Source organism: Bacillus rossius, chromosome 7 (assembly GCF_032445375.1).
Source record: "Bacillus rossius redtenbacheri isolate Brsri chromosome 7, Brsri_v3, whole genome shotgun sequence".
NCBI classification, from domain to species: Eukaryota; Metazoa; Arthropoda; class Insecta; order Phasmatodea; family Bacillidae; genus Bacillus; species Bacillus rossius.
In genome coordinates this window covers 65870671-65997481 of record NC_086335.1, presented here as the reverse complement: position 1 = coordinate 65997481, position 126811 = coordinate 65870671, and the positions used below count along the sequence as shown (strand labels likewise).

Below are 126811 nucleotides of genomic sequence, written 5' to 3'. Positions count from 1 at the left end.
AAACAGACCCTATATATGTATGTATATGTATATATTTGTATATATATATATATATATATATATATATATATATATATATATATATATATTAGTATTCAAGAGTTGGCCAAGTAGTGTGAGAGCAGAAATTTGTTTTAACTAAATGAATGAGTTTTTTTAAGGCCAATGTACAAAATTGTTTTGTATTTACCACAAAATATATGAAGAGTCTGTAATGACAAACATTTTTTTCTTTGTGAATGCCACACACACACACACACACACACACAAACACACACACATATATATATTTGGAGTTATACTTATTTAGGCGCGTTATAAAAATGATAAGAGTGAATTTTTACGATGCAATGAATTTTCATAGGATGGGGAAAAAAAAGCTTCATACAAATAAAAATTAAATGTGTGCTTTTAAATCTTATTATTTAGTTATATATGTTTATACACGAGTTTAAATTAATATTTAATAATGAGTATTGAGTTAATTTTTTTAACCTGATCGAATTTATACGTTCTTTAAATGATTCATGCAATGGAGACTTTTGTTTTAATGCAGTTTTTTTGGACATACGCTATTGCAATGGCGTATGTCCAAAAAACTGCTTAAATCGAATTTATACTTTTCGAACCGTATTTATAATATCATCCCAGTTCTATATTATTATATTTCTATTAGTTATTTCCATGCCAAATTAAAGTTAATTTTTTTATTACGTCAAGTAAGCATAATTTATAACATGCCCCCCATGTTTATAAAATTTGGTATGGAATTATTACCCGTACATTTTTTCGTCTCTTCCATCCGAATTCATAACGTCTAGGACAGTATAACTGCATGTAGTCATTTGTCTTTGACTCTTCCATATTTCATAAAATTATGCTTTTGCTTCCCGTGCAGTGTGCTAAAACACGTATCTCACAGATGATTTTAATAAAATTTTGTTTCTTATATTTTGCATTTATCATATTTGTCATAATAAAACAATAATGTGTATAAAAATGTGAGTTGTATCTACGACACCTCTGAATCTAGGCACCTTATTGTTCCAACACAGACACAATGCTCATACCCCTCTAAGGACTATTGGTTATGACATTTTACAACTGAAATATTATTATTTATAAATTATAACACTTTGGGTGTGGTTTTAACATTAAAACTGTGATTTCCGCACTAAATTACTTTTGTTGAAATTTTTGTTGTGTAATTGTAACCCTTAAAAACGTTTATCTGCACGGCCAATCAGAGACCAGGATACAAATTCAAGTAACTTTTTGAATGAACAATTAAGCAAATTGTGTCTTCTATAATGATGATGCGGAATTGAGTGACGGTGTTGCGATGACCATCATATTTGACAGTGCTGAAGTAATTAGGCTTATGCGCAAGGATTTTGAAGCATTTTAAGTGGTCTTAAGTCTATATATGTAGAGTAAAGGATAATTCCTACATTTGTATTAACAGTAGTAATGTTTTAAGTAAGTACCGTCTCTACCGACGCTACCCTCTCCTACATACAGACATTATAGTATTTTGTGAATCAGAAATAGGTGTCATACATCTCATTTGAGGACAAAATACTGATTTAACTTAAATTAAAACGAGCTTGGGTGATAAACAGCCACATGAACAAGCTAAATTTAATCACTGTATATTGACATTCTTGAAGTTAAGAGACTCTCAGACTCAGTATTCCTGTTTGTGTTCGTCTCTTTGCTTGCCACTGTTTTAAAACTGGCCGCAGCGAATCCCACATTTTACAATATTGAGAAATACTTAATTAAGTGTTGTGCTATCTGGAATGATTTATAAAACCACGAACCCTATAAAAACTACTGTCCCATGCATGCGCCCGACCTGCTTTCTATTAAACTGACGGTGGTTTAAGTCATAAAAAGTCCTTTATTTCGTTTTCTTAACAGTTTTTTACAGTTTTTACTATTTTTGAATTATGTCGTATATCTGTATATTAAACAAAGGCTAAGAGAGAGAAAAATAGATTTGTGCAGTTGATTATTTGCATGGTTCATGTCTATACAAAATGTTTATTAGAGTGTAATTCTACATTACAAATATTATATAAAATTGTTTTACTATATTTATGTTTTCAGTATATCATTTATTAAGAATTTGGTTTCCCTGGATACATTATAGTTATACAAGTACTACAACTTTCTTCATAGCAAATACTTTTCTACCTGTCTGTAATATACTGACCATACTCTTGCTGTTCACTACAAATAGTAGTGCTAATAATAAAATAAAGGAGAGTTACACAGCAACAGAGGAGAGACTAGACTGTAACCATCTCACAGCTCTCCAACCCAAGGGCACAGAGGAGTGTAGATGTCTGAATTCACTGGATAATGAACCAGAGTGTGCACTGGGCAGAGAGCAGAGTTACATGAAGAACATCTTTAAACATTATTCTAAAGCAAAGTGAAAATTTTGTAAAGTATGGTATGCGTCAGTTTCCTAACTCAATTAAAAAATAAAATTTTGTTGTTTAAAATGTAATTCTGCTGGTTTGACTTCATACATGCTCTAAGCCAACATAGAAAACGAGACCAGGCGTTTTATTCAAAGATTTATGTTTAAAAATAAAGTGGTTTCGTAGCCGCTATGTACGTTAAAAGTGGAGCTTCACACTTCAATAATTCACTTGAACGATAAAATTAAACGATAAAGTACACATCATGTCTACGAAATGTGCATCAGCGTAACGAAAAATGCAGCAGTGTGGCGTCGCTCCACCGACGCTTGCCAGAGAGTGAGGAGTGCCCATCCCTCTGCACATCATCGAACGCCCTACTCCTGAAAATTGCACTTTTCGTTACGCCCTACGAGTCATACCCTCTAATTACCCTGCTTCATCAGCCGTGAAATGCAGGCGCTTCGCGTGCGACAGCTACCGGACTACACCTGGGTGCAGCAATAAGTCTAACCCTCAGGGGCTTCTAAGAGAGTCCGTATGCCATTATCCGCTCAAAGCGCACTATGCAGAAATAAATACGTTCAATTTCTCAGCCAGGCACATCATTGCACGGAACAAAATTTGAGAAGTATTTGAAAAAAAAAAGGGGGGGTGCTTAAACTGTTACATACATTAAGTAACAATTTTCCATCAGTATTGCTATTAACTTACCTATAGTTATTACGTTGGGTCGTGCAAAGCTATCAGCAGTTTAAATTTATAAAAGCTCAGTAGATACACGAAGAAGTGAAACAAACTTCAACTTTCACTCAGGCTGTCCCAAGGGCGTATATAATTAGCCACTCAGAAGCCAAAGAGGATGTGCCAAGTAAATGATGAAAGGAAATTAATTGGTTTTGTAAAATAACAAGTCCGAAGGCTTCATAGCATAGAAAATTGTTTCTTAACAAGATGATGATATCGATTTTCTGCTTAATGTTGTAACACACACGTTGTATTGCTGATCAATGCACTCCAACATTAGCAGGTTCTACTATGGACTACGAACTCTCAATCCTACTGCCATGAAATCCTGCCTTTTGTACGTTTTATAGTCTGTCATTTACCCCATTACTTTATGTACATATTTTAAAACTGCACAAGTTAAGAGATATATACATACGAGATAGCAAGACTGTAAACTTACCGTAGCCATAATTGAAAACGTCATCTGCGTGTATCGCATAACTTGCAAGGTTGCTAATTAATTATATTAGTATTGGACTTGTGCTTTTCATCCTACTATCAAGTTAAAATTAGATAGTAAAAAACAAAATTCAAACACTTAAGCTTTCCTCTCTCTCTTTCTCTCTCTCAAGCTAAAGAAAATACATTCGGTATCAATTAATAAATTATATTGGTACAAATAATAGACATACAAAAATACCAACCACAATTTTTATATTTTGCGAATTTTAACCCCTAAGGGGGTGAAGGGGTGAGTATGTTTTAAAGAATAATAATTATATCTCAGAATATTATTACGGGTAGTACACAATTTTGGATACCAATAAAAATAATACGAAAACTACCAACCACAATTTTTATATGTTACAAAATTCAACCTATAAGTGGTGAAAAACGGGTAAGTATGTTTTAAGAATAATAATTATTTCTCCAAAGCGTAATAAATGTAATTGGGTTTCAATAATAAACATACGGAACTTTACAAATAACAATTTTTATATTTTCCTAAATTCTAAACCTAAGGGGAAAAAAAAGGTTAAGTATGATTTTTAAAATTAATAATTATATCTCAGAATTTAATTAAGGTACTTAATTATACTGGGTACCAATCGCAAACGTTAAAAAATTACCAAACACAATTTTACCATTTTGCGAAATGCATATGTGAGTGGAGCACTCGATTTAAAGTTGGCGAAATTCCAAATGGTGAAAATAAAAATGGTGAATTAGGTCAAAGATCAAGGTCAAGGCAAAAATGGTGACCAAAACTAAAAATGCAACAGTGACATAATTCAAGATGTACGCTCGTAACTAAAAGTGCAACGGTGATGTCATAATTCAAGATGGCGGTCGGTCATTGACCCTATCCACTATCCACACTCCAACTCCTGTCCCCAGACATATTATTAAATACTAATGTTGGTGGGATTTAAAATCATAAATGATATACTAACATATAAAATTAATTTACTTTTAAAGGGAAAAACGAAGGACGGGAATATATCATTTAAAATATTGTTCCCGTTTATTTTTTTTAGCATTCTGGGATCTGACTTCTAGGTATAACTTATGTTTCACAGCAGCATGGATACTGTAAAGTACTGCACTTCGAGGGTTTTTTAAAGAGAAATATTTTGTAAAACAATCGATATCAAATTCTAGATCAAAGGATACTACAAGGATTTATTTATTACACTTTTTTATTACTCTCTGTAACACTTGTTTCAGCCGTGACACGCAGGAACAAACAAATATAATTCTCGGAATAAATCTTGCCTGCCAATGAAAAAGCGCAGAAGCCAAATTTAGACTTGTAGCTACTACTTTTCCTTAAAAGCATAGATAATGGGGAAGTTTATGATTTGTACTTATAAAACCCAATGTAATGTCGTATTCTACTAAGGCAGACCTTTGACTTACACACATTTCTAAGTGTGTAGATTCTCAACGAAAAAAACAACCCTGTATAACCAAAATCCCGGGATATATATCTGTATAAAACTACTTATTCTGTAAAAAAAAAAAAAACTTTGTAAAAAATTCTATAAAAAATTGAAAAATTGTAGAAAAAAATTACTTCATTGGTTTTTATATTTATTAATTTTTTTTTTCGAGGAAAAAAAACAATATTATCATTGCTTTGATTGAAAAACGTCATTTTCTTTCAATGTGCGATATAAAAATAAAATAACATTCTTCCATATACATCATCAGCATCTTTAAAAAGTTCGCAGAACAATTCACTGGATATATCGTTTTTTTTTCTGTCCTGGTGGAGAGGTGAGAAGTCGCTCGCTGGACTCGAACCAGCCACCCGACCGTTGCGGCATCGCGGCCTGCCGCTCGGGGGCGGTAATTATGATTAGCGGCGGCGCGGTGATTGGAGAAACCCGCGGCCGATTAGCGTCGCGTCGGGGCGTGGCCATGCTTGCGTGGTGACGCGCACACCGCGAAGCCGCTCTTCGCCAGCCGACTGCCCCCCCCCCCCCCCCCCCCACCCGGAACACTGGTTGCAGCGGGAACAGCTTCCAGGGGGTAGCGTGATAACTAGAGACCGGAAAAATTCGCGTTTTCAGTGACCTCTAGGATAAACTCCACGATCCTATAGGTGCTTGGACAAATAACAGCTACTCATTGGCTACTTACTCATGACACTTGTTAACCGGGATGCTCGTGATTCGATACTACTTTTGTCGAGGGTTTTTCATTGGCTTATAGTCCTTCGGGTAAATTTTGGTCCAATCACTAAAGCAGCGTGAATTTAAACGAATTTCGATTCTAGCTTATCGCTAAATCAATCCGCGAATTTTTCCAGTCTCTAGTAATAACTAGAGACCGCGGAAAAATTAGCGAATTATTTTCGCGATAGGCTAAAATACAAAAAGTTATACCTCAGTGCTGCCTCTGCTATTGGCTCACAACTCACCTGGATGACTCTGGGCCAATGAGAACCACCCAACCAAAGCTTTATCGAATCACAGGCTGCTACTTTTGGACGTCTCACAAGACAGCAGCCAATGAGTGGGTGACATTTGACCGAGCGTACGTAGAACTATGGAGTTCATCCTGGAGGTCATTGAACCCCCGAATTTTTCTGGTCCCTGGTGACAACTTGTATCATGTTTTCGCTCACTATCTGCGTGGATACAATTTTTAATGTTCGTTCGTTAAAAATTATCAAATCTCCGAAAGTTCTTCACCGATTGTTTTTGACATTTTGACACAACGTTTCACTCGAATACGCGCATGTTTTTATGCACCTATGTGATACCTGTGACAGGTAAAAAATATATAGGTAAAAAAAATATATATATAAATGTTTTTGCATTCGTCTTCTGTTTTGTAATATATAAAGAAAGATATAGATAGGGACATAGAGTCAGATGTAGATACATACATATGGATATAGTGTTTATGAATCTGTAGCGGTATTAGAAACGGTAAAAAAATTTGGTCATGTAAACATGCTTGACTTGTCTTCACAAATAGCGGTAGCGGTTTATTCGTAGCTCGTATCTGAAGACGAAATTTGCAATGCCTATGGAATGAAGCATACGCAAGAAGGGAGGCCGCTAACATTGCGTGGGATTTGCACTTTAATATTTACAACATAATTCCCCCCCCCCTCCTCATTCCTAACCGTTCCACGAAACTACCACACGCAGGGCCGGACCCAGGATTGACTTTTGGTGGAGGGGGAGGGGGGCACCGATAGTCTGTACCTGTCCACTTTCGTATGAAAAGAGAAGCTTCGAACTTAAACTGACGTCTAGTTTTCAAGGCACAGCGCGTCTGACAAACATTCTGGCCCTTCCACAAGGCCAGAATGCGTAGTAGTATGTAAATGGGGCGCCGAGCGCAGGGTTCAGGGTGAGGTGCGAGGTGCCGAGCCACCATCTTGGATTGTGACGTCATGGCGGCCATCTTAGATGGATGTGACTTTTACCTTAGACCTTGACCTTGACATTTGACCTTCAAAATGTGTCAAAATTGCCCAAAATTGGGCAAAATTTTCCCAAAATTCCACAAAAATGTCCAATTTTTTTCGAAAAAAAATTCTGCCAAAAAATTTCAAAAAATTCCACAATTCAAAAATTAGGATTTCAAAAATCCTCAAAAGTCGTTTTACCTTAGAAACCACGAAAATTCCTAAAAGAGGCTTAAGCATCCTTGTCTACAGCCTCCGATAAGCCTCTGACGTCATATAGGATTATGACCGCCATCTTGGATTATGTCGTCACCGTTGCAATTTCCGTTACGTCCGCCATCTTGAAAATCTTTATTTATTATCCAATTTTAATAAAAAAAATTAAATTTATAAAAAAATTCATTTAATAAAATTTTAATAAAAAATATTTAAGAAAAACATACATTTACAACATGGAGTTCGGAGTCCTCGGTTCGAACCCGATGAAGGCAAAAAAAATGACGACCGATCCTTCCCTCACAGTGGCTGCAGGCAGACTGACCCCCACCACTTTTTACCATGCATATATGTCATCAGGTAGTATGACGTCATGTCCGCCATCTTGTCTTCGTTTGCTGGTAGCCATCATCATGACATTATAACATTGTTATCGTTGGCTAGAGTGTGCTGATGACATGTTAGTTTAATTCTTACCTGCTAGAGAGCAGTAATCATTTATTACTGTGGGACCCGCCATCTTGAAATTTGGCCGCCATCTTGGAAATCCGTAATTTTTATGCTAGAAATTCGGGAAAAATTCCAAAATTCAATAAAAAATTAACTCATTAAAGTAATGATTGATTAGATCGATTCTCGTCCTTGGTTCGATCCCTGACCGATACCAAACAACTTTAATTTAAAAAACTACCACAAAAGTGTCAGGTTTGAGGAAATAAAACACCACATGTTCTTCTAAAAACATTTATTACATAATTTATATTCTACTACAGGATCAATTGTGAAAGCCGGCAATCCTAAAATCATTTAGTTTCACATCGGTGTGAAATGACTAATTCTTAGCTCCAATCGGTTTATACTAGACAGAGTCCTCCCATAACCTTTACTGACATAGTCTTCCTCTTCTTGACAGAGTTCCTGGATACCGTGTTTAACAGTTTTCTTCACATCGTTAGAACTGTAAATTACTGCAGCCGATGTCTTGAATGCACATTTTTTCACTTTGTCATCGAATGGATACGGCTTTCCATATAAACAGTCCAACCACAAGTTATATTTCAAAGGTCCGTTTGTTGCTACGTCATCAGTAAGCTGATTGATTATGTTCTGTCTGATATCGTCAAGAAAATTACAAATGTCTTTCGACTCACTAAGCATATTTAGATAATAGTAGTCTTTCAATGTTCCACGAAATGCAGACTGTGCCAAGTAGAAGCCATTATCATTCACCTGTAGAGCACCGAACACAGTCTTAGGTTTAGTTCCATTTCCAGATACCATAGCAATCGGTTGCTGCACATCGATTTTTTTGCTTGTACGCTCACGAGTCACCAATCTAAAGCAAGGAGTCGAAATGTCTGTAGGTAGTTCAGCAGTAGGCGCACAGACTTTACCATTGCATTTGTTCGCATGTCGTCGCAAATTATCTATTCGAGTAAACCATTCATGACACTCATCGCAGCGAAACTTCATGCGAGATGGATTCTTCTTACATTTACTCCGTTCATGTCTTCGTGCATCATGGGAAAATGCAAACGTCATATCACAGTAGCTGCAAGGATACCGTGGTGATGAAGACGAGCCTTTCAGACCTGATCCAGATACTGACGTTGCCGCAGTTGTACCATTTCCAGGCATACTCTTATGCACATCAATCATTCGCTGTTGTATAGAAACCTTTACTTTCTGCCGCGCAGCTGGTCCTTTGCATGTCTTTATGTGCGTTTTCATATTATCTTTTCTGGCAAACTGCCTATGACATTTCTCACAAACAAACATTTTACGATAAAGGTTCTTGGCACATTCGCTCCTCTCGTGTCGTCGAGCATTGCTGCTGTTTGAGAAAATCTTGTCGCAGTAACAGCACCGATGTTCGTTAGTTGATGTCAAATCAGCAACCATTGAAGCCTCCATCGAGTGCGAAACAGCGTTCGTCGAGGTTTCCTGTACAGCCAGCACTACCGGCATTGAAGTCTCTTCTGGTGGTGGTATCTCGACTTTTGAAGTCTCCTCCAGTGTTGACGTCGACGTTGCCAACGGGATCTGCCCCACCATCGTCGTCGCTGAAGTCATGGTTCCCGTAGTTGATGGTACAACCTCCATCGAGTTCGACGTTAAAGACGGTAAAGATGCCATCGAGGTCTCAAGAACAGGTAATTACGCGACTTATGCACCAGAAGAAACAAACTAGGTGATCCTTACACCGTCGTCGTCAGTAACAAACTGAGCGACCTGCTGTCTAGGACTCGCTTATATACATGCAACGGATGGAACAATACGCTAGTCAAATCAAGAACCATTTACTATAATACTAGAGTCAAAACATCATTAAAAAAGAGGATCATATTATCGAAAAAATTCGATGAGGTGTTATACGTTCGCGTCTCATGAATTCGATCTCTCCAATATACGCTAGGCTCCAAGAGCTACAATTCGCGCCATCAGATCCAAAGCTCCAACACGTAATGTACGCAATGTACGCGCAATACACGCACTTTACACGCAATAAATGTAATGAACACACAGTACACGCAGGAAACGAAATGAAGAAATAGTACACACAGTAAACGGAACGAACACGTAATATTCTCGCAATTGACGCACAGTACACGCAAAGTACACACAATGTACGCAATATACGCAATGTACACAAAGTACATGAAATGTACGCAATGTACGCAATATACGCAATGTACGCAATGTACACAATATACGCAATGTACACACAATGACTACGCTTCGTTCGCGCAGGACAATCATTTAATGAAAACGAAGCACGTTTGGACGGAAATTCTATAAACCGAAAGCTCATTTAATGAAAAGGAGGCGCATTCTCTCTCGTTCATTCAACTCGGTAGGATGCGATCGTCAATGATAAGTTAGAATATAATGTCTCCATCAGTCTATGAATCCAACAGTTTTTAATTCCATTAGTCAATGGCTCCAATAGTCATTGGTTCCATCAGTCATTGACTCCAATTTTCAAAGGCTCCAATATTCATTGGATCCATCAGTTGTTTACTCCAACAGTCTTTTGGCTCCAAAAGTCATTGGCTCCTACAGTCATTGGCTCCAACTGCCTTTTGTTTCAACAGCTCCAATGATATTTGACCAGAATGCTACGAGTCTAAAAGACTATGAAGCTACAAGGCTACGAGTTTAAAAGGATCTAGCTTGTTACGAGTTATACATGGCTGCGAGACTGCATGGCTAAAAGACCGCGTGGCTACGAAACTGCATGTTTACGAAGCTACTAGGATACAAGTCTTCTCGGCTCCAAATGATCCAACAGCTCCAAATGCTCAAACCGCTCCAAAATGCTCCAAATGCTCCAAAAGACTCCAAATGCTCCAAAATGGCTCCAAATGCTCCAACAGCTCCAAAAGGCTCAAAAAGGCTCCAATTGCTCCAACAGTCTTTTGTCTCATCAACTCCAAATAATTTTGGCTAGAATGCTACGAGTCTAAGAGACTATGAGGCCACATAAATACGAGTCTTCAAGTTTACGAAACTGCGAGGATACAGGACTACAAGTCTACAAGGCTACTTGGTTACGTACCTGCAAGTCTATAAGGCTCCAATTGTGGAATCTGTCTTCGGCTGAATTTTATCTTTGGCTCCAACTGCTCCACCAGCATTATGTTATAACATCACAAGGCTACTTGGTTACGTAGCTACAAGTCTACGAGGCTCCAATGCATCATGACTACGTGACTACGAACCATGCGGTTACAAGACTGTGCGATTGCAAGTCTACATGGTTACGTGATCGCGAGGCCACAAGACTACGAAGCTACCAGAACACAAGATTACCTGATTACGAGGCTACAGGACTACGAAGCTTCCAGAACACAAGATTACGAGACTGCGAGGCTACAGGACTCTAAATGACTAAAATAGCGCCATTCAGTAGTGAGAGTTAATTTATCTCATGCAAATTTACCTGTAAGCAACATGTGGTGTCGTCTGTTGACAATAATCGACACTTCTTTAAACAGGGCCTAAGGTCAAAGTCACATCCATCTAAGATGGCCGCCATGACGTCACAATCCAAGATGGTGGCTCGGCACCTCGCACCTCACCCTGAACCCTGCGCCCCATTTACATACTACTATGCGTATATACCTATCCACACGGGCCAGAATAGCTACTTGATCCTCTAAGGTTTCTATATTGAGCTTTTCTTTTTGCATCATGATCATGCATGAAATGCCGTGCAAATCATAAACCTTAGATCATCTATAAATGTATACTTGATGTAGAATAAAGTTTTTCTTTTTTTTAGAATTAAAAAAAAAGGTGTGCTGTACCTATTTCAGGAAATGTCACAAACGATATCTGAGTGTTTTAATAAAATTTGTAAAGTAATAAAAATTGAACTAGCCATAGGCGGTAAATTCCTGCTGTTGGGTTGCATAACATCAAATGGCTGATCTTAGCAGCTGGAAACATCCCAAACTGCACGAGTCACTAAAATGCTCCCGGAAGAGAATAAATTTGAGGCGAGCCGCCAGCCATTTTGTGCAAATGAATATGGAAACATGTTTCCCTCCTGTCATTCCCGAAACACTGTTCCGCAGACGTCTAATGGTGGCTATTACCCGAGCCGACGCCATTGTATTCTAAGTAGCGACGCTCGGGCATGCGTCATCTGCAGTTCAGTTTCCTAGACTGGGCGGCAGATGGCAGCACCTTTCCCCTCGGCAGTTGGCGACCCTGCGAAGCGTGGTCTATACGCGGGAGGTTACGTGAGCGGCCGTCACTCAGACCTCAGAAATAAAATGTCTTCCCACGCCCTGGAAGATTCCGTCGGTTCAGGGCCGGATTTAGAGGTCTGTAGGCCTCGGGGCAACAGAGGAGCGGAGGCTCCCTGGCCCCAAATTATTTTACAAATAAAATGAACAATTTTTTTTTTCAGTCGAGTTTTCCAATAAATAATTTATTGTGAAATCAAGTAGATTCTCTTAGTATTTTAAAAACATACATTTTTCGCCGAAAAATCGTTGATGATTTCGCTGAAATCCAATTCCCGGAGTAAATCGCTTACAATGCTCAGGAGAGAAAGCTTCGATAAACGGTTTTGTCCCATCGTGGTTCGGAGCCTATTTTTTTTTTTATAATTTTCATTTTTTGAAAATGAGCGCAATTTGAAACCATCAAAACCAAATACGTTCTCAATGCAATTTCAAGGTTTGGAAATGTAGCTCTGAAATGTTGATCTGCGAGAATTTGGTAGTAAAATAGTTCCGGAGATTGGTCTTTTCCATAGTCCTTTTTGTATGAGTCCGTTTGTGGGGGCCCTCCCCTAAATCCGGCCCTGCGTCGGTTGCGTGCGTGCTGACACCTAGCGTGCTTGGCGGCAATGGGGAAGGCAGACAACGTTATTTTTTTGGACATAACGCCGTTGCTACTCTACACTGGTCGTCATAGACACAAACTCAGCACTTGCTTAGACTCAACAGGGAATTACGTGGAAGAAATTTAGTGACAACACAAACGAACCCAGGGATGGAAAAAACAGCTGGTCCCGTGTTTGTTGTTGTGTTGTCCGAGGTGGTTCTGTTGCAAATGTCTCGTTGTTTTCAGTCCACTTTGTACGTCTTTGATGACACTTTTTCCTCGCTAAATTCCTTTCACGGAGGTATCTGTGTTGTCTAAACTATCAAATATTTGTCTCCATTATATTTGACAATAGGGTTGGAGGGGATGTATTGAATGAAAAATGGCTTCCAATTTACTCCATAAAATATATTTGGATAAGTAACTTTAAAAATTGATTTAAACAATGTTACATCATCAAAGTTTATTTTTGGTCGAAGCTATCTTAAACTTTTAAAATTTAATCTCAATTTTGAAATTATACAGCGTTGGATGATTTTTCGAAAATGTTTAAATTTAAATCACTGAGTTATTTTTAATATTTAGAAACAATATTTTATTGTTACTTAAACTTATTTTCACACACGACATTCATGTTACCATTATTTTAGTTATTTAACTTTTATAACCTCTTTAGTCGTCCATATGCTCTTCGCCATTTTAAAGAATCGTGCCGGAAACGGATGTCATTTCCGTTTTCACTAGGCACGATTTTGACAGTAGTTTTTGCTAGAAGTTCTGTACCCACCCAACAGACAGCGTTACATGTCCCACAACAGTCGCACTTCTATCTCCCACCTTGCTCTATGGCCCCGCGGGGCCAGAAAGGGAAAGGGTCGCGAGAGTGAAGTGATGATTGTTGCAGAGCGAGGTGCGAACGAGCCACACACTCTGGTTGCGGCAGGTCGGGGTCGCCTGCTCGCAGTTTACAACCTCCTTGGGAGGTCTCAGTTACACACCTTTTATTCATTTTCATTCCACAGGTCTATGAAACCGTAACAGACATCGGCACGTTAGTTACAGTGTGTCCATGAAATAATGTCCCAGTTTCAATTCAATCAGTTTTATTTAGCCTATTTAAAACAAATCAAACACAGATTTATGGTAGACTAACCTAAAAATGTTCAATATGTGCACCTTCAGTTATATGACACACATTCACCCCACACTTTGGTTGACAAGTCCGGAGTAATGGAAGCCATAGCCTCTACAATACAGTTTCTCAACTCTGGCAAGCCATTAGGTAGCGGCGGAACGTAGAACTACAGTGAACTTGTGGAACCGAGAACGTCGGAAAAGTATGTGAATACGAAATTGGTTCATTCAGCCCGAGCAGCGAGGTGAGCGGGAGAACTATGGGATACGCAGCACTCGGCCATGTCAGTGGGGCTGTGATGGTGCCGGCACCAGTTGCGTGACGCCTATTATTCGATTTCTCGCCTACGAAAGTTTGAAGAGACTTTAAGCCCTGTTCAGCAGATCGGTGAAGCTAATCTGAGCAAAACCCCATGTGTTCGATTGCACCCAGAAACCCCATGTCCAGAATGTATGATTCACTGAAGGAGGCCGGCAAACCCCTGTCCAGAATTGTCCCCATGTGAAGACCATATGTATGATTCACTGAAGGAGGCATCAGGAGGGAAAATATTTTAAGATGGCACTGCGGTCGAAAAGTACGTGCGCAATTGGAATTGAGGCAACCAACTTATTTTTTCCCCCACGAAATTCTTATCCGATGGATATTTCATTTATATTTTCGTAAACCACCACTAAATCTGTATAACTGTATAACGTTCATATTTGAATGACACGCGTGTATAAAGTTTCAACTTCCAACCAGTATTTGATGATTCAGAGGTCTACAAAAATGGCGGGCCTCCTTCATCATGCACATGCAAGGCTGATTACTAACACTTGCGGTATTCTGCACGGTAACACGTACCGCATTACTTGATTGCGAACCAACATGCGGTGCGTGTTTCCTTACGGTCCGCGACACTTGTGAGCCTCGGTGTGAATCAGTGACGTCAAAAGGCCAGCAAATGAAAAAAAAAAATTGTTTCACTGGTAACTTAAATATACTTTACTTTATTTTAGATTTAACTTTTATTTCGGGCATTTAAACAAATGGTGATTTTTGTTAGCAAACATAAAACCAATAGATAACCTCAAATATTGTTTATTATAAATAGGTTTGGCTCTTTAACAGCCCCAGCTATGATAACATGAAAAATAAAATGCCCATAAAATTTCACATTATTTATTTCAGCTAAAATACATCGCTAATCTCTTATTCGTTTCACATCACTAACGTAGCGGTGTACACCTTCCAAACGCCATCCATGGTCGGAGTTTAACAAAAAATATTCTGTTCTTAATGACGCAGCTTTTTCCTGCAGAAATCTCATGACCTTCGTTCATAATCACGTTATACGAAATGAATTCAAGTGTACGTGTTACATCCACAAATTTTAATATAGAAATACAGATAATAGTGGTTATTTATGTTAAACAAAATATTAAAAATATTTTTGCAAAACTCCGTTCCCCCGGAGAAACCCCCGGAATGGCCACCGCATGGGGAGCCCAAGAAAAGAAACGGGCTCCCCATTTGGAAGCCACCTGGAAGGTTTTTTTCTGTTCCACCCACCGTTTCTTTGGTAGCCTGACTTGTTGCAAGGGATTGTATTCCTACCAGAGAAAATGCCGCCATTTCGTCTGGGCAATCCGCCTTGGAGGAGCCGGGGCGCGAACCCGGGTCCTACAAGTCACAAGGCAGGCGCTCTACCCCAGAACCAGAGCGGTAGAGCGGATATTTGCAGTCTTCTTAACACTGACACGATGTTATTCCACGAGTTTACCGTTGTTTGGTGTGTCATTAACAATTGCTTACCTTCGGAAGTTCATTTGGGAAACTGTCATATATGGGATATTAAATAATGTTAATCTGCACAGAAGGCGAGAAAAGTTGTAAAACAAAACAGAAATGAAAATCACCGACGTGATCAGGGTTTTCCAGTGATCGCCGAAACACGTGTATTTATCATACATATGTTTGACGGGCTCTAAGTAGTTGTGTCACTGAAAGTGTGGGAAGTTGTAACGTGCTTCCATATTAGAAACGTAGTCTTCCGATTTTAAGTGCTACGTTTTGTGAATTGTACCTCAAATATAAGTTATGTTTGGTTTGAAGTTATTTCCTCACAAATAAGGACGCACCTAAATTATTCTCTTGTGGTGTTCCGTGGCACGTTCTGGCATTCACATTTTTGAACTTTTAAAGTTAGTTTTCTTCGAAACAACAAAGAAAATTCTCATTACAATCATGATACCACATGTTATCCTTCCATTTTTTCATCGTACTCGGTAGCACAACGTTAGAGGGTGCACCTGAAAGTCTCAAGGTACGTGGTTCGAAACTCGTCAATTCAAACTTTTTTTATAACCTTAATATGTAATATTTTTATATAATAATTTGAATCAGCTCTGTGAAGTTAAGGTCTACAAACATATATTTAGTGTTTTGAAATGTTCCAGTAATGCGATAGAAGTTTAACTTCTAACGTGTGCAGAATACCTTAAATTATTAATTTTTTAATATGAACATTATTTCAATAAAATTTGTTCCCGAAAGTAAGGTCCAAAGCAAAGGGTTTAGGAATTTTCAAATCTTTTTCGCTTTTTTTTCGGAGCCGTTTCTAAAATATACGGGTGATGAGACTTCAAGAGGCGACACGAACGTTTTATGGCGTGTAAATAGAATTTAAGTCCTTACGGCGCTTTCAATGATTTGCACTCGGAGTTTCTTCCTTAAAAATTATTTTGAAAAACACCCATTTCAATATTCTGAAAGAATTGTTAAAAAACATAATCCGAAGAAAACGGAAATTAAATTACGACCCCAAAAATTATTAAGGATAATTTGGCCCCGTAATCTTTGAATTTTACATCTATTTGATACAGTGACAATTTTGAACTATATATCCCAATTTTTGTCAAGTTAAGGCATAAATCGTGTCTCCCAGACCTCCTTGTTGCAACAACGTGTTTACTAACAGGCTCTTGTCTGTAAGCGGCGCGAGGAAGTAACATTAATTCACGCAAGCAACAACTACAACCGGCATGTTAATCAGAATATTTCACAAGCGTTGACTTCAACAAGTGACCAAAGCTAAGACCTATGACATGTCAAACAAAAAAAAATGGCCTTTAGATTTATTAAAAAAGGGGGTTGTCTGTAAAGTCGGTTTACGGACGATAATTTTACGTGATAACGTCATAAGAAAACATTGATAAAAAATTTAATACTTTTTAATTTTCAAATATTATTTACAGTTTTTGCAAATTTAATTTAAATAATTTGTTTAAATATATCTAATCACGAACAATTAGTTAAAAAAAAAGCCCGCCTTAACCTGTTTGATATTATAGAATATTTTCTCGCACGGTGGTTGGCCGGTTCTTGCACGCTCGGCTCAGGCGGAACGTGACAATGAGTCATGCTTTTTCGTGCGTGCAGCCGGCGTTCATCGATTTATAAGACGTCATCACGTCAAAAAAAATTGCCCAGAAGCTGTATTGCAAGCTGTATCGAAATAGTGGAAATTTCAAGATTACGAGACCGTTTCCCCCTTAAAAATTGTCGCAAGCAGACAAACTGTTGGTTCTTCTGGAGCTCCAGTAATACTTCGATGGTACAGGCGGGTTGGGGGGGGGGGAGGGGGAGTGGGAGAAGGGTTTTGTTTAACTAGGAATTTGTTGATGTCGGGACGCTAGGGTGTGACTTTGAGAGTTACGTTTTATTGACGTGACAACGTCTAATAAATTGATGAACGCCGGCTGCATGCACGAAAAAGTGTCCCGTAACGCACATTGTTCCTTTACGCAGTGTCCCGTTACGCTCATTGTACGCTTGCGCCGCATCTATCTCTCTTCCACTCGATTGGAACAACCATCGATTGGACTTTTTCGAGGCACATTAAACTTTAAACACTCCCATTCGTTTCCTACTTTTCCTATCATCGTCCTATCCTTAACCGAATAACACAGATTGGAAGAAGTTAAATAGCAAACATGTATAAAAGTTATATTTAAAATAATCTCTTCGTTAAAGTAATAAACATATTTGAATTAATGAGTGCAAATAAAAGTAAATTTATCAATTAAATTGTAGATTTCATTTCACTCCTTTATATTCATACAAAATAGTGATAATTCAATAAAAATGATTCAATTTTATTCATAAAAGTATGCAATCATTTCATCAATGTTTTGTTATGACGTTGTCACGTTAAACTATCGTCCGTAAACCGACTTTACAGACAACCAAATTTTTTTATTAAAAAAGCTGCTCATCTTGATGAACTTATCAAACAGGTAAGACTTTAAGGTCTCTCTTTGGCTTTGTGAACTTTGGGTTCGCGCCGTCCGCCACAGATGCCAGTACTGTGGTTCCACGTGACTTCCGTCCCATTCGCCATATTACTCCTACCAAATGCCGTACACCGAGAACTAAGAAGGCACAGATCCGTATCGTACATAATGATGGTTATCTTTAGAAGTTGAGTTCTGCAAATCCATCAGCGCAAGAACAGACGGAGCCCCCATTAACGAGACGGGGCGAAATTGCGTGAGATTAAATGTCGTACGTAGCGCGCGGTTTGTCTTTTAGTCATCTCGTGCGTGAACAACCGTGAACTGAGCTGCGAGGACTTAATTGCCACGGCCCGTTCGTTGCAAACTGCTCCTCAGCTCTAGTGGAGTGGGGTGGGATTATGGCCAGCAAACATCGATGCCTAACTAGTCGGAAGGCGTGTTATTAAGCGTTTGGTAATGGCCCCATCCCAACACACTTGCCTTGGCGAGAAATGCCGAAACTGCGCCACGGAACATCAACACGGTTTGAACAGGAGCTCGGTGACCTTCGAGGACGAGGTTATAGGCACACTAGGTTATGGATGCCGGTCTACGCTCGAATCAAAAAATCTAAATAAATAAATGCTTGCAGAAATCTTCGGTCTTGTCCTCGCAAAGTTAATTATTATTTTTTTTTTTTTGGCGTCGACATTTGACATGTTATGGTCCATGACTCAACAGTATTATGTAAATTAACTAGAGAAAAAAGCTAGTTCAGTGAGCTACACCATTAAAAAGTGAATCAGTAAAAGGATTGTAATTTTTTAATAAGAAAATACAAAGTGAGTTTATTTGATCGCTTCTCTATTCAAGCAGCCAACTTACTTAGGTTTTTTACAGGCTGAGTGCAAAATGAGAACTTGGTGAACTGATAGAAAGTGTCACATTAATTGAACTGTGATTTTACCTACTTCTGTACAAGTCACGTGGTCGATTTAATACCACGCGTGTATGGAGACTCGTTTCGCATTATATCGTGATTGAATGTTTGCAATAAGGGTAGCCAATTCTGTGAAAAAAAATATCGACAATATCATTGCGAATATTTTTATTTTCATAGTTGCTTTTCTGCTTATGTAAATCATTTTCTACTTTCATGAAAGAAGTGCTTTTTTTTTAAAAAAAAAAAATTCAAAAGTTTTTTTTTTTTTGCTGGATGCATTCTTACTGCTGGCAATATATTGTGATTATTTTCTTTTAATTCGGTGTGATTTATGACTAAGCGGAGTAGACTTTTCTTACACAAGCATGCGACTACTGTCCCACGCATGTTCGCAGCCAGTCCAGCCTTGCCAGCTCTTGCAGCCAAGCACCGCGCTCTTGCAAGAGCACGGCCGCGGCTTCTAGAGTCGAGCTGCAAGAAGTCCTCGGGCTGTGGTGGGCGACGAGTCGAAACAAGGCCGGCCGATTTAAACAATGGTTTCAAAATAGTAGCATTTTTATAAAAAAAATTAAAGGGTTTTTAGTAATATGTTTTTAAATATAATATCTTAATTTTTTTAATGAAATGGCTCTTTCCTCTCTAATAACAACAAAAGTTTGGTCATTAAGGTTTTTCTGTGATTTACAGGTACAAAAAGTAATACATAGTAATATTATCATTTAAAATATCTGAATATGTTGGAAATCCTTTAAAATTATATATATATATATAAATTAAATAGTTAACACCTATTCTGTGAGAAACGCCCATTCTATGGAGAATCCTCTTCCTGTGGGGGCATACCCGTTCTTTGGTTAAGTCCTAGTAAGATCTGCAGAATTGCTCGACTTCAGCTATTTAATGTAATAACTTTTCTGGTTCAACATGAGTGGCAGAAATCCGTATGTTGTTTGGCTTTCATTTGAACATGCTGACAACAAATATAACTAATGTAATAAAAAACCTGGCTTAACCTAAAATAAAAAAATTGGTTGTCTGTAAAGTCGGTTTACGGACGATAGTTTAACGTGACGTCATATAAAAACATTGATGAAATGATTGCATACTTTTATGAATAAAATTTAATCATTTTTATTGAATTATCACTATTTTGTATGGATTCAAAGGAGTGAAATGAAATCTACAATTTAATTGATGAATTTACTTTTATTTGCACTCATTAATTCAAATATGTTTATTACTTCAACGAACAGATTATTTTAACTATAACTTTTATACATGTTTCCTATTTAACTTCTTCCTATCTGTGTTATTCTGTTAAGGATAGGACGATGATAGGAAAGGTAGGAAACGAAGGGAGTGTTTCAAGTTTAATGTGCCTCGATAAAGTCAAATCGATGGTTGTTCCAATCGAGTGGAAGAGAGATAGATGCGGCGCAAGCGTACAATGAGCGTAACGAGTCACAGCGTAACGGGACAATGTGCGGAACGGGACACTTTTTCGTGCGTGCAGCCGGCGTTCATCGATTTATTAGACGTTGTCACGTCAAAAATACGTTTTTTGGTTTTTTTCCCCCCAACCCTGAGTGGGACTCATGAGCCGAGGGTCCCAGCAGCCCGGCGCGGCATGGCTCATGTTCATGAGCATGAGTCGGGTGCCAGGTGGCGTGGAGCCATCCATGAGCTCCGGAACCGTCACCGGCCTCTGTGCGCTGCCGTGCGACGTACAACCACGTCTACCATCACGTCACTACATACGTACTCCGAAGTTCATTGCCAGGTTTGGATGATGTGTAACACATTAGCTCCCGGCATACGCCATCTTTTGACAGTAATTTCGAGAATGCGACGGAAGTCTAGGAACGGAAACGTGCAATAACCACAGTGCTGCCATCTGTGGTGGATGGCGCGTACCAAGGTTCAGAAATACAAAAGGGAAACTTTAATGGGCCGTATTGTAATGAAATTTCTCGTCGAAAATCAGGTTCAAAGCCTGGGGTTTTCAAGTTTTTTTTCTTTCTTTTTTTTTCGCTTTCATCGGAGCTACCTCTTTACAAAGTTTAAAATTTCGGTCACCGCGTAGCTGCTCCGGCAACGAATTCTAGCGGCGGGTGCGGAAACTACGTGCGATTCGCGTCAAGATACGGAGTTGAATACATACACAAATTTGCGTCGTATATTTATCACGCTCGACTTTATTTTAAATTCCGTGTGCGAGTTTCGTACTTATTGTAAGTGTGTTTGCAACATGAGAACACACGTGCATGCGATCGTCACCCAGGTTTAGATGTTACACATCTCTGGCGAGTACTGTACTTGTTGTTGAGGTCATCACAGCTCATCATAGCTCTCTCTATGCCACTCCACTCGTCACCTGGGGCGCCGCCCCCTCTGGCGACGCTAGGGTCGGCCCACGATGACTCACGAGCAACGAGCTTGTAACCTTCCCCCCCCCCCTGCCCAACCATCCCTAGTAATTGCAGAGCATCTCACTGAGGGACCCGCCTGCACTTGCAAAATCCTTAAGGCGCCCGCCTCGTCTGGGGTGTTTGTGTGTTAGTGTGGCGGGATAATAAGCGCGACGCTCGCTGGTGCTTCTAGCGCGGTGTCTCCTCTGGACTGGCGCGCAGTCTTCTCGTCGTGCACAGGACAACTGTGAAATTTGAGCGGTGACTGTGAAACATTATATGACGGATAAATGAAGATACAGGTGTAATGCAAGCCCCTTAAGTGCTTTCAAGAATTTATACCGGTTGTTTTACGCCTAAAATTTACTCTGAAAACATGCGTTTTAGCCATTTTAACTCTTATAGAAATACAGTTTAACTTAACCCAAAATCAAAAGTACTTTTCGGTCCTCAGCGAACTCTTAAATGCTTTTCGTGAGCAGTGCCCACTCGGATATCTTGAGTAGTTTTGAAATCGCGTTGTTTTTCCTGAAGCACTGCGCACCGTGTGTGTGCCCGGGTAGGCGGATGACAAATATTACACCGTTGTTCCCCAGCAACCCCCGCCCCTCCTTTCATGCGCAGATTTTTCGATCCTGCACGAGAATTAAAGGCGGAATTACATTAGCCCACCCGCCTCCGACCGTCAACGCAAATTTGACTTTATCCGTCCGCCAGAACTGCTGTCAACAATCCGTGTTTTTTCTCCTCTCTCGGAGATTCATATAGGTGTTATTTGCTATTTAGGTCGTGTTTTTGTACGTATTTTATTAGCATATCGTCGGGGGAAAAAAATTTAAGTCGTGATTGAACTGTTTGGACATGAGTTTCAAGAACCGCAATGTTAATATACAGAACATGTGGACGACCGATACAGACGCCACCCGTGTTCTGATAACAACTGATTGCCGCGGCCTAAACAATGGATATAATCCGCCCGTCCGTCAAACGTTAGAGCTTGCCAAGCTTATGACGGATGGGAGGATGGAATATTTCGCGCCTTCCGATTGGCTGCAAGCCACGTGACCGACGAATGACGAATGGATGGAGGTGACGGGCTGGTGTAATTCCTCTTCAACACCACAGTCCGTTTTGAATCACAACCGAATGTTATTGCGACAACTGTTGTTTTTGACGTGATAACGTCTTATAAATCTATGAACGCCGGCTGCACGCACGAAATTAGCATGACTCATTGTCACGTTCCGCCTGAGCCGAGCGTGCAAGAACCGGCCAACCACCGTGCGAGATAGGAATATTCTATAATATCAAACAGGTTAAGGCAGGCTTTTTAACTAATTGTTCGTGATTATATTTATACAAATTATTTAAATTAAATTTACAAAAACTGTAAATAATATTTGAAAATTAAAAAGTATGCAATTTTTCATCAATGTTTTCTTGTGACGTTATCACGTAAAATTATCGTCCGTAAACCGACTTTACAGACACCCCCTTTTTTTTAATGGCTGTAGCACCTGCCATTTTTAAACCTATAAATAGGATTATTTGCGAACCAGTTCAGCTCGAGTACTTACAACGCTGATTATCAACTGGTCGGATGTTCTTCTCGAAAGCTACATCGGTGATAAAAGTTCTGATAGCAGACTTCATGCACGAAGTCTCTGACGACGCAAAAGACCAGTAAAATATGCATCTAGTTCATTTAGATCAAACATTAGGGACGTATTTGCGTCGAGATATAGTGTTGTAGGGTAACATTTGCTAATAAAACAATTTACAAATAGTTTTTTTTATTCAAATCTTTAAAATGTATAAATAAAGTACATACATGAGTTATGTTACACTAATTAAAACTGTTTGGTGATCATGAAACGTGTTTTAATCATGTCGTTGAAAACATTTATAATAGTTTTCTAATATCATTGTACTTAAAGGCATTATATTAATGATTATAAACAAAATTGTACATAATATATGGTTTCTTGTAAAATTAAAAGACATCGCTTAACCACGACATCCCACAAAAACAAGTGTCGATGATCTGCGCTCATATATTTACAGTTGAAACGTGGTTCAATGAATATAATTAAGAGTTAGTGCTTGGATTATGAGGAAGACTTGAAGTTCGCGGCCCGCCACTTTGGTTTATCACTACATCGCAACAGTGAAGTGACAATCCGAACTTTTGCATCATGGCGCTGCTTCTGCAAACTGGCCCACAGTTGGCTTGGAGGCAACGAGGCATCTTCAAAAAAAATAAGAAGAAGAAGCCTGTCGAATCATTGGCGGGAAGCCTAAGATGTACATCAAGCTCTGTCCCTGCCCGAACACGCCCGAATATTCATCTTTGGCCAACCTCGGATTTATTTTTATATATTTATATTTCTCTGTTTATTTTAATGTAGCTTTACTAACCTTACTAACCGTCCATAGTGTTTTAAAGGGTTTTAATGTAGCTAACCTAGCCGACCACTTTTAATATTTGAATTCATTTTTCCTGCGCAAAAATAAAACAAATCCCGAGGTTGGCCGGAGGTGAATATTCGGGCGTGTTCGGGCAGGGACAGAACTTTATGTACATCTTAGGCTTGTCAATCATTGGCAGCCCAGATGGGACAAACGTCGCTCAAGCGAGCAGCCAATGCACAGGTAGCAATTTCTTTCCCGGGCATGAAGAGGAGCATAGAGTCCATCCTGGAGGTAGAGCGACGATTCCTTTTCGCTCTAGGCCTCAGACTCAAATTTATACGCGTGCCTACTCAAGCCACAATCGTATGATCATTGGCCGATGCCAAGGTCAGGGACTTTAACATTTTGACCAGAGCTCCTTAGTTACATAGAAACCCCCTCCCCCCCCCCCCCATAACCCAACAACTGGAGGTCGTGGAACTGGCGCTCCCGTCTGGGTCTAGGGGTTAGCCGATGACGCGTGACGTGGGTCCACTGCGGCGATGATGACACACTGTTCCTCCGAGGTTTGGCGCGCGTGTCGAGTGCGTGTCGAGTGCGTGTCGAGTGCGTGTCGAGAGACCCAGCGGCGTGGAGGCGGGGGCCCACGCTAGTACAGGTAGATGACGCCGTCGTTGTTCTCGTCCAGCTTGCCGGGCGAGGCGGGGGGAGACTCGTGGTCCAGCAGGTACTGCCGCAGGTACAGCAGCACCACGTTCACGCAGTGGAGGAAGAGAGCCGCCAGCAGCAGCCTGTCACACACACACACACACGCACGCTACTCACTATTGGCTGACAGGGCCGTCGAGAGCCGTGGTTAAAGCCCCGGGGCCCGCACACCTTTTTCAAGTGAAACTTCTTTGCTGAGGAGGCTACAGTTTTCGAGTGTTACGGGATTTCCGATCTCATGAGGGGACTAATTAGGTACGCGGTGGGGGAACGGGTAGAGGAGGAGAGCGCGTCAGCGGCGACGCCACTCCAACGCATGCTCCCTGTGGTCATTGTTAAGTAAAAAAAAATATATAATTTTATAAACAAAGTTTAGTTTCAACTTACAAAAAAAAAGTTACCATAATACCTGTATTTTCATGTTAAATTCCATTCTAAAAAAGAGTATGGATAAGAAATGACCACGCAGTTGTAACGTAGCACGTGACTGTGTCTGATGCTGGGGGCCATGTAGGGAAGGTAGGTGGCCACACGGGTTTGCCCTCGGCTCAGGGTCTCCCGAGGAGGAGGAACGCCCGGATGTCTGAAGGGCAGCCCGCCGGTAGAACAAGAGGCGAGTGCAGACAGGGGTAAGTGTGAGGGTAATCGTACCAGTAGGAGTAGCCGAGCGACACGCTGTGGTTGCTGAAGCCGCCGGTGATGACCTCGGTGTAGGTGATGTTGCCCACGAGCACGGACGCGAACTGCGCGCCCCACAGCACCATGGTCGCCAGGTTCAGCGCCGCTGGAACAACAACACCCCCACTCCGTCTCGGCTGCGGTCGTTACACGCGCCAGTCCAGTGGCCGTTCACATTTTCTACTATCCCGTGAAAAAACGCATGGCTCTACGGATCAATCACCACACTGCATATATATATTTTTTGTAAACGGAACAGAAATATTCATGCAAATTTACAGATTTATAACTATTTACGTTTAAATGAATAACAACTCCATCACTACAAAATTGTGTTCACAGTAATATTGGGTTAGGATTCTTACCCGGGAATTTATGGTCTGTGTTGTCCCAGTACCTCCAATAGTTTACGTTAATTGTAAACTCATTTCAAATAGACTTCTAGTATTAACTGCGCACATCAATAAGCACAAGAAAACAAAATAAAGTCAAATTGCTGAATACTCGAATATCTTTACCATGGTTTAAAAATAAAAATATGTGCTTGGATTGAACGCCGATTAAAACGTAAAATTATGCGCCCATTATCGTAAGGATTACTCAGCATTATCTTGAAAAACGTATTTAAAATATGCATTTGTTGCACAAAGTTACGGTATCTTTCTTGTAGTAATACAAACTGGTAGTAGGCAACTGGTTTCCAAAGGAATCTTCCATAAAAGTACAGGAAAATGTTTTTTTTTTTTTTGAGCAGAGCTATGGGCAAGTATAATTGCTGCGTTCTATCTTGCAACGAAATGAATGAGGGGTCAGTGTGTCGACTTAGTGTTTTTTTTTTTTAGCCTATTTTTCCCCGTGCAATTATGTATGTTTTATCGTGTGATTTTTTCATGCATGCTCTTGTATCCAATTGTACTAACTCATTTCACAGTTTGCAAGAAGAGGCTATATCGTCTGGCATTGCAGCTTGTATGCGTTGGAATGGTTTGTTGTGCATTCTTATTATTATAGTACTAGCAACCCGCTCCGGTTTCGCAAGGGTGCAATGCTGATACTAAATATACTACAGAATGTCTTTATATAATATTGATATTATAATAATAATTTTCTGCTCTCAATTTAGTTTGATTATTACGGATGTAGGACAATCTCTCAGGTTCAATATTCGCATATTGCTGTATTGCTTAAAATCGCTTCGTAAATAAGCCATTATTTCTCGTAAAAAGTAAACGATAAAAAAAATGGTAATTAAGGGTTATCTCTAAGAGATAGAAATATACCATCGCGGACTTGTTTGTAGACCTTTTTAAGATGTACAATACTGTAGTACATTATTTTGATCTATCTCGTAGGGTTCAGCCAGCGTTTGCAATGTAAGCGCAAAAAAAAAGTGTTTATTTACATCACATTATAAACCTCTAGAATTATCAGTGTTTCTCTACTATATTATGCATGTATTATACACATAAACCTTCCTCTTGAATCACTCTATCTATTTAAAAAAAAATCAAAATCCGCTGCGTAGTTTTGAAGATCTAGGCATACATAGGGACAGACAGAGAGCGGGAAGCGACTTTGTTTTGTACTATGTAGTGATTATTGGCCTCGACGCCTATGTAATCGATTTTTTATCATTCAATAGAGGGAATACTTGAAGTGACAACGTCTAATAAATCTATTAACGCCGACTGCACGCACGAAAAAGTGTCCCGTTACGCTCATTGTACGCTTGCGCCGCATCTATCTCTCTTCCACTCGATTGGAACAACCATCGATTTGACTTTTTCTAGGCACATTAAACTTGAAACACTCCCATTCGTTTCCTACTTTTCCTATCATCGTCCTATCCTTAACAGAATAACACAGATTGGAAGAAGTTAAATAGCAAACATGTATAAAAGTTATAGTTATAATAATCTCTTCGTTAAAGTAATAAACATATTTGAATAAACGAGTGCAAATAAAAGTAAATTAATCAATTAAATTTCACTCCTTCTTTGTATCCATACAAAATAGTGATAATTCAATTTAAAAATGATTTAATTTTATTCATAAAAGTATGCAATCATTTCATCAATGTTTTGTTATGACGTTGTCACGTTAAACTATCGTCCGTAAACCGACTTTACAGACAACCAAATTTTTTTTTTTTTTTTAAAGAAAGCAGGGAGTGCGCGGACGCACCTGCGACGCCGTTGCAGGCGTACAGGCCGGGCACGCCGAGCCACGTGCGCGCCGGGCTGCTGGCGGAGTTGTAGACGCCGAGCGCCGCGCAAGCCGCGGCCATCACCAGCGACGCCGCCAGCAGCAGCACCGTGCACACCCACAGGCCGGCGTTGGTGAAGCGCCGGTCCCTCAGGGGGCATCCGTCACCCGTCCCGTTGCCCGTGATGTTGCCTGCCGCGCGCCAGACACGCTCACTCACACACCTCGCCGCTTGCGTCCACTCGACAACCACAACCATGGGATCGTCCATTAATCACGTGTGGCTTGTAAGGGGAGGGGGAGGGGGGAGGGAAAAATAACGAAATATCACAAGGGGGGAGGGGGGGTGTAGAGAGATATCACGTGTATTTATTTTTTCGCCCAATTTCTACTAAACCGAAAAGTGACGCGTGACCTTGACTCGCCTTAGCCAGGCAACAATATCCCCGCCCGCCGCAACATGAACCACCCGGCTCGGCTTGCCAGTCGCCAGTAAGACTGTGATTTTGGCGCCGAATACATGCGTAAATCACATATAAGCCTTTCCTTTATTATTTTTATGCCAGTGAGAATAAACCTGCAACCTTAATGTGTGTCTGGACATTTTTATCACTGTGCTTAATATTCCAGAATTAAATTAGATTATACCTATGTTTAAACATAATATTCTGAAATTTTTAAAAATATTTTGTACCAAAAAAATACACGTGATTTATTGGAGGGGGGGGGGGGAAGTCTAAAACCTCACCACAAATCACTAGGGGGGAGGAGGGGGGGTTAAAAATTTGCTAAAAAAAACATCACGTGATTAATGGACGACCCCTAAGACTGTGATTTTGGCGCCGAATACATGCGTAAATCACATATAAGCCTTTCCTTTATTATTTTTATGCTAGTGAGAATAAACCTGCAACCTTAATGTGTGTCTGGAAATTTTTATCACTGTGCTTAATTTTTCAGAATTAAATTAGATTACACCTATATTTAAAAATTATATTCTGAAAATTTTAAAAATATTTTGTACCAAAAATAAATACATGTGATTTATTGGGGGGGGGGGGGGTAGTCTAAAACTCCACCACAAATCACTAGGAGGGAGGGGGGATTAAAAATTTGCTAAAAAAACATCACGTGATTAATGGACGACCCCCATCGCACATCCCACACACTCCTGTCCTTTCCTTTCCTTTTCATACATGACTCTGTGACGTGAATATGAAGGTCTCTCATCCTCGGGTTTGGGTGTCACCTCGGCTGAGGATTCGACACCGCTTGAAACTCGTGAACTATGAAAGCTACAGAGACGAAGTAATTTGTGACGACGTGAATATGGACGTCTTTAATTCTCGGGTCGGGCGCTACCTCGGCTGAGGGACGATAGAATTGTATCCCCTTTGGAAAGGGTACTCTTTCATACTTTTGCTGGCGGTAGCGTAGCTTGGGTGGAAACTGGATAGGTACCCTTTCCCGATTTCTTAAAATGCATGTTATTTTCTGCTTTAAAATCGTGAAAGTTATCCCCTCTAACCTAACCTAACCTAACCTAACCTAACCTTTCCGAGGGGATACCTTTCCAGTGCATATTTACATTAAAACCGAAACATTTTAAGAAATCGGAAAAGGGTACCTATCCAGTTTCTACCCAGCTACACTACCGCCACCATAAGTCTGAAAGGTACCCTTTCCAAAGGGGATACAATTCAGCCCCCCCCCCCCCCCCCCCCCCCAGAATTTCCTACAGGTATATGGATGTCTTTAATCTCGGGTCGGGTGTCACTACGGCTGAGGATTCCACATCGCTTGAAACTTGTAAACCACGAAAGCTACAGAGTTGAAGTAAACATATCTTAGTACAGTAGACTCTCCTCGTGGTCGTTACGTGTGACTCAAAACGGTAAACGTTTGCAGTGATGACGTAACGACCGTTAGTGGGGATCGTCGAATTGAAGTCAGTGAGAGATGTCACCTCCGACAGGTGATTTAAACTTTTTAAATTGTGAGTGAGTGAGCACTACTGGTTGGTGCTAGTTGATTGGAAGAACTATAAAGTTACAAACTAAGCGAAAAACTGATTATTCTGGAGAGAAAAAAGGCAAACAAGCAGCATCGCCATGGCAGAAGCAAATAAAAATGCAGAGAAGTGTCGTAGGTATCGAATGGGGCAAAAATTAACCGAGAGAAATGAGCCAGTGGGACTTTGCACGGTAGGAAAATGGAGAAATTGTTTTATATCTCAGGCAGACAACAATTTTCATCTTGTTTTGATAATCAAGTTTGTGAAATTTTAATGATAAGTACCAAAATTCTGCTTAAATGGATGAGGATTGGGTGGTGGTTTTTCAAAATCTCATATAGACAGTGACCTTCCTCTTATTTTGAAGGTCAAGTGTGCAATGTGTCTTTCCAGTCGCGTTTCTCGTTAAAAGCAGTGAATTCACAGTTATTTAAATTTCGCGTTTGGAAATAGTTTCTTTTTTACGCCTTTTTTTTCCTTCTGTACGATTTTGTCATCTTATACTCTCTGGCTTGGAAGTGAATTATTTCCCTCGTTCTGATGTTTAAAGAAGTTATATTATTTTTTTTAGAACATTCGCACAGTTTATTTATGTTAAAAACAAAATGGTTTTGCTCGCGTTTCATCTCTGAATAGGGATAGCTGAAACGGGTGTTTCTCGTATTTGGATAATTCCACTGAGAAATATTGAAATCAGCCAGAGAGAACTCACCAAAACTTTTGCCTTCACGAACACTCTATAGCTTGCTGACATCACTTTTCGCTCGAACGTTTACAGCTCTGTCATCCATTCATCCAACTGCCGCGAAATTTTCGGGTGGGCTTTTCTACTAATCGAATGTCAAAAGATGAAAATAATACTCGCTGCGTTATATGGTGAAGTATATTTAAGACTACTCTAGTAAAAATTAACGTTAAAAAATCCCCACTCAGTGATTCTCGTGTTCCTTACGGCGACAATGCGTGACGCGAAGGTTTAACGGAACAAGACGTCGCGGCTTCGCGCGTCAGTGCGTTCGACGCGCGATGCCAGGCGTCCAGCAAACAAGAACCGAGACAACCCGCGGGGAACGACGGAGGTGGTTTTTTGCTCTTCAGAAATGCACGGCGATGCTGATATGGTTCAAAATCGCCACGATAAAAAAAAATTTCCTCCTCGTGTTTATCGGCGAGTCGGAAGATAAGCGAGCCTGTCGCGAGCTCGCTAACTTGTGCCGACGCCTTATCGGCCTCCCAGCTGGGGCATCGTCTCGCGAAAAGGGCGTACCCCCGTCCCCTGCACTGGCCCTCGGTGGGGATAGGGGTTTCCATGGGGTCAGCTGACGCGACGAGACTATATCCTCCGGTTACATGCTGATTACTTACTGTTTAGTTTTAGTTTGGGTTTAGGGGCCCTGCCTCCCTAGGCACATATAAGGTGCGCAGAGCTTCAGAAAAAAAAAAACAATTAAAAATTTGTAGGCCTCCTCCAACCTCTCGAGAAGGAAAGTACAAGTGTTTAAGCCTTTCAGTCTATTCGCCCACTGAAATGGACAGTTTATCTCTCAGTGGTACATGGAGGTTATAAAACCTTGAATGTGTAGTTTGAGGTGTACCTACTTTCCAGTGGACATCAAACTTTATGGCTATACAATAACTAGTTTTTATTTTGCTTTTATTAACTAATATAAAATAATTATACATTAATATTATAATTATAGCAATTGATTACTATCAAAAAAATTCAAAAAATTGTTTAGTTACAGTAAAAAAAACTGTGCGCGTGGAGTCCACTCACGGCAGAAGTGAAATTTCTTGCTTTTTAGGTATAGATAGAGATAAATTATTATTCATTTTCTATCAAACTATCCACATAAAAATGAATGGTAGTTGATAACTCAATCGTCAGCCGTTACGAAGACTAAAGAGTAGACAAACACAAGCAGCGTTACGAGAATTCCGTAGCGTCACTGCTGCGTCATTTCCAACCTCTCCCCTGCTGTCTCCCCATCCGACCGTTAAAACCAGCGGTTATCACCTATTCCTCCCCTACTCCTTGACTTCACCCCATTCGACCGCCAGAGCATCTTCACCCCATTCGACCGCCAGAGCATCTTCACCCCACTGGACCGCCAGAGCGTGCGCCGGACGCGGCGGGAATGCTCGCAAGGCCGGCAGCATGGGGCATGGGGGCGACAGGGGGTAAAGAGCGGGTACCTTGCAGCTGGCTGCAGCCCTGGACCACCTGCTCCTCGGTCACGCAGCCCGAGCTCCACAGCTGCTCTGCCTCCTGGCGGCGCAGCTCGGCGCTGGGCTGGCAGCTCCACGCGCACGCGTTGTGCTCCATCAGGCACGTGACTGCGGGCAGCCACCACCAGACGTCTCTAGTCCGCCCGTCCGCCGACCAAACGTCAGGGGGTGACGAGTCAACACACGTGGTCGAGATGCGCGTGCTCGTAGGATGCATTGGAAATAAATTGTCAGCTCGAACTATCAGGCTCGCATAGTATAGTAGAAATAATAATAATAATAATAATAATAATAATAATAACAAAAGCCTCAAACTTGTGTCTTGACGGGATGCTCGATGCTATTCCAAAAAGCTGAAAGGATTTTATTTCTCGTTATCAAATCAGTTATTATACCTATAAGCAATCAGGTGGTACCAACGTTACAGTAATTTAAAAAAACATTTCTCAAATAACTATAATATTAACTAATAATCTTTGCTTTTTGTAGTATTATTTTTTTCAATTCATACATTTAATTACTTAATGAACATTTCAATTATTCTTTGATTATAAGTAGGGACCGGAAAAATTCGCGGGTTCAATGACCTGCAGGATGAACTCCATAGTTCTATGTACACTCGGTCAAATGCCACTCACTCATTGGCTGCTGTCTTGTGAGACGTCCCAACGTAGCAGCCTGTAATTCGATAAAGTTTTTGTCGGTTGTTTCTCACTGGCCCAGAGTCATCCAGGTGAGTTGTGAGCCAATAGAAGAGGCAGCACTGAGGTATAACTATTTGTATTTTGGCTTGTCGCGAAATTAATTCGCGAATTTTTCCGGTCTCTAATTATAAGTATTTATTTTCTCTGTGAATTTACAAAAAAAAATAATAATAATTGGCTAGCTACAGTAGCACTTATCTGTCGTGTATATTTGAAACACTACTTGGGTACCCACTGACTGCACGTCACACACAGCGCGATTCACATCACCCCCCCCCCCCCCCCCTCCAATAAACAACACGTGAAACGCCACTGCTTCTAGCGAGCACAGTTCAGCGACTGTGTCGTGAAGCTTCAAGGCACAAAGTCACGCTATATCTTTACTTCGGAGGTATAAGACACTATGTACACTTTCATAAACGTGACCACTTTTTGACGTTCTTTCTAAGTGGCATACAACTCTAAAATCTACGATATTAAAAAAATTCACGTATTTTGGGTGGAAAATAGTTGGGTAAATATGTGAGGTACTATATTAAATTCTTTAAACTGCTCACATGTGACATTGTCTTATGCCTCCGGGGTACGAATAACATTTAAATATATTTATAAATATAAATTTACCGACCAACTATGGCTGCAAGTTTATCGTGTAAAAATGCAAGCTTATTTAGTTTTAAAACAACACATTATGCAACTAAGTACAAAGGCTTTTTTTTTTGACGTGATAACGTCTTATAAATCGATGAACGCCGGCTGCACGCACGAAAAAGCATGACTCATTGTCACGTTACGCCTGAGCCGAGCGTGCAGGAACCGGCCAACCACCGTGCGAGAAAATCTTCTGTAATATCAAACAGGTTAATGTAGGCTTTTTAACCAATAATTCGTGATTATATTTAAACAAATTATTTAAATTAAATTTGCAAAAAAATGTAAAAAATGTTTGAAAATTAAAAAAAAATATGCAATTTTTTTTATCAATGTTTTCTTATGACGTTATCACGTAAAATTATCGTCCGTAAACCGACTTTACAGACAAACCCCCCCTTTTTTTTTAAAGACATAGGCTGTTTTTGTCTTTTATCTTTGTTTCTGTCATTTGTCGTGCTTTGAATTGTAAGATGTGGCTTGTAATTTTTTTTGTAAATGAAATCATTTACGCAAATTTATACCAGTCCGTCAATCTGTTTTTTTTTTGTCCTGGTTCGTTCCGCCCCTGTGCAGGGGCGGAGCCGGGGGGGGGGGCAGGGGTTTAAACCCCCCCCCCCTAGCACCAACTCTTTAATTAATTTCTTATTCATCACTCAAACAAATTTCATATTAAAATCAATAAAAATTTTACCATTACAATATTAAAAAGTTAAGTACTGGAAAACTGCTAAAATAGCACTATTTTACACCTTAAAATCCTAACATTCCCGGGGGAAGAGCCCCGGACCCCCCGCTTTAATACGGAGGGGGGGGGGGTTGCCATGCTTCCTGACACCCCCCATACACAAATCCTGGCTACGCTACTGCAGACAACTCTCTTTTTAAAAAAAAAAAAAAAAAAAAAGACATAGGCTGTTTGTCTTTTTTCTTTGTTTCTGTCATTCTGTCGTGCTCTGAATTGTAAGATGTGGCTTGTAATTTTTTTTGTAAATCAAATCATTTACGCAAAAAAGTTATACCGGTCCGTCAATCTGTTATTTTTTTGTCCTGGCTACGCCACTGCCCCTGTGTGGACCGGGGAGGGCCGGGGGACGGACGGACGGACGGACGGACTCACTGCGGATGGACAGGTCCAGCTGGTTGTTGACGGACACCACGCGCTCCAGCTCGCCCTCGAACAGGCCGTGCGACACGAGGGACAGCAGGCCTCCAGCGCCCTGCCCCCCGGAGGGGTTGCTGCGCAGGCTGCCCGTCACCCACGACGTGGTGGCGAACGACGTCACCAGCATGGCCGCCGCCAGCCCCGACAGCACCGCCGTCGAGAGCACCAGCTCCCGCTTCGAGGTCACCATCTGCGCTGCCGGCCCCTCACAGCCCGGCGAGTCCGCGCGCTCCCGTCGTTTCGGTTCCCTGGGGGTCGTCCATTAATCACGTGATGTTTTTGTTAGCAAATTTTTAACCCCACCCCCCCCTCTCCCCCCTAGTGATTTGTGGTGAGGTTTAGGACAAACACCCCCCCCCCCCCCCCCCCAACCACCCAATAAATCACGTGTATGTTTTGGTGCAAAATATTTTTAAAAATTTCGGAATATTATCTTTAAATATAGGTATAATATAATTTAATTCTGGAATACTAAGCACAGTGATAAAAATGTCCAGACACACATTTAGGTTGCAGGTTTATTCTCACTGGCATAAAAATAATAAAGGAAAGGCTTATTATGTGATTTACGCATGTATTCGGCGCCAAAATCACAAGTCTTACTAGCGACTGGCAAGCCGAGCCGGGTGGTTCATGTTGCGGCGGGCGGGGGATATTGTTGCCTGGCTACGGCGAGTCAAGGTCACGCGTCGCTTTTCGGTTTAGTAGAAATCGGGCGAAAAACAAAATACACGTGATATCTCTCTACACCCCCCCCCCCCCTTAGAAATCTTTAAAAACAATGCCGAGCGTGATGAACGGGAAGCCATCTTTTCACAGACGAGAGAGCCAAAACCCGAAGTTCATGGGTTTTTCCGTATCTTTAATGTAGCTATCCTAACCAAATCAACCGTCAACAACGTTTTAAAGTATTTATAATGTAGCTAACTTAACCTAATTGACCATTAGTATCCTTTTATCAATATCGCCATATTTATTTACAATGAACAAATGAGCGTTTGGCTCTCTCGTCTGTGAAAAGAAGGCTTCCCGTGATAAACACATACAAGCACATTGCGTTTTCAACTAACAGTAGAACCCCCTCATATCCGACCTTACCACAACCGACTCCGGATATCAAACCTAGTCTCCGTGGCTGGCGAGCCTGTTCAGACTTTTGAAAATGTGACGCATCTACATGTTTTCGTGTCGCAACCTGTCAGTTCAGCCGTGATTGTTGGTGTAGAATGTGCTCATACTATATATAATCTTGTACTGTTCTATGTTTTTTTTAAACGTAACGTAATGTATTGTGGGCAAAAAAAAGTGGAGGGACACCTCAGCAAAATCAAGATTTGGCAAAACTGAAACAAAAATACATTAATGAATTCTTTAAATAAGGTATGCTTACATTGTATTCATCTTCTCATTTATAATTTAACAAAAGTAAATGTTTGAAATGTATACAGCAACATTTTTACAAGTATTGCTATACATACTGTATAGCTAGGAAAGGCTTTTCTTTTTTTGCTCCTACGGATTCCCGACCTTTTGGCCGTTTCGTCATGGACGGATATGAGAGGTTCTACAGTATTTTTTTCTGGCCACAGATCACACGTAGTTTCAGCAACCACCGCTGGAATTCGCTGCCGGAGCAGCTACGTCGACTATTAAATCATTCGTTTTATTTTTAGAGCGAAAGTGCTAAACACCTGTAACTGTATACTAGCCTAACGGGTCCCTCAGCTAAGGGATCCACTAAAAGTACATCGTAGTGGACGCCGCCATCTTTGCAGTCGTCTGCGTATAGGTATATGCAGTTACTAATGCGAAGAAATTAGTTTCTTGGCATAAAAATAAAATTTCCAAGATTGATTCGATTTGTTTATGGCGTATTACGATGAATGTAGGTTTTAGCGGCCTATCCACATCTTACATTACACGCCTTACAAGAAACATTCTGCAAATGATAACTTAGAAAAAAACGCTTGCAAACAAAAACACGCCAGGTCAACATTCCCTTAATTTAAACATGCGTAAGTAGCTTTCATCAGCCCCTTATTTGTGAAGTTATATTTCTTTGGGCGCGTTATGAAAAAAAAAATTATGAGAATGAAATTTTCGATGAGCGCGTAGCATGCATCAAACATTGAAAGGATGAAAGAAGGCTACATACAAATAAAAAATTATATATGTGCTTTTAAATCACATAATTTAGTTATTGATATTGAATACTTGTTTACATAATTTAAAAATATATATATTTATTGTGAATGTTAGTAATATAAATTGAGTTGATAAATTTTATCAACTTTATTTATGTAAGTGAGATTATGTTCCCGTTGTATTATTTATTTGCATTATAAATTATAACATAATTATTTAATAAATAATTAAGATTAATAAATTAGAATAAACTTACGTCATATTTATTGGGTTCCATTAAAATTAAAATGGATCACGAATATTCTACTAAGTTAAATAATAAATTTTATGCATGTGTGTATATTAATATTTAGTGCATAGTATTTATTAAAATATTTTTAATATGTTTGAATTTATACTTTACCAACGGTATTTATAATATCACTTCAGTCTTTATTCATTTATTTATATTAAGTATTGCATGCAAAATTAAAGTTAGTTTTTTATTACGCCAAATAAGTATAACTTCTAAAGCACGTACATAAGTACACGCACCCAATTTTTATAATCTGACGTGATTGAGGTGTGTGTGAAACAGGCTTTGGAAATAAAACCAAATCTACTCGCACGATTATGTATGCAAATAAAGTATACTGGACTGCCTACTCGTTTAGCAAATGCTTGGTTATAATAGTTGCAGAGTTTGTACACACCTTCAAATATCAGATCGTGCACAGGACAACCGCGTTGGACGCTTCGATGTGTGCCAACTCGACCGTACGCACTCTCCCAGTTCGACGGAATGCCTGGGCTTATCTTATCAGGTGGTTGGGGGGGGCTTCGGCTCTTGCAGCACATTGGCAATCGACGGGAATACGCAGGTGATACGAGCCAGTGTTGGAGCTCGCGATCTGTGACTCAGGAGGGCTTATCTCAGCACGGAGCACCGAGATCGTGGCCGACTGCATCATCTCCCTTCCTGAGGGTGCAGTCTTCATGCGTGTCCGAGGCACCGGGTCACAAGGAACTACAACGATAGTCAGTCAAACCAGCAACTGTGAACAGTCTGAGGCGTCACATTGTATTTCCTCTAGGTGACGTAGAATGCAGCAACGTAGCTCCTGAATGTAGGCAAAAGACTGTGCACGCACGGTTGTTGAATTGTAGGCGAATGAAACTTTTTATGTAGGTATATTTTTATTTGGGCTTCGCATCTCATCGACAACGACAAGATATGGACACACACACACAGCAGTGGCGGTCCTATGGAAGGGGCGATCTCCCCCCCCCCCTTTTTTTTCCTCCAACAAACATAAAAAAACAGGAAGGTGGGAAAAAAATCTACTTCAGTCAATTAATTTTTAATATAATATTTTACTTCTTTAGTGCTACTGTACGTAGTGTAATTTAATTAACTTTATTACTTTTAAAATTAAGTTAAAACTCTGGAGCTGTTAAGATGTCCGCCTAGTCAGAAGTGTAGCTGTGTCAGTGAGGCATGTCTCATGGAAAACCAACATCATTGTAGCTGCACCGGTAAACAAAACCGGATCCCCCAGAACGTGGGTCCAGCATTAAGCCATTGCAATGCTTTGCTCGGTGAGTGCATAATAGATTCATGCTAAACATCCCGTCTACATCGAGGTCGTCAGATATGATGATAATAATATTTTATACTTTTTATACATATTTACGCAATCACAATCAAAGTTTTTAGGAAAATAACACCCATAAAAGCAAGCTTACGCGTGTCTCTTTATGCTACCAACGGTATTGTTACGAGTGAGGAAAACGGGTTCATAGGGATATCCCAATTAATTTCATACAGTTTCATTTGCTACTGATAATTAAATTACTAATTGAATCACTACACTTAATTTCTATTCACAAATCTCTCGTCTCTCGTACTTAGAGACGTCTGTTCACGAATCACTAAATATCTGTCAAGTCCACAGTTCACACTCCTCACTGGAGCTAGGCTCAACAATGGTTCACTCCTTAGAATCGATCTTCACTCAAATCGCCTGTTGGAACTCCCGCGTAGGCCATCGTCGACGCTTTTATACCCGTGGCCGTCTTTCTGGAATGGACTGGAGTGCTGGTGATGTGTCGCGTCATCCCGAAGCCGCCCGAAGCATCCAGAAAGGCGTCAGAGTCACGAAACTCCGCGTAGCAGGCCTCTGTGTGCCCGCAGAGTTCCCAGGTAACTGAGGGTCAGTAGTAATAGCCCGAGGAGGAACGAAGCGTGTACAGGGGGGGGGGGGGGTGGTGGTGTGCCCTGATCCTCAAAGGTATGCGCGGGTGACGTCAGCGGCTGTGCGAGGCCACCAGGCGAGGCACCTGGCACGTGTCGCGGCCTTGCCTTCCACGTTTGCAACAGTATATTAATTAGATTACCCATATCATTTTTTAAGAGAAAATAATTTTCAGGTAAGAAAGTATTTTAATCATTAAAATTTTTTTTTTTTAGTTTAAATCTCAATTAAAATAAAAAATACATGTATGTATGCTACCAGAGAAAAGAAAACCCTACTTAAATATTAGATTGATCTCATAAAACAGTTAAATTATCCAGCCGAACATTTGATACATTTTTTACTTAAAAATTGTTAGTTTTTTTGGACGAATAGATACAATTTTTGGGAGTAAAAATTCCAAAAATTTCTGAGAAATGTTTTTATGAAGTAGAGGATTAGGTAAATTTCTTTTCATGGAATGTAGGGTAATTATTAGACACATTATATATTTGTATACATACAATTTATTGCAGTTCTAGTGTAAAATCATTTAATATAATATATGTACTCTTAAAAGTTTAAAAAGTTTCTTGGATGGGTACGTAAACGATTTTTTTTAATTACATGTAAAACAAATGGTTTGTTTGATGTTTTGCTCATTCCTCCCCAAGTCAAACTTCCATACTGTAGTACAGAGTGAATAATTGCTAAGTAAACCATTCTAATGTCAACAGAAATACTTATTGAGTTCAACGAATTTACGGGCGAAAGGCGAAGCTACAAATGGAAGTGGATTGGGTAAGGTAATAATGACAAAGTATTAGTCTTTCATTAATTGGTATTTGTTTATTTAGAGTGAATACAATAAAGAAGTAAGTGCACGTGAAAGTCAGGGAAGATTCCAGAAGATTACACATTTAATCATTTTGACCATACGTGCAAGCATAAAGTTGCTCAACTTTGACAAAGTTGACTGCCGACCCACTGTTGACCTAGCACAGAGATGCAAAACAAACAAACAAACATGTTTAACAGTGGTCACAGCTCGCAGACAAAGTACAGCCGCTTGGTGCACGACACGTCGTTGAGGTCTGCACTGCGATTGATGCTGCCGCAGTCCTCGTTCCCGTCATTGTTGGGTTCGCCTCTTTTCCAGGTCGTGTAGCCGGTTCTACTTAGAGAACCACCTGTGCACACAACACAATCCTTATAGCTCGCCGAGTCCATGGAAGGTGTTTCCACTGGAAAGCCGTTTTTTCCCCCTGACCTATGTGCGCCTCTTTGCAGGAGCGAAACAACTATATTTCCAAAGGGGGGCAATATACCTTTTTATAAAGAATCATCGATCCCCCCTATTGAAGCGGGGGATACGCGGGTCCTCCCCCGGGAATATTAGTATTTCAAGGTTGACGCCGCCATCGGTGCTCCCTCTGAGAGCACAGGCCGTTATGTGTCCTCAACACCTGAGCCAGTGCCAGTGCCAGTGTTACGAACACACCCGCGCGTGTCACTTAGTGCAGCGCCTCGAACGGCGTGACGTCAGTCACGGCCAGCTAAATGCTCAAAGCGCCCGGCTGGGTGTGGAAATGCGCATCAGGTATCAAGTGCACATGTAAATCAGTCATCAAACATAAACTAAAACTTTTAATAAGCATAATAATTGTTTTTAATTAATTAATGTCTTTATAAATTATTTCCGTTCACAAAACTGGCTGGCATCATCTTCCCGCGCTCCGTCTTTTTCCCGCGGGTTTTCCTCAGAGACAGTCTCCATCCAGCACTCGCCCGGGCCAGCAGCCCCGCGCACGGGGAGCATACAACTTTCACGCCAGTTTCCACGTTAAGCATCAATAGGTAATTATCTCCGAATCTTCTTTCTACAGCTCCCCATTCGGTCGTAACCAGCAGTACGACATGTCGTGTGGTCCTTATATAAAGTGTGCGACCCGACTACGGGTCTTTTAACGTAATACGTAACTTTTTGTTTTAAGGCAGCCCGCCATGGTGCCTGTGCTTCATGCTATAAGATCCCCCCACGGGGAATTAGAACATTGCCCACGCAGGGCGGCTTTGTGCGAAACGCGTAAACCAGCTTACGAAAGCATCAATCCCTGGGACGTGCAACGGTCGCGAACGTGAGGCCACGCTGGGCCCCGTCGCGTCCGTCCCCAGCTTAAACGTGGCACATGCTACTGCGAGTACCAGCCTCGTGTCACGTAACGATCAGGAGTAAAGGGGCCGAATCAACCCCGAGTCCGGGGTACGCTCATAAGGACTTTAGTGTTAATTGCCGTGTTAATATTAGTGTTTGCCGTCATAATTATGTCTAAATATAATTCAGTGTTCTTTGTAAACTCTCGCAGATATCAGTTTATTCACGTATTGAGTGCTCTACGGACTATCACGTGTCAGGCACCAGTCATGCCGCATCACGATTCGCCATCACCATAACTCAGGTTAGCCTGCACCCCTCGATGGAGTAGTCCTCGGAGTCCCGTGAGACGCTAATCAGTGCCGCCATTCGAGGGCCGTGTGGGTGGAGTGGAGGTTGACGACGATACGGACAGTCGCGTGAAAGTGCCTTGTGCGACTAGAAGTTCTGTAACGTGTGTTTCCGTAATAAAATTATCAAGTTGACGTCGTACCTCCTCTTTATTAAATAAAAACCCGGGTCACAGTCCTGTCCGCGGCGCAACACTCCAGCCATGGCCCTGGTAGTGCCACCACTCGCCACCAGATGGCAGTGTAAATATAAAGAGACAATGTATCATAGTTATTTTATAGATGTTATTATTGTAAATATTTAGTTAGATTATTAAGTGTATGCTGGAAGTATGTTTTGTAGATGTGGAAATAATATTGTAAAATGCAAAAGATCATCATCAGGCAAAAGAGATAGAAATATGTAAAACTTTAACACAGATGGTTCTAGAAGAAACTTGTATAAATTGTGCGGGCTAACAAGCCTAGACAGCTCTTATCTCCCAGCCAATCTGGGAAAATAGTTTTCATTGTGAGCTTTCCTCTCTCCCAGCCAATCTGGGAGAATAAATATCACTTCAGTCATAAGTGGTATCATTGGCTTGAATTCCTCATCAACCTTTCCTTAGTTAGCGACTCTTCGTGAGACCGCGGGCTTTCCTTCTCTCTCTCCTTCTCTCTCTCATTCTCTCACACCTAACCGCTAGCGACTCCTTGTGAGACTCTTAGTGAGACCGCGGGCTTCCTTCTCTCTCTCTCTCATTCTACCTCTCTCTGCCCACCCATCCGCTAGCGACTCTTCGTGAGACCGCGGGCAATCCTCTGCTAGCGACTCTTAGTGAGACCGCGGGCATCCCTCTCTCCAACTTCCATCCTTTCCGCTAGCGACTCTTCGTGAGACCGCGGGCATCCTCTCTTCTACACCCAATCTTCCTGCTAGCCACTCCTTGTCAGCACGTCCTCGGTCCACTCCCGCCTCAGAGTGTGAGGCTGCTCTACCCAAGAGCTGGCGCCGGGCAAACAACACCACAACTGAACGACCGAGCGACGTCCACCCCGTCTCCACAGCTTCACCAGAGACGAGGCCGCGACATTTGGCGCCCAACGTGGGGCACTCCATCATCGAGACTACCAGAGTTCAGGAACAGTCAGCAGGATTCGGCGACCCGAAGTGTGTATATTCACTATACAAGTGTAGAAGAATGTGTGCAGGACAGAACTTGTAGAAATTCGTGACACAATGCTACCACACAGACTGACAACCACAGGCGAAACAGGTCAACCACCAAGGGACTTGGACCTAATGACAGGAGAGGAACAGTGGCACAACACATCTGAGTGCAAACCAGTAAAAGCAGATTTAGCAATGGGTACATTGGTTTGGGATACAATAGCAACACCAAGGCCCACACAGGCACCAACACAGAAGGCAGGGGCAAACCTCATAGACTGGGAGGTACTTGCAAGCCCAGCAGTGCAACCAAACGTGCATATGGGGCGGACAGCTACCGCAACAGGACGCATAGTGCTACCAGAGTTCAGTGGGCTAGCGCATGAGGACCCATGCGAGTTTGTGCAGTGGTGTCAGGGACGGTTTACACAATGCGGGGTGCAGATTGAAGAATGGACACAACGCACGAGTGAGCAATTACGTGGGCAAGCTCGTGAGTGGTGGAACCTGTGGGGACGCTACGACATGAAGTGGCAGGAGTTCGCTACCCGCTTAACACGGCGCTTTGACGACCGCATGGCAGTCATGAGCTGTAAGGCTCGCTTCTACGGCGAGTCCCAAAAGGACTCAGAGTCAGTAGAGCAGTTCGTCGCAAACAAGCTGAAGCTGTACCGGCGCATAGCCCCAGGAAAAGACCCCGAGCAAGCTTTGCCAGAAGTTACTGCATTAATGCGACAAGAATTGCAACCATTCCTCAGGCCATACTGCAATGGGACAGTAGAGGACTATGTACGACAGGCAACAGCTACAGAAGGCAACCTACGACACCTCCTGGTACGTCAGACCGGGACAACTATCCCCGAACGAGGACCCAGACATCAGGTTGGAGCACCTGCAGGGACAAGCAGGGCCATACCGCAGGAACGTCCATGGCGGACAGCAACACAGGCGATCGAGGGCCCACCTGGTGGGACAGACCAAAACACATCTCCAGGATGGCGGAATGCAGGCAATCGGCGTGATGGAGGCCGACCACCACAGTGCCGTCTTGGATGCCCACAGGGCACGTATCACTGGCATCAGGACTGCCAGAGACACCAACAGCAACAACAACCGGTGGGAAAACGGGCAGTAGGGGGTGTAGGACCTACAGACTTAACCCCCGTGCCAGCCAATCCCCTGCCGCAAGCCACAGAGAACAACATTGAACAACTGGGGCAGCTCACCACGCTAGAAAACCGACTGATGCGGATCCCCATCACCCTGAACGGGAGACAGACTGCCGCACTTATAGACACAGGGGCGAGCCATGTATTCGTCGCCCAGCACTGTGTACCACCCGCAGATATCACACCCAGACGCTGTGCCCTGCGCCTTGCTACGAACACTGGAACCGGGACAGCCATTGGAGATGCTATCATCACTGTGGGTATACGGGAGATGGTGACCCAAACTTCAGCAGTCGTGGTAGAAGGACTCAGAGAAGATTTGGTACTCGGACAGCCATGGTTGGTAGAGCAGGATGCCTTGATTTCACCAGCATCAGGCCTGGTAAATTTAGGTAAACGTGAGCGCCTGGCAGTAGATACACTAGGAAGCATACCACCTTCCCACAGGTCACACGACCACAGGCCAAGAGACATGACCTGTCGCCTGCTCACTGTGGGAGATGATGACCCACCTCCAGCAGACCTGATCGAACTCAAACAACGAGTTCTCGACGCCCAACGCACCTCCTCAGATGCTGAGCATCGACGAGCAAAGCAAGCAGAAGGACTGGAGGAGATACGGACCATGCCCGGCGAATGGACGGCCCAGGGAGTGTCAGATGAAGTGGAAGGCCCCGAGGATTGCTGTCGGCGGCAAGCGATTGAGCTGACAACAGCGCGAGAACCCCAGAGGGCCTACACTCAGCAGATAACCCCGCAGACCACACGACAACCACCGGAGCTACAGCCCGGTGACCACGTGTATGTCCGCACACATCCCCTGTCCAATGCAATTAGGAACTACTGTGCTGGACTGAGCCCCAGGTGGTCGGGGCCACACCGCATCCTGAAGCAGCTAAGCCAAAGTACGTATTTGGTGCGCCGGGGTAGGCAAAGGCGAAAAGTACACCGGGACCACATCCGGAAAACAGCACTCCCAGAAGGGGGCAATGCCGTGGGGGATCCTACGCCAGATGTGGCAGGAACAATGCCGGACAACCACCAATCTGTCTCACCCCAAGGAATGCAGCATCTTTTCCAGGGAACACCGAGCCCAAGGACAAGAATGGAGAGGCCTGCAGAAGCCCCTGCCACGACCCCGAGGCGACAGCACCGGAGGCACCCAGCACGAATTCAGATCCTTGATGTCACGGGGACACCAGAGGCGGGCGTAAACACCACCGAGGAGCAGCCCCTGGTGACAGAACCGGAAGACATTGAGACAACAGAACCACCCTCCCCTACCCGAGGTGGGTGGGGGCATGGAGCCTCCCTCGCCGATGCCGAATTCCGGGTCAACGTGGAGGAACCAGCTGAGGACAACCAGAGACACCGCCGACGACGCCGCCGGCCCCCACTGTTCCGGGCAGATTATGTCACCGGCTGCGAACTGGCCACACTGGTGAATGGCGACCCAGGGAGTCCAGAACCGGCGGGCCCGCCCTGACGCTCGCAACTACGAGGAGAGAAGGCATCATGCGCCTGCTGGAGGGCGCGCGGACGGCCTAGACCCGGGCTTTTCCAGGGGGGGGCGTCTGACGTCGTACCTCCTCTTTATTAAATAAAAACCCGGGTCACAGTCCTGTCCGCGGCGCAACACTCCAGCCATGGCCCTGGTAGTGCCACCACTCGCCACCAGATGGCAGTGTAAATATAAAGAGACAATGTATCATAGTTATTTTATAGATGTTATTATTGTAAATATTTAGGTAGATTATTAAGTGTATGCTGGAAGTATGTTTTGTAGATGTGGAAATAATATTGTAAAATGCAAAAGATCATCATCAGGCAAAAGAGATAGAAATATGTAAAACTTTAACACAGATGGTTCTAGAAGAAACTTGTATAAATTGTGCGGGCTAACAAGCCTAGACAGCTCTTATCTCCCAGCCAATCTGGGAGAATAAATATCACTTCAGTCATAAGTGGTATCATTGGCTTGAATTCCTCATCAACCTTTCCTTAGCTAGCGACTCTTCGTGAGACCGCGGGTTTCCTTCTCTCTCTCCTTCTCTCTCTCATTCTCTCACACCTAACCGCTAGCGACTCCTTGTGAGACCGCGGGCAATCCTCTGCTAGCGACTCTTAGTGAGACCGCGGGCTTCCTTCTCTCTCTCTCTCTCATTCTACCTCTCTCTGCCCACCCATCCGCTAGCGACTCTTCGTGAGACCGCGGGCAATCCTCTGCTAACGACTCTTAGTGAGACCGCGGGCATCCCTCTCTCCAACTTCCATCCTTTCCGCTAGCGACTCTTCGTGAGACCGCGGGCATCCTCTCTTCTACACCCAATCTTCCTGCTAGCCACTCCTTGTCAGCACGTCCTCGGTCAGCTGCACTGGGCCGAACGGTCCACTCCCGCCTCAGAGTGTGAGGCTGCTCTACCCAAGAGCTGGCGCCAGGCAAACAACACCACAACTGAACGACCGAGCGACGTCCACCCCGTCTCCACAGCTTCACCAGAGACGAGGCCGCGACAAAGTTCACGTGTGTATTTTACTAATACGGCATCCTGGGAGGCCATAACAGCCCGGGGGCCCTTTGTCGACGCGTCCCTGCCTGCAGCCACGAGGCAAAAAAACCCGCCTTTGAGACTAAATTTCCTTTATAACATTCTAATTAGAATAAATTCAGGACAGGCAGCGGGGATGGCTTCAAATTGTCGCCCAACTTGTGTGGCTAAAACATCAACAAACACTTTCGACAGACAATCCACGGAAAACGAAACAAAATATTAGCAAACAAAGGGCTTGAGTAGGGATCAGTGCAACAGCACGCAACGTGGAAACACCGCGCGACGGAGCGTTGCCGCGCCAGCAAGATAAGCCAAGCCGAGACAAGACAACACCCCTCCTCCGCTCTCCACCCACGCTGTTCACTCGCCTTCCACCCCCGCTCGACACTTCCGCCATCCACCCCGCTCTTCACCCCTCTTCACCACTCACCATCCTGCTCTTCAACCCCTACCACCCCGCCCTTCACCCTCGCTCTCCAACCCCCCTTCCCCACCCCGCTCTCCTCAACGCCCCACCGGCACGTCAGCTGGCGACGGATACGTCACGCGGCCACGTGGCCACAGGCTCCCGCGAAGCAGGAAGCGAGCTAGCACGCGAACACCAACTGACAAACCAGGGGAGGCGAACCCTGTACCTGCTCGCGCCCTGACAGCGATGTCACGACCCATCGCTCGGGTCGGCCTGCCACATCGCGTTGCAACGAGATGTCACGATTGACATGGGCGAATGGTGGAACACGGACTTACTGACAGGCGAGAGAGAGATGACCACACGAGCCGAAGCGCACATCACACGTGAGTGCGGCGCACGGGAGGGGCCGGTCCAGGTCAAGAGGGAGAACAGAATCGCGTCGTCACGCTGCTGCCACGCCGTGGGGTGCCACCGTCAGGCAGATGAGGTGGCCTACTTCCACCAGTGCGGCACCACTAGGCACCGCACGTCCACGGAGGCATGCGAATTTCTGAACTTCCGCGCCAGCCTGTTCATGTGCGCAGCCTGTGAGGAAAAGGTGAAAGCGCCCGCACCAGTGACCGTGGTGAGCGAGATTCGGCGGGACAACGTCCGGGTCATGCTGCCAGAAATCTCGGGGCACACAGACGAGGACCCAGAGAAGTTCACGCGGGCATGCCAGGACCGCCTGGCCAGACATGGCGTACCGAAAGAAGAGTGGACGGAATGCGTCACTGAGCAGCTCAGGGGGCCAGCGATGGACTGGTGGACCATGACCGGCGAGTATGACATGGAGTGGGAAGACATCGCGCCGCACCTGGAAGCCCAGTTCAACGCCGCCCTCGCACGCGCCCAGTGCCAGCGCGCGCTATTTTGTGAGCCGCAACGAGCCGAGGAGGACGTGGAAACCTTCATCCGGTCCAAGGTACAGCTACACCGGCGTCTGGACGCCGGCGGACAAACCAATGCGGCGCTAGACATAGCGGTGGAACTAATGAAGAGGGAGCTGCGCCCGCACCTGAGGGGGGCGGTGGACAGGGAGCTCGAGGACTTTGTACAACTGGCAAAGGAGATCGAGCGGGACTTGCACCTGTCGCCGCGCCCGCGGGACATTGCGGCTCGCCGACGAGGGACGTCCCCACCACGCGCGGTGGCCCCAGAGGATGCGTGAGCAGTGGTGCCATACGTGAATCCCTCTCCCTCTCCTGGCAACACCTGCCGGGGAGGCGAGACGAGGCAGCGGGGGGCCACGGCGCAACCCGCCACGCAACCGGCCAACACTGCCAACCAGCGGGCCACGCGTCCAAACACGCGCGCGGACAGGCAGCGGGACCGGCCCCCACGGTGCCGATACTGCAGGGAGGAGACCTACCATTGGAACGAGGTGTGCCCCACCCGAGCCACGCTATGGCAGGACCGTCGGCCAGGCGTGACGCAGCCGGGAAATGCCAACTAGGGAGCAGGATACCAGCAGGCTATTGCTGCTGGCTAACGGCCGACGCACCACCCGCAAGGCCAGCCCGCACAGCATCAAACGTCAGACCAGGCGGTGGTGCCCCGCACCACCCATCAGCGTCCCACACCGGGTCGTCGGCGTGCGATGCTGTGTCACCGACGCTCCCGATGCCCCCGATGCCCCCAGTGAAACCTGCGGGGCCTGACCGAGCACCATCGCCGCCCGTCAGACCAGGCGGTGGTGTCCCGCACCACCCGTCAGCGCCCGCACCGGGTCGTCGGCATGCGATGCCGTGTCACCGGCGCCCCCGACGTCCCCGGCACCACCTGCGGGGCCTGACCGAACAACATTGCCGCCTGTCATACCAGGCGGTGGTGCCCCGCACCACCCGTCAGCGCCCCACACCGGGTCGTCAGCGTGCGGCGCAATGACACCGGCGTCCCCGACGCCCCCAGCGTCACCTGCGGGGCCTGACCGAGCACCATCGCCGCCCATCAGACCAGGCGGTGGTGCCCCGCACCACCCATCAGCGCCCTGCACCGGGTCGTCGGCGTGCGACGCCGTGTCACCGGCGCCCCCGATGCGATGGCACCACCTGCGGGGCCTGACCGAGCACCATCGCCGCCCGTCAGACCAGGCAGTGGTGCCCCGCACAACCCATCAGCGCCCCGCACCGGGTCGTCGGCGTGCGACGCCGTGTCACCGGCACCCCCGACGCCCCCGGCACCACCTGCGGGGCCTGACCGAGCACCATCGCCGCGACTGGGGCGAGCGGGGAACGACGCGGGCATGCTGATGCGGGTGCCCGTCCTGCTCAATGGCCAGCCCGTCCACGCCGAGAGGCAACATAACATTAGGGCAGGGGCCATCCCCCGACACACCCACCAGTGACACAGGGGGAGGGCACCCAGGCGACTCCACCCCTCCTCACCCTACGGGTGACACCGTCCTCCCGGCCTTCCGGATGCCGTCCCAACTGACATTCCACCAGATGAGGCAGGGGAAGCGACACTTTCCCACCACAATCCCATTACCACCCCTCCTGATGCCAATGAGCCTCAGCCCATCATCTGTCACCTGGACGACGAGGCACCAGAACCGGAGTCCGACGAGCACGACGAGCCCTGGTGGCCACTGGACCTGAACCTGAGCACATCCACATATCGGGTAGTCATAGAGGAGCCGGAGGCAGGAACGGGGGGGGGGGGGAGATGTCGCTAGGAGGTACCCCCGTCGGAAGCGGCGGCTGGTGCAGTGCACGTGTGCACAGGAGAACCATCAGCGGCGCAAGGAGGGGAAGGGACAGTCGGCCCTCAGGCCATGCCACCTGGGGACAGCGAAGACGCCAGGGAACCGAAGGTCATGCCGACGCAGGGATGACCCGACCACGTAGGGACCGCCAAGCCCCCACACACCTGAGCGACTATGTCACTGCGACCAACCAGGCCACTAGGGAGACGAGCGGTGACAGGGAGCCCAGGACCCTGGATAGTAGCCGCCCGCTCGAAGCAGAGCCCCAGAATACCCGCGACCGACGGGGCCGCGCACACCAGGCCCCACCCCAACTCAGGGACTACTTCTTGGGGGCGATCACATCACCCGCCGTAGTGCATGCGCTTCACGCTATAAGATCCCCCCACGGGGAATTAGAACTTTGCCCACACAGGGCGGCTTTGTGCCAAACGCGTAAACCAGCTTACGAAAGCATCAATCCCTGGGACATGCGACGGTCGCGAACGTGAGGCCACGCTGGGCCCCATCGCGTCCATCCCCAACTTAAACGTGGCACACGCCACTGCGAGTACCAGCCTCGTGTCACATAACGATCAGGAGTAAAGGAGCCGAATCAACCCCGACTCCGGGGTACGCTCATAAGGACTTTAGTGTTAATTACCGTGTTAATATTAGTGTTTGCCGTCATCATTACGTCTAAATATAATTCAGTGTTCTTTGTAAACTCTCGCAGATATTAGTATATTCACGTATTGAGTGCTCTACGGACTATCACGTGCCAGGCACCAGTCTTGCTGCGTCACGATTCGCCGCCACCATAACTCAGGTTAGCCTGCACCCCTCGATGGAGTAGTCCTCGGAGTCCCGTGAGACGTTAATCAGTGCCGCCAATTGAGGGCCTTGTGGGCGGACTGGAGGTTGACGACAATACGGCCAGTTGCGTGAAAGTGCCTTGTGCGACTAGAAGTTCTGTAATGTGTGTTTCCGTAGTAAAATAATCAAGTTCATGTGTGTATTTTACTAATACGGCATCCTGGGAGGCCATAACAGCCCAGGGGGCCCTTTGTCGACGCGTCCCTGCCTGCAGCCACGAGGCAAAGAACCCCTCCCTTGAGACTAAATTTCCTTTATAACATTCTAATTAGAATAAATTCAGGACAGGCAGCGGGGACGGCGTCAAGGTGGAAAATGGTGCTATTTAAGCAGTTTTATTATCTAAAAATTGATTACACAGCACTTTCTTTGCCCCCATTTTCCCCCACTTCAAGGTTTCTGAGGGGGGGGGGGGGCAAAATACCCTTGCCCCCCCTGTTGTTGCGCCCCAGCCTCTTTGTAACAAGTAATCTGAGGAAAAACGCAGTAAATGTCTGCCACTGATTCCTTGATTACCACTCAGAAAAAATAGTATGGTTTGTTTAGCAAAGAGTAAAAACACAGAAAAAACTGCACTTCAAGTAAACATCACACATTATAAGTTCAAACCAAGCAACATCTAAAACTAATTCACAATTATGTGAAGCATACCTTAGTAATTCAAAATTTTAAAGATTTGAGAATTCTTGAAGTTTTAGAAACCTTCATGACATTTCTGGACACTAGGGACGGAGTAACTCAGTGATCCAGATAACACCCTGGTGATAAGCCATGTGTGTGCTTTGAACTGAGCGAAGGGTGATCATTAACGCTGAAGAGAAAGATGTGCTTCCATTGCACAATACGTTCGTACACTTCACATATTTTTTACTGGAAAGAAAGCTGTAGCCAACACTTAAACAGCAAGCACCCTTATATTGTAATCACTCCAGCAGTGGAGGGGTAAGTACCTACATTGCAGTCATATTTACAATCGTTAGTTGGGGAAAATGTGAACATATTAATCTCAAATTATATGGCAGTGGTTCCAACACCATCCTCTAGATAACTTTGCCCTTCGTTAACAAGCAACGTTTCAATTGCGGCATCCCGAGTACCATTTCAATATTCCCTTCTTTTCCCACTTATGATGCAAGGTACAGTTTTGTTTTTATCAGTTGACAGTAAATTAAATTTTGAACCACTTCCTGGGTGAAAACAGGTACCTACCCAGAGATGAAATTTGGGCTGATTTGCACCACACCATATTGGACGACCATAGTGTAGATATTATTATATTATCCAAACAACATTCCTGTTGAACTAGAAATATTCAGTCAATATGATGTGTACACAAAGCTGTTGTACCTATTTCACAAAGAACCACTTTGCATAGTTTTAAAACAAAACTTCGCAGGCAGGAAGTTAGCTCAAGAAGATGAATCATTAGAGCGCAATTAAAAGTGAAAGATTCAGGAGTAGAGCCCTCGATGGCAAAGAGGGGAAGGGAAATAAAGAATAAAGTAGAGAGTTAGACAAGTGTAAGACTCTTAGCAGGTTTTTAATCGCCATACAAGAACCTTCAGTGTGTACTTTGATTAGTTTTATTGTTCAACTGGAACATTAAATGTTTTGTTTTATAATCGGAATGGTTTGTCGAAGTGTAAGGGTTCACTTGTAATGTGTCTGGTGGCAAACAGAAGCAGAGGGGCAGGTCCCAGCGCGGGGCCGCAGGAACTCACCCAGGACAGTGACGTAGCTGCCCTCCTGGAGCTGGTCGTGGAAGCCGGCGTGCAGGTACCAGTCGTCGCTTGTACCCGAGATGTGCACGCCGCCAATCAGTCCCCGCACTGCCGCCGCCTCTGCGTCGCTGTTGAGGACCACCAGGTGGGCGCCCTCGTCCGCGCACGTCTGGCGAGCCTGCTCCCACGTGGCGGGTACCCGGTGCACCCTGTAGTACCCGTGACCGGGCAGGAGCGTGTACCCGCGCACGTCGACCCGCGGCGGCGCTGCGCAGGCGCAAGACACGACACTCACTGGATGTGTACACGTTTATGTTGTACAACAAATACTAGTAACCTCAATGTCGATTATCACCCAAGAATCACCAAACTGCTGAAGATTAAAATACAACTGAATATTGGTTATTTCCAAGTATCATTATTTGAAATTGAATAGAATACAAATACATAATTAATTATTAGTTTTGGAGCATGGCCACACGTTTCTCAAACCTAACATCACAATTTTTTTTTAATTTCAGTATCCCTACATTTAATTAGTAACATGAACAATGCATTCGCTTTAGTATGGTATTTCAGATTTTTAGACAGATTGTATTTATGTTATCTATTATAAATCAAAATTGAAAATATCAAGTTACTTGTAACTTAGGACAACATATAGGACATAAATTTGTGTTCGTTAAATAATGTGTTATTAATTGTCGTTAGACCATATAGTTATTATAATCATGCTATAATTAAGTAAAGCTGAGATTGTTATCACAGACCTGGAAGATCTCAGATTTGTTTTCCCTCCAGGTCTCACAGCTCCCTTAAAGAGCACTGGATTGGTTAACAGGTGCTGCATCATGAGCTAATATAAAGAATAACAGAGGTGATGGAATCGGCAAAACTTAGCCTACCTGCTATTATATGACATTTTAATTCTAATTACCTACTTTTTCGTAGAACCCACATTACAAAGAACTTGATAGCTACTCCTACATCATCAGTGCTATCACACTAGCATTGCCACTGTTGTATTATAGATTTCTTTATATCTGACATACTGAAGCAATTCTTATCTCTCTCTCTATCTCTCTCTATCTCTCTCTCTCTCTCTCTCTCTCTATCTCTCTCTCTCTCTGCAAAGGCAGATTCTCCGAATAAATGGAATTCAGCAGACAATTAATTTTATGCGCCCATTGCTGAGCACTGAAAATCTTAAGCTCATGATTAAAATAATTTCCAAGCAACTTGGCACTGAGTACATAAATTAGATGAGTCAGACCTAGCAAAATCATTATTCCTTGCCCTAACATGCACAAAACAGGCAAAACAAAACCCTTTACATCACCTCTATTGAATTGATAATATAACACAATAAAGCGGTGATTCAAATAATTAAAAATTAGCAGCAGCCCTTGAAAATTTTTTGTGGCACATAAGATTCTTCAGTAATTGCATTAATTACGATTTTAAATCTGCTTTATTTCCTGACTTGTCTCAAACCCTTGTTGTACATTCCCATTCTCTAATTTTTACATAAAGAAAACTGTAGGAAACCAGTTTTAAACTGTCAAAAAAGGATTAAGGAGCTGGTGCATCAATTATTTTGTCACATGCCGGGAAAATTGCTAAGTCACAGCGGGGCGAGCAGGCAACCCAGTGACGGCAGGCTACGTCGACACACTCTCTGACCTGCGACGTTGGTTGTGATTGTGACTGTTTCCGATCCTTGATCGTGCCGCGTCGCTCTTTGCTCGATGTTTATGTCCCACGGGCAGTCGTCATCCACGCGTAGCGACGGGTCCTGCCCCAGCACCACCTGTCCAACAGCACTGGCTCCGGCACGGACACAGGACACTGCATCAGACGCAGTGCCGTAGCTAGCGGGGGGTCGTTACCACAACGCCGAAATAACAACTGAATGAATTTGTGTGTGTTTCTTAAATGTACCTTAACGCCGAAATACCACAATCAAACCTAACATAACATAGTGTAATTTAACCGAACCTAACTTTGATGTCGACCCAAGTGTCTACCCGGCTCCTTCAGGCCGTTATGCCTCGCCAGCGCCATCTCTTGAGCGTGTTGTGCGACGCAAGTGACGGTGACGTGCGACGTTTGTTTTCAATACAGGATTTGACATATTATTTATTGTAAATATATTTTTGTTTTACGTTTTTGTACATATTTTTGCTTATATTTTATTTTAATTATTTTTGTATTGAAGGGTTTTGTATTTTATAAGTTTTAATTGTTCACCAGGTGCCAAGGCCGTGGCTTCCGCCTGTGACCAATCAGCGTGTTCCCGCGGGCTCGCGGAGAAGGGGGGGAGACGCGGGCGCTCAGGCGCGGCAGGGTTGGGGGAAGGAGTCGTGGACCCGGCACGAGAGGCGACGGACGTGTTGGTGACGCCGCTCCGGGACGATGAGAAAAACGGGCGCGGTATTAACAGAAGTTCTAGACTTTTGCTGTGCGGAGACGTTCTCTCAACTTGCAGTCGAGCTTGTTAATTTGCTATTCAGTCGCGAGCTCTCATCTTGTCATTAGCACGCACGTGTGTTCTGCTCTCAATTTTGGCGAGTCGTGGTTCATTTTCAAACTGATCATTCGCCGTCATAGGTTCTGTGCTGTTCATTTCTTTCTGGCCAGTGTGCTGTACCATCAGACAGACATCCTTTCGCGCGCGGGTCATAAGAATTATATTTCTTACTGTGGAAGTAATAGTCGTCACGGGCGGGATGTCCCGTAATTTTCTTAACCAGATTAGTGCGCGGAACCGGGTTTCGACCCACATAGAAATAGTCACAGGCGGAAACGCGGCAGCCCCATGTAAAGTGTTCAGTGTCTTGAGTATAAAGGACCATCAAACTTTAGTCGAGTTGTTCTCATTTCATCTCTGGAGACTAAGTCCCTCGGCCACGCGGCCTGAACCCCCCTCTACCGAACCCTGAGTAGCCGGCAGAACAGCAGCAGTGTCAGGGACTAGTCGACCAGCCTACGACAACTTAACCTAGCCTAACCTAACGTAGTCTAACCTAACCTAACTTTTGTGGCAGTTCTGAAATGACATTTTTCGGCGTTGTAGTAATTTGGCGTTGTGGTACACAGCAGTTTTCTAGCTGTCGGAGTTCTGGTCAATTTGGCATTTCGGCGTTGTGGTATTTCGGCGTTGTGGTGCGTCCCCGCTAGGGGGCGGGTGGCAGGGATGGCCCCCGCCAGTGCCGCCGGCGCTGGAGGAGAGGGGGGGTGAGCGCCACAACGACGGTTTCACGGTTACTGAACCCTCGCCCCCTCCCCCTGTATTTTAATCCATGAGGGGGCGCCATTTTCAAGTCTGGCCAGGGGCGCCAGTTCCCTTAGCTATGCCACTGGTCAGATGCAGCTCGTTTTGTATGTATCAATTGCAACACTTCAAGTTACAAAATTTACACTTGGTTAATGAAACTTATTTTATGTTGGAAAACAGCGAGTACACACCTGACTGTCTGAAGCCTCACTGAAAATAATCAATTTTTTTCCACGCTATATCACAACAAAAAAAAAACAATTCCTTTCCATGGATGACGGTAGTATACAAATGTAATTGAAAGTTGTAGGAAAGAGAAATTCATAATATTCCAACTATAAAAATGTTTAGCAGAGAAGTTAGTTCACTAGTCCCTTGAATAAGAATAAAATAGGTATGACATCATTTCATTAACCATGTAGGTAATACATGGATTAAATTTTTAAGATAAGTCATTGCAAATGAAGCAGTTAGCATGAAAGCAGTTGGGACTGTATTGGAGAAGGGTTCAGTATGGGGTGAAAATTTGCTATGATCATCCAGCAAGAGAAAAAATGGTAAGTAGTGAGAGAGAACACAATGGTGAATATGAGCACCACTGCACGTGTAAGTTCAAAAGAGAGAGAAAGAGAAAAAAAATTGATAAAGGAAGAGAGAGGAAGTGAGAGTAAGAATGGAGCACACACAAATGTTGACATCGTCCGGCCGGAGGCCGTCTTCAAGCCCGACTTGCGACCGCCCGTACTTAGTCCCGCTAACGAAGCGCGCCCCTAACCACCCGGTCGGAGTCAAGTGAGCTTCCCGCCACCCCGTACCACAAAGTTAAATTGCGGTAATTACTGAGGGCTCGAGTGCCCCTCGCGTAAAGACGAGTAATTAAGGGAGCCCAGTAATTACCCTAACTTTTACAAACTCTTCACAAGAAAAGTGCGTCGTAGGAGTGTGCCACTTGCTTCCGTGGGGAACTTGAAATCACACGTAGCAAGTGCTCCCTTTGCGGCCTTCCGCCTAAACTAATTAAATGACTCTTCCATAATCATTTTCCCCCCCGTTCTAACTTGTCTGTAACTGCTGGAGTAGTTGGTTAGCTAACAAACAGTCTCCAACATGACTCTCCTTCCTTTTAAGTACATTTAAATACAATTAATGTAACTACGATTATTATAGGCCTTCCGCCATTAGAATTAAGCCTTAGTAATTATTGTGTGCACATTGTAGTGGTTATGATCTCTTTAAGCTGCCGTCGTCCGGGGTCTCGGGCTCGAGTCCCGGTGTGGCTCCTAGTGGGAAAAGGCGGTTCTTGATCTGTGTTGTCCGGGTGGGCGCCAGACTAGCTCGTTTCTAGTCGTGAATTTGGGGTCGTGGATCTATGTGCCCCTGCGTGGCCCACTAGGGCCGGCGGCGGTGTTGCGTGAGATGATTTTAAATAAGAGACGTGGAGTTGAGGTGGTGGTGTCGTACCTTTTATTCAGAGGAGCGAGTCGTACACAATACAACACTCTACAGAGGTCCCCGGGGGGTTGTTACTTGTTATTCCGTGGCGCCGTATTGTGTGTGTTCCGCGTTACGTGGCCTCGGATGCTGTTATGTCTCAGACGTCTCACTGGGTACGCAGGTAACGTAATTTCGTAACACAAAGGCGGGACACAAAATACGCTAAATTAAGGGGGCGCGTACAGGTTACGTGGCACTCGTTACTCGGGTAACGTAAGTTAGCAATACAAAACACGGGATACAAAAATACACTGGATTAAGGGGGCGCGCACAAGTTACGTGGCACTCGTTACTCGGGTAACGTAAGTTAGCAGTACAAAATACGGGATACAAAAATACACTGAATTAAGGGGGTGGGCGATTGGAGACGGCCAATCCCGTATGCAAATGTCTCGGCGCGGGTGTTGTGCCCACTGTGGTGAAACACGCACCGCAATTAAGTTTGTCCAAGTTCCCTTGCGGGTTTGTGGTCAGCGCCGTGCGCGTGACCTTAAATAAAGTTCTGTACGTTGCGGGAGACGGCCCGTGCCGTATGCTGAAGAGCAGCCCCGTTGACCAAGTGTGGTGCGGGGTGTCCTTAAGTTGATGCGGCCGGATTAGGTCCTGGACCGAAAAAAGGGACCGGGTACTCACGGAGAGGTTAAGTAATAAAGGGGGTTTTGTTAATTAGAGACTATATTTACCGGACGTTACTTTCAATGTAGACAAAGGATGTTGCCTCTCCGTGGGACGTAGGTCCGCCCCGGTCCGTGAGCTGCGCTGAACTGCCGAACTGGCATGGCGTCCGAGGGAGGCTCGGCCTCTCTCGCGCCAGGCGTGACCTCATTACGCTAGACTCCAAACGGGTGTGTCTGGAAGAGATTTTATTGTCGCTAAAATCCTAATTTAATGTTTCAGGAGGAATGGGTACGGTTCTTCTCTTGTCTACTCAGGTTTCCGCGGTTTTGCCTTTAATTGCTGTTCGGCTCGCCTGACTCGGGTGGGCCATGGCCAGGGGTGTGTTCCGTTAGCGGGAGCGTATACTGGCGGGTGCAGGTCGGGCTCTGGGGTGGTCGTCGGCCAGACGACGTCAAAGCTATCTTTAAATAAATATAACAGTAAATGGCGAACTTTGGTGCGCGGGATCAGCCTACCTTTCCCCCGCGCCAAGGCTAGCACGCCAGTATCGAACTACTCGTGCACCGGGTCGGACGTCCTTAGTGCCACGGGAAGCCATCATCGCTTTGCAACCACCAAGTAACACTGGTAAATATAGTCACTAACCAAACCTTCCTTTTCAGCTTCCCGTGTGCGTCCGCGTTCATTTACGGTACGGGCAGACTCCCACCCCCCATTTACTACAAGTAATAACATCGCGCACACAAGTGCCAATGCTAATTTCAGGGGCATTCATAAGTAATTTAACATGGACCGCGGCTCACACAAGTGACCCGGCCGCTGCTAAGAACTAAGCTTACGGGAGTGGCCGCCCCAATCACCCCCCCTTCCCCCCGTTGCTATGGGTGGAAATGGCGTAAGGGTGTAACTTTCAAGTGTATAATGTAAAGTATAGTGCCTCTCCAATTGTGTGAACTGTAACGTGTAATTCAGTGCTCACAGCGCAAAAGGGGTCAGCCCCGAATAAAACCCAGTAACGTGATCAATTGTATTCTTCCGTAGTGTTGTTCGCCCCCTCCAGCTAGGGATCAGTGTACTATATTGTGTAAGGAGAGTACTGGATAACTAGCTCTACGAAAAAACCCCTCTTAAATTCAATCACAGCCGAAGGCCTAGTGGTCCACGCCGGGGCAGAAAGTATCCACGCCCAAAACCATTGGTTAACGACTGTGTTAGCCTGGCGCCCACCGGAACATACCCACACACAACCACTTCCCACTAGGCCCCGCCCAGGTCTCGAAGCCAAGACCGCGGGTGACGGCATTGTGAACTAAACTACGAGACTCTTAAGGTTGATGTCAACACATGGCAAGAAAATATAGCAGACAGAGGGTGGGATTTCAATAGAGAGCCTGTCAGCTTTCGGCCATCGGGATTACAGTAATAACTAAAGACAAGATTAATTTTAATTACAGACCAATTTCGTTTTTAAAACAGGAGATTTCTGAGTTATTATTATTGAGGTACTTTGGAAAGTACCCATAGAAGTATGATTTTGGTTTCTCATGTTTTATTTTCCCTCTCTATGTTAGAGATCTTTGCTTTATTTATTTGTTTATTATGAAAGGTAATTATTGCAATTTTTTTTTCTATGAGTATTTCAATTTGTCTTATATGTACTTTAATTTTATTACTTTCTTGTTTGGTAATGACCAATGAAAAATTACGTTACCACAATTCTGTATCGTCTCTACGATATAACACTTAATAGATCACAATTCATTGGCAGCTAGATGTGGAATAAATTTTCCTTTTTACATTTTTTTTTTTTTTTTACAATTTCGAGCGATATATCGCCGAGCAAGGGCCAAGGACACAGAATATTGAACTGTTTGAAATTTGGAAAGTCAGTTTTTGTTCGACTTTCGTCCGAGCTCATTATAGCTAAGCTCCAGAAGATAGAGAAAGCTAAATGGAAAGATCGTCGTAAAACTTCAAGATTAAGGTAAAGGAGTTAAGAGATTTAATATATTTATATGATTAAATATTTGTCGGCACTACGTTGTTTGAGAAGAGGTAGTGACCGCCCTTGACGAATTATACTTCAAGATCGACGTGATAAGCCTAGTCCACATACTTCGTCCTCGGATAGTGGTCCGCGCATAGAACAATAAGGGTTATAGAAGGTCAAGTCAATAGGTCGGGTTGGGAACAGAGCGATCGTAGCGCCTATGTGGCGGTGGGGCAAACTAAACGATATATATCGCATTTTTTTAGGATCGATTGTTATTTCAATTTATCTATTATTATAAAATATGATTTATATCGATATCTATTCATTCATGAGGTGGTAGCGATAGTCGACCTTTGTTTTTGTTTATATCGTCGGTCTAATTAGCAAACCTCGTAACTCCACTTTTTGTCAAAAATTGTTTTTTGGTACTATTATATACTCAGTTATGTGTTCTATTACCATTCCAAAGATCATAACAATAAACAATCCCTATGGGCTACAATCCTATTTTCAGAAAACCTCTTATCTCCAGCTGTCGATTTTCTGCATATTAGCATACCTCGTAACTCCATTTTGTTAGTAAACAAACACAGTGTTATTGTTGCACTGTCTATTAATTTTTTTAAAATATTATTCTAATTGTTTCGATATTGTTTGAACGTATGGAGCAGGTACATTTTATTATTATCTCACACTTTAACTATTGTCCATCGGTTATTTATGCGTGCAAAGCACTTATTGCAATAAATTATACTTTTCAAACTTTTGTAATACAGGCCATAATATCAAATGTTTTTGGAGGTAATGTCTAAACTATTTTATACAATTTAGCTATCCATTCTTCATTTCAGAATGTCAAGAGCCAATAATGATTTCGGCATGGATCTCATGAGTATTCCTTGTAGAACATCATACATTCTTTACGATATTGGCACTTTCATTGTTTTCTTTTACTGTTTTCGATTTGAAAGCCAAAGATGGCTTCTGTTATCTGTGGAACGAGACTGAGATGGGCCTTGGTTCAAATGAGTTTGCTACAATAATTTGCAACTTCATCTTGTCGCAACTACCTTTGAGGAACAATGCCGACAAATTGATACTGTATAGTGATGGTTGCTGCTATCAGAACAGAAATGTGACTATCGCCAATGCACTCTTACAGATATCGGTGACAAAGTGTGTAACGATAAAGAAAAAGTTTCTGGAGGTCGGACACACACAAATGGAGGCAGACTCCATGCACTCGAAGAAAAAAAAAAGCTGAAAAACAAGAAGATTAATGTTCCAGCTGACTACATTGCAACTTTCAGGGAAGCACACAGAAATCCACGTCCATATGAAGTTCATTATTTGACTCACAGTTTTTTTTTTTAAATTTGATCATGCTCAAGTGTATAGCTCTATCAGACCAGGCAGAATAACTGGGGATCCATGTGTTACCGACATCAGAGCCTTTAAGTACACTCCAGATGGGGTTATTTCCTACAAGTTGGGTTTCACAGAAGAGTGGAAGAACTTGCCTATTCTCAAAAAGAACATTACTGATAAGCCATTTAATCGTTTGCCAGCACTGTACACTGAGAGGCTGAAGATAAAGAAAACTAAATACGACCATTTGCAGTCCCTGAAAACAACTATGGAGTCAGACTATCACTTATTTTATGATAGCCTTCCTTTTCAAAACTGAAGCATTGATTTCTGAGGGGTAATTTTTTTTTTTTTTACAATTTATTGGAGTAATATTTATTGCCTCAGTTATCAGTATTTAAAAGCTAGTTTTATCTTGATGTTCTTTCAAACGAATTCATAGTCAATGTTGATTTTATGTACTATACAATATTGCTGTTGTGTATTGTATACTGTCCTTACTGTTCAATATCGGAAATAACCCTTGTATTGTTAGAGAGACTTTTTTATAATACACGAATAAATTTAGTGCTATAACTATTCATCTCAAAATTGTTCTAATATCAACATTAAGTTTACGCCAATAAGAAGATTTATAACTTATCAAACCTCGTATCTCCATATTTAGTTTGAATTTATGATTGTAAAACCTCGTAACTCCATTAAAAAAAGGTTTAATAATTAAAAACTGACACAGAGTTTATTGACAAACGTCAGAGGGTGTTTTAACTTTTATGTGATGAATTAAACACATATTTAGTACAAACAAAAAAGTTATTCAGTTTTTTGCTTCTCTTGTAAAATTTGTCTTCAGGGAGTTACGAGGTTTGCTAATTAGACCGACGATATATTTTAATGAGCGGACGAATGCTAGAGGTGGGTCGAAAAGTATCAACCTGATACTTTGGCACTGAAACGCGCCTTTATCAGGATCGGCAAACGAGTACACTTGAAAAGTATCAGAGACTTTAGTATCAGTTTTGAATTCAGCTGGAACAACACCACGGCCAATGAATACAGTACCCGATCGCAGATGACGGTCACTTGGGCGGAGCTTGTGAAAGGGGAGGGAGCAGGAACGACGAATAAGGGATAAAGAAGGGAAAGAATGTAGGGGAGGAAGCGCAGGGGAAGGCGTTGAAGCCTTGAAGGAGAGGCGCAAAGCGATATTGTTACAAGCAGGGCTGCCACTCATGGGTTTTTCCACCCAGATCTGGGTTTTTCCAATGGTGTTTGGGTTTCTGGGTTTTTAAATAATGAATTCCAACAATTCTAGGTTTTTTATAATTTTAATTATTTTTATACCTAAAACAATAATAAAGGTAGTAGCTACTGTATCTGTTGCAATATCTGTTTGATAAATGCAAACAAGTCTATGTGTTTCACACACAAAAATACATATAAACACAAAACTAGTTTTCAAGAAGCTAAGTCGAATATTAAATTAGACACATTCTTCAAAGAGGCTTGCAGAACACAAAACCAATGCAACAATTAACCTTCAAACCAATCTTGTAGAATCAGACTCTGAATAAAGACTAACGTACATGATGCAGTTTTATAAAAACAATTACCGGTTTAAAGGATGCAGTGATGGTGTTTGTTTTGTCATGTATATATTTGTAGGTTTTTTTATGATATGTACTGGTCCAAGAATTACTTATACAGCCATTTTGCTGCAGTGTAATTTTCTTGTTTTGGTTGTATTTAACCGTTTTCAGTCTTGTAAGGTAATTAATTGTTTTATATTAAAACCAGTTATGTTTATATTTTTGAATTAGTACGCAAACATTTTCAACGATAGCATTTTAGACGCATCTGGGTTTTTTACCCATGTGTCTGGGTTTTTTTGTAGGTTATCTAGGTTTTTCATGAATATCAGAGTGGCAGCCCTGGTTACAAGTCGTTTTGTTTATTGTCCTACTTCAAAGAACGCTCAGTGCGCAGTGCGTGCACCGTCTCGTTCAATAATAAAACTAATTAAATTTTAATATTAAAAAGTACATTAATACAAGATATAATATTTATATTTGTGCACCTAACAGCTATGAAAATGCAAATAATTTCTCAGTTGACACTAATAACAGATGTAATCAACATATGGACTTTCTTTTTTCGAAAACAATTAGTAACTAGTGTTTTTATACATTAAAAATTCACGATTTTATCAAAAATAAAAAATCAGATAGGTACATTAGTAAGCATACTATATCAATGTTTTTTCAAATGTTTCTTCAGATTAGTCGATGATTTATAACTCAGTTTTTGTTTACACAAATTACAATTAGCAAACTCATTATTTTCCGTAAAAAAATTCCACACAAATGAAGTCTTTTTCGTGCACTTATCCATTCCTTATTTCACTATAAATATACTAACTACAAAGCATGACAGCCCGCAACAATGTACATGGTGATACACGGCCAGGACGAACTGCAGTGAATGTTGAACTGATTGATACTGGCTGTATCAGGCGGGCATGAGAGTAACAGAGGTAGAGAATTACCGGGCGTGATAAATAATGTATCAGATTCTCCTTCCGGTCGCACAGTCTGCGTACGCGGAGCTTTGTTGCCTCCTGGGACCGTCTGATACAGAAGTATCAGAGACTTGTACCTAGGTACATTACTGTATCAGTATCAGGATGGGACTGATACCGAAAATTGCTGTCCCAACCCACCTCTAACGAATGCACACATTTGTGCTGTCTACATGCTGCTGGTCCGAAGTGAAGCTTAGCAGTCGTAACACCAGATTGCAGTAAATGTGCGAGGCATTTTCTTTTGTCTACATCGAGTTGTTTTCATTTAAAGTCGTCTGCTAGATTTACATATTATGCATATAGTTTATTTTGTTTCAATTGTTTTGAAATTTAAGTTTGTAGGTTATATTTTGTACATTAATTTTGACAATGGCTGTATCCGAATACATAGGGATGCGTCCTTAGCACACACATCCCTACATCCCTTAGCAAATGCAGCCACAATGTAGAGGACGCATTTCTAATGGATGGATAGTATCCGAATACTTTTACTGCTAGCACCACCTGTTGACTGTCAGTCGTACTAATTTTCACGCAGCCATTTTGTGTAGCGATATCTACGAATATTCAGCAAAACGTAAATAGTAAATACCTACCAATTAAAAAATAATGTAACGTGTATGTTATACATGTTAGCGATCCAAATAAAATACATTTTATAAATTGTAAACTTTAAAAATACTTATGAGTTTTGAATTATCCTTTAAGTTTAAATTCGAATTTTTATTATATTTATTAACGTCTTCATTTGTCTCTGTTTAAATCACTTTCGCCTATAATGTTTTAAACAAATCTTATGCTGAAAATCTGAAGTAATATTATACACAAACAAAATAAAACCCGATTCCGAAGCTAATGGATGTAGGGACGCGTTAGTGGATGCGAGTGTCGCATCCCTAGAAATCTCGAATTAGTGGATGTGTGAAGGGATGCATCGGCATCCCTTGTGAGAATTCGGATTCAACACAAAGATGGCCGCGTCCACTACGATGCACTTTTAGTGGATCCCTTAGCTAAGGGATCCATTAGGCCAGTATTCGGATACAGCTAATATGTTAAATAAATAAATAAATATTACAACATAATATTATTGAGCTTTTATCATACGTGGCACAATATTATGTGAATTATTGCCTAAGCAGTTTTAACTTCGGACGAATCTTCATATAGTTTTCAAGACGTCTGCATGTAAAACCACAGTGTAAAACAAAGAAAATGTTAACAAACATTAACCTCAAGTCGTTCTCTTCGCGACCAACAATTTTTTTATTTCAGGTCAAATTGCTCCCAACTCTTTCAACTCCCGCGAGTCAAACAAATCTCTGACTCGTCTGCGGACTAAAAGTTAAAAATTGCGAATGATCTTGGGACATTGGGACACGGGGACATGACGTCAGAGGGTCACGTGCACCAATCACAATCAGCAGTTAGCTGTCCGCGGACTACGGTCCGAGGATGAGGTATGTGGACTAGGCTATACAGGCAATAGTAATTGGCCTTATATTTGAGAGTATATTCAAATCCGACGAAGTAAGAAAAAAGAATTGGTTGTCTGTAATGTCGGTTTACCTACGATAGTTTAACGTGACAACGTCATAACAAAACATTGATGAAATGATTGATCCAGAAGAAAATGAAATATATTCGGCCTGAGACTGAGACCGTAATAGGTTTTTGCAACCAAACTATTTAGGCATAAAAATATTATATTCTTTGAGGAAGATTTTTTTTTTTAATTTTTCTATCTTTTGTATGATAAAATCTACCTCTGCATACTTTTATGAATAAATTTGAATCATTTTTATTGAATTATCACTATTTTGAATGGATACAAAGGAGTGAATTGAAATGTACAATTTAATTAATAAATTTACTTTTATTTGCATTCATTATTCAAATATATTCATTACTTTTGAAATGTTACGTTCGCCGTATTTATTTTTACAAGTACAAAAAAAATTTCACACCTGCCGGGATTCGAACCGACAACCTTACAATTTGAAGATAACGCTGCTGATCGCTCACCCAAGAGGCCATATATATACCGTAAAACGGGGTGAATAGAAACAAATTTGAACTTTGGATTAAAAATTTACTTATTTTTTGTTAGTTGAAAACAAAAAAATAATATACAAAACTCAGGTCTATAGTGCCCCTATCACTGTATGATATTATTAGTAAATATTTTTGTTTCAATAAAATTAAAAAAAATAATAACATGGTGTTTCTAATCACCCCACAGAAAGGGGTGAATAGAAACAATAGTTATAAACCATGGTTGTTTCTTTTTAAACCAAAGTGGGGTGAATAGAAACAATTAAATATATATTTTTCTCTTAGGAAATAAGTAGATAAAATGTTATTTCACAATATAATGGTTTATTACTGTAAAAAGTGAGAAAAATTAACAAAAATGGTGTTGTCACATATGTACAAACAAAACAAAACAAAACTCTCTACCATGACCAATGGGCTGAAGCATTAATAAACTGTTAAATCAGTCAGGTCATCCTCAAAACATAGCATGTCTTTAAAACGAGCACCTGAATTGAGAACTGGTGACGACAGTTTTCGGAAAACATCGTTTTTCGAAACAAAAGATTCTTCTTCAGTCATTGTGAACTTTTTGGTTTGTGGAACTCTTTTTAAAAATGTCCCAACAAAACCATTGTCCATAAGGTAACTAACTTTACAGACATAATATCTAAACGATGTTTTTGTTTTTCCATATATTTTGACCACCATGTAATCACCTTGGCTTATGGAGATACCAGTGTTTTCATCTTGATCAGAAGAATTTGAAGATATCAAAATTAGGTCATCATCGCTGTCCTGCACTGAGTAGGCACAATCATCCTCTGATGATGAATCAAGAAATTTTCTGTTTTTCTTGGCATTTATTTTCATTGGCTTGGCCTGTTTCGATGTACAAGGGCTTGGGTCACTGTGAAGTGAAGTATGGAGGGTTACATTCTCCCCATCCACTTCCTCAAAGTCATCAACGGTAACACTTCTGCCGGGCTGGACCTTTACTTTTGTCCTTTTTTTCTTTGGTTTAGGAGTCTGGTCTTGCCTAAGACTTTGAAGGAGTTCCTTAAAGATCTTGTCAACAGCATTAGTGGATTCTTCAAGGTTTATCATAGCCTGGTTTTGGTCTATTCCAGTACCTGGGAGCATTGACAACACATTATTGCGGTTTAAGGGCACGATCCCGCATTTCCTGAAACCTGCAATAACATTTTTTTCCTTCAAGGAGACACACAACTTTTTCAAAAGCAGAGGAAATTTATCCTTAGGAACTGTTGCCTCATTTCTTCCTGGGCCTTTCTTCCATTCCTCTAATATTTGGCGCCAAGTAGTTTTAAGAGGCCGAAAAAATGCCACGTCCAGCGGCTGTGTTAAGTGTGTTGAATTTGCTGGTAGAAATATAAATCTTATGTCATTATCTTGACACAGCTTAACCGATTCTAATGACAGATGCGAAGATAAATTGTCTCCAATGAGAAATTTCTTCCCGTCTAGCTTTTTCAAATATGGGATAGCAACTGTAAGGACCCAGTCCTCGAAGCAGAACGAATCGAACCAGCCAGATTTCGTCCGATTATATCTTGCATGTTTTGGCCCACCTTCAGTCCAGGTTTGATATAAATGCAAAGCCTTATACACAACATAAGGGGGTAGTATAGTGCCATCTGCAGCGGCAGCAAACATCACAGAAGTTGATGCCTTTGATGAGTTCATGATCCTTTCAGGATATTTAGTTCCCCTCCGTGTGATTATCTTTCGTTTTCCTGGATCGTCCGTAAGGTTCGTCTCGTCATAATTTATTATGTTAGATGGTGGCACATTCTCTATTTCATTTGACAATTCATCAAAGTAACTGTTGATGGTTTCTGGTGTTACACCGGCTCTGGAGCGTTTAATGTTTTGGCACATTCGCACTGCCAATTGATCTTTGTGTCGTCTTATAAATGATACCACAAAATCACGACCGGGAAGATTATTCTTAAATCTTTTTACTTCCTTCCCCCTACTATCCAGAAAGTCCTTTACTAGTAGTCTTAAGGTTGTAGAGTCGATAGGATAGCCCCATTCGCTGCATATTTTCAATCTATCTACAAACAAATTCTCTTCTTCAAAAGACAAGGCAGTTTGTCCACCCTGATGTTTAATGTCGGGGCCTCTTTTTACGTGTCTGTATAGTACACTATAATGAATCCCATGTTTTTCAGCTGCTTTCCGCAGGCTAATGCCAGATTCAATGTCAGAGAGGGCATTTTTTATATGATCAGGGCTGTGTTTTTTGTAACCGCCTCCGACAATGGGTTTGTACTTCCGTGGCATATTTAAACAGCAACTCTGAAACAAGAAATATATTATTTAGGATGGTATATAATAACTAGAGAATGGATAATAGGTGTTTATATAGTATTAATATGGCCTACTAGATTTTTTTTTTTAATTTTGCTGTTGTGGGGTGAATAGAAACAAGAGAATTGTTATGTTTCTATTCACCCCACAAACTTTAAAAACCTAACCTGAAAATTTTGAAAATTCTTGGAGATTATTTTGTCAAAAGTAAAACAATAACCAAACCTTACTTTTTTATAATGATGTTATAGGTAGTATTTACAATGCCAATAAATATCGCATAAAGAATATATGTTTACTTACCAGAGAAGTTCAAAGTAGGTCGGAAAACATCTTTAAAACTTTCAAGAGACACACTAGGGTAAACATCAACCTACAGTGCTGCCACACAATCAAACCATAATTTTCTTGTTAGTCTAAAGTGTTGCCAACACAAAAGCAATAATAGTTCAATTAAAATTCAATATAAATGTATAATATTCAAAGCAATACCATGATTATGAAGTTTTGTTTCTATTCACCCCACTGTTTCTATTCACCCCATTCTACGGTACATTTATAAAAATTTTGTTCACGGTAGGGGAATAATATTTCGTTTTTATAACTCGATTTTATAACAAATACGCATCCCAAATACACCAAAGTTATTTATAATGTGTTACAATATTTTTTAAAACATTGTGCAAAAGATCCCGGTTGTAATTTGAATTATTATGTGTAACTGTAAAACACCATTGTTGGTTCAAAACATATTTGGATATTCAACATTACTTTTAAATAACTGTACCGATTGTGCTGAAAATTGGTGGACAATCGTTAAATCGTTAATAATTCAAATGACGAAAATATGATTGAAAAGTCAAATCGATGGTCGTTCCAATCGAGTGGAAGAGAGATGTCACGCATGCGTAGGCCCTACAATGAGCATGAAGAGAGATGCCACGCATGCGTACAATGAGCAAATAGGACACATCCGTAGTGGGACACTTTTTCGTGCCGGCGTTCATCGATTTATTAGACGTCACGTCAAAAGAATGTCAGTCCCACGACGCGGAAGGAAGGATGCCCACTACTTAAGGAGACATTGCGGATTAGGAGACCCGAGTTCAGCGCCCACATTACCACAATGCTGAATGAAGGATGGATGCCGGTTTTCTAGAGGAGACAACGCGAACCCCGGACCCTGGAGTGCCGCATCTACCACGACTTGGGTCGATCAACGTCTGTTACGAAAAGGAAAGACCGCAGTGATTGCCGTACCAGTAAGACAGAAGGAGACCACCGATACGTAATGTCTTCTCGATCAGTTTGAAATCGAGACATGGATCACTGAGGTTTGTCTTCCAACCCCAAATTACTCGAAGTTGCCCAACAAGGAGTCTGTTTTAATAATTGAGTAAAAATTACAACACTAAGTACCTTATTTCACTAACAAGCTAATCAAAAGGAAATTTTGCATAAGTAAATGATGATGTCTTAAGTGTTATGTCGTAGAACGCCACCACAATTTGTTTCATTGAGATATTTTCTTATTTAACTGATATTCAGTAAAAGAAAATGTTAATGAGCCAATTGAGCCATGACAATAGTCAGTTCCGTGACCAGAGGATCCCTTTTGCACTAAAGTAAAGACTGAGACACTAGTTGGCACAAATATTGTTTTTAAAAAAACACAATAGTGATATTTGAATAGCAAGTTGTAATTTATCATCAAATTGGTTAATCGAACCAAAAAGTACGGTATTTACTTTATTGATGTTGAATTTACATCAACTAAACTAAAGACTCAAATACTAGAGATATTTTATAAATAAAAACCAATGATACCACTAAAATATGATGTACTGTAATACGTGTAATGTGTTGATATTTGTCTTGTGCAGTGTAAGTTTGTATGTCCATGTAAATAAGTACATTGTCACCTTTGAAACACACGTTCAGATACCAGTAAAATAATTTTAAACAGTTTTTCTTTACTTTCAAGTAACTGTCGCTGCAAAACTTTTTAAACACTATTACACTTAAATTCTGTTCATTCATAGATATTGAAATCACTAGTAGAGTTTTGTAAGAAAGTCAAATTACATATCAGAAACACCACTTTTATTATTTTTAATATTTCTATTATTACTTATAGAAACTGATCGTCCATCTTAGAGGCTTAATATGATATATTTTATATCATTATTTCTATGAATATAAACTATACATAGTTTATAGATGTCGACACATGGCAAGAAAATATAGCAGACAGCGGGTGGCATTTCAATACAGAGCCTGTCAGCTGTCGGCCATCGGGATTACAGTAATAACTAAAGACAAGATTAGTTTCATTTTCAGGCCAATTTCGTTTTTAAAACAGGAAATTTCTAAGTTATTATTTTTTATTTATTCTGAATTCTGTTTATTCATAAAGCTAAAATATTATTGAACATACAGGCTACATAAATTTTTATGTTACTTATATAACCAAAACCATGTCATAAGCCTACAGAATTCATATTAACTTCAAACAATCAATCACGAAAGACAACCATCACAGTGGCGTGAGGAAACTCTCTTAATATTAATTTTTTTTTTTCATGTAGCTTTCACTAATAGGGAACTAATTTAAAAAAAAAAAGATAGCATATTATATACAAGATTTACATTTTCAAACTTTTATAATTATTGTGTTAAATGTTTTATTTCGGTAGTTTGAAGAGGAATCATATTACAATTAATTTATAATTTTCAAATTATTTTAATTCTAATGTTATCACTTTAAAATTATCAAAGCTATTTTGATGTTTAAGTAACTACATGATTAATTTATTGAAAAGTTTTTTTTTTTTTTTTTTTTTTTTAGCTTCAGTTGATATTTTTTTAAAAAAAAGAGTGCTTCAGTCTTTAGCATTCTAACACAAAATGCAAACACATTGTTTTGCATACGATGTAAGAAATTAGTTTCAGTTTAAAATCTGTTAAGTGGTTAAATGAAGTTATTTCCTGACTATTAAAATAAACAAAACAGTAATTAGACTTTGAAACAAATTAGCTGTTATAACATAAAATGTTTAAACAAAATACAAAATATTTTAAACTTTCTTTTTACACTGCAGTGTGTGTAATTAAATTTCATTTGACTAGTTCTACAGTGATTGTGTTCGTAACTGGATTTGAATGGATTCTAATTTCAAATAACTGGAAAACATTTGACTGAGACATATTCCCTTAAGTGTGTCGACTACTTTTCACTCACTAGCTGCAAACCATCCACTGTGCAAAGAAAAAAAAATGGTAAGTGTGCTACTTTTTCTTGCAACACAGCTGATGTTCTGTCTACTATAGAAGGCATCCTGTCAAATGCACACTGTCCGCAGTTTGAAGTTACTGCAAGGCAGAAGACTTAGCTCATGGTTAATGTTGTTGTTTTCCGAGGTACAGACCTCTGTTGACCAGTGTCCGGTTGCATTGCGACGGCTCACGATGGAAAAACTAGTGGTGTCTGCGGTCGAAGAATGACACTGAGTGGTCGACCCCAACACATTCCCAAGGAAAAAAGACATCCATGTTACTTGACACCTGAAAAATGATATTAACAAACGGGTGATGATTTATTTGTCGTGGGCAATGTCATCATTAGAGATAAAGAAACTCTATGGAGGTCAGGGAAATCAAAGAAGAAATTGGCATTTAACTATGGAGCTTATTAAGCAGGGTAATCTTAAGTGGGAAATCCTTAAAAGGGTTTTAACTGTATATTTTAATAATTACAATGCATGCTATATGACCAGAATGTTTTCATTGAAAATATAGACAGCATCATAATGGTTTATCAAATCCACATGCAAGTTTAGCACACAATGTACACCTTGCAACTCACAAGACTAGCTTACAAGGTAGAAAAATCCCCAACATTAAAAAAATGATTTGTTATGAAACTTACCAGAGTGACATGCTGCACAACTTCAAAAACATAATGACCTAAGCTTGCTAGCTATTGCATGTATGACACATATCCTCAATATGCTGCGTTGTGAAGAACTTATGGTTTTTATCTTTGAACTTTTGACTTGCATCTTACGTCACCGTTTCTGAATACGTACTTCCCCCATGCTCGTGATTTTCCTCATTAGAGCTTTAATCATCATATAGAAAATAATATCAGAGGTGCCCACTCCTTGTGAAGTATTTAAGTCATTAAAAATGCAATGATAAACGCCCATTGCCTAAAATCTGAGGCAAGGATGGGGTCGAATAGTGACGGTAATTACCAGCTGACAGTGGCCTTGATGGTAGGGTAGCAGTATACTTCCCCCACCCTTTCCTTAGTCAGTTCAATATTATGTATTTTTTTTTATATTCAAGTTGTTAGTAAATTGATAATTTCAATGTAAACATAATTGTGTCTATGTTAATAGTTAGTATTATTTATTAACAACCTTTTTTTTATTAAAGTATAAAAGAAACTTATTAACTACACAAGAAAATACATTAATTATAGAGTTAAGCCATGTATTCCATGCCCAAACTCTTCAGACAAGTATTTTCTAGATACATTACAGATTGATAACAAATTTGTCTTGCAAGACTCCCACCTATAGACAAACCGCACTACATGTAGCCTATCCCCAGTCGCTCTATAAAGTATGTACTCATTAAAGTATACTGCAATCACCTGCATCACATTAGCATATTTTTAGTTTAAAAAAATGTAGTGCTATCTTAATGCAAGATTTTTTTAATTAGAGTAAAAATTTCAAGTGTGGTTGAGTATGAGTGTAAATAATTCTCAAGTGTTAAATTTTTAATAAATATAACACAAGTTAAATTGTTTAGTTAAAATATCTCTGCAGTGCGTGTCAAGCACCATGAATGTGCGGTTATGTTTCGCCCGCCAGCCAGCTGACTAGTGACGTGACTTCACGGTGGCCTAGCTTTCAGCTGGAGGGGGGAATAATTAAAAATAAACAATCAAGAGTTTGTGTGTGTATCTGGTGAGTGCATATGGCCATGTAGTGTGTTGATGGTTATCTCATTGTCACAAATATTGATGAACTGTCACTGTACACAATCTTCACAAGTCTTATTATATATCGACAGGTTTCCAGGAGGCAACTGTGCCCACAAAATTGTTTACGCACGAGATTTCCCACTCTTTCAACCGCAACATTCACATGACAAAACTAACAGCCATCGTTGGTGTTTTTAAGTGCTTCTTTTATTACATTCCTCGAGAACGGCACAAGTTTCTTGCCGACTCGCAAGCTATTTCTCATACAAGGAACTGACACAGAGTAGCTAGCTTGCTGTCTTTTTGTATCTTTGAAGGAAGATGGTGGGATGAAAATTATAATATAAAAAAGGGTTAGGGGAAAGAGAAGTACTTCTTGCTGCCTCCCCCTCCCCCCCCCCCACACAAAGTAATCCATAATGACAAAAAGCAGACAACAGACAACATGAGTGCCATATTTATAACGTGCCAATAAGCAGAGACATGGAACACCGTGACTTCACTTGCATCTGTGGCATTATACTGAAGATGGATATATGATGTGACCTATATTCAAAGGCATCCCTTGTCGTGAAAATGTATTTTTTATGCCCTAAATTAAAAGTGTGACCCGGTGTGGCCCAAACGCAGGTGAGACCCTTCTGCTGGTAAATGAGGTCCTTCGAAGTTCAGCTTGCAGGTCAATGGGCCCCCACACTTTTTCAAAATGCACTTGCAAGGGGAAAAAAAAAAAAAAAACCTAATTTCCACTCATAATTATATTTACTATTACATATTTTCCAAACAATTACATCACGTCACACACCTGTTGCACACTAAAGATTTCTGATTAAATATACATAAATATACACTCTGCGGTCTTAAAATAAAAAAAAATCAATATATGAAATATTATGTACACTGCTTAAAGTATTTACAAAATTTTCACCCTAAAAATATACACATAAAATCAATACACACTGTCACAATAATTAAAAAGTAAACAAGCTCCAGGGTGGCTTTTAAGACTGCAAACATTTCAAGCTTTTTCTTGATAAAACTTTTAAAAAAATGTTCATTCTGCTGTGCATACACATTATAAAGTCAAGAATTCTTTTTTATGCTGAACTAGATGTTGCACCTATATACTATATGTCAATAAAATAAATGGCATAGTTCACTAACACAACTGACATAGCAGTTCCCATTCAATATTTACTTGAAAAATCTAGGCTGAAACACGTGTAGCAGAAAAGCCATTTTTTATACTCAATAAATATTGAAATTCATCAATTGAATATGTGCACATTTCTTGCACACCCTTACATTACACACCAAGGAATAGTTAACTAGTCATGATCTCAAAATTAAAAGATTAATATAAAAATTATTTAAAATATATCTGTCTCTTTTATCTCATTAGTATTTCAGAAAATAAAAACTACAGTAATTTCGTAATTCAATACCAATACTTTATATCTACGAAAAATTCCTCTAAATAGCAGAATTAATTTTAACCTGCAAGCCACCCCTTTAAAAATGTTTTCTAAAAAAAATAGCAAACTAATTAATAATCATAAACAAAGCACTACATTGTTGCTTTTTAATTGTACTTTGAATGGCAGTTTTCTTTGGATGTACATACCTTGTTACAGTATGGAATATTAACACAATTTTACTCATCTTACCTTAGCAGCTCATGCCTGCTACGTACCATTTGTGATTTTTTTTTTGTAATGAACACATGCATATATTTTCGGGATTAATATTAGATTCAGAGTTCCATTAATCACATATTTAACTTCTACATCTTCCATTAACTATCGATTTGGATTACAGCTAAGTACTTCTGCTAGTACGTTAAAATATGGCTAACATCATCAGGTAAGCGTGAACAGCACATGAAACGTGTGAGTGCTTAAACACAAACATGACACACACTAGCGTATGGTCTGGGACATGTGCAGTGGCGTCAGCATCAGCTCGAACGCTGCGTCCTTCAGGTTGGCACCTCTGAGATTTGCCTCGTGCAGGTCGCTGCCCGATAGGTCACAGTTCTGCCAAAAAAACAGAATAACCAGTGAGGAATGATGTCACCCACTCATCATGGCAAAGCTTCCAGTCACAACAGTGGTTATAAATAGACACCTGAAACTGTTTACAATATATTATTTTCCTCAGAAATAGCTGTTATATTATTCAGAAATTTTTTTTTTCAGACATGACATGGCAACGATAGTTTTAGATGTTAATCAAAACAATATATACAACGTTATAAGTCCGCTCACATATAAGTTGACCTATTGCTTTTCAGTTTAAAATTTGGGAAACAAGCTTAGTAGATTTTAAAACATTTAAAAAAAAATTAGTTGATTGCAAATAATCCAATATTCTTCTTGGGAACCTGCCTGTTACTTGATTTCACATTTTTAAACATAGTTTATATACAAATTATTTTAAGAGTTAGGATTGCACACCAAAATTACTAAAACATTTCTTTTAATGAAATTTTTTATACTTGAATCTTGGATGTAACAACTTAACAATCGCAGTCACTATCATTATCGCCATCACCGTAGCTAATTCACACTTCACTGCTGACTTCACTTTCTTCCTTGCTGGCAACATATTCCCGGCAAATAAACTTGCAATTCATCAATTTGTTCATTACAAATACGTACAGACAAAATTGCATGGTTTTTAATTTTTATGTTAATTTCATTTTTTAAATATTTGATTTTGGTTTTTATTACTTTTATTACACATGTTTTTTCCATAAAAAAAATGTAGTGTATTACTCAACAAATATTAAAATAAAATTTTTCATAATATTTATTTTACCAAAAATTAGTATCACTTCGGCTGATATATGATGTACACCAATCCCTCACTTAGCTTGTTTTAAACTTATCAAAATATTGCCGCCCATCCGGTTGTTTTAATTTAACCTTACTAGGCAAATGTTGGTATAAAGTCTACTTAATATGATATTCTGAAGCTGGATGTGTAAACGTTTATGTTGTACAACAAAGACTATTAACCTCAATGTCAAGACTCACCCAAAGGTGATTTTCTTAAGATTCACCACACTGCTGAAGATTCAAATACAATTGAATAATCGTTCTTTCCAAGTATCCTTATTTCAAATTAAATTGAATTGAATACAAATACATAATTAATTATAAGTTTCGGAATTTGACATTTTTTAGATCGCTCAGGCATATTTTAAAAACCTTAAAAAAAAAAAAAAAAAAAAAAAAACTTTCACGTTCTGTAGTAATAACACAGCTTTCCGCGATACGAAAGCGAGAAGTGGACGACGAACCTCCAAGTCCGCTCCTGCCAGCACAGCCGCTCGCAGATCACAGTTCTGCAGGTTGGCGTTCTTCAGTGTCGCCACTCGCAAGTTGACTCCGGCCATGATGCTCCCCTCCAAGTTGCTACCCTTCAGATTCACCCCTAGGAAAACCACTCACATACAGTTACACACACGTCACACAAGGCAAAACAAAACAAAAAAAAAAACATCATGTTTTCACTACATCGATTTTGGGCTTAGAAAACAAATTTAACAAGTACCGTATTGGCCCGAATATAAGGCGACCCCGAATATAAGGCGACCTGCAGTTTCAGGAGGCCAAACAAATGTAAAAATAATTTTTGGTAGAAATTAATGTGAAAATTCATTAGACATACATTTTGTGTTGATAAATCGTTTTTGCATTTATGTATAACAATTAATTTATATTTATCACTTTACTTATTTAAAATAAGTTTGAATGGCCTACCCTAAAAGTCAAAAGAAAACAATTAGAAAATATTTACACTTTTAAATATTACACTAGAAATTTTTTCGTGTTTACTCTAATGAAGCTGCATAATTGTCATCTTCAGAGCTGTTTATTTGTCTAGAGCTCGTTCCCCGCCGTTCCACCGATGTGTGATTGTTGATTTTTCACAGTTTACTGTATCTACGAATTTAAAATTTTTACAATGGCTATTAATCACTCTTAAAATACAGCATTTAACTTTCCGTTTGACTTAAGCTACGTATTACCACAGAACAAGGTGTATTACTATTTAGTAGTGTGTTTAACGTAAAAAAAGCAAACAAATAATGCATCTTGCCGGAACAAAACAAGTGGCTAGCTGACATGATGAAGCATACGGCCATGAATAACTTCGGTTACGTGACCGCGTATATTTGTCCATATTACTCTCTGACAGAGAGAGTCTGTTCTATGAATTTGAAAGAATAATCTATTATAATTATGAAAGGTTTTTACATAAATAAAGAGTGGATTATTAAAATAGCTTTTGAAGCAACGTACCAAATTCCTGTTAATATGGCGTCTTCGAGCGTGTTCGGCAATGTTCGTTTTACAACAAAGAAATATTGTGGAAAGACAGTTGGCAGCCGTGAATTTCCATACATTACATCCGAAATGTTTGTAAACGTAAACAATCGTTCTGAAAATAACTGTGATATTTTAGTACAAATATTTCAGTTAAAAATCTGAAGATAAATTACCGTAAATGTTAACACGCGATTGTACACAAAGTACAAATATGAATTGTGAAATAAAAGGTTGCCATTTTGAGATGCTTCAACATTCATGTTTTTACTCAAGAACAAATATTTTAATTTTCAACTTCAAACAATTGTAAATTACTGCAATATTAGGTGGATTTATTGTTTTTACCGTGTGAGGTAACAAAGTTTTAGTTAATATAAAAAATCGTGAACGTTTTGTTAAACAATGTTTCTACTGTAGCTTTCAGCTTGGAACTAATGTTTGCGGTTCTGACGTCTTGGGTGCGAAAATAAGGCGACTTCCAATTTTTGCATCTCTCGTTTATGTAAAAATGGTCGCCTTATATTCGGACCAATACGGTAATAGCTTGGCCTCTGGGTTATAGCCGTGTCCTTGGCGAATAATTCACCGACGTTTCTGTTGACATTGCAGTCGCCATCATCAGGGAGCAGACGACTGCAATGTCGACCGAAGCATCGGTGAATTATTCGCCAAGGACACGGCTACAACTCAGAAGCCAAGCTACTTCAGACAATGGCAGTGAAAGCCTACGAACATTATTAAAAAATTCAACAAGTTCAATCCACTTGTCGAATTGTGCAACAGGGTGTTGCGCCTCTCATGGCCACTCATCAGTTTTAGGGGAATTTCCCGCATACTCGCACCTGGTAACACAGGCGGCATCATGACCGAAACAAAGCATCCCGACAAACGGCGGCTCACCTTCCATGTTGGCTCGGCTGCCCGTGGGATCCTCGAAGTTGCAGCCTCGCAGGTTGGCGCCCTCCAGGTTGGCACAGAGCATCTTGACCCCCAGCAGCTGCGCCCCTTCCAGCACGGCGTGCGACAGATCCGCGCGCTCCAGGCAGCACCAGCTCAGGTTCGCCCCCACCATCCGGCAGCCGTGGAGGCAGGCGTACTGGCAGGCAAACACACTTCACTCATGTCACTTATATACATACCAACAATACCAAAACTTTTTATGTTCAAATATATACTGTAGTTTATAGAATATACAAAAAAAAAGTTCACATCTAATATTTTTTACGACTCCTAATACAGATTTAAAATTTTTTTTTTACTATACAACATTTTGCCTTAGTTTTTATTCTTTAAAGTAGGTGATCATCTATTTTAGGTAACGCTTCGCGATTCTAATCACAACCGTAAAAATCATGTCTGATAAGAACAGAACAGACAGTAAAGAGACAGGAGAGAGTAATATTCAATCAAATTTTTTAACACAGTAGTCTTCGTCAACAGCAGAAAAGAGACTTTCGACTGGGATTATAATTTTTTTTTTATCATTTGCATTATCGTTATCTCACACATCAAGCATTACAGTTACGGATCAGCACACGTGTACTTAAACTACCAATTTTTCAATAAAAGATTGTTCCGAATGAACGGGCCCACCTTGAAGTTGATGTTGCGCAGGTCGAGGCGGGACAGGTCGGAGCCAGCCAGGTTCACGCCCTGGAAGCGCAGCTCCGCGGTGAAGGGGGTGAGGATGAGGGCGTTGATGACGTCCCGCCTGGTGAGCGGCACGTTGTCCCGCGACCGCTGGCTGCTCTGGATCACGGCCTCCAGCTGGGGCACCACCGACTCGATGCCGAAGAACCTCGCCTCCTCCAGGACGCCTGCGCAGGCATGAGAGCCCGTCTACAATAGTCCGTGTCCTTATCCCAATGTGAGTGACGTCACATTGTCTCACCGAAAACTGCCCTGTCCACATTCGCGATGTCCGATGTCAGAATGTATTGATTTCTAAAGTTGACACCAGGGCGCAGTAAATGTGCCAAACCAAATGTTTTTGTTTATTGCTTTGATTTTTTGTAGTTTGAGATTGAACTTATGAAAGTTATGTAAGTTATAAGTGACTTACTACACCTTCCATTTCCTTCAATAACACAAACAAACACCGCATTTTAAAACGGGAACCAGAAATTCAAATATTGTGAGTGTTCTGTTCTTTTCCTGTGTCCGAAGTACACAGGTTGGGACAAAAAGTTCAAATTGACGAATGTCTTCGGACCAGGTAGGTTCGGACCTTCGCCCACTTGACGCATGACGTCAGAGGGTCACGTGGACCAATCGGCGACAAGTGTCCTTCGGACACAGTTTAGGACATTGCTATTGTAGACGGGCCATAATTCACACAAACTGGGGAAGAAAACAGCTTTGGTCTAAGAACGAACAAATGGTTAGTTGGAGCATAACGTCTCGTAAACATCACTGTCATTACCGAGGAACCATTTCGATGAGATGAGAAATGGAGCATCGGCGAAGCATATGGTTGAAGGAAAACTGGAATACCCAAGAAAACCCATCGTCTCATTGGAATGTCCACCACATTTATCACTTTCGATAGCACTTGTTAGTTCAATGATACTTACTTTACCAAAACAGTGTCATCTTGACTGATACATGATGCACTTTTACAACAATGATTTTTAATAAGCATGTCTTAACTATTGGGAACAATACAAAAAAAAAACAACAGAATATGTGTGTTTATAAAATGTTCCAATGTAGTTATGCAAAATTAGTAACTAATAACAGTTGCAATACTAAAAAAAGGAACATTTTTACCACTCTATTTAGAACATACATTTTGGTACTAACTCCATGCTAAATAATTTACGTTCATTGAACAAAGTATGCTGATTAATTTCATGATTTTATGTTGCATTTCAGTGCTTTATGGTGTAAATTATTAACTTGCAAAGTCAAAAATTTAACTTTGAGGCTCTCTCTTCTTACCCTCTGGATTGACATCACTGTTGAAAATCAGCTGCCCATTTCTGAGATAGTTAAGGATGGGTTCAAAGAACGTAGGGCTGCGGTCAATTAAGTACGCCCCATTCTTGTCCATGTTGCTTGGAGTCATTATGTAACCTTTTTCACCTTCCGCAAACATCCTACACAGAAAATACAAGCATTTACATCAGACCGAGCACAGAGTAAGACTCTGCCAACCATAGTCTTGGAATGCACAACATCAAGCCTGAATAGCAAGCCACCTCAAGCCAAAAATATAAATTTTTTGCAAGAACCAGATTGACACTAAAAATCCTGCAGTATGGCAATTTTTCTTGTTGGTCCAAACAAAAAAAAAACATTAGCGGTACAAGATTTGTTATGTGCCATGGTTGGCATTGGACAAGAGTAAATAAATCGCATAAATAAATTGCATGACATAAAGATGGACGTGTATGTAGTGTACTCATAGAAGACCGAAATAAAATCAGTGTTGTATTCATTCATTTTTCTGAAATAATAATCATTTAATATGGTCTGTGTACAGTAACTTGTCTCGAAATTGACACTTCTGAAAATTTTGTATTTTTGGTGTGCACATTTGGTTGAAATACAGCCTTATTTAGTAATTCCCAAAATAACTAATATTTGTTACTGTCAGACAAACCTGGAAATGTCAGGGGAATTTGATGCTGACATTCTGTAGCAACCACAAGAAATGTATTCTGTTTGACATAGGTAGCCTCTATTGTATCCAAGGTTCTAATTCCTACACATTTCCAGATGTTTTTCTACTACACTCAAATTCCCTAACCTGTCAGTACTTTCCAGACCTGTAATGGCTACATTTTAATTCTGGCCGTCTACCAAAACCCATAAATGTAATTGTTCACAGACCCAAGCCCGAGATAATTTCGTTGCAAACAAACAATATAAATTTTTTAGTTACTTCCTAATACTGTCGTAGTCACAAAGTAGGCTTCTTACAGATTCTAAAATGTTGTGACAAATTGTTTACAAAGTGAAAAAAATTTCTGGAAACTACACACACACTGATGTTTCATACATTACAGTGCTAGGCACTTCACACATCTCAGATGGAATTCAGCTCCACAACCCACAATATACGACTGCTCAAAGATACTCGGCACACCATTCGAACAAGGACCTAACCAAATACTTCATGCACAAAACAATTAATGGATTACCGATGCGGTAAGGTATTAAAGCACCTACAGTATAACCCTCTTAAGATGTACCTCAAGGTACTTAAAAATTTAAATATATTAACGGGGAAAACTTATAGAAAGGGTAAAATTTTAAGTACTTATACATTTAGTGATAAATTTTTTAAACTTATAATGCAAGAAATTTTCTAAAGGGGATGTTCTTGGGAGAGTTTTACTGTATTTCCCCCTCAAATATTCTTAGAGACATCCCTGGGGCACGCACCTCGCCAGCATGCTCATGGGCTCCTTGGTGAGCAGCGTGCTCTTGGAGGTGGTGAAGTACTTGCCGCCCACGTTCAGCGTGATCCAGTCGGAGTTGTGCCGGCCGCACGTCTGGGCCGGCGCGTCCGTGGCCGGGGGGCCGTCGCCCGGGCTCGCGTGGCTGCACGCGCACGCCCCTGCCAGGGAGATGAAGCCCTCGCCCTCCGCCACGTACAGTATGTCGTCATCGCTGCAACCACCGCAACTTCCGTCAGCGTGTTGGCGTCCGGCAAGACAGTGTGTCATCGTCTCTGCAACTATCGCAACCTTAGTTAGGATGTCCACGTCCGAAGTACAGTATGTCGTCATCGCTGCAACCACCGCAACTTCCGTCAGCGTGTTGGCGTCCGGCAAGACAGTGTGTCATCGTCTCTGCAACTATCGCAACCTTAGTTAGGATGTCCACGTCTGACAAGTTCAGTATGTTGTCATCGCTGCAACCATCTCAACTTTCTTTGGGATGTTGAAGTCCGAAATATGACAGTATGTCGTCATCGCTGCAAGTACAGTATATCGTCTTTACAGCAATCATCGCAACTTTCGTTAGGATGTCAAAGTCCAGAATGTACAAAATGTCATCTTCGCTGCAATCATTGCAACTTTCATTAGGAGACTGACGTTCGGCACGACAGTATGTAGTCGTTGCTGCAACTATCGCCACCTTAGTGAGGATGTCTACATCCGACACATACAGTCTTCACAGCAATCATTGCAACTTTCGTTAGAATGTCGATGTCTGGCAGTATAGCATGACGTCGTACTTTTGTTACTATGTTGACATCTACCACGTTTAACCTAGCGGATGACTTATTATTTATTAAATAATTCTTTGCGTCCAAATAGGTACCACAGCACTAAATTTTTATTGTTTTTACATAGTTGGAGTAGTCTTTTTTAAAATGGCCAAACAGACACTACGTAATACTGAACCTGTATTCCCAGTGGCCCAGTCAAGAGTGGAATAGTGTTCTCTTGCCATAAGAGCCAGATGTCACAACAGTGTATCAAATTTTAACATACCAGCAATTTCACTGACTATCAATAATAATAGTTTCTACTTAAGAAGAAAGGGAATACAGGAGAAAATTCAATGACACACTCACTCCAGAAAATGCACTTGGTAGCTAAATTACATACAATTTAAAGCCCCACATCTTTAGTCTGCTATGCAGCTTATGCAACCTTCAAAACTATATATGTAGGGTAGCTTTATTCCTAGAACCAGGATCACCACTTATTCATTTAAAGGGTTATATTATATTTCATGTTTGCACTTTTTGCTAAAGAGAAAATTTTTTTTAATAAATAGCATAGATATTTGAAAATTTAACTACCTAGCACAAAAGTGTCAAATTAACATAATTAAATTTTATATACATAGGAAGAAAAAATTTGTGCTATTTAATTTATGTCGTACATGAAAAATATAAATTCAGCCTCCCAACCTTTAAAATGAAAAAGATGTGTATTTTTTTTTTATATTTATAAACTTGGACATAAGGGTTTGTTGCAGCAAGGTCATCAGAGAAGGATGGACTCAGCAAACACAGTTCAAGGAAACTGAAGAAGGAATAGGCATGGTCTACAGTAAGGAGCCACCTCAGCATACACCTGTGAGTGTCTTCTGGAAACCACATGAAATCAAAATCAAGAACACCAACCCGGGATTTGAACCCAGGTCTTGTGGACTGCCAGGAATCCAGTGTTTGAAGTAAGAGGTCACGTCTTACCAGATGTGATTACTGATTGGTCCGATGATCACGTGGCACTCGGTACATGAACGTTAAACATGAAAGCTTGACATTTACAAGTATTATCTTTTAAGTAAATGTATGTTTTACGTTACTTGAAAAGAACTTAATAGATCTAGGAGAAATGCAAATGTCAAGCTTACGTGTTTCGAGTCAACGTCTTACTATTTGTTTCACATGTTAAACGAAGTATTGTAACCCACATTTTTTTTTTAAGGATTACCATGTGGACAAAATTGTGATCTGAGAGTTTCCTTAAAACTGTAAGTACTCTGCCACTTCTCCCCCCCCCCCCCCCCCCCACACACACACAGAAACTTGCTTATTTCTGTGGCCAGCAACGAAACAAATAAAAACCTCGTCTAAACATAGGCTTTGCTCACTTAGGTCACAAATAACCACTCATACATAAAAACTTCCGCAATTGAGACTGACCTCACCTATATGAATATTAAGGATGAATTAATGATGTTGCGTGGCAAAATATTAAAAGTTTTCATGTGTACAAGATCAGAATAAAAATATGACGTCTCGTCTTTCACACTGGAGTGCAGGTCTCCGCAATGCAAATGCAAGCAAATTTAACTACTCACTTAGCGTGGTTAGAACAGCAAACAATACAGGCCAGCCATACTCTAGGTTGTGCATTGCGTAAAATAACACCTAGCAACATCACAACCCACAGGTATTTACTCACCGGATGAGCTTCAGATCGTCAATTTCCCCACCTTGTGGAGTAAACAACCTTTTTGCTGCGATACCAAATTTTGAACTTGCTGAATTCAACAGCTCGTCAAGAGAATGTGTTACCAAGACCACCTGAAAATAACAACTAAAATCAGTCAAGAACATTCATAATCTATACTTCTCATTCAGTACATTTAAAAAGTCCGTCCACCTTACACAAAATGTAATATTATAAATGTTTCATGAGTAAGCAGTTCAAAGCAACACACAGTGGCGATGTCTGCTGAGAGGTACAGAGTGATATCAATTAGAACAAGCTGCTAAACTCAACTCTACCGGAAGCCAAGATTCCATTAACAATGATCGCAAAAACCTGCTGTCAGCTCTAGCGCCATAATTTCATATTTTAAGCTATTAATAGTGATTGAAGAGGTAAAACATGTACACGTGACCAAATTCATTCAGAATCAAAAGAGCGTAAAGCACACAGATTTCAAGCACGCACCTGCATGCAGTAACTAAACAAGGTCACAACCTTGGCACACTACATGTTCCTAAACATTCAATTTTATTTATTTACTGTCCAGAATTGATACTATGGGGCTTCAAGTTAAAAATACATAAATTATACATGTACAAAAATTTATATATATATATATATATATATATATATATATATATTTATATAAATTAATTGGTAAAAGTATGCAGATACAATCTTATGGTACTTTTTAACTGTAGTCTACACACATTTTGTTTCATATATGGTACAAGACCACTTATTATTCCTAAAAATGTATTTATAACAATTATAAAATGTTCTTAAAACTTAAACAGCAGTGGTCAATAAAGAAATTAAAAATTTAGTGAAAAATGTTAAGAATTAGGAACTTTCATTACAGTACTTTCATTTAGCATGATTTGGATTAATACTCGATTTAAATTTGTGTAATGATAGACTGTTTTTTGACAAGCATAAAGTAGTCCACATGATTTTCCAAGAACTTTTTTTTTTCTAATTGAACTTAGAATACCTGCATACTTGAAACTGCCTGAAAACAGATTGTGGCGAAGTTCAATCCACACAACCAATGACAGCCTACTATGACTCAAAGGTTTGAGTTAGCATTGAAATAATCATGGCCAAATAGTTTTTACTCACAGCCTTGATGCTAGAAAACACCTTAGTATAGGCTGATTCAAATAACAGTCAATGTTACATACATCGCTGCAAGGGCTAGACGGTTGGAGAACAAATACAGCTTGTAGAGAAGAGGATCATATCGAAAATGAAACACGTAAGGCTGTATCTGTGAGCATGGGTGTCACCATGCAAAGGGCATGCTACTGTCAACTTCCGGACTACACGAGGTTAAGCTAGCGGACAGAGAGGGGCAAACCAAGCTAATCAAGTAACTCTATACCACTTGAAGAATAACATGAAACACTGGCAATTTAGCTCTCAAACTCACAGCTGCACGGAGGGCAGTATACCAGTGTACAGACCACCAGGAAGAAGAAAAGATGTACTAAGTATCAAAGACAGAGTGGTCATGTTGCGGGATGAGAGAAGACATCAATAGAGGCATGATTATTGGGTCCATTGCGATAAAACTGAAATAACACCAAAAAACATGTCAAAACACAGCTTACAAAGATGCAAGTTAATACACCATATGAAACCAAAAATTTTGTATTTAATATCATTTAGTCAAAACTTAATTCAAATTATTTGAAAAAAAAAAAAAAGTAACCTTTTAATACTTTGTATTCGAGAATTGGCAGTTCCAGACAAAATTTTTTACCAAATTGCATGGATCATAAAAATTTGTTTTATTGAGCATCTCTTATTGAATCACTTATAAATCACAAATGCTCGCTAATTTGTGTTTGTTTTGAATGTACCTGTTTTAGACCAATTTATTACAAATCATTTTATTGTAAAAATAAAGCTTATAATAATTATCAATCAATATTTTGGTGTAGTACTACAACAACAACACAGCTTTTATAAAAATAAAAAGCATAACAATGAAATCTTCTGTTTTAAAAATTAAATTGGGCTAAATATAAAACCATAAAATCTTGTCTTTAGTTATTACTTGCAGGAGATGTATGGGAATACTAAAAACGTTTTACAAAACCATTAACTGTTCCATTCACCTTGCCATTTACTTCTGTTCCATTTCTGAATAGAATAACTCGTTTCATCTCCTTACGACAAATTACTCACACGTTCAAAATTGTTTATTGCATAGGCACTATTATTACAAATCTATAGCAACAATAAAAACAATACTAGCAACTTAGGGCAAAGATAACAAAAAACATTACAAAAATAAACATACTTGGAAAAGTCTACATACAAAATTTCTTGATATTATAAAAAAATTAATCGGTAAAAGAAAACTTAAGCTTCTGTTCTTAGATCATTATAATAGTTATGTATTACTTTCATACAATTGGCTTTATTAAATAATAGTTCATAAGTTACTTGATTGATTGACGCTAAAAAAAAAAGTGACGAAACCCATCACGAATGCTCTTCTCGCACATGCTGAAATGCCACCTCGCTGTCTCACTGGAGCGTGAGTGCGTGACCGAGAGATTGTCCCGAACGCAATGTAGTATGGTGCAGGTATAAGGTAGTACAATGGCTCAAACAGTCGACACCGCCGAGAGATCGATTGTTGCACAAGTCAACGTGAATATTTTTGTAACAGTAGTTATAACTATGTTTTTCATATGATAAATGAAAGTGAAATTATTTTTATCACATCAAATTTGTATTACTACATAAAAATTTATTGTACTGGCGCGGTCACGCCCATCACCTGGTCTGACGTTTTTCTTTTCCAAACACCTCGTTTGGGCTTAAGACTAGCTCTGAGTGGTATGCTAGGACTTACAGCTGTAGCTGTCGACCTATGCCGGCCACTGGAGCTAGCTGTGTCCACACACTGTGGAGTTCTTTACTGTTCGCCATACCATCACCACCATCAACCTAATGAGTGCACCATCCACTTCCTCAGCGAGTAGTCACCCTACAGTTAACATCTCACGAACTGCAGTTTACATTAGTGTATGTATTCTATGGAGTGATTTCAGTAACTAGTTTGATACGGGGGCCGTAGTCTCTGATATTTAATGAATGGATTTTAATGCGAGCTCGGGTTTTATGGGCACCACCGTGCCACGTGCACAGGCCGATGTGAGACTCTTTCCCAGGGTCGTGATTTTAATTCCCCCCTGAAAACACCTAGCACCAATTCCTGCCCGCTCTCAGCGTCGGGCACGCTATTATCTACGCAGTGGGCTCTCAGGCGTCCCACACGCCGTCACACTCCACGTGGTCAAACAGATTTAAATAATAAAATAAGACGTTGGATTTACACACCTGATTAATTCGGTTAATGCAACTTACACACGTACACGGTTGAAACTGATTAAAACGCCCGCGGCACGAATCGGTTTAGGAGTAAAGACCCACAACGTGGTCACATCTCAAATTACGTAGTAAATAGAAGAAAAGACTGTTACTGGTCGTAATACAATTAATTATGCGGTCCCCCGACCGAGAGAAGCTCCGAGGACGAAAAGAAAACGATTTAGAAAGAATTAAAGTTGACCAGAATTACTTAGCGGTGAAAACAAGCGGTGAGGTCCCCGGAGTGCTGAAGCGTCTACTCTCGGTCGTTGATGGCAGAAGACTGGGCTGAGATCATGGCTCGGCTCGACTAACATGGCGTCCTCCCGCCGAAACAATTGCCGTTAAAAGATATTTAGGAATTCGTGCCACGGGAAACTAAAGTAACATGACAAGAATGATTTAAAAATTATGTGACATTTTCTGAATACTGCAAAAGAATACTACAAATTACAAATATTAAGGAGAACATTTAATTATTGTCTGGCTTTGGGTTTCCTCGGGAATGTCCGGAAACGCTATTATATTTTGATACCTTAATTTAATTAAAAGTACATAAAACCCTCCCGGCCGATCTGCCGTCACGTTGCACTTGGGGGACATAAAAAAACAAAAAACACAATTATATTTAATTATGTTTTAGGGGTGCGGCGCATTTACTCGACAGCGCCCTCTTGCCGGGCGAAAACACACGCACGCACACGTACGCACGGGTAGGCGGGAGGTTTGAATGGAGGATGGGTGGTGTTTGGGCGGTGGGATATCGGACTTAACAGGGGCCGCAGGCCCGGATGATGTCAAGTTAATCAATCATAAACTCAATATCCCCAGTGAATGCAACAGCCAGGGGAGCCTCTGCCCAGTAATTTATTCTTCCTGCAAACCATATAATGATGTCAAGCCCAGAGACGAGTCTCCACTCTACCTATTGATGTCGTACCTCCTGTGGCAGTATCCCGGTCCCCACCCTGCCATTATCAACTGCTGCTGGCAGAACACCCCCCTAGTCCAGTCCACACGAGTCAAGCAAACTACAGTGCAAATATTCAAGTAGCATTCCAGTATCTTGTATTATTCACACTTATAATTAGTAAATAAATATTAAATCTGCAATTTATCTTAAACAGAGTACTTACAGCCAGTTACAGACTTAATTTTGACTCATGTTTCAAATTATTATTTAAGGTATTAATTAACAGCAGCAATTATAAGCCTTAAGACATTTACATTCCACCTAATGATATAATTCAAAGGTAAAATGATATATATATCATGTAACTTGAATTTCCTGTTTGTATTTTTGTGGGGCAGTTGCGCAGGGGCCGCAGGCCTGGACGATGTCAAGTTAATCAATCATAATCTCAATATCCCCAGTGAATGCAACAGCCAGGGGAACCTCTGCCCAGTAATTTATTCTGTTACCCTTTCAAGTGCCATCTCCCGGCTGTTTTCATCGGCTCACAGCCCGCAGCGGATGTCCCAGTGAGTGTTCACAGAGTGTCTGGCCTATCTAAGGGCATATACCCACAGGCCTGGGACATGTGGATCAGATATATTTCAGTCTAGGTTGCATAGCATCGTTTCTCCAGTGTTGGTGACATCCCTCGTTAAGAAACACGGGCCAAATGGAGAGAGGTTGCTCTTAGATCTGGTGCCGGACAATAAAATCTAATCACGATGTTATCAAGAGACGTCCACCATGTCTTCGTATTCCCCAGGAGACTGACTCACATTACTTGCTGGCCCGAACGTGTGGCGAACTTCAACATCCAATCCACAGGAGAACTTTGCAGTGTGATAAATATATGGACATTATTGAACAGTGCTAATATAATGGTTGGGACAATAGGGAGGACCCCAGGAACCCTTTAGACAGCATTGCTCCGGTTTATGTAACGATGCAATGCTAGCAATTATTTCCCTAGCTTCAAACACCCATCAGTTTCGATAAGGGACAGATTCCTGATAACACTCGTCATTTCCCTTCCTTTTCCAGATCATCTTTCATGCAGCACCACTTCCCCTCCTCTGCAGCTATGTAAACAGCCACCTTAATCAGCACATTTACAGGTACATTTAAGAAACACACACAATAAATTCATTCAGTTGATATTTCGGCATTGTGATACACAGCAGTTTTCTAGCTGTCGGCGTGTTGGTCACATTTGATATTAGGCGTTATGGTATTTCGGCATTGTGGTCAATTTTGACATTCGGCGTTATGGTATTTCAGCGTTGTGGTAACGCCCCGTCTCAGTACTGTCCCCCCACTGTTGAAGCACACCCTGAGACATCATGGTCAGCTGCAGGCACTTTTGCGTTTAAAAGATGTTGCTTTAAAACTTGAAACAGCAAGATGGACAGAGTTATATATTCTAGGGCCATTTTTACATTCTTTTTACAGCCTCACAGATACAGAATCTGATATTTAACTTAGTGATGTTGTTCATGAGACTTCTCAAACAGGATGTGCTGAAGTTCCTAGTCCAGGCCTCTTGCTGGTCCAAGGGTCTAAGATGTTTAATTAAAACTTTGTAGTTTTCTGTGATATCATGTCATTTAGTTTCTTAAGTGTTTTTTAATTATTTCTTTTCAGAGATTATAAACTTAAATGTGGAAAATTTTCACTATTAAAAAACTGCTAGAGATAGATTAGATCTAAACTTGAATATGGCTCCATCATTTGGAACATCACTAATTAAGCTAATTTTATAAAAGTTGAGAAAGTACAAACTAAATATATAAAAAAATTTAAGGCAAACCTTGTTGATCAACACCCCTATCTTGGCTTTTGTCATCAAGAAGAGCTATATTAAATGCATTATTTGTTAGTGTTTCCTATCATAGTAAACCTATTTAGTTTATAATCACTTAATTGTGAAAAAAGTAAATTAATTAACCACTGATATGTTCTTTTAATTTTAACTAATGATATTTAATTAGCATTGATAAAAACTTCAATTAATTGAATAGCTTAGTTCCCATTTTTTAATAATAATATAAAGGCAAAGAAAATAAATTGATTACTTAGTTCTTTACCTTAGTTTATAATATATACTCCTTGATTAAATAAAGGTAAGGTGTGTATACATTATATATTGTGACTTGATGTAAGCTTTTGTATATACGCCATTGCAATGGCGTATGTCCAAAAGCTTACATCAAGTCATGCACTCCCATTGCACAAATCTTTCAAAGATAATATTATACATTGTCCGGTTCTGTTTTTGAGTTGTGTGTTCTTTTGCTTGGATTTCATATTTTAGTGTGTTCATTTGTAGTTTTATATTATTCTTTTTATTGTCATTATAGGTATTTGTATGTTTAGTGCCTACCATCTAAAGGCATTCTTGACATAGATAAGCATGTTACGAATATATTTTATGTTAAAATTATTAGGGTTTATAATGCCGGATTTAATCCGCCATCGTACGGTGCAGCACATTCTGCAATCCGGCACCAACCCAGCCACTCACTTTCAGGTTCTTGTCGGATGGATTCCAGTTGTTGACGTAACTATGCTGCAGTGTTTTCCGTTTACTAAAGTGTTCATTGCTATTTCAGTTTTCATTTCAGCAGTGTTTCCCCCAGTCTAGCGGGTTACGTATCACATTTGGTATTCCTGTGAAAACTGTACTGACATTCAATAATCCTGCAAGATATAGAACTCATGGCAGTGAACCGAACGTGCCGGCATTAAGATCTTTCCCTGATTATAAAATTTTTATTTTTAATTTCTGAAAATATTTATAAAATCAAAACTTGCACACTAGTAATTAGATATTTTTAGAAATAAATAAATAAATAAAGGGCACGGAAATTTAAAAACAACACATTTCTCTGTAACACCCTTTTTATTGTGCTCTATTAAATTCAAAAACCTGTACAAAATAACTAATGGAACCCAGCACCTGAAAACAATATTGACAAATGATTCCATAATAGTTCCCTGCAATTCAGTTCAAATTCAATATATACAGACAATATACACTTGAAAGGTGCCTCCTTACAAACCTTTGTCAATAAATACAATCCTGCAATTAAAAATAATACGTAATAAACTGTGAAGTATTATTGCTTACAAGCTAGGGCAATGCATACCAATTGGGTAAATAAAAGATAAGTTGATAAGGAACAAAAAAAATACTGTATAAAATTATTCAAGCATAAAAATGGAATGAAATTATAATCCTGCAATCAAAGCATCACTGTTAATGTCTTAAAAACTTTGATTACAAGAGACTTGAGAACTCTTTATTTATAAACTATACTCACTCTTATAACATTTATAAACAATGTAATTGATTCAAAACAAGTGAAAAGAAAACAACGATAGTTGTGAATGGAAAGTTAATGAAGTTACAGAACGATCGTAAGTTAAAACAAACTGCACCAGTGTCAAACTCATGGCCCCTCCCAAATGAGCAATGAAACAACACACGGCGTGTGCAAAGGGGTGTGTGAACGATATTGCTGCTGATACGACCAGCACTTGTGCCAGTTCGGGCAAAAACCGCAAGCCCACGTTTGTAGCTTCCTAAACTGAGCGTCGCCACCCTCACTTGAAGGTCGGGAAGAAATTCACGTTGTTGACGGCCGACGAACGCATCGGGGAGATCCCTGGAACAGCACAAACTATTATTTCCGTCGCTCAAGGCCCAAAACAGTATAATGGCAAGAATAAACGGATTATTTTACTATGGTGGCTTCAAACCATATTAGATATTAGTCATTCCAGCCAGCACAATTATATTTATCTCACTAAATGATTTCTGGCTATCAGCCAAACTGTATATCTTGCAATGTGTGGTTATAAATATATATATATATATATATATATATATATATATATATATATATATATATATATATATATATATATATATATATATATATATATAAAAACTTTAACATTTACAGATTAAAACCCTTCTTAAGAGATGGTAAAACATGAAAATGTATGAGATACCCAAATGCTTCAATAACATAATTTAACCAAATTTTATGAATGAGGGATTAGTTACATAATAAAAAATTTAAAAAAAAATCTTTAGACATAAGTGATTTCAAAACATTGTACTTAGAATTAGTTATTTGTAGGGATGGGGCGAATCCTGATTTCCTCGAATCCGAATCCTAACTCGAATCCTCGACTGGAATTGCCGAATCTCGAACCCAAACCCGAATCTTTTAATAGATGATGTCCACATATCTAATGTAAGTGAGATGTATTCTGCTTGCACTAAAAGTCCCTTGACTTTATCACATGTAGTTTGGTACATTTCTGGTATAAGTGTATATAAAGACAAAATTTTTTCTTGAGAAATTTCAGTTTTAGTACAGATTAGCAGTTAGGATTTTTTCTATAAATAAGCTAGAGGTCTGCGAGCCTAAGAATTTTACTTCGAGCCGAGCTCGAGCTTTTGTGGTACAGTTACACTTTTGGGAAATTATTTTTATCTTAAACTTAGTATAATGTTTGAATAAAGGGTAAATATTTACAATTGCGGTAGATGCCAAAAAAAATGCTAAAAATCCGAAAATACTTTTATTCTGTGCTCTTTCACTTCCTCTTTTCAAATCAACCGGCGGAGATAAGAAATTCCAAATACTTTAGGAGATATGGAATTTTTTAATTTCATGATATGTAGAGTCGCGGTAGATGCCAAAAAAAATGCTAAAAATCCGAAAATACTTTTATTCTATGCTCTTTCACTTCTTATTTTCAAATCAACCGGTGGAGATAAGAAATTTCAAATACTTTAGGAGATATCGAATTTTTTAATTTAGCAATACAACACCCGTTTAACCCTTCGAACGTCACCATTTTTATTTTGACGTGTGTTAGTGAATGCGTAATAAATAAAATGGTCCATTAGGTCAGGTCAGTTACATTATAAATACTTTCAATCTAAGCGAACATTAAAAATAATGTGAATTTAATTTAATGGTTCTTTAGTTTTAAATTATTTATAATGTAACTGACCTGACCTAACAAAACCCGGACAAATGATGAACATCAACAACTCACGTAATTTTTTTTTTACTTATTACTTGCGCAACAATATCCAAAAAAAAAAAAATACTTTAAAATTAGAAACGTTAAAAACTCACCTAAGTTGGAGGCGGGTACATTTCCTTTGTTACTATAAGGAAATGATGTAGTCGTTCACGGCAGAAGTTGACCGATTAATTAAACATCGTATTGAACAATAAATGAATAAATAATCACGTATTGGTTCATTTCAATACTGACCAATCACGGAATAAATAATCACATATTGGTTCATTTGAATACTGGCCAATCACGGAACAGTCACGTGACAAAATTGTCCAATAAGAAACATGATACTCGTAAACAAGATACCTTATTATCTATGACAAGAAACAATGGTCATCGCCGCATACTACGCAGGTATTGTGATGAAAATTAAAAAATTTGATATCTCCTAAAGTATTTGGAATTTCTTACCTCCGCCGGTTGATTTGAAAAGAGGAAGTGAAAGAGCACAGAATAAAAGTATTTTCAGATTTTTAGCATTTTTTTTTGGCATCTACCGCGACTCTACATATAATGAAATTAAAAAATTTGATATCTCCTAAAGTATTTGGAATTTCTTACCTCCGCCAGTTGTTTTGAAAAGAGGAAGTGAAAGGGCACAGAATAAAAGTATTTTCAGATTTATAGCATTTTTTTTGGCATCTACCGCGATTGTAAATATTTACCGAATAAAGTATTAAAATGAAGTGGGCTTATTAATTTTGGGTAACTATTTACAGAGTGTGTTTACTTACATTTTGCACTGCTAGAAAAAAAATAACTTTTTTTATCCATTGAATCTTACCTGTTTCCATTGGTTCATTAGTAACTGATATCATCCAACTAACATAACCAAGTATATGTTTGTGTAAATGTAACATATCTTTGGAAAAATTTCATCCTTGTCAATTTTTCTGGAGTCCTTACTGAGCTTCAACAAACTTAGCACCAAAAATCATGTTGTTTGAAAAGAACATTCACATTGTTTCAACATTTCCACTTTTCAGCACAATAATTCTGAGAGAGATTGTCACAGAGTATTCAATTCTGTTCTTTAATGTATCATGCAGAACAATAATTTGTTCTGCACGTTCAGTAGTTAAATTAGCTCTACGATTGGAGATAGTGTTTCCAGCAAAAGAGAAGCGTCTCTCGCTGGCAACCTGCTTGGCTGGAATGCTTTAGTAAATTGCTTAACCTCAAAATTAGTGTCATAAATATCTGTAACTGGTCATTAAAGTTTAATCAATTGAAAGTAATAAAAATAAAAGCATTTTACTTCATTCAATTTACACTTGCAAAAAAAACATACACACAATAAACCTACATGGAAATTAAAGTCCTTTTCAATATCCTGAAGTCTGAAATATGTTTACTCATGTCATTAAATGTAGAGCTGTATTGAAGAAGCCGATTTTGCCAATATTTAGTTGAATCGGCATTTCTGCCGACTTACGATACAGTACACTCGTTAATTTTCGGCCGATATTACTGAAAAACGAAAGAGACTGCCATAACCTAAAAATCCACAAGTACCATTTTCACTTTTCGTAGTAGTACTGCATTCTTTCAGATCGCATTATTTCTTAGCAACATGTGCCAACCGTACATATCAAAGTTTAACGTCCTTTTTTTTTCAACAATGTTCTTTAATTTAATATGTCATAAATAAATAATACATTGCTATCACGGTAAATATACATCTCAGTTGTTACGGTAACTATAGTGCAAATATGGTAGCTATTATGCTTCTGTAGTAATTATGGTATTATACAAAGAATCTTTAGTTATTTTTATGGTAATTATCTTAACTATTGGGTTTGTACTGTAGTTATGGTACATCATCCATATTTCTTCGTATGTTGTTGTTCATTTGTCTTTTCTTCATATTTACGTGTGCCATTATTTGAGACGAGAAGTTTCAGAAAAAATTTTAACGGACATTATATCACACATTTAATGGCGTAAATGATGAGACCTCGGGCAATTTAAACGCTTTATACGGAAAAACCTACCATGCGGGACCTTGTAAGCTAGTTTTACTGTATTTTTTTTTCCCGTAAATAGTAAAAAACCGAATCCTTTGACGAATCCTATATCAGACCCGCCGAACCTTCGAATCCCTAGGATTCGGCGGATTCGGCGGATACTGGATTCGGTCGCCCCATCCCTAGTTATTTGTGATTCATGAGTGTTAGCCACTTCAAAAAAGTAAAAGTTTAGATTAAAAATATTTATAACCCTGAAAAAAATTATTTAAAACTAGCTTATGCAACCCCAATCAAGAGTAATACTTCTCACTGCTGAACAAGTGATAAAAGTTCAAAACAAACTAAATAAAGTTCAGATGGACCACTGGCTGCTGACGTACCTGCCGTCTGGAAATGAGTCGGTGAAGTCGGGCTACTCATCGCCAGCTGGTTCATCGACTTGGAATTGCCACCTGATTTGTTGGCGTTGCGAACACCGGAAATGCTTAAGTTGTCAATATCAATGTTCAAGCTCCCAGAGTTTGTCCAGGTGCTACCAACCTGCTAAAAAAACCAATACCATGTTGTCTAAAAATTATGTAAACCTATAAATTATGTTTTCAGGAATAATACATACATGTATGTCAATAAATGACACTTTATTCTAATTAAAAATTTTTGACATAATTTATTTTTTAATGAACTGGAAAATCATACACATTTCAGTATAACTAGAGAAAAGATCTTATAGTGAAATGAAATAAAACTGACAAACACCCTATTTTGAGCCACAGAAAAATTATGTACATTGCATAAAGTGTAACATCAAGAAATGTAAAATATAGATTCCACTTCAGTTTTATTATGATGCAATATTAAAAAAAAAAAAAAAAAAAAAATTAAATAAACCACCTTGACATGCAGTAATTTGTAGGCAATAGCATCTATTATTGTGAAATTACCATTTTTAATGCAACTTATTTAAAAAATAAATATTTACATTCTAAATGTTAGGAAACTAAATATTCATATTCACAAATAAAATTCTATTTCAGTTTTGTACAAAGTTATTTGTTCAAGGCTTTCTACATCAAAACCACAAACCAATTTAAGTGCTTATTTCACTTCAAAAAAAATAGGTAGTGTCATGTTTATTAATTTAAAATTTGTTACATGATGCCTACTTACGGCTAGTACTGATATATGCATGTCTTAAGTGACAAACATACATTAAAAAAAATTAAATGTGCATGTTTCCCAGACAAACTGCAAAGTATGAATAAAAGATGAGGCAAGGTCACTGAAAAGTCTACACAACACGGATGATTCTATCCAAGTGTTATACAATACATTCTTTTACAAAAAGATTTTTATAACACTAAAAAAATAAAAAAAAATAATAAAACCTTTAAAATAGCTTTATGTTGGAAAATAGAAAGAAAAAAAAGCATCTACAGCAAGAAGCTAATTCTTCCTGCCCCTAGCAACTTGTGATGTTGGCACTACCTGCTGCATGGAAGACGGGGTGGTGGCAGCACTGTGAGGCACGATTGGCTGCAACGTGGGTGCGTCCAACGGCGACGAGGGAGACGCTAGCAAGCCTGCACACAACCAGCCCTGCCACTTAACAAAACGTCTAAACAATCATACATTAAAAAATTTTCTTTTTTATGTAAGATAGAACAAAATGGTATAGCATGGTCAGCACTGCTATGACATTGTCTACAACAGGCTTGACAACAAAATAAAAATAAAGTTTGTTCCCTATGAACAGGTTTTGCAGATACATTATCCTTTAACAGCAATTTTCCTTTTCTGTTACAGTACCTTTTCCCACCTTAGCACCTGTTGCTTGTGGACCCTCAAATTAAAAAAATAATAACACTAATGGGTGTCCTACATGTTATGCCACACAGAAATTTTACAACAGACTACTCTCAGACAACAGGTAGCAAAAAGAGACTCGAATTAACTTTTTGCAACAACTCACGGCTGATCAAATTATCAATACACTAATGCCACAATTTACATAATGTTAGCTAATTGCCAATTACATTTAGGACATTTAAAAACATTGACCAATAGTTTAAACACTGTTCTCATTTCTTAAAGGATGAATTAATAAGATTAAAAAATGTTTCCCTAAAGTCTGCTCATTCTACACAATGAGTAGGGTGATAAAAATCTGATATTGTAGTCTTATTACATTACACAGCTCTGTAAAAAAAAAAAAAAACATTCGATAAAAACATAGGTACCAAAAAAGTTTAACTGCATGTAGAAAAAACACTCACTTTGCTGTTTAATGAACTGGAACCAGCAAACTACAGAATAGGATTTGCATATTCTATGGTATTATCAGACAATAAATGTAATTTCTTCGTAACACAATTGGGACTGGTTGGTTGAGTGATGTCATAGAGATGCTTACCCGTGTCTTAGTAGTTGCAGCATGCTGCAATCACCTGATAAGTAAGTTAAAGCCCAAACCATTACAAGTGCATAACTTCTTACCTACTTCTTGCCAGTTAGCTGATGCACATAGCCCAAATAAAAACACTATAATTTCTCTTATGTGAACCGAGTTATATATTTCATATTAAGCGCTCTTTCCTAACAATACAATGCAACACACTAATAAATCCTACTTGTAAAAGTTTCTTTGGTTCAGTATTTATCACGTGACACACAACAGTTCCCCTCCTGCTAAGCACTGACCAAACTCACTATTATTACATGTCTCAGTAATTTTTCACACACAATTACTTGTTCTTAATTAATTAACTTTTTTCACAATGAAGTGATTATAAACTAAAATTTCTGTTAATAGATTTAATTAAAACTGTGTATAGTTTTGAGTGATATCACATCATTTAATTTCTTAAATGTGTTTAAAATATTTCCTTTCAGAGATTAAAAACCTAAAATTTGGAAAATTTTCACTTTATTAAAAAAATGCTGAAGACATATATTAAAAAACTTTTCACAAATATGTATTTTAAAGAACTAAATTAATATTTGTAGCAACTGTGAATAAATAACTTCAAAACATTTTTTTTAAAACGAATAATGTAATCTATTTTACACTAACAGAATGCAATACTATAGTGTCTCTGTCATGCTTGGTTTACAGTACAGAATAAATGGCACCCATTTTTGCCTGATTCATAGTGCCTGGCTTTTTAACATTAAAAATATTATTTTGTATACCATTGCTAATTACAAGTAATATATTATTTTTATATTTTACTATCCATTGATTTTTATAAGACCATATAATATTATATAATGACAGAATCATTACAATTGTGATTTCTGAAAGAAAAAAATTGCTCAATGCTTAACACCAACTATTATTTAACAGGAGAAACTATTTGTCGCAGTCAGTCACTACAAACAGAGATTCCATTTAATTATAAGCTATGCCCAAACAGCACCTAAAAATTTGTAACATTAAATAATGTAAAAATATTTTTTAACAAAAATGGTTGAAACCAGTATGGCGTCTTTCAGTTACGTCTCCTTAGAAGTAAAAATGTAAATTCATCAGATGATGCTTTTGATGAAATACAACACAAAAATGTATTTATGAATTTCTTATTCCAAATTTTCCTTTACAACATGTGATTCAGATACATTTTAATAAATTTTCATTACATTATAAAGTTGTGTCTAAATTTTTTGCACTCTATGGCGTATATCTGGCCACATAGCAGACTGTATCAAGGAGAGTGCTAACAACAGAGCCCATTAAAAGCACAATTCGAACTAAGGACGAGAAACACTATACGTACATACAAACATACATAGGTAACTTACATTTATAAACTATCATATCTCTTGAACAGTTTATGTTCTAACATTATCTAATGAAGAACTAGCACTTAAAAATCATGTATTGGCAGTCCTCTGTACACTGAAAGCTATTCAATAAGGGAAAAAACCATCAGAGTAAATATGATTTAATACCGTTACATCATGCACGTAGCACACAAACAAATGTATTACTAAACACACGCTAAACAGCATTAAGATGTCCGCACCTTGTTAAAAATATAATTTATATATGTTGCACTATGAGATAAAAAAAACCGGGAAATTACAAAATCCTAGAGAAAAGTCACTGCAGGATAATCAGCAAACAGGAAAAAAAGTTTAAAAAAAAAAAAAAGTTAAAAAAAAAAAAAAAAGCGAAACTTCTACATAACAGTTGAAATATGAACCAGGATTAAAGAGCTGCTGGAATATAAAGACAGTCTACACGTCCCAGGTGTGGTTCAGAGGCTGAAGACTCGGTGGTCGAGCAGCGCCAGCACGGCAGCGGACACGGAGCGACACCCCTCGTGTGGCTCCAGCGGCCCGGCCGTGCTGGCCAGCCACGCCCGCGCCTCCGCCAGCTGGCCCCACAGCTCGGGCGAGAGGGCGGAGCGCGGCACACTCAGGGCCACGGCCCCCACGCACACGGCGGCCGCCTCGCGCACCTCGGCCTCGGCCGAACCCCGGCAGCCCCGGCAGAACTCCAGCAGCTCCCGGGCCAAACGCGCTGCCACCGGGCCGTTGGCCGCGCAGGCCAGCATCGCGGCTGCCGCGCGCAGCACGGCGACCAGCAGCAAGCAGCCCACGTCCCGGTAGTCCGTCCTGAGCCTCGCGAACCCACGCAGCAGGGGGAACAAGAACGAGCCCGCCACGGGTGCGAAGCGATTCACGAACTCCACGTGCTGCTGCCGTTTCCTCGCCGACCCGAACCTCCGCGTGTGACTCTCGATTCTATCTTGCACCGTTTTCTTACTCTCTTCCAACAGCAGTTCCTCCGGAGTTCTCTTCTTTCGTGTCGTGGTGCTTCCTTCATCCTCTCGACTCGCCTCGCCGCCTTTCCGGGGCGAGTCCCTGCCGGCCAGACTCCTGGCGGCGGAAGTCAGGACGTCCAACATGAGCAGCATCTGGGAGACGGTGTAGCTTCGACTTCCCTTGCTGAACTCCGCGGCGAGATACTCCGCGCAGTGAGGCGGGAACGCGCACACGACCGCGACAGCCGCGGCGAACTGGCGCTCCTTGAAGTCGGGCATGTAGACGGCGTCCGGGGCCGACAGGAGTATCTGCAGCAGCTCCAAGCCGAGGCTCTCGTCATCCCCGGGGAGCTGCGACGCGATTAGCTGCTCCGCGACCTTCAGGCTCTCGCGGAACCGTCCGGGCTTCTCCGTGTCCAGCAGCCCGTCCCTGAGGTCTCGCAGGTACCGGGGTGGCTGCGTTGTCTCCTCTGCCATCTCATCTTCGTCATCGTCACTGTCAAGTTGTTCCGCGTCATCACGTGACTTTCCAGATTCAAAAGAAGGCCGCTCTGTAGGCTCCACGATCCTTACAGCTGTTTCACCTAGACTGCCCTTCTTGTCAACAAGTGGCCTACAGCATTGTTCTCTCAGCATGAGTAACAACTCGTCACCAGAACTGTACTTGGACACTTCCTTCCCTTGTCCACCGCCAACAATATTACCTTCAGACAGGTCAAGATCAACAGCCATCCCCACTGCATTAGAAGTGTCATCACTTCCACCTGGCTGTTCTTTCTGTACTTTCTCCAGCGGATTGGTGGCAACCAAAGACTTCAGAGAAGATAACAACTCGGTAGTCTTCGCAGAGAGCTTGTCGTGGGAGAACTTAAATTTCCGGCTGTCATCGTCCATCTCGGAGTGCAGCAGCGAAGTGACAATTTCCGCGGTGGCCATTCCGATCGCACGCACGACCTCCAGCTGCGACTCCAAATGAACCGGGACGCCGGCAAAAAGTTTCTTCTCCACCTCCAGCCGCTGCGCGGGCGTCAGAGTTCCGGCGACGCTCTGCAGGCACAGGATGACGGCCTGGGTCAGGTAGACGTGCTGCTCCAGAGGAGCGTGCGTCAGCCCGCTGCGGTCCGACCACACCGCCAGCATCCGGCCCAGCAGCTCCCGGGCCAGGTCGCCACTCAGGGTCCCCACGAGGTTACGCAGGAGCCTGGGGTCGCGCCAGTCACGGTAGCTCATCAGCGTGAGCTTGGAGCACACCGCGTACTTCCACGCCGGCAAGTCTTCCACCACGCTCCCGAACAAACGCTTCGCCGAGTCCGGGTTCTCGCACGTCTGAAGCACCAGCACACACGCTGGTTCAACACTGGTAAGGGACAACATTCGAAATGTTCGCCGGACCACTTCCGCCGGAGCTCCGCTCGCGGTCCACGCCTCCAAGATTTTCACGAGCTGCTTAAGTCCAGCAGATCTTCCGTGATCACCAAAGATTAGAATCACTTTGCTAAGTAGCAACGACAGAGGCTCTACATTCGAACACTCCAGCCCAAAGTCACTTGCCTCTGACAGGAACCTGAAGCACTTTGCCACGTGGACACACAATAATTTACAAAAGTTGTCGTGTGTGAACACATCGGGCACGCCTCCGACGAGACTGTTGGCGACCCTGTCAGGTAGAGACACCAGCATCTGCACTGTTTGCTGCCACGATGGATCCACCATCCCACCACCACACTGTTCGAGAACTGCAGATTCTATTCCGTCGCTCTTGACGACACCTTCCAGAGCGCTGACGATGAAATCCATCTTGGAGCTGGGACCTGCGCAGTCCTTCAAAGACTCGCACAGCACGGACAGAGCCTCTTGAAACATCGTGCAGCCTGCACCGTCCACCGCCAACACTCTCTCTGCTAGCTCGGTCAAGTCACTTGGCCAATCGTGGGCAAACCACCGCACCACCAGGCTGGCTGTCGCGCTGTAGTGTGACGTCAGGAAACGGTGGACTCTAGGATTGTGCAAGTCTTGCCCGGTGAACTTCTGCGGCAGGAACGGGCCTGGCAGTGCGCTCACAACAGCGGCGAGCAAACGCTTCAGGGCCTCAACATCACACTCTTCGCTCGACGCTAGTCTCTTCGCAAGGGCGGTCAGCTCTGCGACGGAAGGTGATGTCTCTTGGCAGGCTGCAAGAGTAAAATACGCTGCTCCTCCAAGACACAAATAATATAGTCACAAAGCATTACACAGAGCTACACTGCATACCTACAGTAGGTAACAACACAAAACATCCATTTCAGAAGCAATGTCTGTTCATCACTTGCCTACACCAAAATTAAATTAATGACATTCATAGCATTAAGTTTTCATTTGCCACATGACCACATTACAACTTACAATTTACAACTTCTTAGTTTAAGTTAAAAAAGAGATAACAGTAATTTTCAGTTGTAAAATTGTTTATTTAAAGACAGTTACCAATAAATATAAATTTTTCATACGATTAATTAAATACACAACCTACAAAATAATAATGTATTTTTATTTAGATTGGAATGTTTAGGCCATCAGTTCAGCAATGTACAATATACATAGTATATGATTTCTGTGGCCACCCTTTTGTGACTCTACAGGTATATTCACAGAATGACCTGTTGGATGAGTTTTCTTTGTTGGATGGCTTCATAGCTTTTATGTGCACGCAATAGGACTGTTTGGCACATAAAAACACAAAGGAAATCAGAGTAAGGAAGATACCATACTGTTTTCTACTTGATACCCTTGGTACTTTCACTGCTCGCTATAGTAAAACTAAACATAATTGTTCATTAATAAATCAAAATTTTTTAAAACCATTATGTTTATATACCTGAAAAATATTTTAATAAAATCATAACCCAAAATAACATTCAATAAGACACAGATAATTTATAGAAACATATGTGAACATTGAAATAATTATAACACTAATTCAAAAATATTAATAGTATTAGAATAAATTTCACAAAGAAAACAACAAATTTTTATTGATAAAAACATGCATCCCATATCATTATCTTTTTAAACAATTATTAAAAAATTACCACTAATTTGAAAAAAAAAATGGATGAAAATTGTTCATTTTCAATTCCACTCAATCTTGCCACTTCACAATGCTTTAATACCTCACTCTCAAGAGATTATTAACAAATAATCACATGCTGCAACATAGCTCATAACTAAAGTAGAGAACAATTTTTTTCCTTATCCACTAAAATGTTGTTCGACTTCCCACCACTAATTCACCATCATCTTTTTGATTATGCAGTGAATGGTACTACACCTCAAGTAATAGACTTCCCTTTACCGCACTAGATTTTTCCCAAATTTGAGAGAATGTCTCTCAAAGATTCATTAAAAGTTCTCTCCAAATATTTTTTTTTTTAATGCTGCTTGAAGAGTAACACTTACTTTCTCAAATAATGGTATTACATGAAGCAAGGAAAAAAAAAAGCTTTGTTCAGATCGGAAGACAAAATCAAGACATAAATCCACTTTACGACACATGCATAAACTTTGATTTTTAAGCAAGGTTAGTCTTCCTTTTTGGTTGCCAATGCAATTCTCTCGCTGCCAGAGACTTGTCCAGTTTCTGGATCTGGCGTGGGCAGGTTCTTGAATTTTAGGAATCTTGTTATATTCTATTCAGTAGCCGCCGTGTGTTCAAAGCGGACGGTCGTGTGTGTGCGATCGCGCTCCGTGTATATCTGTTGTTTTGTGACAAAATCAGTATTAATAATTCGCTACTTAATCAGTCTGACTTCTTGGGGTTCCCCTCAACCCTAAATGATGCGTGTACTTTTAATCACGATCTAACTCATCCGAGTATGTTTCGATCACCCACGAAAAAAACTCCTACTAATGCGACGGGATCATGTGATAAACCTATGTACGAGCTACGTATCGAACCATTAAAGTCAGATCAAATAAATATGGAAGCTCTATATAATCTAGTGAATTCTCTAAGTGTCAAAGTTGATGAACTAAAAAGTGAGAACCTCGTGTTAAAAACGCTACTCCTTGATTCCAGAGAAGAAACTGTCAAAATTAGGCAAGAAATGATACAAATAAAGGAACATTTATCATCAGGTAAAGACCATAATGCAACTTATAGTCAAGTAATTAAGAATTCTTCCACTCACAAGACAGCGGAACGTGTAATTTCTCAACGGGACACGGTAAACCGCAGCCAGCCGCGTGACCTACTTACCAGTCAGCAGGAATCCCGATGCGTCATGAGACACGATGACAAAGAACGTGTCGACAGTACACCATTCACGTTAGTGGAACATAGGCGCAAGTCCAACACAAGAGATACCATTGACATTAAACGTTCAACGGAAATGAAGAAAACTCCTATGAAAATTGGGATTCGTAACATTTCCACACTTAAAATGATACCCAAACCAGCACCCAAAAGAATGAAAGCTCTTTTTGTGACTCGTTTCGACCCAAGTGTACAAGAACAAGAAATTGTAGAATACATCTCAAGTGAACTGAACTTAGATCATATTAAAGTAACGAAGATGAAAACTAAATTCAATTCATATGCCTCCTTCCATGTTCAGGTTTTAGAAGAGGACTTCAGTCGAATTAATAACATTGTGTTTTGGCCCAGCGGCTGCCTAATAAGCCCCTTCTATGGTAAATTACACCCACAACAAATCTTGAGCAACTCATCCACTACCGAGGAACTAAACACCTCTACCTGCAACATCGCAACTAATTCTACTGCTATTTCTAAGCCTACATCTGCTCCTACTTCTGCCTTAGCGCCTGGAGGGGCTTCTCACTAGTTCAGTGTGAAACTTAAAAATGAGGAGTTTATTTTATTTTATCAGAATGTAAGAGGCTTGAGAACCAAAACAATTGAATTTTTTGAAAACATCTCGCGTAGTGATAATGATTTAGTATGTCTAACTGAAACTTGGTTCACCGATAATAGTCTGAATTCTCATTATTTCAACAATAATTACCTTATTTACAGATCTGATAGGGACCCTGTATTAACTTTGAAGAGTAGAGGTGGTGGTGTCCTGACTGCTGTTAATAAACATAAATTCAAAAATGTAACATCTACGCATGAATATGACTATCCAGGAATAGAAGCTGTCTGGATAAATATAAGAACACATGATAAACCTTTAATCATTGGGAATATCTATATTCCCCCTCAAACAACTCCTTCAGCTTACACTTCATACTTTGAGGCCCTTGAAGATAAGTTTGTGAATTCTGATGTCTCTTTATTAATAATTGGTGATTTTAATGTTCCAGGCATTGTCTGGCCTCAATTACATACCCAAAATATAGTTCATTCAAATATTAAGTCGAAAGCCAGATCATTAATCAACTTTGTATCAGCAAGAGGTTTAATTCAGCTTAATCAAACTCAACCTTCGGCCCAACTCTTGGACCTATGTCTCACTAATATTGAATCATGTCTGGTTAGCAAAGCTCTGGAACCACTAGTTAAAGAAGATAGCTTTCATCCTGCATTAGAGATAAACTTCCAATTTGATATGTCAATAAACGATAATACACCGTCTTCATATAAAAACTATAAGATTGGTGACTATCTCGGCCTTTTTATTGCTCTTAGGGACCATGACTGGTCAATTTTATACAATTCTAAAAATATAAATACCATGGTTGACTACTTAACGTGTACAATGAATGATCTTATAGATTTATTTGTACCTACTACTATTAAAAAGGCTAAAAAATATCCCCTATGGTATTCCAACCAACTAATAAAATCTCTTAAGAAGAAATCGCACTATCATAAATTATATAAACGAAATCTGAATCCTTTTTACTATTTATTATTCTCAGATTACCGTAAGGAAACTAAATCACTTATGTGTAGGGATAAAACAAACTGGCTTTGTAATATTAACAATAAAATTAAGCAAAACCCTAAAAAATTTTGGAATTATGTTAAAATAATGAGAAAGGGTTATAGTCAGCATCCCTCAATTAAAATTAATAACTCAATTACGGATAATAATTATTTAATTGCAAATTCCTTTGCTGAATATTTTTCAAGTGTCTATGTTACTACAAATAACACAAATAACCAAAACATATCTCCTTGTTGTTCATTCAATATTCCAATGTCTAATATCTCGATTAGTTTAGTCCTATGGAGTATAAAAACCTTAAAATCTACATTGTCCACAGGACCTGATAACATACCAAATTTTATCATCAAAGGTTGCTCCTTAATCCTTGCTCCTCTCTTACAGCATATATATAATTTCAGTATTCTAAATAGCATCTACCCTGATAAATGGAAAATTGCCAAGGTTATTCCTGTACACAAAAAGGGCAAAACTTCTATTGTTTCAAATTATAGGCCTATATCCCTGTTAAATGGATTTGCCAAAATTTTTGACAAAATAATATTTAAACACTTAGCGTTTAACGTAAATAATAGATTGTCTGATTCACAGCATGGGTTCAGAACAGGTAAAACAACCATGACAAACTTAGTCTCCTTTCTTAATCCTATTTATTCAGAAGTCATCACACGTGGTCAAGTAGATGTTTGTTACTTTGATTTAGCTAAAGCTTTCGACACTGTTAATCATCAAATACTACTAAGTAAATGTTCCAAAATTGGGCTAAGTGATAAATATTTATCATGGTTAACAAGCTATTTAAATAACAGAAACTTTTATGTTTCAGTACAGAATATAAGTTCAGATCTCCACCCAACTCCTTCTGGCGTCCCGCAAGGTGGCACACTATCTCCTTTACTTTTCAATATCTACATTGATGATATAATATCTGGATTAAAGAACTCAGTTGGCACTCTTTTTGCCGATGACTTAAAGATATATAGAAAAATCTCTTCATATCATGACAGCTATCTTCTACAATGTGATATTACAGAAATTGCAAATTGGTGCACAAATAATTTGGTCAATCTAAACATGGAAAAAACTGCTATCATTACCTTCTCTAGAAAAACCTACCCATTGCAATATGAATACAAACTTGATAACTCACCTATTAAAAAATCTCAACATGTCAAAGACCTAGGAATTTTACTGGATCAAAAACTATTTTTTCATCTTCACATTGAAAACATTATCTCGGTATCTAACAAAATACTTGGTCTAATTAAATTTATCACCTTTAACACCTCCAATATTGACTCTATTCTCTCCCTCTATACAGCTCTAATAAGATCAAAACTTGAATATGGTTCTATTATATGGAACAGCATCAATAACACTGATATTGAAAAGCTTGACAGGATTCAATCTAAAGTATCTGACTATATTAACAAAAAATTAAATACCATCAATAACATAGATTTAAATTCCCTCCTTGGTTCATTATCAACTAGAAGAAAGATCTTAGATGCCATTTTTGTCTTCCATTGTTATTATGGTAATCTTATATGTCCTCATATATTTGATGTTACTGGCATTAAAATTCCTTCTTTTAATAGCCGTAACCCACCTTTTTTGTGCACACTTTTAAATACAAATGATATTATATATAGACTTGTTAACAATTTTAATATGTATGTTAATCACTTACAACCTACCAGAGAGAAAAAACTTGTTAAAAAAATTATTATTTCGGCATCCAAAGATTAATTATCTTTATGCTCTAATGTTATTACCTAAATTATTTAATACCAGATGTATTAATCTAAGGATACCAACTGTATTTTTCCACATAATATTATATGTTCTGTATTTATACATTTATTACTCTCATGAAACATTTTTGTTATTTTAAGTACTTTTCAGAAGTTAAGCACTCATATGGATATTTGTATGTTATGTTGTCTTGTCTTTGTTTGTCCTACTTTTTGTTGTTCTTATAATTTATTGTTCTGTTCTGTTACTGTATTTGTTTTTTTTACATGTCTTACATGTTGTGCCCACCGTTGGAGCCTTGTGCTGTTGGTGTGGCATGTAACAAATAAATAAATAAATAAATAAATAAATTACTACCGACCGGGATGATTTCGGAGCTACCAACACCTCTTCCTTGTAAAAACTTGTCAACTTCTTCCAAGAAACAGCCATCTTGTGCACAAATGCTTCAGTATCTTCTTAGATATTCATATGCAATGCAGATTTTGACATTTCTGCAGCACTTCCGTTTAGCACTCTTTACTGAATAATAAACTATGTGTACTAGTATCCCAACCACTTTCACTGGCAAAGTTGAAACAGCTTTCTGTGCTGTCAAGTTTATCAAACGACAAACACAAACTATTATGACTATTTCTACATGTTTCTCCTTTAGTATAGTAATGCAGAAAAAACATTCTTACAGCCTACCATTACAGGTGAAATATCTGCACAAAATGCTATGCAGTGGTTAGGAGGCATATTTTTAAGTTCCAAATGTGAAATCATTAAGTTTCCAATATTTTGTCCTGTAGAATCACTGTCTAGGTAAGGAATGGAAGTGCTCACTATTTTAATTTGAATATTGTAAAAAATAAATAAATAAATAAAGTTACTACTAAAGAATAAAACTTAGAATTTGTGTCGTTACTTCCACCTGTTGCTACATACATGGGTCTGACTGCAAATTCCAAAACAACTACGGAAGTTGTACCGGATGCCGGTTCATTCACAATGCAAGTAGCTTTTGTCCAGCTACAAGCTGGCAATTTCAGAGTTTAGGAACACTTTCTGAATAAAGCATCAGCAAGATTACTTATTTATGGAAGAGGGGGGGAATAGTGAGACACAAATAATTTCTAGGAAGAAGAGGGGGTTTAAGTAGTGGTGAAGTTGAAACGCTGCGAAAAACAAATGATTGTTGCAAGGAAAAAGAGGGGAAACTGCAAATAAAAATTAATTTTTTGGAAGATGTTGGTTAGGTGGATACGTGAGAAACAAATATTAATAGGAGGAGGCTAGCAAAGTAGCATAAAAAATAATTATTGGGAAGAAAAAGGGGGATTAGTTTTTCAAAGAGAGAGAGAGAGAGAGAGAGAGGGAAGGGGGGAGGGGGGTGGTGAGTTGTGTGAAACAAATAGTTTTTGGGAAGAAGGGGTTATAGACAGAAAGAAATTATTTCTATTTCTTTGTTCTCCTCTTAACTTTTAACATTCAATGTGTAATAAAAACTATTTGCATGATTACTTTTGGAATTTTTACCACTGTTAACATCACAACTACATACAGTACAAATAAAAATGTATCCCCTCTTTTTCAGTTTTATAAACATGGGAAACTCAGTACTGTATGCATCCCAAAAATTTTGAAATTATTTGTTTTAAGTTCATTTCACTCATCTTCGCACACAAGAATAATATGTCTAAAAAATCTTAACCAAACCAAACTCTTAACAAGAATGCCACCATTGGCGACAGACAAGAAAACATGTGGTCTTGAAGAAAACTGGTAATCAGAACATACATGAAACGTTGATATTCATTTTCAGCTAGTTGTTAAATAAAAAGATGTAAAGATGAAGATTATAAAAGTACAATTTTCTTAAAGCCAGACAAAACTCTTTCAGACAAACTAACTGCACATTCGACAACTACAGGAAACTACATTCCTACATATAACCTAATTTTCTCATTGGCCAGCAACAGCCAATGGGAGACATGGATTAACGTGGGGAAGACACGTCAATAGGTTTGTTTTACTCAGTCTCTTTTAGTCCGTTTAACTCGCTGGGCGCCCTTGCGGGTTTTACTTGCTGGAAACAGTATGGCGGATGGCTGTTCCAACTTATTACAAAAATGCACTTTTATGGGACTTTTTGAGATACAAACGAGGGTTGCTTCATACAATTGATGGCCTACATTCACAGGCAAATATATTACAGTTAGTGTAAAGTATGGTAAATAGAACATGTTTTTAATGGAGTGATGCAGGATATGGCCTAAGAAACACCAAGAAATAGTCAACTGTCACAAAGATAAGTTCTTATAATTACAGGTGCACCACTGTGTACGAATGGTTCCTGTTTATTTCAAAACTTCATGAGTATTTTAAAGGAACCGAGACAGGAACAAAAAAATCTTGGAACTACAACGGCCTAGTTACTTCAATAGCTAATATGTCAATAGCAGAATGCACAACTTCATTACCATACATCAATATCCAGTCAGTTAAAAGTGTAGGTGTTACATATCAACAAAATGCAGTTACTTTTATTTATTACTAAGCAGTAAATTAACTAATATATTAAAAATAATGTTGAGCTATTGTAAGCAAAAAACTCTTCACGTTATGTTAGTATCGAGTTTAATTTTTTTTACGTTCTAATAATAGGTAAGTTTGATGCAAGCTAACCACACATCATAATCGCCCACATGCACTTAAGACTCCACCTTTATTCTGCTGCCCAACCCCAGACAACCACAGACGTTCAACAACTAGAGGTGAAGCAGTGTCTACGCACATGCCGTAACTGCACTGACGCACTTAGATCCCAACTTCATTCCGCCACCCTAACCCCAGACACAGACCTAACCAGCCGGCCAGCACGCACCTGTAGAGTTCAGGTTTGAGTCCAGGAGCCCGAAGAGTCCGGCACTGCCGCCGAAGGCTGCTGCTGGAGAGGTCACGGAGGGCGTGGGCGGAGCAGCGAACCCTCCCACAATGTCCGAAAACAAGTCCGTGTTGGAGTTACTCGAGCCAGCAGATAACCCGGAACCTGCTGATTTCACATGGTTGGCTTTAAACATGACTTCCTTTACCATCTAAACAATAATTCACACACAAAAATAGAAGTCTTCTAAATTCTATACTGTAATACTGTTTAGCTGAAGACATCCTGATAACACTGGCCAGTTTGAACACCAAGGAAAGTGTAGCTGGTATGTACAAGTAGTAAGCTTGAATCAAGCACTTTTAGAAGTACCGATAGGCACAGATAATTGATGCATCTGGACATATAAAGATGTCACTAGGGCATAAATTTGTACTTACAGAAATATGAGGTAATATTTACGCCAATCTGAACATTTTTTAAACCTTGTCGAAAGCTGCATAGTATACAACAGAAACATTGCCAGTTTTATGTGATAAATAGGCATGATGTTGATACATAATTAAAATATTAATGGCTTCTCATTTGGAAATGTATTGTGCCCCCTGACCACAGAGACAGTCTGGTGTCACCTGGGATGCTGCCGTTGGCGAACGGCGACGCGGAGAAGCCAGCCGGCTGGGGCGGGAGCGACGCGGGCGGGGGCGCGGCGTGAATGGGGAAGGGCACGGCGGGGAGTCCCGGGATGACGCTGCTCGCCGCGGCGGAGCCAAACAGAGACTGCTGCGGGTTGGAAGACGCCGGGCTCGCGCCGCTGAATGCGCTGCTGAAGTCCGCAAACTCGCTGGTGGTCACTGTGCCGCTGCAAGTGAACATGCTCGTCAACTACGATTTATAATTGTTATTTAGAGCCTGTCTCCTATTCCACCCACCCAACATTCAAGAACACAGTCAGAAGTATTTTATACAGTGAGCTTCTACAGAGACAGTCAAACCTTGGCCTGACCCAACAGACCTGGTGATCCAAATGCAAACTAGGTCACTACATGACTAGGTAGGTATCTGGTTTAAAAATCAGGGAAAATGGGGGAGTAATGAGCCACGGTCTGTTGTAAGAAACCATCCCAACTTTTCCCTGGAGTATTTTAATGAAATCAGAACAGATGGACTCTCACTTGTTGGTTTCGGGGCCCTGGAACGCCACGCTGAAGTCGCTGAACTCCGCGCCGCCCTCCGACCCGCGGGGGTCGAAGTCGTCGTCCCCCGGGCCGGGAGCGACCGGCGTCCTGCCGCCCGCCGCGGGAGTGGCCTGCCCCTCGGCGCCGCGGCCGTAGTGGAGCGCCGCCCCCAGGTCGATCTTCTTGACGGGCCGGGCGGGGCGCGAGGGCGTGCTGTGGTTCGACTGGCCGCCCGGGTTGGCGCCCTTGCGCTGCTCCGACGAGTCCACGCTGTCGTTGTCCCTCTCCTGGTCCTTGTACTCGTTCGGTCGCTGCCGCCCCCCGCCACCGCCTCCCCCACCCTCGCCCTCGCTGTCGTCGCTGTGAGCACCAGCAACACCCGGTCATCTTTTACTTGAATTAAAACACTACACCATAACTTCATTTAGTTCAAGTACTATAGTGTGTTACAAGACTACTTGTTCAAGCACAGTATCTTCACAGGATGGCCACTCTACTGGCAAAACAAAATTCCAGGATTTTTAAGGTTCTAAGAAATTTCATAAAATGTTATTATTATAATAAAAATATAAGTAACTAAGCTAACAACGAGGTTTCATCAACACTGAAACCAAATTAACTATTTAATATTTGATATTTTGTAAAATAGAAAGTATTTGTGTATTCTGTGATAAAAGTGTATTTCCTGAACATAATTTAGTAATGTTTAAACTATGACAGAAGCAATCAACAGCAACATTTTATGAAAAGACAGCACTGGTACAAATAATACAGCCAACCATGGGGAAACAAAAAAAATTACTTCAGCAGCTGCCAGGGATGAAAACAGTTTACACAGTAAAAATATAATGAATGATTAGCTTGATAAATTAAAATTCTCACCAGTACTTTATTTCAGTTGGGTGATAAAAAAACCTGTTCCTAACTTTAAAATTCTTCATAGAGAACCTTACAATCACAGAAATCTGCACATAGTGAATTTTCATGTAAATGTATTTCCCTACTTGTCCATCCTCTTTTTCTACTATTCACTAAAAAATCATTTTAAAACTGGCCAATAGAACAAATGTACGTAAAAAAAAAATTATTATAATGGTAAAATCTTAATAAACAAATGTATGTTCTTTTCTTACGGTAGCCATTAAAAAAATTAACGAATATAATGTCTAGGACCTGGAATGATGGGGAAAATGGGGGGAAAGGGTGCCAGCAGGTGTAAGGGAGGGAAAAGGTGCTGTGCACCAGTTCACACTCGGTAGAGCAAGAGGGACCTCAAGGGAATAGGGTTTCACCTACATGGCGAAATGAGCTGTTGTAGAATGGTCGCGCTCTGGCCTAACCCCAGCTTATTATCTTAACACGTGTCGCATTCCTAACATCCGCTGCAGAAGTTCACCAAAAAATAGCGGAACTGACGCAGTTTGCACGCACGACATGTAGTTTTTTTTTTTTAACTAAGCTGTGAACAGCACTCAAAAATGGCTATCAGCGCTCAAACTGGCACGAGTAATGCAGTTTGTAGGCACGACGAAACAGTTTTTTCAACTAAGCTATTTTCAACTTGCTAGACAAACAAATAAATCCCGATGGCTTCGAAAAATTCACTGGTTTCTCAAGGTTTTCCTGGCACACAAAAAATTCCTGGCTGAATCAAGGTTCCCCGATTTTCACTGGTTTACTACCAGTTAATGAAAGCTCTCTGCACGACTATCGCAAAGCAAAACAAAAAGACATATTGCTTCATAGTTAATTTGTGTGTTACCTGTTGTTGAACGTCTCGTCAAAACCTTTTCCCTTATTTTTGGGGTTTGACCAATTATTGTCCGGATCCCAGTCTGCATACTCGTCCTTCTTGTTGAATTGTGGTCCTTCGTCCCAAGTGCCAATTCCACCTCCTTCAAAAATATACATATACTTATAGAAAATAAATGGACACAAACAAACCAAAAGTATACAATACATTTTTAAATAACACTGAGTGCAAAAATTACAAATTACATTTCAATACACTACTAGGCAACTTTACACTTCTTCAATTAAAATTGAGCTGTTCCTCGCCTTTTTTTTTATAATTTAATTTTTCTTCTTTTTTTGGCTTTATATACCCACCTATCAGGATTTCACCAATAAAGTGTGTTCCATTGTGCAACACCTCTTTGATTTACGAATCCAGCCTTCTGCGACAATCTTTGTGAGTGAGGCCAGATATCTCATTGGTATCAAAATTTTAACAATTGAGAAACTAGTGTGAACCATGACATGAACATAGTGTAGCTTTTGACATTTTTTTTTTGTTTGGGACCTACTTAGTTTACAGAGAAAGACACATTTTTTAACTGCTGCGCAATCGCAGTCCTGCATGGAAAAAGTTAGTTTTTTTTTGTGGCCTCACGATCTAGTAACTGACAGTTAGTTGCTGCATTGAGTTCTACCATAAAATCCTGTGCAGCTTATAAGTACTGTGCAAAATTTTAGCAAGTTATGTCTATTGTCTAGTAGAAACTGCATTCGCGAGTATTAAACGGAACAAAATTTAATACTGACATGGACAATGGTGTTTGTTTGTACATTTCGAGAGGCTGTTAGAATGTGGTATTTTAAGTCATCATCATCATGATAAACAACTTGGCGAGGTCGCAAAACTTACGTAGGACTCGAGTAATAAAATGAACATGGAGCTCTTTCCCCAATAAGAGGGTGAACCTGTCAACTTTATTTGGCCTCCCCATTGGAATCTCTTTGTACGAGAGTGGTTAAACATCGAAATCCCTGACCATCGGATTGGTCTTAATGATCGAGACGACAGAGCTCTTTTTTGCTGGCTTCCGTGTTCACCTGACATAATGCCATTAATTTTTTCCCTTTGGGGCTTTATAAAATATTTTGTCTTAGTTCCGCTGCACAGATTTGAATAGGCTATTGCTTCTATTATCCCTGACTTGTTAACCAAAGTTGGACTTTAGATTGGATGTGTACTGTATAACTAAAGGTGCACATATTGAAAATTTTTAAGAAAAAACTAGATTAGTTTACCTTCAATTTCATGTATGATTTGTTGTAAATAGTCTAAATTAAACTGTTATAATATACCACTGAAACTGGGAAATTTTCTTTTATGGACATCCCGTATTTGGAACCTAAAAAATTACAAAAGCACCAATACTTACCAAACCTCATACCCATGGCATCACTTGACATTCCAACATATTTATCCTTGTTTTTCTTTGCTTTCTTCCTTTCTTCTCTTAGTTTATCATCATCTTGAATAAATTCTATTAAGTCATGAACCTTATGCCTAAAAAAAAAATTCACTACATAAACAATTTGTAATACCACATAAAACTTATCACTAGCACTCACAACCTTATGGGAGGTGAAGTATAGAAAGAAACTAACTTATGTCCCATTCTGAGTACGGTATTCATATGCAATGTTTTGACTACTGATAAGCTAATGTAGCTCATTTTTGTATATGCATAACATCTGCTGGTACATATGTAACATTAGGACCTGTCACAATATAATTATACTACCAAGTTGAAAAACAAACAAATCAAATACATTAATATAAATATTATTTAATACGTTGTGAGATGAATTTCATTCATACGTTAAAATATTGAATACAAAAACTTTTACAATTAAATATCTTACTAAGTAGCTAGAAAAATATCAACCAATAATTAAAAACAATACAATTTCTTCCCGACTAGTAGTGTTAGCTATTATTTTAGACAGAGCATTTTCTTGAGAGATGTGAAGCTTGAAAAAGAGCTTACACAGTTCAATAGGTTGTAAGATTTTTTTTCTTTATTTTAATCATTCTCATTTAATTTAAAAAGAGTTTATAGGTTTTGACTAAGTAGTCAGTAACTATACATGTTTTCTATCACAAAATTTGAATTGCAGGTGGTATAAAAATCAGCATTATAAAAAAATGAGCAAACAAAGTAAAACATTTCTAGTAGCTAGTGTGTCTCTCTAGATACAACTGAAATTTTAACATTGCATAAAATACTGTTTAATCATTGTCTCATATGCCATGTTTATTTTTTGTTTTTCATTTCCTCATCACTGCTACAATCCAAGGACTATTTCTATAAATTAAACCCAATACCTCTCCTGGATTTGTAGTTCTGTATTTATAACAGATAATTAGCAAGTGCAATAAGAGTACAAATAAACACAAGTGATAATAATTACATACACTTGCACAACTTTTTGCATTCATTACATTACACATAATGTGTGAATATTGACATAACTACAAATGCAAGGGAGGTATTGTGTAAAAATTTACAAAACCACCCCTTAGTGCAAATAACAACATGATTAAACTATCCACTTTCCTGAATACCAAGCATGGAGATCAACACGCAAGCAGTGGAAAATGTAAGTCTCAATATATCGTTACAGCTGTTAACATACCTAACGTTAATTCCTTGATCTTTCCCAAATTCATCTACATATGTATAATTTTCGAGGCTTCGTAGATCATATATGTGCTCTCTCGCTGATGTGACAACACGTTCTGAGCCATTGCGGACAAGGTAGTTCAACAGCAGCAAAGACTGTAAACAATAGAATATACAAAGATAACCAAACCACATATATAATAAATATATAAGGCAAGTCCTGACTGACTAATTAAGCCATAGGCTTAACGCTATAGTTGGAAAGGTGAAATTTGGAGAGCATATTTATTTTATTATGCAGGTATCATTTAAGGAGGGATTTTTTTAAATTCAGCCTTTGATGGGGGAAAGGAGGTGGCGAAGTTTATATGGAAAATTGTATGGAAAAAAAAACTGATTGGATTAGCTTGAATTTTGATGTTATTGTTTCCTGACACAATTAATCAACTGTGTATTTTAGCTACTTTCGAAATTCAAACCCTAAAGGGAGAAAAAAAAGGGGTGGCAAAGTTTGTATGGAAATATAAAAAAAAATTGGTTAGATTTACTTGAACCTTATACTAATGTTCTTTAATCAATTAATTATATACGTATTTTAGTATTTTTTTTTTAGATTCAACCCCTAATTGAAAGAGGGTAGCAAAGTTTGTATGAAAAATTAAAAAAATAATGTAAAAATTACTTAAAACTTTGCATAATTGCTCCTAGACACAATTAATTTAGTTATTTTGAAATTTAATCCTTAAGAGATTTTCGAGTCTATGGTAGTAAAAAGATTCCGCACTTCGGAGATGCTAATTTTCGTAACCATTGTCTTATATACTTAACCTATAACAACATATTAATTTCATAAAGGATTTGAAACTCAGCAACATGTAATACATTCCCCACTTTGCGCCCACCGGTGCCCCTGAGTCCTCCCAAGAATTTACGAATATTCACAAAGTTAACATCGCCAGGTCAACTACCCAAACGGCACACATCACTGTCGTTGCATGCTACAGCAACCATGTACAACCAGAACATTCAGTTTTCTCATGGAGAATAGTGCCATCTATGCATGACACATAAGGGCGAGTTCGAAGCAATGAACAGAACACTTTAAGACATCAGGGACAGTGATGAGACTGACGGGTGGAGTTACCCTGCTTCTGGTTGAAGACTTTCGACAGACTCTTTCTGTTGTACCTGGAGGAACCCAAGCTGACGTGGTTAATGTCAGCCTAAGATCATAACATCTGTGGCCCGACATTAAAAAAAAAAAACTGTCTCTTAACAAAAACATGAGGGTCCATTTAAGAGGCGACATTTCTGCTGATTTTCCAAGCCGATACTCAAAATAGTTAACGGAGACTATCCTGAGTTCAAAGGAAAAGTAGGTTTCTATCCACAGTACTGAATACAATAGCTATTTTTGGATATACAGATGCAGTCCAGGGACTGGCTGCGTGAACGTACCAAACTGACCCCCAAGAACCACAGTGCTGCTGCTGTTAACGACATTAAACAAGTACATATTTTGAAGCATCAGAAATGGAACACAGGTCTGTCAGTTCAGTGTTGCTAGCATATGAAGCAGTCCACTATCCGGCAGAGTTCCTTAACAGCCTTCTACCACTTGTTGGTCTTCCCAAAGGAACCAAGTAACTTATGCATAAAGTTATGGTTAGAGTAAAATCTAGCTACATTATTTTTGGTTCATTGCATTACAGATGCCAGCACAGGATAAAAGGAGGTAAGTTCTATTTATATGAACCAACTTTACAGATTTCCTAATCACTTGGTGTATGTTAAGTCGAAACTAAAATAAAAAATTGTCATTTGGCTCCTTTTATATAAAAGCATTCAATTGCAAGTAATACAGGAATCATGAATGATTTTGATAAAATATCAAAGCAAGGAAAACACAAGTGATGTTGGGAAAGCGGTAATCTTTTAACACGTAGCGGATGCCACACACACATTATCTACCACCGTGTACACAACTCTGACCTTGAGAGCGGTTGGAACACTGCATCTGTAAACACATCAAACATATTTGTTTGTAGCCCGCCTCCCTGGGATCCTGGGTGAGTGACGCACCTGCGGATCTACAATCTCAGCCACATGATCCCTGCTGACCTATGAGCTATCACTCATCAGGCACATGTGCACCTGGGTTTCAGTTTCCAGGTGTGCCTCGTCAACAGAGAGAAAACTCAAGCAACGGTGCTTCATATGTGTAGCTAGCAATTACACTGTATGTGTAAAATACATGAATATAAATATGCCTGTATATTCATTGTTTATAATAAATCATATGTTTCAGAACTTCCATTACATTTGATATAATTTATATGCAGAGATTGACTAGTGGCAAGGAAAAAGAAATAAACTTTTATCAATTACTTTGTATATTGCTAAATTTTACAGGAGTCATCTAAAAATACATCATGAAAACTGATAATTTATATATATTTTTTCTGGCTAAAGAAATTAAAATGTTACTGTTAGAAGGAAAACTTGACAATATTTATGTTAAAATTCAGATAAAAATTTTTTTCTGAAAACATATGTTTACTTTTTTTAACAGTTTGGCTTTGATCGTCATTGATTTTTGTCATTGTGAAATGAAATCATTTTCCCCTTTGAGTTAAGACTTTAATAATAATAATAATAATAATAATAATTATTATTATTATTATTATTATTATTATTATTTTCCCTTCGTACCTATTTTGTAAACATTTCCCAAGATTTTGTATTTTTTACATGTTATTACATACATAAAATTACAATATGTATAATATGTATGATACTAGAAACTTAGTAAAACAACCATTTAAAGTATAGAATGTTTCAACACCACTGTTAATATTTTTAACTTAGGGGCCTATTGTGCATTATTTTATTTTTGACCCTTGACACCTAAGATTCTGATTGGAGGAGTGTATTCGAGGTTACTCTCTCCGATTCTAATTTGAGATTTGGATTCAACAAAATTGTTATCTCACACATCACTAATTTACTACCCTATACAAATTACACCATAGCTAATAACCAGTTCTAATTTTAGCTTAGAGTGACTACGATGAACTCTTATTTTCTGGCTATATAAAAATTTAAATATTGTTTATTTCAGGGCTTGTCACTCTTGACACTGTAAATCTCATCAGAGGAGGAAATGGAGAGAAGAGGTAATAGAGCCAGACCCAAGCACTTACTGCAAGCATCAACTATATTAGCGACAAAGTTTACGAGTGACGCTTGTTTGCCCAGAGGAGGCTTATCTGCATGTTAACTCTTCAAAAACCGCACACAAAATAATTAATAAAACAACCTATGCCACAATGTTTCAAGGGTGGCAGAATATCAGACAGAATGATATTTACTTTTAAGTTTTTTTTTTTTCTGTTTTTAATAAAAATAGATACGTAGATAATATATAACAAAAATATAATTTTTTTTTTTCAGTAGACCATTACAGAATACTTTATAAATGCCAAAATATCTCTGTTAAGTTGTGATATTATCGTAAAGTATCATCCAGAGGAGAATAATTAAAGGGTGGAAAACTGAAAGCCAGAATAAAATTTGATGCTCTATCAATGTTTCATACTATAGCAATAATTTAAAGAACCAAAGTAAACAAAAAAAAAAAATCCTCACGTGTTTTAAAATGCACTGCAATCACACCAGAGTTTCAAGAAAACTTGCAACATTTCATTTTAGACTCCACAAAGTGTATTCAACAAAAAAATATTAGCTGCGGTGCCTACGTACTTACCTCATGAGCAAACACAAGAAAGTCTATGCACAAAAGAAGTTGCATCTTGCGGGTGCCAGCTACACAGAAGTACGACAGCAGAGAAATAGGTCAGGGGGGATCATCATTTGTCTTGATTTACCTCTACTTGCTCGCTTCCAAGAAAAAATTGTGGGATGTCAGAGAACGGGAGAGGGAGATATTTCTGAAGACCTTCCAGAGATCTCCACGAGATAGCAGGCCTGAGAGCTGCGACCTTCGACAACCTCGCCCTAAAGGAAGCTCTTCTGCCACTGTCTTGCAAACTCTAACCCACTACTATATACACGACCAGGCTGACCACGCAGTGTTTATGAACCAGCATTTATGAACATTCAAGCCAATTTGCAGCTGATTCTGATGTATGCCTTGTTTTTAACTTGCATCAATCCTCAGTGATTTCAGACAACATTTCATGGTTTTATTTTTAGATACTTTCAGTATTACTGTTTTTATCCTCATAAATTTAGTGTTTTCATAAATACAGTGAATTATTCCATTTTTAAAATAAAATTACACTAAATACATTTTTCACCAAAACAGTATAATCTTGAATGCTAAATAATGCATTCTAACAAAAAATAATAATTTGTAAGAAGCATATCTAGGACATAATTACTCAGGACAGTAAAAATAATTTAGTAAATAATTTAGTACACATCCACGTGTTTAGAAAATGTACCAATGTCAGTAAGATAACGATGAGTAAGTAAGTAACAAAATCACCCAATATAATTTTTTTTTTATATTCTGGTTTGGTAAAAAACATTTTGGTACAAACTTTATGGTAGATAAGAGACATTAATTGAATTTAATAATTTAAAATATAACATTCTTATGAATAATTTTTATGATTTTAGTTGAATTTCAATGTTGCATTAACTGGCATTTCTGTGTGATATGTAGAACTGACACACTTTTTTTAGGGTTATTTTGGTTTTATTGCAATTTGCCATAAATTATTGTCCCTAAAAATTATGCGAAACAACACCCTGACGTAGCGCAAGATGAAATAAAGGGGTGATTTGGATACGTACAAATAATAGGAATATGTAAAATTTATTTAACACTTAAAACAGGGGGAGCTCACCTTGTAGGTTCTACGCCAATTCTTTTTGTTGTCTTGCAACATTCTCTTCCACAACATGGTCATCACTTCCGGAAAGTGTTCATACATGAACGTTGACTGAGCAATTTCTTGCATAAGTACTCCTACATAACACAACAAATGATAGTCAATAACACTTTTAGCATGAATTATTCCTTATATAAAGAACAGCATGAACTGTACTGGTCTAAAAATAAGCAGACCTAAAATATTTGCTGAACTATCTATCTATTCATCACCTTAAAATAGGCTATATATTATTCACTTTGGCTATAACAATAAGTACAAATTAATTCTAATGTTCTTCAAATAGTAATTAACAAAGTTATATTAAGTATTAATTTTTTTTTTTATTCTTTGTTTCCAAATATTACTAAAAATAATACTACACAAATAACAACACTTAAGTATGAACTCAACATCACAACTTTGCTGCATCATAAACATTGCCTCGCATGAAATTTTTTTATTTTATTTTCAATATTTTATCTCATCATTGTAAATTTTACTGTTCCATTTATCAACGAATGCTTAGGTTGCATGTAGCAATGATTTTTTTTTTTTTTTTTTGAGGAAACTATAGGTAGATGCAAGATACTGATATTGTTTAAATTGACAAAAACCAAATATATAATAATACACATGTTTCTTTCTCGTATAAAAATGTGCAAACTTAGTACACCTCAACTAGTGGCAACCCTGTAACATTTAAATGGCTGCAGAGTAGGCTGGATTCTCTAGTACTTGAAAAACATTTTCCATTTTTACTTTTTTTCACAAACTATTAGGACTTAAGGGCCCCGCCTACCTGGGCACACGTACGGTGTGCAGAACTTCAGGAAAAACAACGCGATTTCAAAACTACTCAAGACATCCGAGTGGGGCCTATTTACGAATAGCATTTAAGAGTTCGCTGAGGGCCGAAAAGTACTTTTAATTTCGGATTAAGTTTTTAAACTGTATTTTTAGAAGCGTTAAAATGCCTAAAACGTGTGTTTACAGAGTAACTTTTAAGGCATAAAACAATCAGTACAGATTCTTTAAAGCACTTAAGGGGCTTGCATAACACCTTTATCTTCATTTCTCCACCATATAATGTTACGGTCACCGCTCAAATTTCACAGTTATCCTGTGACGACCAGACGAATGTGCGCCAGTTCAGAGACTTGCGCTTAGAGGCTATACCGCGCTGGAAGCACCAGCGAGCGTCGCGCTTATCATCCCGCCTTACTAACACACATACACCCCTGACGAGGCGGGCCCCTTAATAAACCATCCCTCTTTTTAGGGAAGTGAGTAAGAGTGTGAAAAACATGTTTTCTGATTTTTTCCTTTCAGTTCTAAAAAGCCACGACGTCCAATAATTACCTAGGATATTACACTAAATTTATTCAGGTGCTTATAAAAACAGCAACTTCTACTTTTCAACTTCATCTTTCGTGTACAATCAAACGTGACGAAATAAGCTGTTCTTGTCACAACTTCAATACAGAACACAGACAATATGGTTAACTTACTTTGACATAAATTATAAGCTCAAAATAAAACACTTACCTGTGGGACCCCAAGCATCGTCATTCGTTGCTTCTCTGACTTTTGCCTCTATTTCAGTGTAGTTCATTACAACATTGGTCCTAAAAACAAAAAACCAAACCATATAACCTAAATTTAAAAAAAAAAACTTTGATAAACAAATTTAAAACCGCACACAAATGTAAGTGAAATTATATAAATTACCATACTACTACAATACCCAACGTATATTACAGTGGAACACAACAAATTCTAGTTAAAATTCAATGAACATTTCTGTTCCTTGAATACCTACACTTTATCTGCAAGTTCTCTTACTTTCCACATAGTGAAATGTTAATTAGAGAAAAATAAATGAGAAATCAAATAAAAATTCAACAAAAACACATTCTCAAGATGCCATCGAAATAATCTACTACTTGACAGATATGTACATGCAAAAATTACAAAACATATAAAACATCATGGCTTCCTAGATAGTGGCCACAAGTGAAAGTGTAATCGCCAAGTTGTCAAGTTGATCACGTGGAATATAAGGCAATAACATTATGGCTGTACTGCAACATGTTTGTTTTGACAGTTTAATTATTTATTATTATTTACGATTTATTTTATTTTTGTTTGCTCTATGTATAATATTATCTATTTTCAGAAACGGCAATATTTGGTTATGTATGTCTATGAAAAAGTGATTCTTTGGATTTTTACCGGACTATTTGAACGAGGTATTGTTGATACCCCTCTAAGGACTAATGGACTTGAAAACTGTAAACGGTAAAATTAACGCCGTAATTTTATAATGTAAATTATTATTTTAATATTTATGTATTTAAATTTTAAGTGAAATTTTGTTATCCGCGCAATTGTTGCGTTCGGAGTTTACGTTTTCGGTAAGAAATTATGTACCTGAAACGGTCCTTTTGGCCAATCACGGGCCACCATTTAAAAGTGAGTCTTACTGGTTATTTTGAGGAAACTAGTAAGAAAGAGAGTTCTAGAATGGCCAGCTGAATGAGCGGCAACTTCGTGACGTCGGCGATTTTAAATCCTGAAAATTAGCTATCTAGCATCAGGCATCCCGGATAGTGGATGATAATTATGAACCATTAGGGAGTTCAGAACATTTAAATAGGATTTATCTAAAAAGATAAATATTATAGGAGTGATTAACGTGAGTAACAAAAGTGCCCAGATTTTTTGTGCCCTAATCTTATGCACGAATCACGAAACTCCCGTTTTTACGTCACATCGTCGCCGAAACTTATTATAAACATTGATTTCACGAATTAAATTGACTTTATAGATAATCTAAATAATACTTGGACATAAATTTTACGAATTTACACATTAATTAACAGACTCAGTGGTCCTATAGATGAGAGGCTCTGAGCTCTGCCGATGATTTTGAACCTATCTAGCCGAGGTAAATTGATTTAAGTTCCCTAAAAACATTAATTAAAAACTGTGTAGTGTCAACGAACCCGAATTAAGACTTTTGAAAATATTTAAATGTGCGCAACATAACTCCTGGTAATTGAACCTTTATTGAATTACTATGATGTCACCGTTAAATTAGGTTGTTGTTTTGGATATGAATAATAATTAAATATATTAATAAGATTGAATTTTTGAAATAGTTTTACATTGGAATAAAATAATTCTATATTTATTTTTTTTCAAAGTGTTGTGTTGTGTTATTTGTAATTTTACCCACTCCAGTGTATATTTATGTATGTTCCAAATCAATCAAATAACACCTAACTGTGACTTACCTTATACCAACATTACCAGTGAAGAGTCACACAATTAAGAAATTTAATTTATTACACAGTTTTATTCAGCCCAACGTTTTAGTGTGTGTGTGGGGCCTAAACTACTAGAAAGTTCCCGCACATACCTATTTGACAACCCAAGTGGGGCTTTTAAGCTTCAAAAGTTCCCTCACATGGCGATTGAAAAAAGTGTAGCAACACAAAACAAATTAAAATAAATAATTAATGCTAGAATTACACTATAATGTAAGAAAAAATGTATATAAAAATAAACAACATATTTTTAATTTTACGAATTTGACGCCATATTTTAAAACAAAAAAGGTGGACATATGCTGGAGACAACTCTATAATCCCTAATATTACAGTGATAAAAATAATAATATTAAAAATTAAGAAATTAATCAAAAATTTAAAAATTAAGAAAAAAGTTCTGGTATAAACAGTAAATGTGCCTTACTGATTTTTTCCAGTGTTGTAAAAATCAAACTGGACGAGATTGCATGTAGTTCTAATTAAGAGTTTTACTTATTTTGAACTATTTAAAAAAAAAATGGTTGTCTGGAAAGTCGGTTTACGGACGATAGTTGCCGCCGCCCGTCTCTCTGTGGGAGCTGAGGGGGAATATCTAGCGGGTTGCAGTGACGTGTATGTGGATTGAATGTCCGGTGGGCGCCAGGCTAGCCTGAACTAGACCATGAGATGAATCGTGGGTTCTTTCTGCCCCAGCGTGGTCCGCTAGATAAGTCGGCTTACGATGACGACGAACTTACTGTGTTGGTGCTGGATACGCCCTAAGCAATATAGGGGGTTGCATGCCTGGCTGATGGGATTACAAGAACACTGAAATTACACACGGGGACGTTTCTGAGTAACTTTATTAGTCGTTACTCACGAATGACAAGTTACGTTGGTACACGGTACAAGTTCCGGGTTACCCAATGAAAACACTAATTAATTATTACGCTACGATCTAACTCCGCGGCAGTCTTGCGGGTTAAAAGTTCACTGGAGGCGGCCAGTGCCGTATGTTACCATGGGGGGTCGCGTGATGGCGTTACGAAGCTTGGCGTTACAAATTATTCGCTCGTGATACCGGCAGGCATTTGCACGACATGTTAATTAAAAAGTTCACTGGAGACGGCCAGTACCGCAAGTGGAGCCAGTGGCGCAGTTGCACTCGATGCTCTTTAAGCCGGTCGGGATAGTCCCGGATCCGCGGAAAAAGGGCTCGGGGACACGTGGGCAGCTAATAAAAGGAAGTTTTGGGGTAATTACTCACATGGCAGAATGAGTGATCGTTGAATTCAAAGATGATGGCCGCTCACGGAACGTTAGTTGCGCCCCGGGCCTGAGCTTGGAGAAGACTGCCGGAAGATGGCCGCCGCGCGGGGTAGCTTCCGGGCTACCCCCACCACCCCGCGCCGCGCGCCAAGACACTTATATCACCTTACAACTATAAGTTTAAGTAAAAAAATCGTTCCAGGTACTTAATTACAAATTAGTATCTGGAAACTAATTGCTGAGGGCTTGATATATGACAAACTAGCAAGTAACTGTTTGAAAATATAAGTCAGTGGACGACTGTTGTTTACACGTAATTACACTGATGCGCATTGATTAACTAAGTAATTAAAGTGTTGGTGGTGATTGAAATTAACGGGACTGATCATTGTACTTATATTATGTTTATAAGTTATGCATCGAATTAGGTCCCGTGGCGGAGCTCTCACTTGACTCGTCCGGGGTTTGGAGAGGATGCGCTCCGAAAGGGCAACCTGCCACTGATCGGGTGAAACCGGCTTAAGGGTAGCGTCGGTACGACGTCAAACGCCCCCCCCTAGAGAAGCCCGGTTTTGCCGATTAGTCTCCGACGTCACTTGGTATCTTCAGCCAAATACAGCACTTGAACGTGTGCTGCATAGATATGGCGGCGCATGGGGACGCCGCCCCAATCCCTGCGATGTCAGCTGGGCCGGGAGGCGGCGTCGCGATGAACGAAGCGTTGGCGCACGGGGACGCTGCCTCAGTCCCTGCGAAGGCAGCGGGGCCGGGAGGCAACATCGCGGCGCATGGGGACGCCGCCCCAATCCCTGCGATGTCAGCTGGGCCGGGAGGCGGCGTCGCGATGAACGAAGCGGTGGCGCACGGGGACGCTGCCTCAGTCCCTGCGAAGGCAGCGGGGCCGGGAGGCAGCATCGCGGCGCATGGGGACGCCGCCCCAATCCCTGCGATGTCAGCTGGGCCGGGAGGCGGCGTCGCGATGAACGAAGCGTTGGCGCACGGGGACGCTGCCTCAGTCCCTGCGAAGGCAGCGGGGCCGGGAGGCAGCATCGCGGCGCATGGGGACGCCGCCCCAATCCCTGCGATGTCAGCTGGGCCGGGAGGCGGCGTCGCGATGAACGAAGCGGTGGCGCACGGGGACGCTGCCTCAGTCCCTGCGAAGGCAGCGGGGCCGGGAGGCAGCATCGCGGCGCATGGGGACGCCGCCCCAATCCCTGCGATGTCAGCTGGGCCGGGAGGCGGCGTCGCGATGAACGAAGCGTTGGCGCACGGGGACGCTGCCTCAGTCCCTGCGAAGGCAGCGGGGCCGGGAGGCAGCATCGCGGCGCATGGGGACGCCGCCCCAATCCCTGCGATGTCAGCTGGGCCGGGAGGCGGCGTCGCGATGAACGAAGCGGTGGCGCACGGGGACGCTGCCTCAGTCCCTGCGAAGGCAGCGGGGCCGGGAGGCAGCATCGCGGCGCATGGGGACGCCGCC

General features: G+C 40.1%; 5 protein-coding genes across 6 annotated transcripts; all 5 read right to left on the bottom strand.

Annotated features, from left to right (window-relative positions):
• Positions 1-23249: 23249 nt before the first annotated feature.
• On the bottom strand, positions 23250-37074 carry LOC134534472 (uncharacterized). Of its 2 annotated transcripts, none has more exons than XM_063372949.1 (6): positions 36994-37074; positions 34112-34404; positions 31604-31744; positions 27373-27585; positions 25162-25294; positions 23250-24593 (listed from the first exon to the last, which is right to left on the bottom strand). In XM_063372949.1, exons 2-6 carry the CDS (start codon positions 34344-34346, stop codon positions 24452-24454), a joined length of 864 nt encoding a protein of 287 aa, XP_063229019.1. In that variant the 5' UTR covers positions 34347-34404; positions 36994-37074; the 3' UTR covers positions 23250-24451. The 2 variants fall into 2 exon arrangements, with proteins under 2 accessions (XP_063229019.1, XP_063229020.1); XM_063372950.1 differs by having other exon boundaries at positions 34112-34346; positions 36994-37067.
• Positions 37075-39337: 2263 nt separating this feature from the next.
• Positions 39338-71542, bottom strand: LOC134534244 (hemolymph lipopolysaccharide-binding protein-like). Its single transcript, XM_063372529.1, has 5 exons — positions 71255-71542; positions 70755-70890; positions 53308-53434; positions 51625-51891; positions 39338-39704 (listed from the first exon to the last, which is right to left on the bottom strand). Exons 1-5 carry the CDS (start codon positions 71284-71286, stop codon positions 39556-39558), a joined length of 711 nt encoding a protein of 236 aa, XP_063228599.1. The 5' UTR covers positions 71287-71542; the 3' UTR covers positions 39338-39555.
• LOC134534240 (uncharacterized) lies at positions 65318-67870 on the bottom strand. Its single transcript, XM_063372525.1, has 2 exons — positions 67630-67870; positions 65318-67314 (listed from the first exon to the last, which is right to left on the bottom strand). The coding sequence occupies exon 2, from the start codon at positions 67297-67299 to the stop codon at positions 65437-65439; it is 1863 nt and encodes a 620-aa protein (XP_063228595.1). The 5' UTR covers positions 67300-67314; positions 67630-67870; the 3' UTR covers positions 65318-65436.
• A 1523-nt stretch (positions 71543-73065) lies between the features above and the next one.
• On the bottom strand, positions 73066-85822 carry LOC134534243 (BTB/POZ domain-containing protein KCTD9). The gene is made up of 8 exons (XM_063372528.1): positions 85688-85822; positions 83535-83656; positions 81049-81276; positions 79600-79757; positions 78253-78476; positions 77560-77755; positions 75627-75760; positions 73066-74358 (listed from the first exon to the last, which is right to left on the bottom strand). Exons 1-8 carry the CDS (start codon positions 85733-85735, stop codon positions 74242-74244), a joined length of 1227 nt encoding a protein of 408 aa, XP_063228598.1. The 5' UTR covers positions 85736-85822; the 3' UTR covers positions 73066-74241.
• Positions 85823-96595: 10773 nt separating this feature from the next.
• On the bottom strand, positions 96596-122828 carry LOC134534239 (telomere length regulation protein TEL2 homolog). The gene is made up of 10 exons (XM_063372524.1): positions 122574-122828; positions 122300-122379; positions 120728-120849; positions 115867-116009; positions 114606-114733; positions 113201-113333; positions 111436-111798; positions 110893-111122; positions 110261-110425; positions 96596-101919 (listed from the first exon to the last, which is right to left on the bottom strand). The coding sequence occupies exons 1-10, from the start codon at positions 122603-122605 to the stop codon at positions 99239-99241; spliced, it is 4077 nt and encodes a 1358-aa protein (XP_063228594.1). The 5' UTR covers positions 122606-122828; the 3' UTR covers positions 96596-99238.
• Between the last annotated feature and the right edge of the window lie 3983 nt (positions 122829-126811).

Excerpts from the sequence above, each read along its gene's own strand:
- LOC134534240 (XM_063372525.1), bottom strand. The coding sequence starts at position 67,299 with ATGCCACGGAAGTACAAACCCATTGTCGGAGGCGGTTACAAAAAACAC.
- LOC134534239 (XM_063372524.1), bottom strand. The coding sequence starts at position 122,605 with ATGTGGAAAGTAAGAGAACTTGCAGATAAAGT. Across the intron at positions 111,799-113,200 it reads GACGAGACGTTCAACAACAG|CGACGACAGCGAGGGCGAGG; the intron begins GTAACACACAAA and ends TGGTGCTCACAG. Across the intron at positions 101,920-110,260 it reads CTCAAACCTGAACTCTACAG|CCTGCCAAGAGACATCACCT; the intron begins GTGCGTGCTGGC and ends TTACTCTTGCAG.
- LOC134534244 (XM_063372529.1), bottom strand. The coding sequence starts at position 71,286 with ATGTTTTTGAAGTTGTGCAGCATGTCACTCTG. Across the intron at positions 51,892-53,307 it reads AATCACAACCAACGTCGCAG|CGCCGCCGCGGGTCGACGTG; the intron begins GTCAGAGAGTGT and ends GCGCCTGCGCAG. Across the intron at positions 39,705-51,624 it reads CAGCTACGTCACTGTCCTGG|GTGGTTCTCTAAGTAGAACC; the intron begins GTGAGTTCCTGC and ends TTGTGTGCACAG.
- LOC134534472 (XM_063372949.1), bottom strand. The coding sequence starts at position 34,346 with ATGGTGACCTCGAAGCGGGAGCTGGTGCTCTCGACGGCGGTGCTGTCG. Across the intron at positions 27,586-31,603 it reads GGGCTGCAGCCAGCTGCAAG|GCAACATCACGGGCAACGGG; the intron begins GTACCCGCTCTT and ends GGCGCGCGGCAG. Across the intron at positions 25,295-27,372 it reads CGCCTGCAACGGCGTCGCAG|CGGCGCTGAACCTGGCGACC; the intron begins GTGCGTCCGCGC and ends TTGTTGTTCCAG.
- LOC134534243 (XM_063372528.1), bottom strand. The coding sequence starts at position 85,735 with ATGAAACGAGTTATTCTATTCAGAAATGGAACAGAAGTAAATGGCAAG. Across the intron at positions 79,758-81,048 it reads CCCATGAGCATGCTGGCGAG|GATGTTTGCGGAAGGTGAAA; the intron begins GTGCGTGCCCCA and ends TTTTCTGTGTAG. Across the intron at positions 78,477-79,599 it reads CAGTGATGTCAATCCAGAGG|GCGTCCTGGAGGAGGCGAGG; the intron begins GTAAGAAGAGAG and ends ATGCCTGCGCAG.